This window comes from Dendrobates tinctorius, unplaced genomic scaffold (genome assembly GCF_039654945.1).
Source record: "Dendrobates tinctorius isolate UK_male_01 unplaced genomic scaffold, ASM3965494v1 ptg000138l, whole genome shotgun sequence".
Lineage (NCBI taxonomy): Eukaryota > Metazoa > Chordata > Amphibia > Anura > Dendrobatidae > Dendrobates > Dendrobates tinctorius.
In genome coordinates, this window is record NW_027361806.1 from 2,662,801 (window position 1) to 2,806,979 (window position 144,179).

At 43.8% G+C, this 144,179-nt stretch overlaps 4 protein-coding genes across 5 annotated transcripts in view; 3 read left to right on the top strand and 1 right to left on the bottom strand.

The window, feature by feature from the left end:
* Positions 1–226: 226 nt before the first annotated feature.
* On the bottom strand, positions 227–27,585 carry LOC141048625 (cytochrome P450 4A6-like). Its single transcript, XM_073544398.1, has 12 exons — positions 27,292–27,585; positions 18,708–18,852; positions 17,527–17,571; positions 17,227–17,354; positions 17,020–17,144; positions 16,366–16,517; positions 15,562–15,668; positions 7,953–8,143; positions 5,266–5,399; positions 5,029–5,093; positions 3,284–3,366; positions 227–2,956 (listed from the first exon to the last, which is right to left on the bottom strand). Exons 1-12 carry the CDS (start codon positions 27,481–27,483, stop codon positions 2,767–2,769), a joined length of 1,557 nt encoding a protein of 518 aa, XP_073400499.1. The 5' UTR covers positions 27,484–27,585; the 3' UTR covers positions 227–2,766.
* A 9,435-nt stretch (positions 27,586–37,020) lies between these two features.
* On the top strand, positions 37,021–58,510 carry LOC141048871 (calcium-activated chloride channel regulator 1-like). Its single transcript, XM_073544959.1, has 14 exons — positions 37,021–37,113; positions 38,252–38,386; positions 38,543–38,693; positions 39,177–39,285; positions 41,289–41,466; positions 45,879–46,103; positions 47,604–47,831; positions 49,787–49,964; positions 51,422–51,528; positions 52,609–52,830; positions 53,831–54,101; positions 56,218–56,382; positions 56,658–56,885; positions 57,705–58,510. Exons 1-14 carry the CDS (start codon positions 37,021–37,023, stop codon positions 58,124–58,126), a joined length of 2,712 nt encoding a protein of 903 aa, XP_073401060.1. The 3' UTR covers positions 58,127–58,510.
* A 13,089-nt stretch (positions 58,511–71,599) lies between these two features.
* Positions 71,600–79,702, top strand: RPS11 (ribosomal protein S11). Its single transcript, XM_073544399.1, has 5 exons — positions 71,600–71,755; positions 75,040–75,171; positions 75,727–75,802; positions 75,939–76,068; positions 79,527–79,702. The coding sequence occupies exons 1-5, from the start codon at positions 71,741–71,743 to the stop codon at positions 79,648–79,650; spliced, it is 477 nt and encodes a 158-aa protein (XP_073400500.1). The 5' UTR covers positions 71,600–71,740; the 3' UTR covers positions 79,651–79,702.
* A 38,961-nt stretch (positions 79,703–118,663) lies between these two features.
* COL24A1 (collagen type XXIV alpha 1 chain) overlaps positions 118,664–144,179 on the top strand; it is a 310,883-nt gene continuing 285,367 nt past the window's right edge. Inside the window, exon 1 of one of the 2 annotated variants that reach the window (XR_012220101.1) lies at positions 118,664–118,971. Coding sequence is in view for 1 of the 2 variants with exons in the window: in XM_073544400.1 (XP_073400501.1) it covers positions 118,916–118,971 (56 nt within the window). In the remaining variant the exon portion in view is untranslated. The remainder of the gene's footprint in view (positions 118,972–144,179) is intronic. The other variant, XM_073544400.1, reaches the window with a different exon arrangement.

A 144,179-nucleotide genomic window follows, 5' to 3' on the forward strand; every position in this document is an offset into this window, starting at 1 on the left:
TTTTTGCATCTTATGTGCAGATATTCCCTACAGAATTGTACTAGATGCAGAAAATCCGCAGGTAACATAATGCATGTAAGCTGCAAATGACTGTATAAATAAAGTTTGTCAAGCATCAAAAACGAAGCAGCTTTACTTACAGCATGATCAAGCAAAAAGAGACAAAAACTATAGCATTAAAAACATGTAAAAAAACCCTCAATAACGCTATGAAAAAAAACTTAAGTATATCTTCAAACACTTTAATTAGGACATAAAAAGTGTGTACAGGGCAACGCATCTCAGTCCTGATGCCTTCCTCAAATCAGTATACAACAACTAGATTACCAAAGAAGCGTTAAAGGGAATCTGTCACCAGGTTTTTGCTGCCCCTTCTGAGAACAGCATCAGGTAGAGCAGGAACCCTGCATTTATGAGATAAGACGAATACATGAGGTGTTGATGATGGTGATATGAATAAATTGAAAGGTATAAAATCTAATAATAGTATGATTTAAGATAATTTTCATAGTCCAGGAGATCCAAACTAAAAGACAGGTCCAATACACCATAATAATAATAAAAATACGAGACATAAGGAATTACACTTTACAGTACTGTATACAAGTGTCTGGAAGTGCATTGGGGAGTGACGATAAACTTATTGCTCCTCATCCTCACCCTGTGTTTCCAACTTAGTAACACGATCTTCTGGCTAATTAATATGTCAGTGGCCATATACTAGAGCAAACCATCTGTCAATCAGCCAGGGGAAAGCTGCTAAGCAGGGAATACAGCGTGAGGCTGAGGAGCTGTAAGTGCATCGTCACACCTCAATGCACCTCCAGACACGTATACAAAAGTTCAAAATGTGATTTCTCACTGGTGGAGCATCGCTTTTGGGCTTATCTTTTAAATGGTTACACAATTATATTAATGGTTTTAGAAGGAGAGGGAGGATAGATTTTTGACAAGTTCTCCTTTAAGCCCTTTTGAGACTAGACAAGCCAACTTAAATATCCAGCAGACATTTCAATGTTGGAGTTTACACAGTATGTTGGGACGTCACATGGTATCCGTTCAATCGATGTTAAGATAGTTTTGCTGAAATCATATTCACGTTCTAATGCAAAATTTCTGATGATTCAAAACTATTTTTATTGACCTTCGAGCGGTCTGTGCTCATGTGTTACCACAGTTGCTGGACAGTGCGGCCTACGTATTGAAGTGACTATGGACACTCCAGGAGATAGATAACATAGTCTGTATGACAACTAACAAATATTCTGATACATTCACGCTCATACGACTTGACCAAGGAAGGAAACAGACCTAGGTTTTGGATTTCTTTTTACACAATGTGCTTGGGGCCAATAAATTACAAAAGTGTGAGTGACCTCGTTCTGTATGTAATTTTGTATTTTTAGACTGATGTTCCTTTGATATTGAGCAGCTCCGTAAGATGCGCCAATACCGTGACAATATGGTTCTAATGAAGGTGTGGCCTGAATTATATGTGGTCAGAAAATGTATGCTAAAAAGGAGCAGTTTCACATTCACTCATTATGCATATGGTAGCTAGACACTATGCCCGAGTATGTTTTTTGGCTGTATTTAGTACATCTGTGATGAGCTTGTAAGAATACTGTTTTTCCTGAAAGGAGTTGTGTAGCCTTGGGGATGAAGTCTGCTATCACTTTATGTGACTGCTGACTTGTGAATGCTCACAGCGTGCAGTGTGTGCGCTGTCAGGATTGTCCTAAACTGATGGCAGGCGGGAGCTTGACCACAAATATGCGATTTGCATACATGTGGTCACAAGCCAACTAGTCGTGCGTGGCCTCACTCAATACAGGGAAATTGAGAGAGGCCAGACACGTTTCGTCGGAATGTGGATGGAAGTATGCAAATCGCATACTTGCAGTTACGTGACAGCCAACTTCCGGCACCAGAGAATCCTGACAACTTGCACTGTGTGCACTGCGAGGATTTCCAAGTCTGAAGTCACATAGAGTGACTGCAGACTTTAGTCCTAAGTTTTTAAAATTTGCAACCTTTTCAGTAAATGTTTTCTTAATCGCTAATTTTTTTCCAGCATGCTTTTATGTGATCAGATAGAATATTAAGTACAGTAAGCAGGATGGGTAGTGGGCTCTCCCTTGTTATGAGAAATAATTTGTCTGCACATGAAAAATTGGCCATCAAATTACATTTTATGTACATGCATATTGCAGTGAGGGCAACAGAAAAGCGTGGTGGTGTGGTCATACAGGAAAGATCAGCATACATGTCTGAGTCACTCAGATTCTTACACACTACTTAACAAGAATCTCTGAAGACTCTAGCCATCTCTGGTTGCCAGCATCTGTTCTGTAGCTGTAGGATCTCCATGTAGTTGCTGACTCGGCAATGTTATTCAAAAAAAGTCATTGCAGTGTCATATGCAAGCTATACATATGTTCTAAGTCCCACATAAAGTAAAGCTAAAACTCTGGCTGCCTGCTGCCACCACTAGGGGGAGCAAAAGAACTAGTTGCATACATGGAACTCAATAATAAGTATTCAGTAAGCTCTTAAACGCCCCCTAGTGGTGGCTGCAGACAGGCAGAATGTTGTCTTTTACCCTTATGTGTACACAGAGGATTTGGAGCTCGGTAGGATATTTACTATTCATACTCATTCATCCAGCTCATACTGTGAAGTTTTACTATAAACTTATCCTTGAAAATTTCTAAATTAAAAATAATTATAAAAATTATATAATGATATGAAGAAATGTATAACATGTTAGTCATTTTTTGTCTTGTCACAATTTATCTTCTTCAGATAGATGTGTATTCCATTTATGGAGCGTAAAATTAATTGGGCTCGTTGCAATGGTTCACTCTTAGGGTCCGGAAGTAACTCAAACTTCTGTAAGGTCAAAGCAGTGGCAACTTTCATTTCATTCATTGCAAAATTCTGTCCAATGCAGTTTCTGGGAGAGAGAATATAAAATTGTAAGGTACAGATGTATGTAATACAATGTATGATACATGAAAACAGTGAGGAACTATAGGGGTACTAGACAACACTTGTGGGGGGCTGGCAATGTTATGTCACAGTAATGGCTCCAATAATGTCAGCAGAGGACAACCCCATTTGAAACTAGTTTTGCAGACATTCATGCCTTTTTGGGCCATGGATGCGTAGCAGAAGAGATAATTTATACAGTCCCCCCTGAACAACAATTCATTAACATGCAAGTCTTTGGGTTTTTTTTCATTATGCAGGCTCCTATTTTTATTTAGCCTTCTCGTATTACCTTGCTCCTGCAGAGAATGGCAGGAAGGCATGCGAGTGTCTTAACGCCGAATTTTCTGGAGAGAACCTTAGGGGATCAAACACCTAAAGAGACACAGAATGAGTAATGTGAACACCAGCGCATATCATCCTTTTTGGACAAGTTAGCAACATGAAACTCTTGAAGTGGACCTTTCACCATTTTCAGCATGCTAAACAGGCCACATTATGGAATAGTGGCTGCAGAGCTGAGTAAAATATGTGTTTTATTTTTAATTCCTACATTCCACTGTGGGGATATTTTCTTGTAAAATTTAGGTTATGATGTATGTATAGTTCAACTGGGCATTCAATTTGTCACTGTGGGTGTGCACTTCTTCCCCTGCATGAAGTTGACCAATCACAAGCAGGCAGTATCATGCTAGGGAGAAAAGATCACGCCCACCTCTCCCCAGTGTTCTCTGCAGCTGCTGTGTAGAAATACAAAAGAGCACGGTTTATAGCCAGATAGACAAAAGGGTCTGAAAATGCTTGACCCTTCTCTCCCTCATCATTATCTGTTGGGGAAGAATCAGAAGACCCCCAGACACATTAGATTGTTAGCCGACAGCCGACATCAGTGGGTTCGGTCAACTTTAGCCTAATGTGTACAGGAATGTCAGAAAAACATTTGCACGGTACTTTGTATGCTAAAGTCCTGTTACACTTTTTTACGAGTTCTGAGTCTGTGGAATAGATTCCAATGGCAAATGGTTGCTTACTGCAAAGGACTGAAAGTTAGTTTAGAGATAAGAATTACATCCTTGGAAATTGGTGACTTTTCAGCTATTCATACATTTAGGCCAGGTTCACATGTTCAGTATCTGGTCAGCATTTTAAATCAGTATTTGTAAGCCAGAATCAGCATAGAAACAATCATAAAAAAAAGTTTAATAGAAACACATCACCACTTCTGTATTTATCACCCACTCCTGGCTTACAAATACTGATGTAAAATACTGACCAAATACTGAATGTGTGAACGTGGCCTTATAGTAATAATTCAGGGAAGGCTTTTAAGGCAATGGATTCTCTCTGGGTTTACATTGAACAAATTGTAACATATTAAGGAAAACTTGATATCAGTAGCTTGAATGTGCTAAAGAGAATAATGGGAAGCTGCAGTCTAGGGCCAGACAATGTTAATAAATTTTAAAGGAGTTGTTGTTCACTTCTTTTATATTGATGAGCTCTCCTTATGATACAGTAAGTCAATTAAATAAGATCAGTTGAGGTTTGACACCCGGCACACCCATCAACCAGTGTTATCACCCCGGAAGTATGGAACAGCACAGCTCTGTACCGAATGTAGTGGTCACTGAGCAGAACTTTTTTCCAGTAGGGGCTGATGTGCAGCACCCGGCAGTGACCACTAAAAAGTGTACATCAGTGCGGTGTTAGGCTCCAAATACTACATGCAGATAAAAACAGATATGTGCAGCCATGATCTTATATTGTTGACCTATCCTAAGAATAAGTCATCAAAACAAAAGTGCTGGAAAAACCTTTAAGCATTTTATAATAATTCCCCAAGACTGTGGGGAATTACTCACATCATGTCCAGACACAAAGACTAACACCATTTCATGTAACACCTGTCCCACTATTGGGGCAGTGGCTGTGATATTTGGTTGAGATACTGGATACTTATAAATGCCAGGTCCTGTTTAATAAAGCAGAATGGAGTTATAGGAGATGAATGGGAACATTACACATTTATAGTATTACCTCTGGATCTTCCCAGATACTGGGGCACCGGTTTATAAGATATATAGAGATGAGAACAATGGTACCTGTAGAAAGAAGGCACAGAAATTCTTCATATATGCTATAGATATATAAACATAGCATAATAGATAGATAGATAGATAGATAGATAGATAGATAGATAGATAGATAGATAGATAGATGAGTTTTGAGTTTTTATATGTAGATAGAGTCAGTTTTTTTTATGATTTCACCCACCTTTGGGCAAGCTCCGTCCATCAAAGAATGTGATTGGTTCTTTAAGTTGGCGAACCACTTCCGGAACAGGAGGAAAGAGACGCATGCTTTCCTTAATGCACATGGTGGTGTATGGCAGCTTTCCCAGGTCTTCCCTGGCATGCAGAATTAATGATAAAACATAACCTTCAGGCATGCAGACAGCTTTACAGCATAAGGAAACAGGTTGAAAAAGATTTGGGCCATTTGGTTGGACAAAGTTTACTAAGGATTCATCATAATATTTCTTTTATTTTCAGGCAATTCCAAAAAACAAGGGTGTATGTACAGTACCATAGAGGCCGCCTGATGGGGTGTATGGGATATCTGGAGAAAGATGGTCCAGGTAAGAGATCAGTCCAGCTTTACGGGATGTACTGTACATCAGAAAGCCTCTCGCCAGAATGGATAGGCAAAAGAATGTATGGTTTAAAAGTACATTTTACTAATCCAACAAATATTACAATACAAAAATATTTCCAATTATAATGATGCCTCTAGCCAATACAGATCAGACTGGATTCCTAACTAGTTGCAAGCATATCACAGAAGCTATATAATATCCAGATCTAAATGCAATCTTATATAAACTTCCTTTCATTTACAAAATATATAATAAGGTGTCACATAACTCTCAACATACCACGGGCAATATGCAATTAACGCTAATGCAAAGTGCCTGTAAACATTACCCTAGGTTTTGGGCTAAAGGATCACCCTTAAATAATCAGAATAAAGTGCTTTTGTGCATAGACTTATTTGCTAGCCAATGTGATCAAAGTAAAATGCTTGCTTAGAATAATTACCTTAGTTGGGGAGCCACACCAGACCTGCCACCCACCCCAACGTACGTTTTGATAGATTCTTATTCTGGGGGTATTCTAAGCAAGCATTTTACTTTCATCACATTGGCTAGCAAATAAGTCTAAGCACAAAAGCACTTTATTCTGATCATTTAAGGGTGATCCTTTAGCCCAAAACCTAGGGTAATGTTTACAGGAACTTTGGCACTTTGCATTAGCGTTAATTGCACATTGCCCGAGGTATGTTGAGAGTTATGTGACACCTTATTATATATTTTATAAATGAAAGGAAGTTTATATAAGATTGCATTTAGATCTGGATATTATATAGCTTCTGTGATATGCTTGCAACTAGTTAGGAATCCGGTCTGATCTGTATTGGCTAGAGGCATCATTATAATTGGAAATATTTTTGTATTGTAATTGTTACCACGACTGGTCAGGTGAGGAAAATCTCCAGGAGTGGACCCTCTGGACCGTGGCACCGTGGGGCCCCGGGCGAGCTGCCAGGTGGAGCCGACCCCTATACAGGGATCGTTAGGAGCAGGCCCAGGATTTCGGGTACCACGATAGCCGGTACCGAGAGGGGCGGCTCAGAACGGACTGGAGTAGGAGCATGAGACTGTAGGAGGTAGGACCAGAGAAGGATTGCAGGGCCGGACCAGGGATAGCAGGACGAAGCGGGATCACTGGAGACAGGACCAGAGTAGGACTGCGGGACTGGAGCATAGACAGCAGGACAGAGCAGGATGACTGGAGACAGGACCAGAGAAGGACTGCGGGACTGGAGCATAGACAGCAGGACAGAGCAGGATGACTGGAGACAGGACCAGAGTAGGACTGCAGGACTGGAGCATAGACAGCAGGACAGAGCAGGATCACTGGAGACAGGACCAGAGTAGGACTGCAGGACTGGAGCGTAGACAGAAGGACAGAGCAGAATCAATGGAGACAGGACCGGAGTAGGACTGCAGGACTGGAGCATAGACAGCAGGACAGAGCAGAATCAATGGAGACAGGACCGGAGTAGGAATGCAGGACTGGAGCATAGACAGCAGGACAGAGCAGGATCACTGGAGACAGGGTCGGAGTAAGACTGCGGGACTGCTGCAGGAACCACGAACGATAGGACTGCGAGACTGCTGCAGGAATCATGGAAGACAGGACTGCGAGGCTGCAGAGAGTACACGAGGAAGCAGGGCCCAGTGTGCTAGCAAACACAATGATCAGGCGCCTCCCTCAAAGGGGGACGGCCTGATATGCCCCTGTCTCGTCTGCCATTGGTCCGTCGGTGTTTCCGGGTCAAGACATTGCCGGAGCACAAGTGACAGGAGGGAGGCGCGGCCGCGGCCTACGGTGCATGCGCATTGCATGCAGAGACACCATCGGCCACGGACCTGTCAGAAGGGACCGCTGTGGCTGTCGGACGGCAGGGGCTGCGGCGCGGGAGCGGAGGCCGAGTGAGTATGCAGTGGCGGCGTGACAGTAATATTTGTTGGATTACTAACATGTATTTTTAAACCATACATTCTTTTGCCTATCCATTCTTGTGGAAGGTTTTCTGATGTACGCTCTATATTGAATGGATTTTGGATATATGTTTATGGACTATAATGTATATTCAGCTTTATGGGATGTATAGTACAAATGCCATAGAGTTATTTTACATAGAAGTTGGCCTTTAACCTGTTAAATAGTGGGTGGGCTTCATCAATACAGCTCATGAGAACAAGCAGAGCTGCAGAATAAAGCACAAGGAATGGGAGAGGGAAACATAGAGAGAAAACGTGCGAGCACCCTGACCTCTTCCGATATAATATATGACAGTAATCATGTACATAAGTGCTGAAAATGAGAAACTCTCACCAGTCCACTGTGGTCCGATCTCCTAGGACCTCTCTGATCTCCTCCCGGCATTTCTCCTGGTGCTCGGGATATTTAGCCATACAGTATAATGTCCAGGAGATGCCGCTCGCCGTTGTATCATGCCCTTCAAACATAAAAGTGTCCACCTCTGCCCGCAGGTCTTCATAAGATAGACCCTGACCATTTTCATCCTGATAATAATAATACATGTTACGGATTAAGCTCAACCGGCTCCAGGCTACACTGAATAAGAGATGCTGGATCCCCCGTGACTGGAGAATGGGTTGTCCACTTGCAATAGCAAACTTTGGAGCTACTATACAAACTAGGTTTTCAACCTTAGTACCTGTAGCCCTGCGGGTCAATGTCAATCTAATGAGTATTATGAGCCGGTGGGGGGCACACAAGTTGGGTGAGGGAACAGGTCACATAGGGGCTGTTGAACGCAAGCCGGAGAGTACGGTAGACCCACACTGTGTGGTTCTTTGCAGAGAGGAGGAAGATCCCTATCCCCCTTATATCCAGGTCAGCCTCTTTTCCTCCATGACTAATAGACAATGTAGTAAATGTTAAACGATGGGCGGTAGTAATTACTAAACCGACAAGAGAATAACTACAATAGGAGCAAAGGTTGCAAAGTCTCTTTTGCCTATATAAAAAGACCAATGCTATTAAAGATTGCAATAATTGGGAGTCCCGTTGGGGCTTTTGCATTTGGACCCATCAGGTTCAAGTTAGACCATTGCTATCAGGACTAATATTCTGGTGAAGGGGAAATCCAAAACGCATAGGTTTGACTCTAAGTGACTTTTAAATGTATTGTACAGGACTTTTTATCTAATAAGCCCTGTTAGGTTCCTGCTTTGCGTGGTAATTACCTCGACCCGTTGTTTAACATTCACTGCATCCTCCATTGTTCATGCAGGAGGAGAAGCTGACCTGGATGAAAGGGGGATAGGAATCTTCCTCCTCTCCCAGCGTAGATCTATCGCGGTCTCCGGCTGGCACTCTGGTTTTGGTTTTTAGCTGCCTCATATTACAGCCCCTCATTAAGGATGTCTGGACCTGGTAGCAGCAGGCTGATTGTTTTAACATGGTTATTCACATTCATCATATCTAATATCCTTCCTCAGAAGTGCTCCGTTTTAAGCCTTTTTTTCTTGTTTTTTTTTCTAATAAAAGCTATTGTGTAGTGTGAACTGGCAAACTGTAGGGTGAGAGTACGCTAGCTGGACAGTAGAGGCTAGTTAGGAAATGTATACAGCTCAGATAAAGTTCTTTCTCAAGCGGTTAGTTTGTGCAGGCAGCGGTCTGAAGCCTGGAGGTTAACCTGACAGTAAAGAGGGTTCTTGAAATTCATTACTGTGATTGCCAGCTATGCTATGCTAAGACATGTTTTGAAATGTCAAAACAGGAAAGTATGCTGAAGGTGATGCCGCCACCGAAAGGTGGCTCTAGACACATCGAGGAGTTATGGACTGCTGTCTGATGACTACCTTGGACAGTGTAAGAGCAGCGCCCTGGCCAAAACTGTCACCCCTGGAAAAGTACAGCGAGTCTCACCCTGATCTACAGTGATTAACCATGCCAACCTGTTTACTCTTAAACCACTTTTGGTGAATTTAGCCTGGCCTGACAGTAAAATGGATGGCGTGATAGCAGCTGTGCCCTATGATGACTAGCTTTGCTTTCCCCAGCGAAGGTGGACTTCATTGTGGCCTGTACTGGGAGCATGCTATGACCTAAGAGAAAGAGGAGGGTCGTGGCCTAGGAGTGCGACTCCAAATTCTATTGTATCCTGCACCTATAAGAGACACTGCTTCTAGATATGAGCCATTGCGGACATCTAACTCTGCTTGCTAGTGAAACTGTTCCTGTTCTATACCACAACCACCAAGCTCAGTGCTCCAGTATTTTTGGGTTATGATCAAGCACTTCTATACTCTTGTGTAAATGTTAAGCTCAGTGCCACTGTATTGTCCTTAAACCTTCAAGCTCTGTGCCTTAATGTTGAAATGTAAGCATAAAGCTTTACATTTTTGCTTTTATGTAACCACTGACAACTCTGTGCTACAATAAAATGCCTAAAGGGCGGGTATTGTGTCTCCATGTGGAGAGTGGCTCCTTAAACTGCAATCAGAGGCCTCTCATACAGCTAAATGAGACCTCTTACTGTGCACTGAGGCGGGGCAAACACCCTGAAACACGTGTCTGTAAATAAAGGTTCTGATTTGACTTGTATCCCAAGTCATGTGGCCAAGGCTCGTTAAATGGTCAATATTGACTTTTAAGATTGCTACTTCCACTAGGTTGCACTAGAGTTCTAGTCTCCTTCCTCTCTAAAGAGGCAATCTGTACAATCAAATGTGTAACCATCAAGTGCATGGCCTCATTGGAAGACTGTAACAAATCACTTTCTGTAACAACCCTGCTGGCATCACTGCATGGCCTCCCATCCCCCGCACACCAACTTACTTTCTGCTTCAAGCCATGCTGTGAATTCTGTCTGTTACCAGCCCTGCTTGCTCTCCATGCTTCCTGACTGTGTGTATAGGGGGGCAGCGCCTGAACTCTCTGGTTCTTATGCAGTCAGGGTGCACCTGGCTAATGGGTCCCTGACCAATTACCTAGAGCCCTGGACTATTTAACCCTGCCACAGCCACTGAAACATTGCCTGTGCAATGTCTAAACTCAGTTAGCTCCTTGCTGCTGAGCTAGCCAGGCCCTGTCCTATGTCTTGCCTTCTCTGAAGGCTCTTACTGCGTATTCCTGTGTCTTGGTACCTTGCCTAGCATTTCTCTGTCCGCCTGCCAGGAGGCAGAATATCCTGGCCCTTGAGTCTTGTTCCCAGTGCCTTGTCTGTTTTCTGTCTGCCTGCCAGGAGCCAGAATATCCTGGTCCTTGTGTCTCTGTCTGAACTCAGTCTTACCTCTGTCTGTCAGTCTCCTTGTCTGTGGTTCCTTCTCTGCTGTGTCTTTCCTTGTGTCCTCCCTATCTGAGGCTCTGCTCTCTTGCAGCTCTGCCTGCTCTGTTCCCTTGCAGCTCTGCTCTCTCGCAGCTCTGCCTGCTGGGCTCCCCTGCCGCTCTGCCTGCTGGGCTCCCCTGCCGCTCTGCCTGCTCGGCTTCCTAGCCGCTCTGCCTGCACGGCTTCCTAGCCGCTCCGCCTGCACGGCTTCCTAGCCGCTCCGCATGCATGGCTCCCTAGCCGCTCTGCCTGCAAGGCTCCCTAGCCGCTCTGCCTGCACGGCCCCCTTGCAGCCCAGCCTGCTCTGCGGCTCTGCCTACGCCACACTCCAGCCTATATCCGTACCTGCACCTCCTGTGTGAACAGGTCCAAATCCTGTTCCAACATACACCACTCCTTCCTGCCTACACCTCCTGTGTGAACAGGTCCATATCCTGTTCCAACATACACCACTCCTTCCTGCCTACACCTGCTGTGTGAACAGGTCCTTACCTGTCCCTTCTCATACCACGCCAGTCTGTCCTGTGTCTCAAGCCGTGCCCGCCTGTCCTGTGTCTCAAGCCGTGTCCGCCTGTCCTGTGTCTCCAAGCCGTGCCCGCCTGTCCTGTGTCTCCAAGCCGTGCCCGCTTGCCCAGTGTCTCCAAGCCGTGTCTCCAAGCCGTGCCTGCCTGCCAGTGTACCAAGCCGTGCCTGCTTGCCCAGTGTCTCAGCCTGCCTGTTAGTCACACCTCTCCAAGTGACTTGTCCCCGAGTGGGATCAGCAGCCACAGCCAGACACCACCCTGGAGTTGGACCCGACAGCTCTCTGCCGCACAAGTCTGACCTCACCATCAGAGGCTCCAGTGAAGACCGAGGTAGCTGTCGTAGTCACGCCCCTTCCAGGGTAGTCTGGTTTGTGGCACAGTGGGGCCACAACCCCCCGGCCCGCGCCAGTCAGCCAAGGCGCGAGCGTGACACTTTCCTTCCTCAAGTTCAGTAAAAATCAGCTTCAGTTTTTTCTTTCAGTGTCTGTGTCCATCACTGCGCCAGCCTTATGTGGAAAGGGGACCAAAGCCACGCATAGAAAACTGACCCAATTGGCAAAGGGAGGGGAGAGGGTAGTAATCACACACTTAGTGCTGACATAAACAAAACCGCTACATTATTTTACTGCCAGCTACCCGGACAAACAAGAGAAAGACTAACCGATAGAACCTTTTCTTTAAAGATAGAAGCCTGATATTGCCTGGGTATGTTTAGTCAAGCCAAGAGTTTGTAAGGGTGTGCTGGTGTCAAGCCATGCCCTGCATCCCTTCCTGGTAAAGCGGGTACGTTTTAGGTGTAAGATGGTGTGTTATGTGATAATGCTTTATGATGTTATCATGTATGGGTAATGTTAAAGTTATGCATCTTTATGGACTAGGGATAGATATAGGGAGATACCGTATAAAAGTAAGGTCTAGTAATAGTGATAGTAATGGGTAGCATAGGGTTTAGTACAGTAGGGGCACTGTAAATTAGGAGATTAGATAAGGATAAGATAAGAACTGGTTAAGGGAAAAGGGGATTTCCAAGTTAGGAGAGGCCAGAGTAGTGATAGCTGAGAGACTTCCTGGGTTTAGTCAGAGAGATGGATGAAGATGAGTAAGGTTATTGGAAGAACAAGTTTTAAGCTGGAGTCACACATAGCGACTCACCAGCGATCCCGGCAACGATATCAACGTGTCAGGATCGCTGGTAAGTCGCTATGTGATCGCTGGTGAGCTGTGTTCGTTAGTTACCAGCGCGCTGATGCAGGGAGCTGGTAACTAAGGTACACATCGGGTATCCAAGGGACGCGCGTCCCTTGGATACCCAATGTGTACATTAGTTACCAGCAGATCGCTGGTCTCCCGCCTGTCACACGCAGCGATGCGTGCTGGCCAGCGGGAGACCAGCGACGAAAGAAATGTCCAGAGGCTTCTTGCAGCGATCAGCGATACCAGTAGGGGGGCCGGTCGCTGATCGCTGTCACACACAGTGATCTCGCTGGTGAGATCGCTGTTGTGTCACAAAACTTGTGACTCAGCAGCGATCTCGCTAGCGAGATTGCTATGTGTGACGGAGCCTTTAGAAGGAGTCCAGCAGTTCAGGGCCTCAGGGCTGGAAGTCACACGAGTACTAGGAAAACAGGAGCAGCATCAGAGAGGAAGCGACTAGGTTCAGTGGAAAATCCTGGAACATCCGAGACTTACAGTCTGGAAAGGGTTTGGAAAGCGGCATCCTTTATTTCACCCCCGGAGGGGAAAACGGGCAGGGGCCCCCAGGCAATAATTAGTCTAGCTAGTCGGGAAACTGCGGTACCGGAGCGTAGGTTACCGGAACAAAGATTGCCAGGAGAGCAAGGGACAGCACAGAGGAAAGGATTTATGATCAGTGAGAATTACTGTGCGAATTCTGTGACAGAGATAAAGTTGCTGAGTAAAGTTGTATTGTTATAAATGGACTTGGACTCTGGTAATCAGTGTGTGATGATATCTGGAACTGGAACCGTGCAACCTGAGGTGAACTCCAATCTACAAGTGAGTGACTTGCATTGCACACAAATTACACAACATATGGGACATTGTGTTTTCTTTGCGGGGTGCCAGGGTGTACCAGAACAGCAGTTCCTCGCCAGGAATACCACCCTGACCACCTCACACGTTACCAAGAAATGTATAAGATCGCATATGGCATCTTTCTGGGAAAAGAAAACCTTGACTTTAGGTCCTGGTGGACACTGGGGTGGCAGCCAAGATGGAAGATTAGAGAAGGGTAGGCTCTACCTAAAGTTTGCTGAAGGGAGGCCATCCACTCTCCTAACCCTTATGATGCATTCTGGTTCGGCAGGTTGAGAAAGGTTTGTGGGGGCCCTTCTCTTTTTGGCGAGGGTTTGCAGTAAACAGCAACCTCGTGCACTTTTTTCGTATGCCACGCTGCACTTTTTTGCTGAAGGGAAGCCATGAATTCCTAACCCTTATGATGTATTCTGGCTCCGCAGATTGAGAAAGGTTTGTGGGGGCACTTCTCTTTTTGGAAGACTGTAACAAATCACTTTCCTGCCTCCAGTTCAGTAAAAATCTGTTTCAGATTCTTCTTTCAGTGTCTGTGTCCATCAATGCGCCAGCCTTGGGTGGAAAGGAGTCCAAAGCCGCTCATAGAAAACTGACCCAACTGGCAAAGGGAGGGGGAGGGTCGTAATCACACACTTAGTGCTGACATAAACACGACCTATACGTTATTTTACTGCCAGCTACCTGGACAAACAGGATCAAAAGAGAGACTAACCGTCCGATAGAACCTTTTCTCTAAAAATAAAAGCATGATATTGCCTGGGCATGTTTAGTCAAGCCAAGAGTTTGTAAGGGTGTGCTGAGGTCAAGCCATGCCCTGCATTCCTTCCTGGTAAAGCGGGTACGTTTTAGGTGTAAGATGGTGTATTATGTGAAGGATCTATGATCAGTGAGAATTACTCTGTGAAGGATCTATGATCAGTGAGAATTACTGTGCGATATCTGTGACTGAACTAAACTTGCTGAGTAAAGTTGTTTTGTTAAAAATGGACTTGGACTCTGGTAATCAGTGTGTGACGATATCTGGAACTGGAATCGTGCAACCTGAGGTGAACTCCAATCTAAGGGGTACTTTACACTAAGCGAGGTCGCTAGCGAGATCGCTGATGCGTCACCGATTTTGTGATGCAACAGCGACCTCGCCAGTGATCTCGTTACGTGTGACACTTAGCAGCGACCAGGCGCCCGCTGCGATGTCGTTGATCGTGATCGAATGTCCTGGGCCATTTTTTGATCGCTGGTGTCCCGCTGGCCAGCATGCATCGCTGTGTTTGACACCGACGAGCGACCTCGTTAGCGACTCAGAAATCTTGGACGCAGGCGGGAGTTGTCAGAATCACTGCTGTGTGACACTAAGCAACATCGAGATCGTTGCTGCGTCATTGGGTAAATTTGACTGTTTGACAGCTTACTAGCGACCATTTAGCGATGCAACAGCGATCCTTACAGGTCGTATCGTTGTCGGGATCGCTGGTGCGTCGCTTAGTGTAACAGTACCCTAAAAGTGAGTGACTTGCATTGCACACAAATCATACAACAGATGGGACATTGTGTTTTCTTTGCGGGGTGACAGAGTGTGTCGGAACAGCAGCCCTTTGTCATGATTATCACCCTGGCCACCTCACATGTTACCAAGAAATGTATAAGATTGTATATGGCATCTTTCTGAGAAAAGAAAACCTTGACTTTAGGTCCTGGTGGACACTGGGGTGGCAGCCAAGATGGAAGATTAGAGAAGGGTGGGCTTTACCTAAAGTTTGCTGAAGGGAGACCATCAATTCCTAACCCTTATGATCAATTCTGGCTCCGCAGGTTGAGAAAAGTTGGTGGGGGCCCTTCTGTTTTTGGAGAGGGTTTGCAGTAAACAGGAACCTTGTGCACTTTTTTCATATGCCACTCTGCATTTTTTTTAGAAGCACAGGAGGGTTTTAAAAACTTTCCAAAAATTACAAAGTAATCATTAAAATACAGGCAGTCATGTAATACACAGGGACACTGAGCCCATGAGAGTGCAAGCCATGTCATTTAGTATCTCTCCTGTCTGGGTAATACATGGGGTGCTATTATCTACCTTAGCACAGAGCAGAATATCAAGGAAGTCCAGGTGCCTCTTCTTCTGGATCTTCTCCAGCTCTGTTTCTTCCTTTAGGGATATCTTTCTCTCTTGAATCACTTTGTCTAAATTTAAGTACCGTACATAATTAATTATAATTAATAGAGATTATTGCCGTAGTCTTTCACCCTTAGATCAATGCCATTGTAATACTTTGTGCTGGAAATTATGGCAAAGTCCAGCTTGCCAGAGTTACAACTCAAAGTTCATGACTAATGCAAACAAACATCATGGCAATCAATAGATGATGGCTATAAGCTAAAAGCTTTATTTTTTTATTATTAGATCTACCCTTACACTCGCCATCAATCGGTAGATGTCCAGGTCCTGAGACCACCACCGACTGCTCAAAAAACGAAAAGAAAAAAAAGTTCTGAAACATACAACTCAACAAGTCGAATGACTCAACTCCTGCATGGAGCTTGTTTGGAGTGGTGTACGGGCTCAATACAAAGTCTCTGAGCCCATGGACAGCGGTGTACAGGCTCACAAACTCTCTATTGAGCCCGTGCTCCGCTCCATCCACTTCAACCTAATGTCCCGCACGTTTCGGAGTGTTTTTTTAGCGATTGCTGGAGGTCTCAAGTCCTGAACATTCACCGATCAGCAACATGTGTAAAGTGGGCTAATAAAATAAATAAAAAGAAAAATTATGAGCATGCTTTAAATCTAAAAAAAATGCAATTTCTCATTAAATCATCTTTTGCTATACTTTAACTCCTTTGCAGGAGGTTGAGGAAAGCATCTAGATGTTACACTCACCCGTGTGTCCATGCACTATCTTTAAGGCTCTGCGAAATCGGAATCCATGGGGGCTCAGATGGAAAATCACATCATTATGATACGGGAGAAAGAAGAATCTGTGGTCCGCCAGATATGATAACTCATATACAGCTTTGATGTAAACACTCTCACTATAAGATGAAAGGTCAGAATGTTATTAGTGTGCACAATTTTAGGGTAATCTAACATATTTAGGGACTCAAAAGTCTATTTCATTGCTGGTCATATTTTGGGAGGGTTTAATAGGAGCCGCGGCAGTCATTAGGACAGTAGGTGATACAACAATCCATACGCACTCCATGATCGTGTTGCAGTGAGATATGGGTTGACTGAAGGAGACTGCTTCCTCTGTCTAACTGCTCAGTAGCTAGGTTCATTATTGACTGCTTCACATGGAGTGGGCTCCTGATGTTGTACAAGATTAGAAAAACATGGCGATTTATTCCATCTGTCCATGGGTTAAGTTTGGTGTTTTGCCGTTTTTGGAAGATGTCTGGTCCACACCTTGTGAATAGAGGTGGTGCTGTTATTTGAAGAAAGCACCCATGTTTCTGTAATTCTGTACAACATTTTTTTTAAGGAAATCCAAATTAATATTATCAAAAAAGGTTATTTTACAGGTTTTTGACAAACCTGTTCATCTGGCAGTTGCTGTGACAGCTAAAGGCACATTTCATGATGGTGTCCAGTGTCATGAGGCTGACATGATGGAAAAGTTCCACTGGGCTGTCTTTGGTAAGAAGACGTTCCCATTTGTCCTAAAAAAAATGAGAAAAGAACAGGAATGAGTTAGAGAATGGAACAATATGTTCCTTGCTAAATAGATATTTCTGTCCTTACCAGCATGACGGTAACACAGTCGGACATCAGTCTGACATACGGCTTCAGAACATCATAATGGAATCCCGGGGTCAGCAGCCGGCGGTGCTGAAACCACTTCTGTCCTGACAACACCAGCAATCCTTCCCCTGAGTGATGCAAAAGTTAAAAATGAGCTTTGTGAGGCTTTAAGATGTGGCCTAGTTTTTGAAAGGGGGTGTTTGATGGTGCCCATAGACAAAGTTGATCACTGTATTCCGATGAAATCATCAACAAGAATCTATTGTCTGCAGGCACATCAACTAGTACAAGATCACATACCGATCCACGGAATCATAAAGCCATAAGTAAAACTATCCTTCGGATCTGTAAAAAAAGGGAATATATTTCAAGAGACTATACCTGAAAAGAACATTTAAGAGTATGTGCATACTGAGTCTTTTTGTTGAGTTTTGGGTTGGAAAACTGACCAGAAACTCCAAGCATTTGAACATTTTGAGTAGGATTTGGAGAGTTTCCACTCAGTTTCTACTCTCAAAATTTCTTTAAAAAACCTCTGTCTGAACAAACCCTAAACAGGGCTCCCAGATCTTAAATGGAGCAGTGATGGACACAGAGATGGCAGGATTACCCTGAACGAGACAGGAAAGTCTAGCAGTAAGTCTTTTAAAGAGAGAACAAGTTTAATGATCACAAAGTATTATGTAAGAATGTAGGCAAATGCTCCCAGGAATACTAACCAGGGGAAAAAATTATGTCCATTAGGGCAAATGCAAATTGCCCCATATTGGGGGAAAAATGCCTTCCCGACTCCACATACGGCAATCAGATTAGTTCCCTGGATCAATGCCCCATCACAGAGTCTTGTACCCATTACCTGTAAGTTATGTAACCCTCATTGAACTTTTTTAGTGAATCAACCATTACAACAATCATATGGCAGAGAAGTTCATAATCTCACTGCTAGCACAGTAACTCTCAGAATGGTGACTCTATGGCTGGTTGTGTTGAGTTTCACGAGGTGTGGTGGAACCTGCGGCTTATACTAGGGAATCATTTTTATAAGGTGCCTGCATGATGCCACAATTTGGGCATCTAGCATAAGTGACTTGAGACCTCGAGAAACCTACAGGCCCATAGTTTTGCCAAAAATGTTTCTTTCAGCGAATTTCAAAGGGTTGTCTCGAGATAGGTCATAACTTGCTATCAACGAGACATCTACTGGTACCGAAATGGAGCTTTGGAGTACCCAAGTTTAATGAATCAAAAGAATCATGCCCATTTATTTCCATCAGGAAAGCAGGAAAGCTGGAGATAGCCAAGTAGAGCGCCTCACTACCTCTGGCAGTCATATAGACTATGAATAGGTCATCGCTTCTTTCAAACTTGGTGCTTTGGAGTCCAGTTCTTGTTATCGGTGAGGGTCTTGTGGGTTGGTGATAACTTTTTAATTTAGTACAAGACAGAAGGTTAGCAATCTGATGATCGATAAGGGCTCTTACCTTGTCTGGACAGGATCGCCTTTGCATAATCGGGGTGGCATATCGTCAGGGCTGCAAAGAAATTTCCCAGCCACAGTGGAAAGGCGTACGGGTATTGTTCGGCATAACGAATCATAATCTGCATGTCATTGCCATTCTGAAGGAACTATGGTTGGGATAAAGATAGACAGGCTGTCATAACTGAGACAGTCACAATAAACAGCAATGCTTTGTGCAACCTCCATGTCAGTCATGCCACCGACATTACAGTCAGCCTCTCCGATAGCTGATAACAGGAAACAGTTCATTTTATGACCGGTTTATTGTGACTTGAATTAGAGTTTTCTCATCTGGGACATTTGGGACAGGTTATGCTATAAATATATAAATATCCAACTGGGACTAGTGCCGATCTTGAAGAGGTGACAGCATGCCATATGTGTGGCTCTCTCATTTTAACAGTAATTCCAAAAAATGGCCAGGGCACTTACATGTGATTGCTAACGAACTGTGGCAAGAAAGCCAAAATCAAGAACAAGATAAGTGACATAAGGGGGAAATGTGTATATTAGACTGAACATATATCAAACTTGTAAGAAGTGTTCGAGGAAAGTTTCCCAGTTTGCTCCACAATGACGTTTCCAGTTCGCTATGAACCACAGCACCATGGCACCTCTGGCTCTCCACATTACTCTCTGTGACCCAATACACAGCATTTCCCGAGACTATTTGTCACTCTTTTCCCAGCCTTCAGCCCACTGTCACGATAGATAAGACCACTGTCACTCGCGCGAGAAACAAGCCTCGATATAACCGTCCCCAGATGCTTCACATAGACCAATTGCACTCAGACACCTGGCGCCAAACCACTCCCATGCTTACCAAAATTTACAGGTCCAGCAACGGAAAAGTAAAAATGGTTATCATGCTGCCACGCCATTAGTACCACTCAATGAACACCAGAAAATCAAAACCCAAATAACACTGGCAAAATTACATTTTTTTTACATTTTTATTCCATTTTCAGCCCATTACATGGTAAAATGAATTGTGTCATATAAAACTACAGCTGATCATGCAAAAAAAAAACAAACAAGCCCTGATTTGGATATGTCGATGGAAAAATAAAAAAAAATTGGCTCTTGGAATAAGTGGAGGAAAAAACATTGGTGCAAGAATGAAAAATTATCCAGTCCTTGAAGTGCAGGCTACAGATATTGCTAAAAATTTTATCCACTGAAACCTCCCATTAAACTTTTTGGATTCTTAGATGCCAGATTAATGGAATTTTACTGCACTTTTGATCTCTATGAGATAGGTGTGTTTGTGGCACCCCGCGAGTCCGCTTTCCTCAATGGCATTGCCTCCCTCACAGGGGGTGATGTCAGGCCTGAAGCAAGGAGGGATGCCCTGGCCAGGTATACACAGCATGCAACACAGTTCCTGCTCCAGACCAGCAGGGAGAGCTTTGAACCTGATTTCAGGGGAGCTGCTCTCTCTGGTCAGTAGGAGGAAGTTAGTGAGAGTGTCAGTCAGTTAGTGCTGAGAGACTAGACGCGTGAGGAGCTTGTCCCCAGACTGGAGTGCATTCTGATTCAGAGAGGAAAAGTATAGGGAAGCTTGGGAAGAGGAGCTGTGACCCTGCTCATCCCAGAGCTCGGCGCGAGAACTGGACACCGGAGTCCGTGGATGCAGAGCACGACGGTCTCAGTAGCTAAATCTGGAGGGCAGAAGATTGCAGGTCTTCTGGCCCCATCACACACCTGACGCCACGAGGAGCGACACCTGTGAAAGATCAAGCTGCCTGCCATGCGGGTAATGTTTTCTGACAGTGAGAGGAACAGAGGACTGAGCAGAGCTTTAGGCAGCAAGTACCTCAAATAGAGCAGCTTAGTAAGGAGGCCTCCAACCCACTTTGCTGAGTGGATCCTGAGTTACTTCGGGCTGCCCGGACCTCCATTGTCATCTGTAACCAGTGCTCCGGTCTGCACCTATATACATCCAGTAAAGGTAAAGGAAACTACAAACCCGTTGTATCCTCAGATTTGTTTGCTATACCATCTGCCCTGCACTACAACCACCATCATCTCACTTACATATACAGTTGCCCTGGGGCCCAGCTCTACCTGTGGAGAGCTGCAACAACTCTGCTGCTCCATCTTTAGCCCCAGCGGACTCTGAAGCAGCGTCGGCTAACACCTTATTTGCCGATTACCACAGGTGGCGTTACAAACTAATTCTCTTTTAAATCATTCCCTATAAACTTTATTCAACATTTTCATTGGATGCCTAGGGCCACGGACTGGGTCACCGCTGTTGTGACACTCCCCTTTAAGAACTGCCCGGTACCGAGTACCCCACGGCCCTGGTGGGCGCTCCATGTTTACATAAGCGTGTTTGCCTATGTAATTGCTATGTAATCGGTATGATAATATGCCGCCCCCCGCAGGGCCGTGGAGTACTCAGTACCAAGCAGGTTCTGTTACTTCAGGGGATGTCACGACAGCGGTGACCCGGTCCGTGGCCCTGGGTGAGCAATTAAATGATGAAGGGAATAGTTATTATGGGGGATTAATTTGTGACGCCACCTGTGGTATTCGGCAATAAATATGTTAGCCGACACTGCTTGAAAGACCTCTGGGGCTGTTTGTGATGCAACATAGTTGTTACAGCTCTCCACAGGCAGGACTAGTCCCTAGGGCAGTTGTATGTTTTATTTAAAATGGTGGTGACGGTTGTAATGCAGAGTAGATGATGCAGCAATAAAGTTGAGGACACAGCAGGGTTGCAATTTACTTTTACTTGATAGTCCAGGATGCAGACCAGGGGATCACAGATAGTGAGGGAGATCTGGGTAGCTGCTATGCCGCCAAGTGCTTTATGGGACCAGGAAGCCTGCAGTCCCCTGCCCTCCGGATTTGGCTAATTAGCTAAAAATTCACCGCACACTCTCGTAGATTAATTTGCAACCATTAGTGGAATTTTATTTAACAAAAAATAAAGATGAGTGCCAGGGAACAGCATTGATCCAAACCCAGACAAAACAGAAACACCCAACGTTTCGACCCTCCCGGGTCTTAATCATGGGGTTGCTTGGGTTCAGAAGGAATAGGCGCCAGGGTTAACCCTGGTGCCTATTCCTTCTGAACCCAAGCAACCCCATGATTAAGACTTCGTTCCACGCACTCTTGCACTTTGCAGTATTGCTGCTGCCGCCCTGTATCCCTGTCTGCATCTGGTGATGTCGTCTCAGGTGTTAAAACTTCCATGTCCAAGTCAATGGGTAACTTTCCAGGTCTCGCCCTCATCAGGTAGGCCGGAGTGCAGTTGGTGGAGTTTACAGGGATATGGTTGTATTCATCTACTAGATCCGGCAACTTTTCTGGCCACGGTTTTCGCTCCTCCAGGGGCAAGGTCTTCAACAGGTCAATTACCACCTGGTTCATTTTCTCGCACATGCCATTTGTCTGCGGATGGTATGGCTCCGTCCTGATTTTCTTGCAGCCGTACAGGTTACAGAACTCCTGGAACACTTCTGCCTGAAAGGCTGGGCCTTGGTCGGTGAGCACTTGTTCAGAGAAATGTGTGGTCGACAAAAGTGTTTTTGAAACGCTTTGGCAACTGTCTTCGCTGTTTGGTCTTTGACAGGCACGACTACCAAAGCTACTAGTTCAAGCGGCTGCTTCATGATCGGCTGTAATGGGGCTCGCTGGCTGTCACGGTCTTTCCTGCGCAGGTTGCATGGACCACATTCTCAGCACCACTTCTCATGCCAACCCAGTAAAATCTCTCATGAAGTAGGACCTCCAACTTCTTCCACCTGAAGCGTCCTACTCCATCGTGGTATGCCCTTAAGACCATTGGCGCTTGTGGGACTACCACCTGCCAGACCAGTTCATGTGTGTGCGAATTGATATTCCTCCAACACTGCTTACCGTCATAGATGATCAGCCTGCCCTTCTCCTTCCACAACTGTTGCGTTTCCTGTGGAGCATCTGGATCAGGGTGTGAGTCAGCTTGTGTCAGCAACTCCTTTACTAGGCGGACTGCCGGGTCGCTATCCTGCGTCTCGGCCCACTCATGGTGGGGCAATGGGTTAAATGTGGCCTTTTGCACGACATAGCGCTTGTTGCTCACACAATGGGAGCACTGGGCCGCCTCGTGGCGGTGGAAAGCTGGTAAATTGATTTCTTCTAGCTCTTCTGGGTTTTCTCCCCCATCTGGTAAATTGGGCATCCTGGATAGTGCATCAGCATTAGCGTTCTTATGCACCGCTTGGTACTTGATGGTAAACTCCATCGCTGCTCCAACACACCTAGCTTTGCTGTTTCCAAGTGAGTCAGCGGATTATTGTCTGTGAAGATGGTTTCCAAGTGAGTCAGCGAATTGTTCGCTGAAGCCAGGTAGTGTTTGAATAGCTCGGTCACAGCCCAGACTATGAAAATAATTTGGCACTCAACTTCTAGTATTCATGAGATTGGAGAAGAATTTTATTTAGGCAGTCTGCAAAAACGTTTCGGCCAACAACCTGGCCTTCGTCAGTCCACCTGCTTAAGATAATTAGGTAAGGCGGTAGTGTAGTAAAAGATGTGTCAATTCCTTTTGTGAGGACTGTGATGGTGAGCTATCCAGCTCACTATTAAGGTGAGGTTCTATGTAATAGTCTCTTGTAAAGAGATATCCAATTCGCTGTTTAGGCAAAAAAATCTTTACTTATTGCCTGTATGATACGCCCATGGAAAGCCAAAATCCTGTTATATGCAAGAGTGTAGAAAGTAGTACAGCTGGCTGTTATAGTGATGAGCACTCTAGACAGGAAGATAAGGTGAGTATATGGAACTAAGTATTGAATGGATACTGGCAGGGTAGGCTTTTAGTTGCTCACTTCTTTTACATGGGTCTATCAGTACAACAGGTCCTATTTAAGCGCTGGTGTGTAGGGATCCAGACGTGATTTCCACCACTAGTCGCGTTGCAACTAACGGAGCTGCCCAGGGGCTACAACTATCTCTAATGACCCCTGCATCTTTCATCTCCTGTAACATGCCCTTGGCACACTGGTAGTGAGCCGGGGGAACAGGGTGGTACATTTCCTTAATGGGGGAATGGTCTCCAGTGGGGATATGGTGTTGAACCCCTTTTCACCTGACCAAAGTCTAGAGTGATTGCTGAAGACTCGCTCATATTCTCAAACCACCCGATAAACCCCATTCTTTTGGTGCGAAGGGGTGGAGTGAATGCAGGCCCGGATTGGCAATATAACCAACCGGGCATTTTCCCGCTGGGCCGCTGTCACGTGGGCCGCGGGCGGCAGCGCCGATCATCTGGCCGCTTGCCAGCTGCTGCGGCCACTGTTGCTCCTGCCGCCGGCCCTCTGCGGGCATGGCGGTGATAGTTTCCAAGTTCCTCCCGCACTGCAGGGAGATAAGCCGCCACGCCCCCCCACGCACCCCATCCTCGCCTTAGCATGAGACCCCCTCCCCCCCGCAGCCACTCACAGTGTCGCACTCACTTGCCTGCTCGCTCTGTTCGCAGGACCTGTGATGAAGTCACAGGAGGGGAGGAGTCAGGGGGTCACATGATCAGGAGCCTTTGTCCAGACCCCGATCATGTCACCCCTGACTCCGCCCCTCCTGTAACCTCATCACAGGTCCTGTGCGCACAGCCTTGCCTCTACCGTCTGCAAGACTCTGCTTTGCTGTTGTCATGGTGCTGGTTGAGGTAAGTATGTGTGCGGTCAGGATTTACAGTGTGGATGTAGCAGAGCTGTGTGTGTATGAGGTGTACGGAGCGGAGCCGTGTGTGTACGAGGTGTACGGAGCGGAGCCGCGTGTGTACGAGGTGTACGGAGCGGAGCCGTGTGTGTACGAGGTGTACGGAGTGGAGCCGCGTGTGTACGAGGTGTACGGAGAGGAGCCGCGTGTGTACGAGGTGTACGGAGCGGAGCCGCGTGTGTACGAGGTGTACGGAGAGGAGCCGGATGTGTACGAGGTGTACGGAGCGGAGCCGTGTGTGTACTAGGTGTACGGAGCGGAGCCGTGTGTGTACGAGGTGTACGGAGCGGAGCCGTGTGTGTACGAGGTGTACGGAGCGGAGCTGTGTGTGTACGAGGTGTACGGAGTGGAGCCGCGTGTGTACGAGGTGTACGGAGAGGAGCCGCGTGTGTACGAGGTGTACGGAGCGGAGCCCTGTGTGTACGAGGTGTACGGAGTGGAGCCGCGTGTGTACGAGGTGTACGGAGAGGAGCCGCGTGTGTACGAGGTGTACGGAGCGGAGCCGCGTGTGTACGAGGTGTACGGAGAGGAGCCGGATGTGTACGAGGTGTACGGAGCGGAGCCGTGTGTGTACTAGGTGTACGGAGCGGAGCCGTGTGTGTACGAGGTGTACGGAGCGGAGCCGCGTGTGTACGAGGTGTACGGAGCGGAGCCCTGTGTGTACGAGGTGTACGGAGTGGAGCCGCGTGTGTACGAGGTGTACGGAGAGGAGCCGCGTGTGTACGAGGTGTACGGAGCGGAGCCCTGTGTGTACGAGGTGTACGGAGCGGAGCCGCGTGTGTACGAGGTGTACGGAGAGGAGCCGCGTGTGTACGAGGTGTACGGAGTGGAGCCGCGTGTGTACGAGGTGTACGGAGAGGAGCCGCGTGTGTACGAGGTGTACGGAGTGGAGCCGCGTGTGTACGAGGTGTACGGAGTGGAGCCGCGTGTGTACGAGGTGTACGGAGAGGAGCCGCGTGTGTACGAGGTGTACGGAGCGGAGCCGCGTGTGTACGAGGTGGATGGAGTGGAGCCATGTGTGTATGGAGTGGAGCCATATGTGTACGGGATGTACGGAGGCAAGTGTGTATGAAGCATACAAAGCGTGCTTTTCCCACGGACACAGGAGTATACGGCGGAGCCCCGAGGAGCATTTTAAAACACACACATGACGTTCCACCTGAAGTGATGTGCTGGAAGCTGACCGGAAATGAGATAATTTCTTGAGGAGATTGTGACGGAACCAGGAATGCTTCAGATCCATCACCGTGTCCTCCTCCGACAGCGCAGACAGCAGGATCGCCTTGGAATCGGGGATGCCGGCCATGTGAGCGGATCATGATATGTCCTGCACCGGGAGGCTCAGGTGGGCACTACAATGGGAGCCGGGCTGCTATAGTATCTTTGTAGAATCTTTCTTTATTTCTTTCTCTCTTTTTCTTTCTTTCTCTGTTCTTTCATTCTCTGTTCTGTCTTTCCCTCATTTTCTTTCTCTCTCTGTTCTTTCTTTCTCTCTCTAATCTTTCTTTTTTCTCTCTCTGTTCTTTCTTCCCCTCTTTCTTTCTTTTTCTTTCCTCTCTTTCTCTCTGTTCTTTCTTTTCTTTACTTCTTTCTTTCTCTCTCTGTTCTTTCTCTGTCTCTCTCTGTTCTTTCTTTCTTTCCCCTCTTTCTTTCTCTCTCTGTTCTTTCTTTCTCTCTCTAATCTTTCTTTTTTCTCTCTCTGTTCTTTCTTTCCCCTTTCTTTCTCGCTATCTCTGTTTTCTTTTTTCTCTTTCTCTCTGTTTTCTCTCTCCCTTAGTGCCAGTCAGTGTGCCCATAATGCCAGCCACTGTGCCCTCAGTACCAGTCAGTGTGATCAGCAGTGCTAAATGGGTGCGATTAGGTGTGGACATGGGTGTGACTAGTTGTGAAATGGGTGTGGCTGGGCGTGGCCAAAAATTTGCACGCGCCGCAGTCTTTGTCCGTCTTTACCTTCTTCAAAAGATGGGAGGTATGATAGGGGCGGCTATGATCAGGGGGTCTGGTTGCCCAATAGAGAGCAGTTCTGCCAGGAATTCTGTAATCATGCATACAATAGGGGACAGAGCTTTGGGAGGAGTACTGTACCTAAAAGCAATAAATAGGACTGAGCTGAAATACTGGGCACAGCTATGACTACATGTTATATAGTCGTGTTAATCTCCTCTCACTTCTTGTAAACTACAAGTGTACAAAGATATTATATAGTCACCATGTGACTAGTGGGCCTGTGTAACTTCAAATGCCAGGGCTGAATTTTAGTCCCAGTCCGGCCCTGAGTGAATGCCTAAGTGCAGCTTCTGACACCAATCTTCCAGCAGCTCTGCAGAGCCATTGTCCTCCGCCTGGTCGGACGGGACCAAGGGTTCTACTGCCTGTATTGAATTGTTATTGACAGTGAACAGCTTAGCAACGGTGGCATACCGGGGTAGTTTGATCTCTTTCTCCCCACAATTTTAGATGCGTACGGGTACCCTTCTCTTGCGGACATCTACTACCCCTCTGGCTGTCAGGATAGTAGGTCTGCTGAGTACATGGGCTCTACCAGTGCCTGGTAATCCTGACTCCTGATACCTATAGCAGTTCGACACCAAATTAACATTTCAGCTTTGGGAGATATTACAATGGGAAAAGGGTCACTCACATTCACACTGCCGATTTCTCCACCAGACAGCTCTACCTGTTGCCTCTGTATCAGGGCTTTGATCTCCTTCTGCTGGACTCGCTGAAGGTATGTTTATATAAGCGTGTTTGCCTATGGAATTGCTATGTAATCGGTATGGTAATATTGAATAAAATCTTCCACAAAGTTAATCACATTGCACGCCTCTTACCTCCTGAGCGTTGCCATACAGCCAGTGACGCTTGGGACCCTCAAATGGGCTAAAAGCTTTAACAAGCTGCTTCCATTTTAGATACAGTCTCCAGCCTTTTACCAGCACAAACAGGAGGCAGAACCAGACGGCCCAGGACCACAGATCAGAGGGACTAAGGGGGAGCAGTCCAAAGAATAGAGGGGCTGACATGGCCGAGATGCAGCCTGAGCTCTGCTATATTTCTCTGGATTGTGTTGCAGCAACAGACATGCGGAAGATCTTGCTCTGATGAGGCAGGTTCATAGGACATTGTACAAAGGAGGAGGAGGAGGAGGAGGAAGGCAGCATGCCAGAGGGAGGGAAAGAGCCATAGACAGACACATGGTGATACATGGAAAGTTATTTATTTTTGCATCATTATCACTGAGACTAACGTTAACAGGTACAGCGCAGACAACGAGGAGACAGTGGTACTTAAACCAACAACTACTCGTTTGAAACAATTAAACAGGTGCCTTGGGCACAATATCAGAGGATATCGTAAGCAATGAAAATGAAACAAGTTATGTTACAAGAAAAATACAGTAATTCTGATGGACAAGATATTGACACATTGCTATTTACACCCTGCTATCGTCAGTGATGTTCTTAGTCCTAACACCTCAACCTAAAGGGCATCACTGTCAATACTGGGCCCATCACCATCGACATTCTCTAGGCAAAGCAGAATGTCACCCAGGCCCCGGGGGGGGGGGGGGTCGACAATACTACTCGCTAGGCTACAAGTTCCAGATTGGTGAGCTACTCAGTACACTCGTCACTGTGGCTGCCTTCGTTCCCTGAGGCATGGCCCCGGTCCCCATTTATTACCGTACGTCTAGACTGGAAGCGATGGCTCACATGAACGTCCCTCTGCTGCAGCCTAGTCGTATCTCTCTCTGCCCAGGTTCTGCTCACTTGGCTCTGCTCTCCCTGCTCTGGTCTCTCTCGTGTGTTTACCCAGATCTGCGCTCAGATAGGAAAAAGGTGTAGATAACATCGATTGTGAAAATAAAACCAACTTTTATTAATGTATAATAAAAATACAAGAACACAACTAGCCAATATAGTGGCCTACAAATAAGGAAATCACAGTAACATAATGAAGAGCATCAGTCTAAAAGCATGATTAGATCATTGGAAAATACACTGAGGTCTACAGGGGCATTAGATAATGTAATGAATCACAAATGTAATGTGTGTAACCCAATAGTCTATAGTAATATATAGCCCCAGTAAGAACTCTCCTAGATCAATGATACGCATACATCAGATAATATATCATTGTCTTTTGCGATATATATCGCAAAAGACAATGAGCAAGTAACAGTACATTGCTCCAATACTTGCTTTTCGTACAACTCAAATGCTTGGGCGCTTGCTAATCATTAGAATAAAAGGGCTGTGGCATTCCCGAATTCTTCCACGAACTCATCCAGAAGCGCTGGAACAGAAGGAGTGAAAGAGAAATATTTCCCGGATTCATGACCCACCAACACACTCAAAAACCATGTGCTCGAGCATTGTCATGTTTATAAAGCGCTTAGTGCTATTATACCGCCATTGAAAGGTGATATTTTGTGGTCATTCTGTGATAATATGATGTTGTAGCCATATAGGGTTATATATGCATGCTATGGTGCTATATAAAGGGAAATTTATGTAACAAGAAGTTACTCTCCCAAATCAGCAGTTTCAATTTAAGGGCCTTTTAATCCCTTTACGACCGATGATGTATATTTATATCATCAGTTGTGTCCCTGTCGTGCCAGCGCTGGAGCTCCCATCTTTCGTCGCACTTGATGGCTGATTTAACCAGCCATCAAGTGCCTCTAACAGCCACGTGTGGATCCGAGATGCACCCATGACTGTTAGTCAGTTAAATGCCACTGTCAATGACTGATAGCATTGAATATTCGCCGACCGGAAGCGCATCACAGAACTCGCCCATCGATGCACCTTCATGTGTTCGTGGGGCGTCAATGGATTCTCATGACAGCCGGGGGTCTGCAAAAGACTCCCGTGCCTGCCATCACAATTCTTCTGTGAAGCAGGAAATCGAGGCTTTTGCTACCCATAGCCTGCTATGTGTGCACAGGATATCGGACAATCACAGCTTCAAGTCTACTAAAGGGACTATTAAATAAAGTACGGCAAAAAGTAAAAACTAAAGTTTTAAAAAATATTTAAAAAAAATTTTAAAAACACAAAAGTTGAATTCATCGCTCTTTTACCCCAATGAAATAAAGCCATAAAAAATACACATTTGGTATCGCAGCATTCAGAAATGTCTCATCTATCAAAATATAAAAACAATTCGAATGGTAAATGGTGTAACAAGAAATGAGATTGAAACACCAGAGTTACAATTTTTTTGGTCGCCGCAACATTGCAATAAAAGGCAATAGAAGCATCATATCTACCCCAAAATGGTATCAATAAAAATGTCAGTTCAGGGCACAAAAAATAAGCCCTCACCCAGCTCCAGATCCTGAGAAATGAAAACGTTATCGGTCTCAGAGAATGACGACAAACGCAAAAACTTTTTTCCAAATTTCAGATTTTTTTTCACCACTTAAATAAAAAAGAACCTATTCATGTTTGGTATCTGCGTACTCATACTTGTCAGGGACACCGCACTACACTTGCTCATAGAGCCAGTGCACGTGTCCTGAGTACAGAAGCAGTGCTAAGAGTTACCTGGGGAGCAGGGCAGCAGAGGTGACAAAGCGTGCTTCAACTAATAGTGTCAGAGAAGCCAGAGAACTCAGATTATGGCAAAGCAGAAGTCATGCACGGTACAGACCAGCGAGGTACAGGAGGGATAAACAGACGGGAGGTCAGACAAAGCAAAAGGTCATACACAAGATATCAGTACAGTACCAGGGAGGAGACAGAGCGGATAATCAGGGCCAAGCAGAGATCAAAACCAAACAGACATAGGAGGTACCAGGCAGAATCCAAAGCGATATCCAGGGAACAGACCGAGTCATACACAGAGAATCAAGCAACCAGAACACAGCACTAACACACTCAGGGGTCACCACACAATGCCAAGGGCAAGAGTATAACTGACAGGGATGGGAGCGTCCTGAGGCTATAAGAAGCCTCCCCCAGAACCAGGGAGAGGCCACAATCATAGCCCCAGGTGTGCAGGTAAGCCTGCATCGGGATCACAACCTTTAACCCCAGAAATGCCAGTCATCAGCACTGGTTCCAAACATTAACCCCACGTGTGCGAGTAAAACCCGCACTGAGATCATGACAGTACCCCCCTCTCAACGGGGGACCTCTGGACCCCCAGGCTTGCCCGGGTACTTAGCATGGAAAGCCCGTACCAGGCGATCAGCATGCATCAACCGGGCCGGTACCCAGGACCTGTCCTCCGGTCCATACCCCTTCCAATGAACCAGGTACTGTACCGACCGCCTTACCAACCTGGAATCTACGATATGACCAACCTCGTACTCCACCTTCCCCTCGACCAAAACAGGAGAAGCAGCAGACTCGGAGTCTCCCCGGACTGCCTCAAATGGTCTCAGTAGAGATTTGTGGAAGACGTTAGGGATCTTAAAAGAGGGATGGAAGGCACAGCCTATATGCCACTGGATTGATTTTTTCCACAATCTTGTACGGGCCAATGAATTTGGGTCCTAACTTGGCTGACGGAATCTTTAACTTAATGTTTCGCGTGGAGAGCCAAACTTTCTCTCCCACCCGAAACATGGGACCAGGTGTTCGTTTCCTGTCCGCAAAAAACTTATACCTGTCTTGAGACCTGGATATACGCCGCTGGACTTCTGCCCATGTATCTTTTAACCGCTGAACAGAGTCCTCAGCCCCGGGGCACCCCGAATCCAGACGAGAAAACTCACCAAAATGAGGACTGAACCCATAGTTAATCAAGAAAGGGGACCTACCAGTGGATTGACTCACCCGACTATTGAAGGCAAATTCAGCCAACGGCAGTGCATCGCACCAGTCACTCTGTCTAGCAGAGGTTAGACACCTGAGGATCTGGTCCAGGGACTTGTTAGTGCGCTCCGTCTGCCCATTGCTCTCAGGATGGTATGCAGACGAAAAGGACAGAGACATACCTAATTTTTTGCAGAAAGCACGCCAAAACTTAGCCACAAACTGCACACCACGATCAGACACCACATTCAGGGGTACCCCATGCAACCGGATCACATGCTGCACAAAAACCTGGACAACGTGTCAGCTGACGGTAATGCGGACAGGGGTACGAAATGAGCCTGCTTAGAAAACCTGTCCACCACTACCCATACCACTGTATTACCCTTAGATGGAGGGAGATTGGTAACAAAATCCATGGATAAGTGAGTCCATGGCCTTTCGGGCACTGCCAAGGGTATCAGCTCCCCTGCCGGCCGGCTATGAGAGCTTTTAGAACGAGCGCAGACCCCACAACCAGCAATGAATTTTTTTATGTCCGAACCAAGGGTAGGCCACCAAAAGATCCTAGCCACCGCCAGACGTGTGGCTGAAATACCAGGGTGAGCACTCAGCTTGGATTCATGGAACTCCTGCAAGAGTTTCAGGCGAAGTTGCTCTGGGACAAACAACTTCCCCTCCGGCTTGGCCGCCGAGGCCTGCGACTGGGTCCCCTGAATCTCCCGTTCCAATTCAGATGAGACCTCTGCTATCACAACCCCAAGGTGAAGAATGGAAGACGGTGGCTCAGGGGGCGACACCGGCTGAAAACTGCGTGATAAGGCGTCAGCCTTGACATTCTTAGACCCTGGCCGAAATGTAATTGTAAACTGAAAACGGGAAAAAAAAAGTGACCAACGGGCTTGTCTGGGCGTTAGTCTTTTAGCAGACTCAATGTACGACAAATTTTTGTGATCCGTGATCACCGTAACCGGGTGACTGGCCCCCTCCAAAAAGTGCCTCCATTCTTCAAACGCCAATTTGACCACAAGAAGCTCTCTATTGCCTACGTCGTAATTTCTTTCCGCAGCAGAGAACTTCTTGGAAAAGAAAGCACATGGCCTGAGGTTGGTTAGAGTGGCAGGCCCTTGGGACAACACCGCCCCCACCCCCACCTCAGAGGCGTCCACTTCCACGACGAATGGTTTGGACGGATCTGGCTGCACTAACACAGGAGCAGACATAAAACATTTTTTCAGCGTCGCAAAGGCCTCTTTTGCGAGCGAGGACCAATTTCTCACATCCGCACCTTTGCATGTTAGATCCGTGAGAGGTTTGACCACTTGCGAAAACCCCCGGATAAATTTGCGGTAATAATTGGCGAACCCCAAGAAGCGCTGAAGACCCTTAAGATCTCGGGGTTGCACCCAATCCGCAATGGCCTGCACCTTCTTGGGGTCCATGCGAAAACCCTCACCGGATACAATTAACCCCAAAAAGGACAACTCTTGTACACAGAATACACATTTTTCCAATTTAGCATACAAATGATTTTCTCTCAGCCTTTGGAGCACAGTTCGTACATGTTCCAAATGAGAATACTTGTCGGGGGAATATATCAAAATATCATCTAAGTAGATAACGACAAAACGACCAATGAGATCCGAGAATACCACGTTGATGAAATTCTGAAATATGGCAGGGGCGTTGGTAAGACCAAACGGCATGACTAAATTTTCAAATAGTCCCTCGGTCGTGAGGAACGCGGTTTTCCATTCATCCCCCTCTCGGACCCTTATCAAATTATATGCCCCCCGAAGGTCCAGTTTAGAAAACCACTTTGCCCCTGATAGTTGGTTACATAAATCGGGAATCAGCGGAAGGGGGTACGTATTCCGTACAGTAATTTGATTAAGCTCCCGGAAGTCGAGACAGGGACGTAACCCGCCATCTTTTTTCTTTACAAAAAAGAAACTTGCCGCCACAGGTGAGACTGAAGGACGTATGTGTCCTTTGCGCAGACTTTCAGTAATGTACTCCTTCATAGCCAAGCGCTCAGGACCGGACAAATTAAACAGACGGGCTTTGGGTAATTTAGCCCCCGGGACCAGCTCAATAGCGCAGTCAAAGGGTCTATGTGGCGGTAACGTCTCGGCCTCGCTTTCGGAGAATACATCTTCGAAGTCCTTCAGGCATTCCGGAATACCTTCCAGCTCGACAGATGATACAGACACAGATTTAACAGGTTCATCCAGCAGTGCGGATTTATCATATAACTCAAAATCATTAAACCCCCATTGTACAATCTCCCCCATTTTCCAGTTAATAACTGGGTTATGATGTTGTAACCAGGGCATGCCCAACACCAACCCTGCAGGTAGATTGTCCAGCACAAAACAACTTATGTTTTCCACATGAGTAGCGCCCACTCTGAGCGAAAACACATTAGACATAAAGCGAATTCCCTCCTTAGTGAGGGGAGATGAGTCAATGGCCATCACCTTGATCGGAACCTTGAGCCTAACTGTCCCTATCTTGCAGTGTGTGACCAATTGGGAGTCAATAAGATTAATAGATGAGAGGTCAGACAAAGCAAAAGGTCATACACAAGATATCAGTACAGTACCAGGGAGGAGACAGAGCGGATAATCAGGGCCAAGCAGAGATCAAAACCAAACAGACATAGGAGGTACCAGGCAGAATCCAAAGCGATATCCAGGGAACAGACCGAGTCATACACAGAGAATCAAGCAACCAGAACACAGCACTAACACACTCAGGGGTCACCACACAATGCCAAGGGCGAAAGTATAACTGACAGGGATGGGAGCGTCCTGAGGCTATAAGAAGCCTCCCCCAGAACCAGGGAGAGGCCACAATCATAGCCCCAGGTGTGCAGGTAAGCCTGCATCGGGATCACAACCTTTAACCCCAGAAATGCCAGTCATCAGCACTGGTTCCAAACATTAACCCCACGTGTGCGAGTAAAACCCGCACTGAGATCATGACAATACTGACTTGGAAAATCATATTGCCGGGTCAGGGTTAGCATTTAGTGAATATGGTAAATGAAAAAACTAAAAAAAAAAATTGTGTAATTGCACTTTTTTTGCTTTTTCAATGCAATTGGAATCTTTTTCCAGTTTTCCAGTACACTATGTGGTAAAATGAATGGCGTCATTCAATAGTACAACTCATCCCGCAACAAACAAGTCCTCATACGGCTATATTGATGGAAAAATAAAAAAGTTACAGGGACAAAAGAACAAACGCGAAAAAATGACCTGGGGCGCCCCCTGACGAAGGACGAGCATCCAAAACGCGCGTCGGGGTAGACGTGCGGACCCCCGTGACTTGCTATTGTGCTGCCCACTGTCGGTAAGATATATAATATGTTTAGCTACATGATTTTCAGACGTGATGTGGAACAGGATTTAGCCTCAGTGACCATTTATCTGATTGCGGCTAGTGGTTAGCAGACTAGGGTATGAGATCCACCCGATAGCTGTGGAGTTAACCCATTGTGGTGGGATATATATTAGCATCTGCTCATGTGACATTGATTATTGTCTTAGATCTGACCAACACCGTGGTGGTCAATAGAGATTGATATCACAGCCATAGAGTTTACATATTGTGGTTTGGAAATTATAAAAATTGGTCTATGTGTTATGTAATATCCTGTCATATATCATAATACCACAGCTATATATTTGATTCCATTATGGAGTTCTGACTTTGGAAATGCTGTCTGTTTGATATGTATTATCCTGTATTTCATTTCATCATCTGATATATGATAATTTTTGGGAGTCCCGGTGGGTTACGCAGCGCCTTTTCCACTATTGGCGCAGGATTGTTCGGTTGCACATTGCTGAGCACTTTTTGTTGTTGATTCCTGTTTTACTGCCTAATAAAGATTTATATATTATTATATTGGATCTGTGGTCGCATTTTGTGATTTTTCCACCACCCTTGGGATTTAGCTTATCAGCGATTGGTCTATATTTGGGTCCTACACAACGGTAGAGGCATCTAGGTTGGTTACAATATGCCAGGAATATGGCCTTTAATACCGGTTGTGTTCATGAGCATTTTCTTTAATCAGCATTTGAAGTTTTCTGTTAATTAGATTTCGGTGCACAGGGGCCGGGGTGTGCACTTGGTCTTCTTTTCTCTGCCTGGGAATCCCGGGCTCCCCTGCCTACCTCCAGACTTTGAATAAAGGGTCACTGCTTTTTCAGTGACTTGCCTCATGAGTTTGAAACCTCCTCTTCAAATAGAGGAGGCAAGCAGAGGGGCTGGGGAATGAAAAACCAGTAAGAGAAGACCCAGTGCACAGTCCGGCCCCTGCGCACCGAAATCTAATTAGCAGAATACTTCAATTGGTGATTAAAGAAGAACCACAAAGTGGATTTATTCACCGGAGGTTTCAATTTAATCAGTATTACAGTGCCATGGTTTGTCTTTACGTTACAAAATCATACTGACAGGTTCTCTTTAAAGGACAATGCATTTTCTGAGTAGATATGTTTTTAGGCAGTACAGGAACTGTTTTGCTCCTTACCTATATAGTGGCCACACCCAGATTCATAGATCACATAGCATAGTTTGCAAAGGTGTTGACACCTAAAGGCATACAGATGAGACTGTATAAGAAGCAAGAATTTACAGTGCATCAGAGATATCAGGTCAACAGAGGGCACACAAAGAAGAGTCCTCTTCTGCATCTAAATCCTCTTAAAATCCAAGTAAATGTGATCTTTCATAACATGCAACTAAAAATAAAATCCATGTGGCATAATGACCACAGATTGTAGAATCTGAGACCTGATCATTATTTATATGGATTTCACAGAAAAGCTTAGACTAGCTGAGATTAACCTGCTGGCACATGCGCACCAAGGCTCCTCTTACCTATGGGGTTGACGGAACAAGCCAAGTAATGTATGCAGCCATCTCTTCATACCATAGACACTGAATGGTGCGGCAACGTGCATGCAACAACACGCCACTATTCAGGACTTCTAATGATCATGGAGGTCCTAACAATGGGGCCCCAGCAATCAGACATTCATTTCCTACCCTGCGGGTGTGTAATTTGTAGGAAAATATTCCACAAAATGCACTGCCAAGGTTAAAAGGAAGATGTCGTATTGATTGTTGTCACATCCCTTACCCAGCAAAAAAAGGGGGAAACTGTCCTGTTGTGAACATGTTGATACAATTGGCCATAATTTTCTTTGTTATTGCTATAGAGCCCTCAGGGTTGGTATCTTTTACGTTTTTATCCTCTGACTTTCTATTCTGCTTTAGGTCCCCTTGAGAGTGGGCATATTAACATTGCCCTTTTTTTTCTAGATATTAGTAGGAAAGCTGATCCTGAATAAGACTTTTCAGGTGTACAAACAGTACAAGGCCACATTCTGACTTTGCCTTGAGGGACCCCTAACTTAACCTAACCTTTAGATCTCTTAAATACTTCTTTCCAAAACATTACTAAAGCTCAAAATCCAAAAACTTATTTTATTGATCTGACACCAGCGAATTCCAGTTTCACCCAGGAAAATTCCTTTTCTATTTTTGTTGCATTATTACGCTATTGACTCAGCTGAGATTGCCCATGAGTGTAATGTCACCCAATCATCTGAGAAACAAAGCAATAAAGTTCTTATAAACTTTTCGATCACACAACACTGTATCACCATAAAGGTAAAACACAGTTGGGTTAAAGTTACTCTATACAGGATGTCATCATGGTGTGTGTTGGCTTTACTTGGATTTCAAGTCTTCTTCCTCACAACTGAGGCTTCTATGGTGAAGTGTAACGCTGGGGCATATGATGATATCGTAATCGCCATACACCCGGAGGTACCCGAAGATGTTGTGCTCATAGAAAACATTCAGGTAAGGTCATTATACAGTTAGAGCATAATGGAAAGTTGTTGACAACTTCTTAAGAAGGCCACCCAAGCTTGGTCTTCCAAAGTGGTGGTCCTATCAAAGATGAGAGCAAATCTATTCTACTCTGGTCTAAATTAGGTGGCTTTGAGTTTAGGGGCAGATAGAGGGCCCCTGGGCAAGAACAGTATACGGGCCCTATACAGTCCAAAAACTCCTTAGAATGCAAAATTCCATCTGCTTTGGAGGTGGTAGTGGCCCCTTTACCTCTTGAGACACTTTGTGGGGACACAGGTTGCATCAATGGTATGTCAGTTCTTGTTTGAGTTTGCCATATTATACAGTCGTAGCCAATCATTTTGAGACCGACACAAATTTATGACCTTATAAGTTTTTAAACTTTCATTGTCAAATGCATCAACTTTAGGTATAGACTCATTATTTCCAAGACTTCTATCCTTCATCTTGGCAACTGGATATCTGCTTCTGGGCAAAATCCTGACTGAGGATCAGTCTACCCGTTTTTACCTAATCAGTGCTTGGAGTTTTTCACATTTTTTGTGTTTTTGCTTGTCCTTCTGCTCTGAGGATTGACCACAGGTTCTCAATGGGATTGAGATCTGGGAAGTTTCCTGGCAATGGACCCAAAATGTTAATGTTTTGTTCACCGTGTCAGTTAGTTATCATTTTTCCCTTGTGTCATGGTCTCCATCATGCTAGAAATGCACTGTTCATCACCACACTGCTCATGGATCATTGGGACAAGTTATTAGATCCCATTATTTATTCATGGCTGTATTCTTAGGCAAAAAAAATTTTGTGAGCACCCTAAATTGATGAAAAGCCCCCACACATGATATAAATGGTTTAAGGGTTCTTTACTGTTGGCAGGACACAAGAATCATGGTAGTGCTCATTTTTTCTTCTCCGGACAATCATTCATCCAAATGTCCCAAATAGACTGAAGGGGGTCTTCATCAGAGAAAACAGCTTTACCCCACGTCTTCTGCAGTCCAGTCCCTGTACTTCTTTCAAGGTTATTTTTTCTGATGAAGCCCCCTTCTCTTTTGCAGTTTTGCTATAACTTATTGCATTTCAGCTATTAGAACAAATTTTTATGCAAATTCCTTATTTTTTTTCCAAGAAAATGGTGAAAGAGGCAACACGTGAACTGTTTAATGCTACAAGACAAAGGCTTTATATAAAAAGTGCAAAGATCTTAATTCCTAAAACTTGGGCACAGAGTTATAAGAACCGTACAAGAGAACGGTATGAGAAGGTAAGAATGTCATTCTGTTCACAGAAAAGTTTATAATCTTTGTTAATGCACCAAACAATATGACTTTTTGGGGGAGAAATTTATAAGAAACGTTTAAACATGAATATTTTCCCAACAACTTTAGTCATTTTCTTTTTTAACGTTTTACAAATCCAGGCAGATGTTGTCATTGCAAATTCATTCTTACGTACTGGAGATGCCCCTTACACAAAACAATATGGTGGATGTGGGGAGAAGGGACAATATATTCATTTGACACCAAACTTTTTGATACAGGAAGATTTGACCGCATTTTATGGACCTTATGGTAAGAAAGTGACTTACGGTAAGTTTTTGTTTTCCAGAATGTTCCCTGCTAAGTTCTTTTAATTTGGACAGGCTGCATATAAAACAGGGAAGATGTAAAATTTTGCAGGAAGAACTGGTAGGCAGTCTCTGAAAGATTACATTACTTTTCACAGCAGGCTGTAAAGTGAGATGATTTTCTTTTACTAGTCTGAAAAGGAGGCAGTTATGCTGACATCTAGAGAAAATTTTTGAAATTGCAGTAATTAATAATTAATAATTTCACATGGACGTTCATTTACATCATGCTATTAAAAAAAGTTAAATAAAAGGTAAACGTTAGTTTTATCAAATTATAAAATAAGTGCTACTTTCTAATCATACAGATTTTCTCTGGAGAGGTAATGTCTGGCCAGTCGTGATTTCTTCCAGCTATACTGAAAAATACATTTTAATATAAAAATATTAAAGACTGATGAAAGAACCTCAAAATTTAAATTTTTAGGAAAGGTGTTCGTTCATGAGTGGGCTCATCTTCGTTGGGGAGTGTTTGAGGAACACAACATCGATCGACCATTCTATATTTCTGGAAAACATCAAATAGAGGCAACAAGGTATTAAACTACATATTTACTAGGATGGCTCTAGATGTAAACGAGTTGTCTACCCATTTTTACTTAAATGCATGTATTTGGGGCTAACAATAATTTCTCTGCACATTTGTTTCCCTTCACATGTAAAGGAAATCCAGAGAAATGTCATTTATTAGGTTGTGTGCTGTAGGTTCAATACAACCAGTGTTTTTATCATCAGGAGATTATCACTAGAGGACTAGGTTTCAAATGCAAGTTAGTCCAGCTGTGTAATCTGTGTGACCCCGCCTCCCCACCACTGATTGGCAGCTTACTGACAATGTATAGTATACAGAGGAAGCTTCCAATCAGTTGTGTGGGCGGGGTTATACAGAGCTCAGCATTCTGAGCACTGATACATCTACAAATGAGAAAACAAAGTTTCTATCAAAACTGCACTCAGCACCCCAGTATATCGCTAGAATCAGGGTCTCTACCCCTACATCATGCTGCTCTCAGAATAAATAGCAAAAACCTCCTGACAGATTTTCCTTTAACCATTTAACTCTGATGTGGTATGTGGTTATAAATCAGCTCTGAGCAGATCAGAAAAAGACAGATAAAAGAGTTACAAACTGTCCCTTTTGACAGTCAGAATGAACTCTCTGATCGATCCTTTTGCAGCCAGCAATAGATAGTACATCACAAAGGCTATAGAAAGCAAATGGTAGAAAATTTTTAATAAGATCAAGATTTGTAGCCAAAAATGCTTGCATTTAAGTAAAAAAAAAATCTCCAAAGATGAGGAATCCCTTTAACCAACCATCATGTCTCTTGAAGCCCCGTTTTGGGACTGAAAGGAACCATAAGCTAAACACAAAGGGCCCGATGTAGCAAAGCTTTCATGCCAAAAGTCTGCTGTAAAAACTTTGAAAAGTTGCAAAAACTCGGTGATGCTCCTAAATTTTGCAACTTTTGACGTTCTCACATCAGCTTCTCCCAGCTCAGACAAAATGGGCAAAGTTGGGGCAATACAGGGGCGAGAGGACCATCGCTTGTGATTAAATCAAGTGTTCAATTTCCCTGCAGTGCCATCACAGGGGATATGGAGCATTACACAGTTCTCACTGAAATCCATGTAATGTCTGTGTAATGCTGATATAGGAAAGATATATATCTTTGTACCGTGTTAGCCAGTAGATAGAAGAATATTTAGAATTGAGAGTCCTCAGTGGTTGATACCTTTTAAAGGGAATCTGTCACCCCTTTTTTCAGATCTCATATAATGATATCATTCAATTGTGTATCACATAAGGATTCTCTTAGTACTTTTGCTTCCCCCTGACCCCGCACCTTTCATGCATAAATACCTTTTTTTATATCGGTTCAGATGTATGTAAACTGCCGCGGTCCGGTCCAATGGGCGGGGCTTATTCGCCTGCTCCCCACCCCCTGTCTTGCTCTACGCATTTCTTCTTGTGTAGAGCAAGACAGGGAGGGGGGAGCAGGTGAATAAGCCCCGCCCAGCGGACCGGACCGCGGCAGTTTACATACATCTGAACCGATATAAAAATGGTATTTATGCATGAAAGGTGTGGGGTCAGGGGGAAGCAAAAGTACTAAGAGAATCCTTATGTGACACACAATTGAATGATATCATTATATGATATCTCAAAAAAGGGGTGACAGATTCCCTTTAATGGCTAACTGAAAAGATGGTAACAAATTGCAAGCTGTGTAGTCTCGAAAGCTTTCACTTTGTTACCATCTTTTCAGTTGGCCATTAAAAGGTATCAACCACTGAGGACTCTCAATTCTAAATATTCTTGTGTAATGCTGAGAAGTGTCGGGTCCTCCATCTTACTAATGGATATAAACCCTAAAACATTAAAATCTTCTTTTACATATATCCCTAATACTGTATTTGAAAAGGATCTTTTTAAACCAGAAAATCCATGTAACAGTATAATAATTTTTTTCTGAAGAACATACTGATGAAATCACTTTATTATATCACGTGACGTACATTTTCGTGTCATTTCTAGGTGTTCAGTTAATATCAATGGCACGTACAGAAGGCCACAAAGCTCGGAGCATTCCTGTGTAACAAGGCCGTGCAGTGTTGACCATGGCACCGGCTTGTTTACACGCGGTTGTACTTTCTACCCTGCCCAAACTCTTTTCTCCTCTGAATCCATTATGTATTCTCCTGGCCTTCAGCCCGTGAGTACATTTGTATTGTTACAGTAGATGACCTTTCTGAAATGAATATGTATGACTGTACAAGAGTCGAACCATTCCCTGTTACTAAATAGACTTTTTCAAATGTATACACTTAATTTTATGGCACAAAATCAAAACTATTATTTTTATAAAATAAATAAGGCTTCATCTATCAGTAAGGCCTTCTTTGTTGCCTATGGCAACCAATCAGAGCTTAGCTTTCATTTTTCCAGAGTAGTTTAGAAAATGGAAGCGGAGTTCTGATTGGTTGCCATGAGCAACAAACAGTCTTAGCTGGAGTCACACTTAACGTATAAAAAATTGATCTGAATTTGACGGCCGAGAATCGCACAAATGTTCCCCGAACAGTGATCCGTATGCAATCCGTTTGCAATGCGATGATGCGATTTCCTCGCATCTAGTATCCGTGTGGCATCCGTATGCAATGCAGCAGTTCTCTCTATGTAAAAGCTCATGTAATCGCATTGTAATACAAAACTGTACACATCGTTTTATAACAAAATATTCTTCAAAACACTCACATATATATTAAATATATATATGTATATATATAAAAGATATACATTATATATATAATATATATATATGCATATCTAATATATAAAGCTCAAAGTGTGTATGTATGTATGTGTGTATGTGTGTGTGTGTGTGTGTGTGTGTGTGTGTGTGTGTGTGTGTGTGTGTGTGTGTGTGTGTGTGTGTGTGTCCGGAATAGGCATCTGCACCGTCGCAGCTACAGCCACAAAATTTGGCATGGGTACATGGGCACTGGACTATGGGATGGCGGATATGTATGATGGGTATATGGGCACTGGACTATGGGATGGCGGATATGTATGATGGGTATATGGGCACAGGACTATGGGATGGCGGATATGTATGATGGGTATATGGGCACGGGACTATGAGATGAAGGATGTGTGATGGGTATATGGGCACTCGACTATGGGATGGCGAATATGTATGATGGGTATATGGGCACGGGACTATGGGATGGCGGATATGTATGATGGGTGTATGGGCATGGGACTATGGGATGAAGGATGTGTGATGGGTATATGGGCATGGGACTATGGGATGGAGGATGTGTGATGGGTATATGGGCATGGGACTATGGGATGGAGGATATGTATGATGGGTATATGGGCATGGGACTATGGGATGGAGGATGTGTGATGGGTATATGGGCATGGGACTATGGGATGGCGGATATGTATGATGGGTGTATGGGCATGGGACTATGGGATGGAGGATATGTATGATGGGTGTATGGGCATGGGACTATGGGATGAAGGATGTGTGATGGGTATATGGGCATGGGACTATGGGATGGCGGATATGTATGATGGGTGTATGGGCATGGGACTATGGGATGAAGGATGTGTGATGGGTATATGGGCATGGGACTATGGGATGGCGGATATGTATGATGGGTGTATGGGCATGGGACTATGGGATGAAGGATGTGTGATGGGTATATGGGCATGGGACTATGGGATGGAGGATGTGTGATGGGTATATGGGCACTCGACTATGGGATGGAGGATATGTATGATGGGTATATGGGCACGGTCCTATGGGATCGTGGATATGTATGATGGGTATATGGGCACGGGACTGTGGGATGGAGGATAATTATAATTTGCTATAACTAACCACAGTTAGTTACTATGCCCGGGCAGCGCCGGGCTCTTCAGCTAGTAATATATATATATATATATATATACATATAATATATATACATATATATAATATACTGTATATATAATGTATATACTGTATATACATACAGTATACATTATATATATACATAATATATATAATATATATCTATTGAATATATAATACATACATGTCAGTGACAAATTCAATGAGTATAGTGTGTGTGCAAAATTATTGACATGTATTTAATTAATAAATGATTATTTTAAGGAAAAATTGGCGTGAGGTCTCCCTATAATTTATAGCCAGCAATATCTATGCAGACAGCTGATATTAATAGCCTAGGAAGGGGCCATGGATAGTGCGCCCCGGCTACAAACACCAACGCTCAGCCGTCCCAGAAAATGCACCAATTCTGGCATATAGTCTTGCTCTTCCCACTGCCCTGTAGCGGGTGGCATATGGTAATGGTTGGGGTGTTGATGTCACCTTTGTGACATCAAGCCCCTAGGTTTGTAATGAAGATGCGTCAATTAGACACCCCCATTGCTAACCCCAAATAGTCAAATAATAAATAAAACAGACACCTATTAAAAAAATCCTTTATTTGAAATCTATTTATATATAATCGTCTTATCATGTCTGTCTGTCTGTCACCTAAATCCCGCGTTGCTGATTGGTCGCGGCAGTTAGGCCACGACCAATCAGCGACAGTCGCTTAGTCGTTGTGGCAACACGGCCGCATCGCTTATTGTACAGGCACATTACAGCCATTGAAGGCATCACTGCTGCGTCGCTCATTACACAGGCACAGTCCTGTACATATTCTAGAATACCCAATGCGTTAGAATCGGGCCACCATCTTGTTTGAAATAAACACACAGACGCCTTTATTGTTCTTAATTAAACCATACTTACAACTTCAGCTAATTCCATGAAGCCCTCGTTCTCCTGTGAAAAAACAGAAAATAATAAAGCAACAAAATGCCATACCTGTCCATAGTTCTACCCTAATTTACCATTACCCTCCATACTACCCTATTAACTTTATCACAGTTACTACTACATTGTCTCACTTCACCAGTTAGGAACGGCGGAACGCACTAAATAAAAATAATAATAAAGTGCGTTCGTCGCTCGGGGTCCACCGTGCAGTAGGTGATATAACCGCTGCTAAGTGGTGGCAGGAGCAATATGGCGGAAACGCGCACAGGGTTAAACTTCACCCAGGTGCGAAGAGCAATCTCAGTTAATTCACAGAGATGCCAAATAAACACAAATACAAAGACTGAGCCTGTTGATGTCACAGTACTCAGTATAAATACACACACGGTATCAGGTCACAGGAGTAGCCCAAGACGGCGGCACTACGTCTGTCTAGACCTACCGTGTGCGCGGCGTCGCAGCTGCGGATGCTAAGGAGGGCTGCTACTGCAGCGCGGCGTGGACACTGCTGCCAAATGACAAAGCTATGACGCAAGCGCAATGTGGAACGCTAGCAGCTGTGGATGTTGCCGCAGAGGAGCGCTGGCGCTGATTCTAAACTCAGTCCCTAACCACATATGTAATATCAGAGGGAAGGGGTTTTATAATGAGTCATTCACCAGAATCATACATCCGTCCTCGTACACACAGCAGCAAGTAAGTCTATACTAACGCATGGCGGAACAGCCCTGCGCGCCTTTTATAGCAGCCGGGACCTTCCGCAAGCTTCCAGATCTCCGAGATGGACCAATGAGATCTGGAGCGGGACCTGAGCACATGACTCCCGATCTCCAATGGGAGATCGTCCCATGAGCATGCTCAGTAGGAGGACAGAAGGACTTAGCCTCAGGAGAGATTTGCTGCAAGGCAATCTCCTCTGCAATCTCCTCTGCAGTAGATAAACAGCAGGAGACTGCAGAATGTGAGGGTCTGGATCCCTGCGGAGTAAAGGCAGAAATCCGACGCCTAACTCCTGTATAGTATATGTGCCTTCTAACCCTTATACAAATTCTGTATTAGGACCCCACCAGCAATGTGCAATTAATAATACTGGTGCCTTCCTATGAGGTAAAGGGGCCACTGGGTGTGTCCTACAGGATCTAAGGCCAAGGTGCTACTGTTACCTCTGCACCCCCCGATACATGCACTCTGTATACCTATGCCCCCTAAAGTCATGTGTGGAGACTTGATCCGCTAGCCAAAACCAGCATCCTCTAGAATGATAAATCTGTGTCCCTCGTGATGGAGCCATGATGTTTTGACTGCAGTCCTGTAGCATCCCCTGGATGTTTGGATGTCTTGACTGAATCTCTGACTGTCACAGACTCTCTCTAGAAGCATATAACCTCTTTTCATAATTAACAAGTGTCCTTCATCCAGTATTCACAAATAAAAGGGGAAGAATGAAGCTCTATTTGCATAGTTTTTCCTTCTCTAAAAAGTCAACAAACTATCTGGCCTAGACATTGCATAATTAGCATATCTAGTCATCAAGGATAGAAGCACAATATGTTACATCAAATGTCAACTTACAAGTCAATATTACAGGCTTACACATGCAAAATCTGTTTTCTTGACCAACCAGAAAGAAACGGTTAAATTCAAAAGTCAACATATAGATAACAGTCTATTCTTACTGGCTTACTGAAAATAGACATCTGGTTAGTAAAGATAAAATGCCGTGTCGTCACATCAGGTTTTATTACTATTTTTTTTTCATACACTTCATGTGTTCCCATATACAGGTATATGGATTCTGTGATGAGACCAATCATAATCTGGAAGCTCCCACCATGCAGAATCGGATGTGTGATTGTCACAGTACATGGGACATCATTAAGAATTCCAGTGATATTGATTCATCTGAACCAAAGAAGAACTTCATCATTCCTGAGCCAACTTTTCAAATCCTGCGATACAGGGAGCGAGTGATCACTTTGCTGATAGATGTCTCAGGAAGCATGAGCACGGTAATCCCTGCCAACTCTTCTATTCTGAAATACAAATTAATTGTACCACAGCCACAAGCAGGATAAGTGATTAATGTATGACTGATAGAGGTCCGGCAATTAAAGGTCTAGGAAAGCCCCTTCAAAGTCTAAGGGTATGTGCACACGTTGCAGATTCGTGTGCGGATTTTTCTGCGCAGAATCTGCAGAATCCGCAGGTAAAATGACCTGCGGAATTACTGCGGATTTTGTGCGGATTTGGCCTGCGTTTTTACACCTGCAGATTCCTATAATGGAATGGGTGTAACAACACTGCAGAATCCGTGCAAAGAATTGACATGCTGCGGAAAATAAACCGCTGCGTTTCCGAGCTGAATTTTCCACAGCATGTGCACAGCAGTTTTTCATTTTCATAGCCTAACATGGTACTGTACACCGCATGAGAATCTGCAGCGGATCCACAGGGCCGAATCCGCTGCGGATCCACACACAAATCCGCAATGTGTGCACATACCCTTACTGTGAACATGGTTTTACATTTACATATAAAATTAATCTGAATAAAGGGAAACCTCCTAAAGATATTACATTATTTATCCTGTACTTATCCTGAGTTACATCCTGTATTATATTCCAGAGCTGCACTCACTATTCTGCTGGTGCAGTCACTGTGTACATATATTACATTACTGATCCTGTACTGATCTTGACTTACATCCTGTATTATACCCAGAGCTGCACTCAATATCATGCTGGGGCAGTCACTGTGCACATATATTACATTACTGATCCTGTAATGATCTTGAGTTACATCCTGTATTATACTCCAGAGCTGCACTCACTATTCTGCTGGTGCAGTCACTGTGTACATACTGTACATTACACTACTGATCCTGTACTGATCCTGAGTTACATCCTGTATTATACTCCAGAGCTGCACTCACTATTCTGCTGGTGCAGTCACTGTGTACATACATTACATTACTGATCCTGTACTGATCTTGCGTTACATCCTGTATTATACCCCAGAGCTGCACTCACTATTCTGCTTGTGCAGTCACTGTGTACACACATTACATTACTGATCCTGAGTTACATCCTGTATTATACCCCAGAGCTGCACTCACTATTCTGCTGTTGCAGTCACTGTGTACATACATTACATTACTGATCCTGTACTGATCCTGAGTTACATTCTGTATTATACTCCAGAGCTGCACTCACTATTCTGTTGGTGCAGTCACTGTGTACATACATTACATTACTGATCCTGTACTGATCCTGAGTTACATTCTGTATTATACTCCAGAGCTGCACTCATTATTCTGCTGGTGCATTCACTGTGTACATACATTACATTACTGATCTTGCGTTACATCCTGTATTATACCCCAGAGCTGCACTCACTATTCTGCTGGTGCATTCACTGTGTATATACATTACTCATCCTGTACTGATCCTGACTGCCACCTTTCATCCATGTGTTTAAAAGACTGAAATTGAACCTTTCAATTATTGCAGAACCAACGTAGGCAGAGAGTAAATCAGGCGGCAGACATGTTCCTCACCGAGGCCATTGCAGCAGGGACTTACGTTGGTATTGTTGAGTTCTCGCTATATCCATACATCGGCTCTGAGCTGCTACAAATCACTCAGGACAGCAACCGAGAGTTTCTGAAATCTCTCCTGCCACCATCAGAGAGCAACTACGGATCTGACTTCTGTGTGGGTATTTTAAAAGCATTTCAGGTGAGTTGCCTTATAAAATAACAATTCTGGAATATATTTTCTTAGAACTCTGCATTGTGCACATCCTCTGTTATTCCTCCCAGAAATGTGTGAATAGAATGAAAACTAACTGTTACAATTCCCCTAATATTCCTATTCTAATACACAAATATCCGAACAGTGAATGTAAGACACAACCTACTGGCAACAGGTGAGGTACATTATCAGGCAGAGTAAGGACTGTTTCAGATGTCTGTGATCAGGGCTGTCTCCAGATTTTTGTGGGTCCCGGGTGAATTTGTCTCATTGGGCCCCTTCACACATTCCACGATTCATGATGCACAGATACGGCAGAGAAATATAGGTATGGTACAATGTCACAGATTTCACTTACTTCTTACATTACATGAGTGTTCTCTATTGTAAATTATACAATAGCTCAGAAACCTGCGAATCCTCGTGAGCTGAGGGGATTCAAAAGTCTGCAGTCAGAGTGACTGCAGACATTTCATTTTAGACCAAACAGTATAGTTTTCCATACAGCACCATGGGCACCACATAATGCTCTATATAATATTATGAGCACCACATAGTCCTCCATATAGTATTATCTGCACCACAAAGTGCTCCACACAGTATTATGAGCACCCCATAGTCCTACATACAGTATTACAGGCATCACATAGTCCTCCATACAGTATTATGGGCACCACATTGTCCTCCATACAGTTTTATGGGCACCACATAGTCCTCCATATAGTATTATAGGCACCACATAGTCCTCCATATAGTATTATAGGCACCACATAGTCCTTCATACAGTATTATAGGCACCACGTTGTCCTCCATACAGTATTATAGGCACCACATACAGTTGTGGCCAAAAGTATTGACACCCCTGCAATTCTGTCAGATAATACTCAGTTTCTTCCTGAAAATGATTGCAAACACAAATTCTTTGGTATTATTATCTTCATTTAATTTGTCTTAAATGAAAAAACACAAAAAGAATTGTCCTAAAGCCAAATTGGATATAATTCCACACCAAACATAAAAAAGAGGGTGGACAAAAGTATTGGAACTGTTCGAAAAATCATGTGATGCTTCTCTAATTTGTGTAATTAACAGCACCTGTAACTTACCTGTGGCACCTAACAGGTGTTGGCAATAACTAAATCACACTTGCAGCCAGTTGACATGGATTAAAGTTGACTCAACCTCTGTCCTGTGTCCTTGTGTGTACCACATTGAGCATGGAGAAAAGAAAGAAGACCAAAGAACTGTCTGAGGACTTGAGAAACCAAATTGTGAGGAAGCATGAGCAATCTCAAGGCTACAAGTCCATCTCCATTCTTTTCATGCTCAATGTGGTACACACAAGGACACAGGACAGAGGTTGAGTCAACTTTAATCCCTGTCAACTGGCTGCAAGTGTGATTTAGTTATTGCCAACACCTGTTAGGTGCCACAGGTAAGTTACAGGTGCTGTTAATTACACAAATTAGAGAAGCATCACATGATTTTTCGAACAGAACAGTGCCAATACTTTTGTCCACCCTCTTTTTTATGTTTGGTGTGGAATTATATCCAATTTGGCTTTAGGACAATTCTTTTTGTGTTTTTTCATTTAAGACAAATTAAATGAAGATAATAATACCAAAAAATTTGTGTTTGCAAACATTTTCAGGAAGAAACTGAGTATTATCTGACAGAATTGCAGGGGTGTCAATACTTTTGGCCACAACTGTAAATGGCAAAATCTATCCATAGTCCCTTTGCCCGCGGTAGCACCATATAATGTGTCAGGTACAACATTACATGAATCCATCAGAAAAGAAACACTTTATGAAATGATCTTATATGCCATATTATGATTTTATACAACTCAGAGCCGGTGCATGAGCCCTTATAATATGTTTGGCTTCCAAATATATATTCTTCTACATGGGTAAATAATTCAATATATCGTCCCACAGGTTAACCAGAAGAGCGGATCATTACATGGTACTGAAATCATACTTGTAGCAGATGGAGATAATCTTCAAAGTTCAATTCATTGCTTTCCTGAGATTGAAGACAGCGGAGTCATCATCCATATTATAGCCCTGAGCAAAGAGGCGTCTATAGAACTGGAGCAGATTGCCGATATGACGGGTGAGGAGTAGACGGAGAATTATCATCCATATGTGAATTGTGAAAGGTTAGAGATAGGGAAGGAACAACCATAGAATATCCAGTTCTGATATTAACAGTGTCACAACTATAAGGGAGCGGATTACCACGTACAACAAATCCCAGCATGTCCTAGCAACCACAGGGTGTCAGAGCATGCTACAAAATGTCACTGGAGAAAAGCAGATAGCAGACCACTGCAATAGAAGTCAAAATAATCCCGGAACCCTGGCAGAGGCTAAAGACCCCCAAAGTTCATGGCACCCTAACACGATCAGGTTATACTGATGTATAATAAGAGGACTGGAGTTTGCTTTCCGGTCATTCCGGACACCTTTATTTTGTTAAAGGGGTATGCCCATCTCCAAGATCCTATCCCAATATGTAGTACGTGTAATAATAATAATATTAGCAAATACCTCCAATTAGAAATGTAGTATAGTTCTTCTGATTCGCTATGTCTCTTTCCTTATGTGCAGGCACTGCAGGACCTTAGGTATCCATGGTTACGACCACTAGCAACTAGCTACCTGTCACTATATCAGTGGTCGTAACCAGGGATACTTAAGGTCCTGCAATGCCTGCACATGAGGAAAGAGATATAGCAAAGCAGAAGAACTATACTAAATTTCTAATTGGAGGTATTTGCTAATATTATTATTATTACACCTACCACATATTGGGATAGGTTCTTGGAGAGATGGGAATACCTCTTTAATTACTTCCATTACCCATAAAACAACAATACAGGAGGATTTCTTTTTAGAATTCTGCATTATGCTTTTCCTCTGTTCTTACGCCTGGAAATATAAGAATAACTTCATAAATTGGCTCTATCATTTCCCTGGTCATTGGTGCATGGTCCAACACATTGTGATACTGTCCGGTTCGTGTTAGATTGTCTAAGGACACATCTACTGACAATGGGAACGGTAAGAATAGCGGTTCATGAAAGATTATCCACCCAGGAATGCAAAAAACTACTAAGAAATGTCAACTTTGAGGCACATTTGCATTAGCTATATCCATTTTGAGGCCTATTTAGGCTTTAAAAAATACAAATAAATAATAATAATAATAATAATGTTTAGTTATATGCCATGCATATTAAGGCTTGGTACAGGTCGTAATGCCGTAAAGCAGAACCTGAGACATTCTATGGGGCCATACTGTACCAAATATCCCTTAAATTTCATGTGAAGACAAGCAGAATGGGTCTCACAATAAGAGTCCAAAGTTCTATTGGATGCCGTATTATAGGACTTTTCCATAACTAAGAAGATTGTCTCTGTAATACAGTGGCGGTACAAAACCCCCATATGGCGACACATGTAATATCAAACCACAAGAACTTCACCACAAAGGCACGGCGCACGCTTCAGAACACAAGACCAGTCTGATAGCAGAAATGTAAAGAAGGATTTATTTTTTTTTTACAGGAGGTCTGAAATACTTTGTGACAGATGAAGTGAGATCCAACGATTTGATTGACGCTTTTATCGGAATTGCAAATGAAAACGGAGGCCATTCTTCCACAGTCAACCAGGTAGTCATATGACACTTCAGACTATTTTTATTCACCCTTTTAGGGCACGTAGAGAGGTAAAAGAGGACGTTCTCTATTCCGACTCCTCATTTTTTGGGCTCTTGTGCAGAGCGGATACAAAGAGTATCTCTTGATCTGGAGGACCTGTCCTGTCCTGCATTACACAGATAACCCATCAATTTGAATTGACATTGTGAATTACTTCATTTCTCCTGTGGTGGCGCTGCAGGGGAATTGATCACTGGCTATGAGATTTTCCTGTAAATTCAGCTGATCATTGAAGGTCACTTGTGATTTACTTATTGTTTAGAGACCCTTCCAAGAAGTAGAGTTGCTCCAATGTAGAAAATCCATTTATTGTCACGCTGTGACTGTACGTGATTAGTGAAAAGGGGTTCTGAACCGTCCCTAGGACTGAGGTCCTAACTTCCCCTGCTCCCAAAGGTACCTCTAAAGGTGAGGAAGTTTGGGCCACCAGCTTTACTGTACTCCTGTTATTCCCTAAGCTGTACCCACCCCCAGTAGGCCTGGGACAGCTTAGGAAACAGAAAGCAACAAACATACAAAAACTCATCAAAAGATAGAGAGGTATATAGGAAAGGATAGGAATGTACCAACCAAAAGTGAATAAGACAATGAGGAAAGCATACACACAAAAACAGCGTGCAACAATCTCCAGTAGCAACAGCAATCTCTAATTCAGCACAGCGTCTCCAAGGAGCTAGGAAGCAAAGCTTTCACTGGCAAGGGAGAGAAGGTCTGACCAGATTTTATAGGGAGAGGAAATGACCAGATCAGGAACAACTGTGAGATGGAGCTGCAAGTTTGTAACCAGCATAGAACAAATTGTTAACCTTTTCAGCACCAAGGGAAACATAATCTATTTAATATGAAACACAAACACAAAGGCTAAATGGAAGATCTGCGATTCACAATACATAATGATCTTTTAACCCCAGATCTCCCATGAGGATGCGACACACTTGTGACATTTATAGGATGTATTTTACGTAATGTCGAAAAAATTTTACATGACATTTACCACTCATTATATTTAATAATTTCCATTACATCTGACAGATAGAGAGCGCCACCATCAATTTGAACTCAGAAATGTGCATCAGTTATACTGTGCATATCGACAGGGCAGCGGGGGCAGAAACTTTCTTCACAGTTACCTGGCAGTTTTCTGAGCTATCTATCAAACTGGAAGACCCGGATGGAAAAATCTACTCTACTGAAAACTTTACAAGGACAAGTGCTTCCAACTTGAGCCGAATGAAGGTTTCAGGAGTGGCCACGGTAATGGTTTAAAGGGAAACTTACAACTATGCGTAAATATGCAGTGCCGTAAAGTGTAGTGCAAAAGATGGGATTCTCCAATCATTGTTTATTTTTTTAACCCTGTCACTTTTATACCACGTTCACACGTTCAGCATTTGGTCAGTATTTTACATTAGTATTTGGAAACCAAAATCAGGAATGGGTGAAAAATACAGAAGTGGCGACATATTTCCATTATATTTTTCCTCTGATTTTGGCTTATAAATACGGATTTCTCGGGCTACAGCATAGACATCATGTTGTCATCCACCTGAGAGGAGCTTTGTACGGTGCTCATTGTCGCCACCTACTAAGTAATTTTACGCAAACTTTTCGACAGGCTTTTTTGTTCGAAATTGGTTATCACTTTTCCAAACTCATTCAGACAAACTAGGTTTCGTCTCATCACTATACACTAAATAGTAGTGTACTGCCCCCCCATAGACAAAAATATTGACCTGTTGGAAAGGTGGAAGTTCTTTTTTGAAAAGAGTAGGATTTTTTTAGCAGAAACTCTACAAAATCCTTCTCAAAAACTGCTTCCAAATCTCTTGGAAAACCATTCCGATTAATTTCTAAGTCACAACACAGTACAAAATAAAAACCACGGACATCTGGCTACGAACGTCTATCACAATGTTTTTGCACCCCATCCACACCGCCATGGCTAAAAGCTTCTAGGAGTGCAGCTTTTTGGGGGTGAGCTCCAAACAATGCGGCAGCACCAGAGAAATTTGCCAAGGAGGTGGACAAATGTGTTTTTTTTTAATTTCCTAGCCATATGCCATAATATTTAATGATGGGAATAACCATATTAATATTATGTGACAGCAAGCAGAGATCCCGAAACCTGAAAGAAAGTGATGCAGAAAGTATAGGAGAAAGCTCTATCCCTCGTAATGGGAAATTCCAATTTTATTTTTCTTTAGCAATGACTTTATAGAGACCTTTGTTATCCTCATATCTTTTTTTTTTCTAGACAGGAACCTGGATTTTCACGCTCTGCAACAAATTTACGGAAGCTCAGGTCTTGGGTATAATAGTGACATCCAAATCCCCTGATGTGAACATACCGCCGATCACAGTGAATGTCCATATGAACAAAGACACCAACAAGTACCCCAACCCCATGATTGTCTACGCTTCTGTAAGCCAGGGCCTACTGCCGGTGAAAGGGGCGAAAGTCACAGCAATTATCACCCCAGAAAAGGGGAACAATACGGTTCTCGAACTCCTGGACAACGGAGCAGGTAGTGGAACTTTCTACAATGCATTATTTAAATTTGTTGCAAACAAAAGCCACATTTTTTATTTTTATTAAAAAGGGGGTTTCAATTAAAAAAAAAAACCCAATCCCACAGTTGAAGTTTGTTTTTTTTTTTTAAATAAATGCATAAAACAGGCTTTACTCACCATCCCTGGGTCCATATCTGAGCCTCTACTGCTGCTCCTGGTGTCTGCGATTTGCTGATGCCTAAAAATAATAATAATTTTATTTCTATAGCGCCGACATATTCCGCAGCACTTTACATTTCAGATGGGATTTGTACAGACAATAGACATTACAGCATAACAATAATCACATAGATCATAACAGATACCAAGAGGAATGAGGGCCCTGCTCGCAAGCTTACAGTCTATGAGGAAAAAAGGGGAGACACGAAAGGTGGGTGGTAACAGTTGCCTTCATTGTTCGAACCAGCCATAATGATAAGTGTGTAACAGTACAGACGCAGAGGGCTAATGGATGCATAAAGCATGTGGAAACATGATGCGGGGAACCTGGTTATGGTAAAATTTTTGGCTGTGCCACACAGGGATAGATTAGGTTAATGTGTTGAGGCGATAAATAAATGCGTTTTCAGGGCACGCTTAAAATTGTGGGGATTGGGGACTAATCGTATTGACCTGGGAAGTGCATTCCAAAGAATTGGCGCAGCACGTGTAAAGTCTTGGAGACGGGAGTGGGAGGTTCTGATTATTGAGGATGCTAACCTCAGGTCATCAGCAGAATGGAGGGCACGGGTAGGGTGGTAGACTGAGACGAGGGAGGAGATGTAAGGTGGTGCTGAGCCATGGAGGGCTTTGTGGGTGAGGGTAATAAGTTTATACTGAATTCTGGAGTGGATGGGTAGCCAGTGTAATGACTGGCACAAGGTAGAGGCATCGGTGTAACGATTGGAGAGGAATATGATTCTGGCTGCAGCATTCAAGACAGATTGGAGAGGGAAGAGTTTGGTAAGAGGGAGACCGATTAGAAGAGAGCTACAATAGTCCAGACGAGAATGTATAAGAGAAACAGTAAGAGTATTTGCAGAGTCAAAAGTAAGAAAAGGTCGAATTCTAGAAACGTTTTTGAGGTGCAGATGACAAGAGCGAGCCAGTGATTGGATGTGGGTGGGCAAATGAAAGCTCAGAGTCAAGTATGACCCCAAGACAGCGGGCATGTTGCTGGGGAGTAATAGTGGAACCACACACAGAAATGGCAATGTCGGGTATAGGTACATTAGTAGAGAGAGGAAACACAAGAAGTTCAGTCTTTGACAGGTTCAGTTTCAGATATAGTGAGGACATGATGTTAGACACAGCGTTTAGACAATCTCTGGTGTTTTCTAAAAAGGCTGGCGTGATGTCAGGAGAAGAAGCGTATAATTGCGTTTCATCAGCATAGAGATGGTACTGGAAACCAAAAAGCCTACTGGAGAAATCAGCATCTCTGATAGGCTAATGCCATCTACTCAGGCAGAGCTGATTGGTTGCAGCGCTGTTGACCTGACGTCAGTGCTGCAGACAGTACCATACACTGTGGACCTGGGGAGGATGAGTAAAGCACAGTTTTTTAAATAAAGTGCACCGAAAGAAAGAGGTTTTCCAAAACTCAGAATGATAGACATCCCAGCCACAGCCTTTAACCACCAAGCATGCAGCTCTACCTGGTAAACAATGAAGAGGATGCTGTGCCCCAGTCCGTAAGCCAATCGAGAGTACTAATAGGAGATGCACCCCCTCCCCCACTATCAAATATTGATGGTCTATACTTTGATATTTTAGCCTCATAAAACCCATATAAAAAGGACATCATAATATGAGAACAGATTGTCTCCAAATAATTGAATTTTACCAGCTCTCAGTCCAATAGGAGCTGTATAAATGCTTTTTAGTACACTCCCCCTAGTGGTGACTGAAGGAAGTCAGAATTCTATAATTTTCTGTATCTATATGGCTGCTTCAAGCGAAGTAGGGGATTAAGCCTCGGTAACAGAAAATAGAGTTTTGTCCTCTATAAAAGACAGATTTTAAATGAGATATTAACCAGAATAATCACTGGCGATAATCTCTTTACATGAAGAACATTTCTATTCACAGGCGCTAATACTGTAAAAGATGACGGCGTCTACTCAAAATATTTCTTCAGTTTCAATGTCAGCGGACGGTACGGTCTGAAAGTGCGTGTCGCTTGTCCTGAGAGTGAGTGCGGACTCACCTATCCTAAGAATCGCATTTTTGCTTTACCCGGTTTAGTTGAAAATGGTAAGAATAGGCCGGCACTTTACTCATAAACCCATATCTATATGTATGTTAGGTTTACTGTTATATATGTATATATATATATATATATATATATATATATATATATAAGAAGCGAACAGAGCTCTCCATATTATCGCAGTGGGGGTCTCACTTTTGCCCAGGGGCCTCTATATATATATACCTTGAGGCGGCCGTGTGAAGATTGGGCTCAGCCATGCGTGAAATCTCAGCTGTACATGAGTAGACGCAGGACGATCTGTTCTCTATCATTACAGGTAAGGTCGTGATGAACCCATCGATGCCTCCAGAGGACCATGTTCTTCCTGCGCTGGGACCACTCACGAGAGCGGCTGCCGGTGGATCGTTCATGGTGTCTGATGTCATCAACTCAAAACCAGATGTTTATCCACCCGGGAAAATTACAGATTTAGAGGCGAAGAGTAAAGCTGACAGCATAGTCTTATCCTGGACAGCACCTGGAGACGATCTGGACCAAGGAACCGGTGCGAGAGTATATACCACACTGGGGAAAAATTAAAAAATATATATTTAGAAAGTTTTCTTCCTAGCTTTCTTAGAATAAAACAATCGCAATGAAAATGATGCCGTGTTTCCAAAATTGATTTTTAAACGGGAGCACGATTCTGCCGGAAAATAGTTCACATTAGTACAGTGCTCTCTGATGAGCATTACGATATTTTGGGGTTTCTACTAGAATTCTTAAAAAAAAATAGGACACCAACACAGACATTCACTTGACTGAAGCCGACTGTCGCTTTGGACACTGTTGAGCCTTCGTCCTGCATTATTCGTCTTTTTCAGACATTCACAAAAATGGGGTCTGTCACTTTAGTTAATTTTACTCCATACAATAATGCTGAAGTCCTGCAATATTTAGTACAACGGCAGGTTCAGGTACCCGAAGAAGAAGTTTGCCATCCCCTTAATCGTACTGACCTGACAAATGATTTTTTGCTGGGTCATTTTTACTGAACCCTCCAAAAAAAAAAAAAAGGCCCAAAAATAAAGGTGTTTTTTTTACCCCATTTTAACCTACATGGATTTTTTTTCCCCGTTCATCAGTACAATATATGGTAAAGCGAATGGCACTATTCAAAACTTTAAAAAAAAACATTCCCTTGTATGACCTTGTCTTTGGAGTGATTACAAAGTTAGATCTCTGGGAAAAAAAAAATAATAAAGTGCAAAAAAATAAAAAAATAAAAATTGTCCCCTTTAGGATGATATTAAAGGTCTGATGTATTCTATTTAATGGCAGTAAAAAATACATTTTTCTTTCTTTTCTGTTTTTTTTTCCCCAGCTCTGAGTTACGACTTGAGAGTGAGCGGCAATATTACACAACTCAGGGATAAGTTTGAGAGTTCTGCCGTTGTGGACATCACCGATCTGAAACCGAGCTCGGCCGGAGCACGGGAAACATTCACGTTTATTCCCAAACTTGATACAGAAGACGCCGCCATCTTTTATTTTGCTCTAATTGCTGTGGATAAAAACATGCAGAAATCAGCACCATCCAATATAGCACAGGCCGCCATCCGGTTACCTACGGCGCCAGGCGCCACGCAGTGCCCTACACAAAAAAGGACAACCTGTACGCCAAATCGTATTCAGGTCTGTAAGCCGGGGGCCACATCTGCCCCGAGACAACCTGGAAAGTGCCCATCTAAGCCCAAACCTATATGCCCCACTGCAGAGGACCAGCCGGTGCCAGGCAAGAACTAGCCCTGAACAGAACATGTTACAGAGATCTGTTACAGAGGTGTCTGCTCTAAATTGACAGGCGCCCCATGTTCCTCCCCTAGTCTAACAAAGCAAAAAAAAAAAAAAATCACTGATATTGTGACCAACTCTGATGAAAAAAAATTTAAATCTACACCTAAGATGAGCATATTTGCACCAACTTCTGCCGTAGATAATAATAAATGTGTCGGACTGAGCGCAGTTTCTCACTATCATTCAAAAGTGACCGGTGGAGTAAAATGTTGCAAGTTGAGGTGAGTTAATCTTCTCCTCCCCCCCCCCCAAAAAAAAAAGTCAGGCAGATGCGCGCGATTCGACTGGAAGATTCGATATGGCCAGAATAAAATCGATCTAAATTTAAAGTGACTGGTTATAATGGAATGGACTTTATTATGCTCCAAAGTTTCTCCAGACCCCCCCAAAAAAAGGAGAGTGAAGAGGTTAAGAAATAATAATGCACATTGTAGTCAAATGTCCTTACGCCACCTCTGCTGCAGCGTACATGGTGCTCCGCCCCGGTTTTGAGTTCTTCCAGAATATTGGCCGGCTATTGTCTCTACTCGGTTACAGAGGGGACAACAGACATTAATGACGTGGGCCACCCTCCAAGTGACCTTGTGTGGCCAATCACTGGCATCAGTGCCAGAAGAATTGATGACGGACGCAGCGGTCCTGTGAGCTGCAGCAGAGCCGGGTGCAAGGACGGGTGACTCTAATGTATTATTTAAACCCCTTTCCCAACACTCAAAACAAGACATGAAATGGAAGCAGGCTATTGTTGCAGGATTTATGCAAATTGAAATATTTCAGATTCATTCAAATTTTGGGGGAAAATTTTAACTACTTTGATTTGTTACAAATAAGTACTAAAAGGACCTAAACAGTACATAACCGGGAGTACGGTAGAAATAAGAGATATTTCATACAAACTGTTTCTACTGACTTTGGAAACAGAAAGATTTTAGGGAATTTTATTTTTTGCTGCCCCCAAGCCACCACTAGAGGGAGCTACCTACTTACATTAAAATTCACTTAAGCCAGAAGGAACAATATACAGAAATATATAAGCAGCTGGCGCCCCCTTGTGGCTGAGCAGAGCAGCCTTTTTTTAATGATCAACCACAATGAAAACAAATGATTGATTGGAATATGAGTAATTACATGGAAAATCAATAAATACTTTTCTCATGATGATCCCTTCCATCTATGATACGTTATACTGTAATTATATTAATAAAATCTATGTAATATATGCTTTTTTTCCATTTAATTTAATCATTTCTACCAGTTTTGGTTGTTTTTCTTCTTACTGGCACTTTTAGCCTGAATACTGCTCTACCACAAATGGCCACCAGGTGGACTCCAATCTGAAGTATGTTAGTATTATGGAGAGATATTACAGTGATCTGTATACTTGTATAAGAGGTGGGATATGTTAGGCAGAAAGCAAGTCATTAATCTGGTGACAGCAGGAAAAATTAGAAAGTAGAAGTATCACAGTGACTTTGGCAAGGGCCAAATTGTAATGAGAAGACGACTGGATTGGAGCATCTCCAACATGTCCGGTCTTGTGGGTCATTATCGGAATACAGCGGTTAGTGCCAATCAAAACTTGTCCAAGAAAAGGATGCTGGTGAACTGATAACGGGGTCACAAGGGCACAAAGGTTTTTTTTTAATGTACATGGGGAGTTAAGACTAGTCTGTTTGGTCCAAACCCACTAAGGTAACCTCTGGCACAAATTGCTAGAAAAGTTACTGCTGGCCATGATACAAAGGTGTAAGCACCGACCGAGCATGACACCGTACTGGGTATGAGACTGTGCAGCGCACACTGGTCAAAGTGTCCATATTAGTCCCAGTCCACCTCTGAAGCCTGTAATAGGCACCTAAGCAAGAAGACTTTCTACAAGATTTTGGAGGCGGCTGTGGGAATTTTTGCCCTTCATCCAGAAGAGCATTAGTGATGTCAGACACTGAGGTTGTGGACAGGCAGGGCCGGCGTTAGGGGCAGGCAGTTCAGGCAGCTGCCTAGGGCCCCACTTTGCCTAAAACCGACCCTGGGGAGAGGCCGGGATCACAACCTCTGGTCTAGTTCATCCCAAAATTGGTTATAACGCTGAGGTCCGGGCTCTGTACTGCCGGTCATGTACTTCCATCAATCTACCCCAACCATGTCTGTATGGACCTCGTGCACTGAGCACACTCATCGGGAACAGAGAAGGGTTTTCATCTTCCCCAAACTGTTCCCACAAAGCTGAAGCTACAATTGTCCACAATGTCTTGTGTTGAAAAGTTAAGATTTCCCCTTACTGGAAGTAAGGGTCCGAGGGCGCCGCCTGATAACAAGCCCATAGCATTATCCTCCTCCAAGTGTTTGTGCTGATGTTATACCAGAGGAGATCTGGACTCTGCAGTTATGGGGTCAGCAGAGCGCTGGTGACTTTTCTGCCCTGTGTTCCTCTACACACTCGGTGACCCCACTCTGTAACGTTATGGGGTCTCCACCTCGGGACTGAGTTTCTGTGGTTCCTTCCGCTTCTCAATAGCATCACTCAGAGGTGATGGGGAAAAATTTAAGAGGAAGAATTGTCTTGAACAGACTTGTTACCCCGGAGGCTCCTATGACAGGATTGCAATAGTATCAGTGAGTTCCGCACCACCGGCCGTTCTGTCACATGGTAATAATGGCTGACAGCACGGCAAAGAGCCAAAGGTTATACATAGGGTGTAATGGGGCTGGATGTTATACACCGGGTGTATAAGGTCGGAGTATAGGGTCGGATGTTATACTCTGTGGGTAATGGAACTGAATGAAAAACTGAATTCAATGATTACAACGTGTCCCAATATTCTTCTCTATATAGTGTAACTCCAAAGCATAGAAAACGTGTGACCAATCAATGCATAATCAGGCCACTAGATGGCAGTAGCATGTCAGGAATGTACAATGTAACACAACTGCTCCAGAAACACATAAATGCAAATATTTTAATAAATGATATTTTCAGGAAAACAAAAAGCATCAGCATTAACTTTTCTATCAATTGCTCCACTTTATGAGCTATATACATTTATAAAACCACTGTATTGCATTTTCAGAAGCTTTGAGGGATCATTGCCCGGGAGGCAGGATAAGGCCCCTCCATTGCTTATTTAGCGATCCTTCATTTCCATACACAATATGCGCATCACATCTGAAAAACATAAATTCCATCGCTTGCTTCCTGCAGGGATGCCAAGAGAAGAGGGGGCCTCTATCCTAAACAACTGGCTGCAAACTTTCCATAGAACTGATAGTGATCGCAGCTCAGCCGTCATTTGGTTCATTTTATATGCTGGCTCGTTGTCAGCGAATGTTGATTTATGGATGTGTCTTTATTAGATGAAAGCCACTGAACTTGCTGGATGAAGCAATCGAAATATTAATAATGGGTCAACAACCAATATAAAACCAGGGGTGCTCTAGTGTTATAGGGTTCAGAATAAGGTTATGTGCAGAGATGTAACGTCAGCGTACTACCGATCACGAGAACGGGAGTCCCATCGCCTACTGTGCATTGGTGGTAAGTAAAAGGTACTTGGCAAAGACAAGATATTAAATCACATTTACTATTTGTTTTTGTCCTTGGAAGGTTCCGGCTCTTTTAGTATAGACGTTCAGCCAGATGTTTGCAATTGACAATCCATTTTCCATTTCATGTCATATTTTCCATGAATCAGCACTTCAGGGGCAGCAGGTATGTCAAGGCACGCATGCCACCATTATCTTAAACATTAGCAGAAAGAAAAAAAAGCTTTCTCAAGAGCTGCTGACATCGTACCCCAGGGCTGGAAATCAGCCCAATCTCCCTTTTAATGCATTTGCAATAAACATTGGAAAACTATCATTTGCATCAGAGACACATGAAGCGCCAGGTTTTCATCTAAAGAAAAACACTTCACTGTTGTTAATTACAAAAGATTTTCAGATTTTGAGAAGAATGAGGACGCAATACATTGTAATTGGAGGCCTACAAATCATGGAGGACTATAGGAAAACTCATAATGGGCTCCACTAAGACAAATGTATCAGTTTAAATATAGTTAAAGGGAATCTGTCAGCAGGTTTTTGCTATTAAATCTGAGTGCAGGCTAATATAGAGCAAGAGAGCCTGATTCCTGCGATGTGTTACTTATTAGGCATTTTCGTTTCAATACAATCAGTGTTTTATCAGCAGGAGATTTTCACTGCCTCCTAGTCCAATCAATCCCTCAGCACTGATTGGCAGGTTGCTGGCAATGTACAGTGTACACAGAAAGCTTCCAATCAGTGATGTGGGTGGATTATATAGGGCTCAGCATTCAGAGCACTGCTATAGCTACAGCGGAGAAAACGGGGATTCTATCAAAACTACACTAAGCAGCTCAGTAAAGTGACCCATCTCTGGAATCAGGCTCTCTGCCTCTACAACATGCTGCTCTCTGATTACATAGCAAAAACCTGCTACGGATTGCCTTTATTCTCCACCACTCTGTCGATAAATGGTATAATTTTGGCTGCCTAGAAATACCACTAGGTGGAGCTATATGCACATAGTCTTATACAGATTCCTCCTTAGTGACAGCTGTAGTGTAACTTCAAGCAAGTGAAGCTATTCAGTAATGACCCCCTCCCACAATGGACCCCATAAAACGCATACACTGCTGTTATGGTGAGTACCCCACTAGAGGACTGGATTTGAGCTTATGGGATTTTATAATTAATACTGGGATTCATTGGGTAGGTGGGGACATTGCCCATATTGAGCTTGTAAGCGCTGTTTTGAAGCTCATCAGGATCACTGCAGCATGCCGTTACCTCGGTCAGCCTCAGTGCAGTCCTTTATAAGCTAGATAGCAGCGGTGGTCGGTCTCTAAGGCAACAAGCTAAACAGTGAAGAGTCTAAACAAAGTGAAAGAAGAGTGTAAATATTTTAAGAACAGCCCTAAATTTCAATAAGCAGTAAATTGCAAAAGTGCTTGTTTTTAAACACGGTACTCAACAATATCTATCAGTGAAGATTCCAATGACTCTTTAAGTTCACTGCCCCTGTATCTATAAGGCCAAGGCAGAGTGGTTTATTGCTGCCACCTTAGACGAATCCCTTGGAAAATTTGTCCACTTGCTACATCCCTGTACATTCCAAAGACAAAAGTCAAAGAGTGTATATTCATACATCCATATGCAGGGCAGCAGGAAAACTAGTAATCTGCTTAAGGCCCCCCACTACCCCAAGGGCCCCCAGCCATTGGAGTGTCGCTAATAGGGGCAGACCATGCGGCCGCTATGGGGCCCGTGAGTCAGTGGGGCCCAGAGCCAGCGCTTTCCCTCCCACTTTCAACTGTATCAGCATCATAGATGCCGATACAGTTGAAAGCAATAATGGATATTTCGTCAGCTGATGCTCCTTCTACCATCATTCCCCCTCTGCCTCTGACCCGGGAGGCGCGATGACGCCACTTCATCACGCACCATGCTGTGCCGGGCAGAGGAACTGCTGAGGTGAGAGGAGACACGTTGCAGAGCAGCGGGAGAATAAGGAAAGGTGAGTATGTATTTATTTTTTAACTCAGTGAATACATGGTGGCCATAATACTGGAGGACTATGGGGCTGCATTATACTCCAGTGAGGATGCATTATACTCCTGTGGGGATGCATTATACTCCTGTGGGGGCTGCATTATATCCCTGTGGAGCTGCATTATACCCTATGGGTGCTGCATTATACCTCTGCGGGGGCTGCATTATACCTCTGTTGAGGACTGTGGGGGGGCGCATTATACAATATGGAGGACTATGGGATGCATTATACTAAATAAGCAAAATGCTGGCTATTCGAGTGATTATGACAAATGGTAATGCTGAAACAAAAATCATTGTTCTTGTCAGCACATTACCCGATGAAAACTGCAGATTTGCTGCTGATAACATGATACTATATGTGGACACATTGATCATACTGTTCCCATCATTGCTCCTCAGTCGGTGTAAAGAGGCAGAGAAAAAAGCGCCGAACAACTTCAATATTGTCAATCTCGCCCGTTTAGCGGCCTGAACTCAGTGCATGTAAATACATCCGAAATGTTTCTGTGTGATGTGCAATATGTCAGCATTTGGGGCCCATTTTAAACTTTTGCCCAGGGCCCCACTTTGTCTAAAACCGGCCCTGTCCATATGAATGATGCCATTGTGCTGCTGTGCGGTTTTAGGGTTCAGTATGAAATACGGATATATGAGAAAGTGTCTGAGAAAGTCATTATGACTCTGCAGTGGAAACAGAGCGGGTTGGAGAATAAATTGCTGACTTAGTAAAACTACAACTCAACCTGCAAAACCAAAACAGCAGGAAATACTGGGAACATGTTAGTGGTTTTCTGAGACTTCTGTTTCCAAAACTGGAAGAATGTCTGCAAAAGAGATCAGAAAACACTGGTTACTACGTGTAATACAGAACTTTCTATAAAAGTTTCCATAAACATGGCGGACCCCGAGGAAACTAATTACATAACTAAGGATCCTGAGGTCTCTGGGTTCACAATACGCCAGGGGAAACAGGTATTTGTGTAGATTTTTATGATATAATGATCCATTGCCATTTGAAGGGACAGTTATTAGATACCAAACGTTCAGGGGCCCCAATGGAAAATAGGGCCCAATTTACCATGTAACATTTAGGAGATGTGGCTGAGGAACCTTTGGATCCTAGAAGAGACCAGCGACTGGGGCATCTGCTACGGGTGCACTCCCTATGGCTATGTGCCTAAATCTATGCTGTGCGCTTGTGCGATCTAGTATTATCAGCTGCTCCGATACAGTGTCTAACTGGCTGTAGAGAGAAATGTAAGGGGAATGTCTGGTGCTGCTCATTTCTGCACTGGAAGATGATGGTGTTGGCATGTATGATTGACAGGTAACAGACACATGCCGATCACAATAGAACAAGTTGCAATATAGTCATCACGGTGGCTCAGTGGTTAGCACTGCATGGTGGCTCAGTGGTTAGCATTGTATGGTGGCTCAGTGGTTAGCACTGTTGCTTTGCAGCGCTGGGGTCCTGTGTTCAGCTACCACCAAGGACAACATCTGCAAGGAGATTTTATGTTCTCCCAGTGTTTGCGTGGGTCTCCTCCACACTCCAAAGACATACTGACAGGGAATCTAGTTTGTGAGTCCCAGTGGGGACAATGATGATGATAATGTCTGTAAAGCGCTGAGGAATTAATGGTACCATATAAATTATTACATGTCACTGAGTCACTGAGGCTGCGCTGACTTCCTGCCTGACCTGCGGTGAACTGACAGCGTGGGAAAATGTACAGTAACTTTCCCACGCTAATCAGTTCATCTCCGGTCAGGTGGGGAGGTTGCGCAGGCAGCTTTTCCTTCATTACTCCGTGGTTTACAGCTGGACCGGTCGCATTAGCACCGCTCCCGGTTGTAAACTATTTAACCCCTTCAGAGGGATTGCAGCGTGGGACTTGACTGTACGGCGGACAGGTATGGGAATTGTTGCCTTTTTATTTTGGATTTTTCTACAGGAGAACGATGGCTTTGATTGGATTAGCTGTGTAATAAAGATGGAAAAAATATGTATTTATTTCATTAAGTCTTTTTTTTTTAATGTGTGTGTTTTTTTAACCTCTTTCAGACTAGTGGATTATTAATGGATAGGTACTTATTGACACCTCTCCATTAATAACCAGGCTTAATGTCACCTTACAATAGCAAGGTGACATTAACCTTTTATTACCCCATATGCCACCCACTACAGGGCAATGGGAAGAGAGCTGGTAAGTGCCGGAATTGGCGCATCTTACAGATGCGCCTTTTCAGGGGTGGCTGGGGGCAGATTTTTTTTTTATCTAGGGGGGCCCAAAAACAATGGTCCCTCTCTTGGCTATTAATATCTGCCCTCACTCACTGGCTTGCGCTCTCTGGCGGAGAAAAATGGGCGGGAGCCCACACCAGTTTTTTCAGTGAATTAATCCTTTAACACCTACAGCTTCAAAATTTTACACACACACTACTAACATTATTAGTGAGGAACATATAAACAAAAAATGGATATGCAGTGGTTTACTGTATGAAACCATGTCTCATATCCTGTCGGGTTCTGCAATGAGTTTACAGATGCCGACAATTGAATTTTCACCTATTCTGCTATCTATATCTCTATGAAATATAAATATATATATACTGCTCAAAAAAATAAAGGGAACACTTAAATAACAAAATGTAACTCCAAGTCAGTCACACTTCTGTAAAATCAACACTGATTGTGATTCAATTTCTCCTGCTGTTGTGCCATTGGAATAAACAACAGGTAGAAATGATAGGAAGGTCACTAACATCCATGTGTCTGCGCAGTGTCTAGTGTTTCCTTTATTTTTTTGGGCAGTGTGTATATATATATATAAAGTATATATATACTGTATGTGTATATATATATATATACCTATACTATGTGTATACATGTATTCTATCTGTTCTATTTTAACCTGTCAGTGTGATTTTACAGTATAGTGCACTGAATTGCCGGCTTTTGTAAAGGACACCGATGCGTATGTCTCGCAAGTCACACGTATGGTCCGTGTGTAATCTGTTCTTTTCTCGCACCCATAGATTTGCATTGGCGAGTCTCTTCCGTAATACAGTACAAATCGCAGCATTCTGCTATTTCCTCCACACATATAATACGGGCGAGAAAAAATCGGATGATGGGAGCTGCCCCATAGATTAACATTAGTCCAAGTGCGATGTGATTTTTTTATCGCATAGCACTCGTCCGTATTTCTCTCTAGTGTGAATCCGGCCATAGAATAATAACTTCTCCCTACTGATGGTATGTGGTATTACAGCTCAGCCTCATTCACTTTAATGGGAATGGGCTGTAATACCACAAACAACCTGTAGAGAGGCGTGGCGCTGTTTTTGAAAAATTGCAGCCATGTTTGTCTAATCCTGGACAATCCCTTTAAAGGGAATCTGTCACCTATTTTTTTGCATATAAGATGCGGCCACCGCCATCAGGGGCTTATCTACAGCATTTTGTAATGCTGTAGATAAGCCCCCGATGTAACCTGAAAGATAAGAAAAATGAGTTATATTATACTCACCCAGGGGCGGTCCGGGTCCGGTTTTGGTCCGATGGGTGTCACGGTCCAGTGCCTCCCATCTTCTAATGGTGACGTCCTCTTCTTTGTTTCCTGTCACGGCTCCAGCGCACTGCTCTACCCTGTTGAGGCAGAGCAGAGTACTGCAGTGTGCAGGCGCCGGGAAAGGTCAGAGAGGCCCGACGCCTGTGCACTGCAGTACTCTGCTCTGCCCTCAACAGAGCAGAGCGGTACGCCGGAGTCGCGACAGGAAGCAAAGAAGAGGACGCCATTGCTAGAAGATGGGAGGCGCCGGACCTGGACCGCGACACCCATCGGACCCGGACTGGACCGCCCCCCCGTGAGTATAATATAACTCGTTTTTCTTCTCTTTCAGGTTACATCGGGGGCTTATCTACAGCATTACAGAATGCTGTAAATAAGCCCCTGATGGCGGTGGCCGCATCTTATATGCGAAAAAATAGGTGACAGATTCCCTTTAAGAGGCTTCACAAATTTTAACATCTCATATCTTACCCATCCGTGGGATTTATTTTATTTTTAGCTGTGAGATTCTGGATGATCTTTACATTGCTTGGGGGGACATTTACTACCTGCCATCACCCTATGCATTTGATATGACCTCTATATCTGGCGCAGACATGCCTCGCCCAGCGCCCGGGGCGGTATATAAATATCATATTGCGCTCTATAATGCTCCAGGCCATCGCGTGACTAAACTCCTATATGGAAATGATTACATCACAGCGAGATGAGATATCACAGGTGCAGAGGCCTGGGGTTGCTTTAGTCAGGGGCTCACACATGGCTGCAGGGAACGATATCAATATATCAGGCCACTTTATATATATATCTGTACTACAGTGCATACAGGCCGCTATATGGCCACATAGTATCCTCATTCTATACAGAGGCACAGTAAAGATTTTATATATGAATTATGTTCTTTTTCACAGTTTTCCCTGCAGCTGTAAGGCTGTGTGCCCACGTTGTGTTTTTTTAAGTGTTTTTGATGCGTTTTTCGGGGTCAAACCACATCAAAAACGCTTAATAGAAGCATCCCATTCATTTTAATGCATTTTGGCCTTTTTGTGCCAATGGATGCGTTTTTTACCGCTTAGCGGTAAAAAACGCAGCATGTTCATTAATTTCCGCTTAGGTCTGCGTTTTTGGCTATTTCCTATAGTCCAAAAGACGCGCGGAAAAAACGGATCAAAAACGTGCAAAAATCGTGGCAAAAAACGCGCGTTTTCTGGGAAGGAACTGAGTTTAAAAACGCTAACGTGGGCACATAGCCTAAAGGTGATTTTTTTTCACATTTTAATTCCTATAGGGGGAGCTTTGCTATTAGGATTTGCTCATACAGTTTGTACTAGAAGTGGTGCAGGATGTATAGGTACATAAGAGCAAGCGGCGACCACAGCCGGCGATGAGAGCGGCTGCAGTGTCGGTGCACAGCCACGATTGAGTTCAGTCTTGAGCGCTGTCAATCAAGATATGGCAAAGTGTATATAGTGCAAATTGAGGGGGCACAACAGTGCACTGATTGCCTGCCTGCGCCAATGGAGCACCAAAGCCCCCTCCTTCTGCTAAATAAACCACCAATATCTATAATACAGGTCTGATTTGTGTGTAGGGGCTTAATCCTTATCGTCACTCCCTGAAGAAACTCGGGCGAAACACTCGTTGGGGTGCATGGCTTTGTTTTGCCAAAGAGCTGCCTTTTTGCAAAATGCAGCATGTCACTTCTTTCAGCGTTTTTGCAGCATTTTTCACCCATTGCACAAAAAAAATACAAGTATCAGTTTTTGCTGCATTTTTGGTGCCAAAAGGTGAAGTTGAATCAGATTATTTTTTATGCAGTTAACTTTATCAGCACGCACAAGAGACAATGTACCCTGACAAAAACGCATCAAAAACTAAGCAACACCTGCTTTTTTGTAAGCAGCTTAAACTTTGCAGAAACAAAAACCTCAGAGCAAAAATGCAAAGTGTGAACGGAGCCTTAAAAGACACGCATGCACATACCCGGAGAGGATTTTAGAGAGGATCTGCTCAAAAGAAACCCCTCATAACTGTGGTGTTTTTCTTTCCCTGGTGTAGGTTTTCTGGGGGGGGGGGGGGGGGGGGGTCATTAACCCCTTAGCGACAGAGCCAGTTTGTAGCTTAATGACCAGGCCAATTTTTACAATTCTGACCACAGTCACTTTATGAGGTTATAACTCTGGAACGCTTTAATGGATCCCGCTGATTCTGAGAATGTTTTTTTGTGACATATTGTACTTCATGTTAGTGGTAAAATTTCTTCGATAAGTCTTGTGTTTATTTATGAAAAAAACGGAAATATGGCAGAAATTTTGAAAATTTTGCAATTTTAAAACTTTAAATTTTTATGCCCTTAAATCAGAGAGATGTGTCACACAAATTTCTTAATAAATAACATTTCCCACATGTCTACTTTACATCAGCACAATTTTGGAAGCAAATTTTTTTTTTGTTAGGAAGTTATAAGGGTTAAAAGTTGACCAGCGATTTCTCATTTTTACAACAAAATTCACAAAACCATTTTTTTTAGGGACCACATCATATTTAAAGTCATTTTGAGGGGTGTACATGACAGAAAAAAAAACAAAAGTGGCACCGTTCTAAAAACTAGACCCCTCAAGATGTGTGGTGAGCTCTTTGAACCCCCAAGCACTTCACAGAAGTTTATAAACGCAGAGCCGTGAAAATAAAGTCTTTTTTATTTCCACAAGTGATTTTTTAGACCCCAATTTCTAGACCCCCAAAGTTGGTAAATAGTGGAAACCCCTCAATTCTTGCTGCAACCCTAACCCCAACCCTAATCCCTAATCATAATTCTAACCCTAATCCTAGTTCGCACCCTAATCCTAGTTCGCCCTAACCCTAATTCTAACCCTACCCTAACCCTAATGGAAAACTGAAAATAAAAGTATTTTCTTTATTTCGTTATGTTGGCCTAACTAAGGGGGTGATAAACGGCGGGGTTATGTACTATTATTTTTATTTTGATCACGATGATAGTTTATCATCGTGATCAAAATAACTGAATGGAATCTGCCAGCCGGAGCCGGCAGATTCCCGGCGGCGCCCACCGGAGGATGCCGGCGGAACGCGGGACCACCGGGAGGGGACCCTGGAGAGGTACCGGGGGAGGATCGGGGACCCTAGTTCTCTCTCCTCTGATGTGCGATCACATCAGAGGAATGAGAAATTTAATGCAAAATCGCGTTTTTGGTTTTTTTGCGGTCGTCGTTATACGGTTACCCCCGGCTGCCGAGACCCCGGAGAAAATCCGACACGGGGGGGGGGGCGCTATTCACTTTCTCCACAGCGCAGTGAATTAGCGGCGCCGTGGTTTATGTACACTTAATTACCGCCGTTAAAAGGCGTATCGGCGGTGGCTAAGGGGTTAAAAAAAAAAACCCTCCCAGTGTCCAAAATGAAGCCTTTCCTGAAAGTTTCCACTTGAAAAACCTCTTCATATTTGACCTAAAAAGATTTCTGTGTGTACAGAACTTGAGCGCCGTCTTTGGGGTGTGTTCACACTGAGTCGAACCTCACAAGTTTTACCTCACAAGTTTTACCTCACAAGTTTTACCTCACAAGTTCTACCCCACAAGTTCTACCCCACAAGTTCTACCCCACAAGTTTTACCTCACAAGTTTTACCCCACAAGTTCTACCCCACAAGTTTTACTTCACAAGTTTTACTTCACAAGTTCTACCCCACAAGTTTTACCCAAGTTCTACCCCACAAGTTTTACCCCACGAGTTTTACCCAAGTTCTACCCCACAAGTTTTACCCCACGAGTTTTACCCAAGTTTTACACTACAAGTTTTACCCCACGAGTTTTGATTTTTTCAGTAGGATTTTTCGAGAAAAAAACCGCCGCAAAAAGATCCAGTGTGAACAAGCCCTGAGCTAAAACACTGCGGACTGGCGTTATCTGCCCCCTGGAATTCTTTGAAGGGACTGTCTGGCGTTTAGTATAAGGCCATATCTATGTTGCGGCCATTTTGGGCAGCTCCTCAGTGGTCACACCTCGTGCTGTCATACATGTCACAGTTCTGCATTTTTCTCACTAAATTTTCAATTGTTGTCTAAAATAAAAAAAAAAGTATATATTTTAGCACAAGCAAAAAAAAAATAATTCTAAACTGTGACGCTTCATCTGTGGAGGAACTACAAGTTCCAGCGGCCCCTGCGCCTTCTCTAACACGATAGTCCGCTAGGTCGGTTACAGGCGCACTGATAAGTCACCAGTCACGTGATTTAGTAAAGCCTCTTCATGCGTTGCATACCAAACCACGCCTACCTTCCAGATCACGGCCAACCCAGTGCAGTTCTCGCGAGATGAAGCACGTCACTTCCGCCCTTCGTTTTTCTTTAGGAAACCCCTTGCCGTCGCTCTGGTCTCTTTTTCACCCAGCAGGCCAAGATGGCGGATATCCAGGTGAGGGCTCCGTGTGGTCGGGACATACAGTCCGCTATTAGCGTTGTGGCTGCGGCGCATAGAGGGCGAGGCCTGGGTAATGAGCGCCCGGGGGAGCTGGGGAAGGTGACAAGAGTGGTGGGTGGGCCCACATGGAGGCCATGACGGTCGGCGGCTGTGTCCTGTACATGTGGCCTCCATGTGTGCTCTGCATCCCCGGGCTCCCGTGCCTCCTCCCCCCGCTCCTGTACACTGGTCGGGCCACAGATAATCCTCCCGGTGCCGGCCTCATGTACCAGTGCTGATGGCTTCTTCCCCGTGCGGCATTAACACCTCAAGAACTGTGCTAATGAAAGCCGCCATTTATTTAGTGGTCTGCCCCTTTAAAACGTCTTAAAGGGATCCCCGGAAAATAAATTTAAAGTGCCCTTCCCTTGTTTGTTAATGGATAAAATTGCGAAGTGCTTGTGTGTAAAAAAAAAAAAAAAATCCCTGTAAATATTTTTTACTGCCCATTGCCTAGGTTACCTGCCTCCTCCGTATTCCCATTAGCAATGGCGGAGCATAAGCTGCTCTGAGTCTTGCTGGAGCGCACTGTTGGCTTCCATTCCCTCCCGTCTTCAGTGTCTACTTGCAGTATCGGGAGTGCTCGCACTTTTGGGCCGCTGGCGCGACAACGCTGCAGGTCTGAGCTGTCTGCAAAGAAGTGCATTGCTCCCGCCAGCCGAGGAGGTGGGGAGCAGGGCGTTGTTACAAGGGCCCTTGCAGGCACCGGGTACAACATTTGGGTAATGGTAGTTTATACCACTTACTGCAACTGTTTGTATAAAACTTTTACGCCAAAGTTCTAGACTTTGTATTTGGCAGAAGATACTGGTGTGTATGGACATTGTGTGTGTGTGTATGGACTGGGGAGAGGGTAAGGGTAGATTTTTGCAGAGAAAACTCACTCCGTAAGGTTGTTATGTCCATTGTTACTGTACATGTTTCTCCTGTCCTCCTAGTTTGCTACAATGTATCATTCTGCAGGAAGAATTAGAGAATTGGATACATTTGTGACAAATGTCTAATAGCAGCGCCGAGTCTGAGGGTTCATCCTCTTCTGTAAATTTCTTAATGCTGCACCAACACTAAATATAGGGTACGTCGGTAGCATGCAGCGTCATGTGCCCATAGGAGGAGCTGGCCGGGGGCGGAGCTTAGCGACAGCCCTGTGCTGCGCCTCCTAACGCTAGCGTGAAACTAGCCTTAGTGCAGATTTTGCGTGGATTTTGCCCAGGGCTGTGGAGTCGGTAAGCCAAACCTGCGACTCCGACTCCTCAATTTCCCTTACACCGACTCCCACACATATTGCTTATATTTAAGTGAAAAATTTATTGTAGTACAATGTGAACCTCAGACATTTAATCATTTTTATGATCCAATAATCAAGATATTTAGATAGAACAGAATATATATTGGTGTACTACCCGGTTTTCATTCTTTTTGGTACAGATACGATATGGATAGACAGATATGGATAAATGGATAGATAGAGCAGATTTCTAATCTGCTTTTGCTATTGAAAACATTATCTATGAGCTCAAAAACCTTTCAGGTCATGCAGTTTTTTAAAAAGATGATCAGCTTTTGCAGCTGAAAAACGTATCCTCAAAAAACACAGGAAAAACGCTGTGTTAATGTAGCCTTAGATCAGGAATAGAACAGCCATTTATAGGACATTTCATAACTTTCCCAAACTCCTATGAAAAAATATTCAGCACATCCTGCATTGAACTACTGTACCCAATTTATTATATATTTTAGGAGTTGGAGTCGGTCCATTTTATACCGACTCCGACTCCACCAAAATGAGCTCCGACTCCACGACTCCGACTCCACAGCCCTGATTTTGCCTGTGTTTTTACACCTGCGGGTTTCTGTAATGGAACAGATTCCGCACAAAGAATTGACATGCTGCGGAAAATAAACCACAGCAAATGTGCGTGGAATTTTTCGCAGCATGTGCACAGCGTTTTTTAGATTCCATTGGTTAAAATGGTACTGTACACAGGATCAGAATCTGCAACGTGTGCACATACTCTTACAGTACCAGCCAAATGAATGAACTTCTGACAACTTATGCACATTACTCTTAGGCTGTGTGCACAAGCTGCGGATTTGTGTAAAGGGCATGTCACACTAAGAGATATCGCTAGCAATATCGCTATAACTAGTGACGTTATAGCGATATTGCTAGCGATATCTCTGTGTCTGATACTTACCTACGACCGGCTCCCCTGCTGGTTATCGCTGATCGAGCGAGAACGTTCAGGACTGTTTCTCGTCGTCTGTTTCCTGTGACGCTTCCTGCTGTGAGGACGAGCGACGCGTGGAGCCGGGCGGGAGGACGCAGGATCGCCTGGTGTGACAGGTAAGTAGCGATCCCCGTCCCCAGCGATGTCGCTGGTGAGATCTGCCTGTGTGGCAGCTCACTAGCGACCACTTAGCGATGTACCAGCGATCCTGACCGCGTCATATCGCTGGTCGGGATCGCTGGTACATCGCTAAGTGTGACAGTACCTGTAATCTGCAGATTTTCTGCGGTTTAGCCTGCGGGTTTCCCCTGCAGTTTGACACCTGCCATGGAGCAGGTGCCAAACCGCAGTGGATTCCGCACAAAGTATTGACATGCTGCGGTTTTGAAACTACAGCAAATCCGCACGGAAAATTCCGCACAGTGTGCACTGCGGATTTCTATTTCCATTGATTATAACGGTACTGTACACCACAGCACCAAAACCGCTGCAGATCCGCAGCGTGTGCACACACCCTTATTTTTGCATTGTGCATTTTAACCTTCAGATTGTGTTGTTGTTTTTTTTTTTTGTTTTTTTTTTTTTCCCTTCAAGCCTTCAACAAAATGTTGAAAGTTTAATGGCTCAGGATAATTCCTCATGCACCAAGTATCTATACCCCTAACATGGAAAATTCACCTGTGACAAGGTTTTACAGAAAATTCTGAAACTGTCCTGTTCGTCTGAAGGGGGTCTGCAGAAATCCATATTAAAAAAAATAAATAAAAATATTTCATCACAAAAATGTCTGCGTGAACAGAGGATGGCAAATGATTGACCGGTCTGGATTTCCTGCCCCCCGAATGTATACAGGGGGTCAGTCTTTGGCTGTCGAAGTGTATGGCTAGCTGCAGTCTGTCTTGTTTCAGGGCAGTTATGACTGGTCCATGTTTTTTCTGCTGCTCATACAATGCCGATGCCTCTAAAGTTTTCTTGGTTTCACACACTGACATATTTCTTGTTTTGCAGACTGAGAGGGCTTATCAGAAGCAGCCGACTATCTTCCAGAACAAGAAGCGTGTGCTTCTTGGGGAGACCGGCAAAGAGAAGCTACCCCGCTATTACAAGAATGTTGGTCTGGGATTCAAGACTCCCAAAGAGGTAACTGTTGTGGCATTCTTATAAATCCAGTGCGGAGCAAATAGCTGTAAATGACAAGGCTGATTCTTTTTCAAAACTTAAATTTTTTTATGCTGTATGTATCTAAGAGAAGTTGTGTACAGCCTGCACTACATCATGTAGAGAAAACCAGTGACATTTGTCCCTTAAAGTATGCACATGTTTCATTTGGTACTTAAAGGGTATGTCCACCTCAGAAAATATATGATCACAATATTGATGACCGGTATTATCAGACCGTCAGGAATCTCACTGTCATGAACCTTGTAATCAGCTGCCTGTCTCGGCGTTACAATATCCAGCAGTCACTATTGGATGTACAGCATGAAGGTAGAGAATGAAGAGACTACAGCGGTCACTTGATATTTATTTGGAGGTGTTGAGAGTTAGACCCTCCCCAATCTGATATCTATGAACCGTCCTTGATATGTGCTATCAGAATTATGATGGGTTATTCTAAGTGGACATTTCCCCATAATCAGCATCTCCCTTTATTTAATAGGAAGTCAATTGATCTTTTACTGCTTTCATTTTCAGGCAATTGAGGGCACATACATTGACAAGAAATGTCCCTTCACTGGCAACGTCTCTATTCGTGGTCGCATTCTGTCCGGTAAGTTTTTTTTTTTTTTTGTTTTTTTTATAACATCCTGGGGCTTGATAGTCCTGCCATAATAGTATTATATTGATCTGTATAATTATTTTTTGTGCGGTCTGTAGACTTTACACTTGCCTCAATTTCTATTTAGGAGTTGTCACCAAGATGAAGATGCAGCGCACAATTGTCATCCGCCGGGATTATTTGCACTACATTCGCAAGTACAACCGTTTCGAAAAACGCCACAAGAACATGTCTGTGCATCTGTCCCCCTGCTTTAGGTGAGATATGTAGTCTGCACTGCAGAATATTAGTTTGTCCACTACTTTTACATTGATGCCCTACTTTTAGATTCATTGGTCTGGAAGTACTCACTTGCCGAGCTGCTCCATCTACTTGTAATGGCTGCCATACATGTTAGTCCAAACAACCTTTGTCACTGCAAGGTAATACTTCACATAACATAGCTGAGCACTGACACCAGATTGAGATTTAGAGTCAAGAAGGCTCTAGATCCTAGTCTGTTGTCAGCGCTGAGCTTTGTAATGGCTGATGCAGGGTACCACACATCTGCCTCTTAATGATTTGAATACTGTGTATTGAACTTGGGAGGTGACAAGCTTCCATTCTATGATACCAAAAAACAAAACGTTAAACCGCACCCTATAAGCATCAAAGTCTTTAAGACAGATTTGTAAAGGCGCACATCAAAACCAGGGAGTCTATCCTGGAACAAGTTCCATAGCAATAGATAAAAAGACAGCACCTTAGACAGTGGTGAAAAAAAAGCCTTACATTTTATTCTACCTCCTGTGACACACAGGAGGCAGAATAAAATGTAAGGCTATTTTTTTTTTTCACCACCGTCTGAGGCGCTGTCTTTTTAGCTAAAGCTTCCATTCTATGTCTGTACTCCCACAAGTGCCAGTGGTGGGAATCAAGCATAGTATATGAATAGTATAGTAGAGGAGGCATAGCAAATTCTGGAGAAATACTAGTGCTAATGGAAAGGTACATTTCACACTTTGCTAAGTGCGGAGCTAGAGAACATCTGGGGTGAACTTATCTGAGTTTCTTACAAAAAAACTGCTCCATCAATTATCCTGCGATCTAATTCGTCCATTGGTGGGTGTCTTAACTCTTGCACCCCCTGTAATCAAAACGTCTAACGTCATTACGGTCTGTTCAGTGTATTTTCGACTCCCATTACTCCTTAAGAATAGTTTATACTTTATTATTATTATTATTATTATTATTATTATTATGCATTAATATAGCACCATTTATTCCATGGCACTTTACATGTGAAAAGGGGAAATATAGACAAGTACAATAAACATGTGTAAGACAAGGGACACACAAGTACATAAGGAGAGGGGGACCCTGCCTGCGAGGGCTCACAGTCTACAGGGATGGGTGAGGATACAGTAGGAGAGGGTAGAGCAGGTCTTGCCGTAGTTCCGTAGACCGAGGATCATAGTAGGCTGTAGGCTTGTCGGAACAGGTGGGTCTTCAGGTTCTTCTTGAAGGTTTCTGTTGATGGTGAGTGTCTGATGTGTTGCGGCAGGGAGTTCGAGTATGGCAGAGTATGACTTCAGCGTCATGTAGTCATGGTAGTCCTTTCACCCACTACATTTAAGCTGCTGTCAAATCCTTGGGTTCTCTTCATACTGAAATTGATTTTTGGCTTCTCTGTTCACGTGTGCTGCGATATTCAAGAAAGAAGAAATAGACTCAAGCGGAAACCGTTATAGTGAATGGGCCCTCCTGCTTCAGTGTGTCTTTGTTCTGCAACAACTCCATTTTCCATTGAATCAAATTGTTTGGATTTAGTGTATTGAAAACATGCGAGGAAGGCCTTGAGGTGACTTGAGAGCCGTAACATGATGTGGCCTCTTTATATGCAATGTGAACTTGACCTTTCAGTCTTGTCTTCTCTTCAGTATACACCATATGGTGGTCTGTTTTTTGGGGAGTTTTTTTTTTTTTTTTTTTTTTTTTTTTGGGACAATGGCTACTTGTCCACAGAATATGCTCTTATGTGATGGACCCCACCTCCGAGACTTTAGCCTTTCTTTTAGACCACTACTTTCCCTATTCAGAGATTTGCTTTATTTGAAGAGCTGTGCAGGTTTATAATCACTGTCAGGATCCTCGTGCACCAGTGGCGAGACTGGGTGTTCATGTGACCAAGCCTGTGATCTCCATTCTTTTGGCCACATTATCACTAGACGCGCACATCTTTGCTCAATGAAAGTGACTTGAGGGAGGACTCGCAAATCTTGTCGTAATGTGGATGGGAGTGTGCATATCGCATACTTGCGGTCCCGTGTCTGCCCAGTCTCTGCACTGGATAATCCTCACAGCGGGCACTGAGGAGTCACATGTCTGCAGTCACGTAGTGATAGGCCTGCACAACCTCTTTAAATGTTCATGGGCTTCAGTAGAAAGCAGGCTCTGTTAAATGTATTACAATATGTGGCTGCTTTGCGTTGCTATAAAGGAGGTTGCGGTGGCTGTTTGACCATCTTCCTTTTGTTGTGTATATCCCAGAAATGCTTATGCTGGGAATACCCCCTTTAATTTGAACGTGGGATGGGTTTTTAAAGAAACAAGAAGTTTGGCACTTGGTGATTCTCTGGAATTTTGCAGCAAGTTTTCTTTCACATGTCTGACTTGATTTGCTGCTAGCCATGGATTATGGGTTTTGTGTGAAAGAATGGTATTCAATCATTCCATTCAGCAGTTAATAAATAAAAAAAATGACCTAAACATTTTAAAAGTTGGGAGAGGAGTGCTCAGAAGACTGCTTTGCGCAGTCTGTATTGGGTCCTCTTGCAGCCAAACCTCAGCTGAACTTCAGTTGTCGTAGGGATCTATACTGATCTTAGTTGGGCTACTAGATCCAAGAGAAGAGCTTGGCATCTGCTAAGTAATACTGATTTTATGTGATTTATGGATTTGATTTATGGTCTGATGTTCTTGGTTATGTGAGAACTTGCTGAATCTAAACTGTTAGGGGGAACTTCTTGGGAAGGTGTCCAGGAGTAATACATTCCTGCTCTACCTTCTGGTGTAGTCAGATAATCTGCATTAGAGTAGGCTACTGAGGGGGCACTAAGCAAATGGTTTGTTATAAAGTATTCTGGCTCCTCTCACTTCTGTATTGGGAGGTGAACGGTGCACATGGCATCCAGTCTTCTATCTGCCAAGACGTGTATGCATGTGAGATGCCCAAGGAGATGGCAGCAGATACCAGTGTTACTGGACAGAGGCCTTGATAAAGGTGCAGGATGGTTCTAAGATTTTAGGGATTGCTACATGCTGGTCTGCCAACAAAAGCATAATCACTTTGCATCACGCCTGAATTTTGTGGAATTTTGTTCATGTTCTGGATTTTCTCAGATCTTCTACTACGCACCTTCTTGAAAAAGCCTTTAGTGCCAACCATGAGTATTTTCTGGTATTGGAATAGGGAAGGTGCATAATACTTGCAGCATGTGACCCGGCAGATATCGGTCTCCAGCCGTGGAAGTGAGCGCATCTGGAATACCCCTTTAACTACAATGGCCAGTATTACCATATGACACCAATACCTAACCTCTTTATTGCTTGGCAGAGTGGTGTCAGTGATTGTCGATGCAGATTGTGATGATGGAAGTAACCTGTCATTTGTTTGGAGCAATGACTTCCAATTTCCATCCTTGAAAATGACGGTGCTTTTGTTCTTGTCTTGCAGGGACGTCCAAATCGGAGATATCGTCACTGTTGGAGAGTGCCGTCCTCTCAGCAAAACTGTTCGTTTCAACGTTCTGAAAGTAACAAAAGCCGCTGGAACCAAAAAACAATTCCAGAAGTTTTAAATGTAAATCAGATGTTCTTTCAGGTCAAATAAATCTTTATAAAAACATCAAATTTGAGTTTTTACTTTTTTTAATTTGAAAAAATGCACTTCTATCTGTACCTTGTAAATTTTAGGTCTTTGCAAAAATTTGCAACCAAATATCCAGGTGAAGAAATCTGAGCAGTAGGAAACAAGGTCTGTGAAAAATGCACAAGGGCTTACTATTTCTGAGAATAAGATTTGTCGTTTGCATTACACAACATGATTACAATGATGCTGCATTGAAAGTGATGCCATCGCTGGTCGCTCTGGTGCAGTATAGTGAGACATGTGAGGGTCAGCAGGACCACCATGAGTGCAGTTAGTTCCCACACTGCACTTGGCCCATATGTGCATCCAGATTCCATCTTGATGCCCAGACACATACCTCTGCAAATCTGTTAGTCAATATGGAATAAAAACTGCAAATAAGTTTCAACGTATTTGCTGTTTCTAGATGCAATGTGAAAACTGCACGGCTAGTTTTCTTATAACCAGAGTGTGAACCTAACTGTAAGCCACTAAAGCCCCCGTTACACACTGCGATATCGCTAGCAATATCGCTGTAAAGTCACCGATTTTGTGACGCTGCAGCGATATTGCTAGCGATATTGCTGCATGTGATACTTACCTCTGACTGGCTCCCCCGCTGATTATCGCTGATCGCGCGAGAAGCTCCTGGACCATTCCTCTTCGGTCACTTCCTGCGGCGCTTCCTGCTGTGACGACGAGCGACGCGTGGAGCCGGGCGGGAGGACGGAGGATCGCCGCGTCTGACAGGTAAGTAGCGATCCCCGTCCCCAGCGATGTCGCTAGTGAGATCTGCCTGTGTGGCAGCTCACTAGCAACTACCTAGCGATGCACCAGCGATCCTGACCACGTTAGATCGCTGGTCGGGATCGCTGGTGAGTCGCTAGGTGTAACGGTACCCTAACTGTTCAGAGTTGAATGTAGAGACTTGTGTCCAGATCTGTCCCATCCAGCATCTATGGGATGCGCTGGAAATCAAGTCCAATTTACCAACTTAAAGGTGTTATCTAGGACCACTTAAAAAAAAAAAAAAAAAAATATATATATATATATATATATATATATATATATATATATATATATATATATATATATATATATATATATATATATATATTAGTCCTGAACAACCCCTTTAAAGCATATGGACGCATTAGAGATGGGTTTATTTTTTTCACCCTCAAACTTAGTTTTACATGTGCATGTAGGTTTTGCAAAGTCAAGTTACAGACTCTCCCAGAAAGAAGCTTGCTGACAGATTCTCGGGTAAGTGCAACCAGCAATAAGACAGTGAAACAGGTTTAATAAGAGAAATTTTAGCCCAAAATAGATGCATTTAAAGAGAATCTGTCACCGGGTTTTTGCTTCCCCCTTCTGAGAGCAGTATAATGTAGAGACAGACCCTGATTCCAGTGATGTATCGATTACTGGACCCCTTGCTGGAGTTTTGATAAAATCCCTCTTTCCAGGTCACCACCTGACAGCACGCTGGAGGACGTCCTTATCCACAGTGGGACAGGAAACCACGAGAGTTCAAAAGGACCCTCCCCTCACCACCCTTCAGTGTTTTTTCCTGTCCCATTGCGGATAGGAACGACGAGAGATCCGACCGTTCTGAGCAGATGGTGAGGATCGGGGGGCCCAGCCTTTCCCTTCCCGCCTCAAGAATTCTGCAGGCTGGCACCCACCTGAGGGTCCCTCAGCAGACCCAGTGTAGCGCTGCTCCTGGGGGATGGAATCTCTTCCCTTGAGGGGGCTCTCGACTCCAGGCGTCACCTCAGATGTCCCTCAGCCAGGCCGCCTCTACAGAGCCACATCCTGTAAGCGGTCCCGGCACCAGAGGACGAGGGGACATCTCCGCAGCCAGCGCGGCAGAAGACCCACAGCCAGGTGGGGAGCCAACGTGGGGTGGATCGTGCCTCTCCAGGCGGCGTCACAGGACTTCCGGTCACGGGGTCCACGACGTCAGCTTCCGGGGGGAGGGCGGATTGCGACCCGAGCGGCCGCGTCACTTCCGGGGGCGGGCCCGGGCGACGGTAGTACTTCCGGGTAGCGGTTCTGTCACAGGATTTTAACTGAACCGCGCGCCCGGTGTGAAAAAGCCGACAGGCGACGTCCCCTCCAAGAGGATTCAGAGCAGGTCGGACATCGCCCGGATTAGCGGTGGAGAGCAGCCCCATACAGCCACTCCTGCAGAGATGGAGGATCAGGCAAAATCTGAGATGGGACCAGATGGCCAGGGTCACGTGAGTACCTCACCAAAGGTTACTGCAGGACCCTAGGTAGGCAGATCCCATAGGACACATATTCTATGTATTCCAGGGGACCCCTGCACAGAAGGAGTCTAAGAAGGAAAGTGCCCAATCTGTGCCATAAAACTAAAAGGCAGAAGCCCTTATGTGATGCATGCACCAGACGCATAGTGGGGGATGAGCAAGCCACTATGATGTCTAACATGAGATCCATTATAAGGGAGGAGGTACAGGCTTCAGTATCAGGCCTAAGATGCCCCCAGACTCCGCAGCCGATTCCCCAGGTATCCGGTAAAAGGCCAAGAGAGTCAGACTCCTCATCGGAAGGTGACCCGTCCGAATCAGGGCTAGACGAGGAGGGGATGAGAGAACCCGCAGAAAAGGTTAAGAGATACCTCTTCATCAGGGGATACAGACGAACTGTTAGGTGCTGTAAGACACACTATGCAGGACGAGGAACCCCCAGAGACTCTATCAGTACAGGACGAGATGTTTGGGGGACTGCGGTTGAAAACCTCGATGGTCTTCCCAGTAAATACGCATATACGAGCAATGATACTGGAGGAATGGGAAGAGGCAGAGAAGAGACTTACTGTCCCTAGAGACTTTAAACTGCGACTGCCATTTGACCCAGAGGAGGTCAAGGTCTGGGAGGAAATCCCAAAAATAGATATCCCGGTTGCAAAGGTGTCTAAAAAGACTGTAATTCCCTTTGAGGACTCCTCCAATTTGAAGGAGCCCATGGACCGGAAGGCAGACTGCCTCTTAAAGAGAGCCTGGGAAAGTTCAGCCGTGGTCATACGGGCAAATATAGCAGCAACGTCGGTAGCACGATCAATGCACCTCTGGATAGATGACTTAGAGGAGCACCTTACAGATAGAACCCCAAAGGAGACTATCCTAAAATCCCTTCCCTTGTTAAAGTTAGCCACTGGGTTTCTAGCTGACGCTTCAGCGGAAACAGTCAGATTTACGTCCAGGAATCAGTCCCTGACCAACGCGGCCAGGAGAGCCATCTGGCTTAAAGAGCTGGTCGGGGGACGTTCAGTCCAAGAATAAGCTCTGCTCAATCCCCTTTTCGGGAGGCAAAGTCTTCGGGCCGGTGCTCGATGATATTTTGGAGAAAGCCTCTGATGAGAAAAAAGGGTTCCCGGAAGAGAAACGCAAAAAATATCAGCCCTTTCGTAGACACCGTTTTAACCAGAGGTCTGACTACAGAGGGAAGGGGAAAACTGGAAGATGGAGCTACCCCGAAGGGGGAGAGAGCAGGAGTAGAAATAACGACTCCATCTTCTCCGGGTCAAACTCCCGTAGGAAATGACGCCACCAGAGTAGGGGGATGATTGCTGGGGTTCCTAGAGGGATGGCAGAAAATTTCCAGCAGCCCCTGGGTGCTACAGGTGATCTCGCAGGGGTACAGGATAGAGTTCGACTCCCTCCGAGCCGTTTTCTGATAACCAACTCTCACCTCCACTCTGCCTCCCCCATGTGGCTTGATATTCAGGACCTCCTAACAACGGCCGCAGTTATCCCAGTACCCGTGCGAGAGGAAGGCAGAGGGCACTACTCAAGCCTTTTCTCAATAAGAAAGCCGTCAGGAGAGTCCAGAACTATAATCAATCTCAAACCCCTAAACAGGTGGCTAAGATACAAAAGATTCAAAATGGAATCAATAAAATCCACGATTCCTCTCCTAGGCAAGGGGGCGGTAATGTGTACTTTAGATTTAAAGAGTGCATATTACCATGTTCCCATCCACCCAGACCCTCAGAGATATCTCAGGTTTGCAGTCAGGAAAGAGGGAAGAATCTATCATTTCCAGTTCCGCTGCCTCCCCTTCAGGCTAGCTTCAGCTCCAAGGGTATTTATGAAGCTGATGGTAGAGGTAGTTGCCTACCTAAGAATCAGAAATATTACGGTGGTCCCTTACCTAGACGATTTCCTCATCTTAGCAGATTCAGTGGCCCGGCTCAGACTCGACTGTCAGTCTTTGATTTCCACGCTGCAGAGCTTGGGTTGGATTATAAGCTGGCAAAAATCAGATCTAGTACCCAAGTCAAAAATAAAGTTCCTGGGAGTAATGCTGGACTCAGAGAACAGAATGTCTTACCTTCCGGAGGTAAAACAGACCAGCACGAGGGAAAGGATTCGCCAGTTTGCAAGACAACGGGTCTCTATCAGAGAGGCCATGAAGATTCTGGGCCTAATGACATCCTGTATTCCCTGTGTCAGGTGGAGCCAGTTCCACTCTCGGGATCTACAACGGGCAGTTCTGTCTTCCTGGGACAGAAGGCAGAGCTCGTTAGACAAGAAGATCCGATTGTCTCACCGAGTCAGGAATTCCCTGAGGTGGTGGACCATTCCGAAGAATCTACGCACCGGTGTCTCATGGATCCAGGTCCCAGAGGTCATAGTCACCACAGACGCAAGTCAGCAAGGTTGGGGCGGACACGTCCAGGGAAGATACTACCAGGGACGATGGGGTCGAGAGGACAGCAAGGAGTCCTCCAACTTCAGAGAGCTTCATGCGGTATGGAAGTTACTATCGTCCGCCCAGTCACTAGTGAGGAACAGGCACGTCAAGGTACTATCGGACAATACCACGACAGTGGCTTTCCTGCATCACCAAGGCGGCCCAAGACACCCAGGACTGCAGCACCTAGCCGAGCAGATCTTCAGATGGGCAGAAAGAAACACCCTCTCGATCTCAGCAGTGCACCTAGAGGGCGAAAAGAACCGGGTGGCAGACTTTCTCAGCAGAAGAGTCGTCGCAACGGAACGGGAGCTGAACAGCGAGGTATTCAACAACCTATGCAACCGGTGGGGAACGCCGGAGATAGACCTGTTTGCAGTCAAGCAGAACACAAAGGTCAAGATCTTCTACTCTCTGAACCCTCTGGGGAACCCAGCAGGAATCGACGCTCTATCGCAATCATGGAGCAGGGGCCTGTTATACGCCTTCCCACCTCTCGCTCTCATACCGCGAACTCTCAGGAAGATCAGCGAAGACAGAGTCATACTAATAGTACCATTCTGGCCGAAGAGAAGTTGGTTCTCCTTGCTGGGGAAGATGGCAGAGGAAGAACTCATTCTTCTACCAGAAAGAAGGGACCTCCTCCACCAGGGTCCGGTTTGGCACCAGAAGCACTCCAATTGTCGGCCTGGATCCTGAGCGGCAGGTCTTAAAATCAAAGGGCCTCTCAGACGACGTCATCTCTACCCTGCAGGCGAGTAGGAAACCGGTAACCGCTACAATATATAACAAGATCTGGAAAAGATTCTGCAGCTTCTGTGGAGAGACGACAGTTGAGACTGACCACCCCAATATCCCAAAAATCCTGGACTTTTTGCAGGCAGGGTTCAAAAAGGGTCTTAGACCCAGTACGCTAAGAGTACAGATCGCAGCCCTTAGTGTGTTCTATGACTGCGCCCTGTCAGCACACCCTAGGGTAGCCCGGTTCTCCAGGGCAGTTCAGAGGCTGAGGCCCTTAATAAGGAAGTCGGTTCCCCCCTGGGATCTTAACCTAGTCCTCAATGCACTATGTAAAAACCCATTCCAGCTAGTGGCAGACATAGGGGTTGGTAACCTCTTGATCAGAACGGCATTTCTGGTAGAGATCACGTCAGCAAAGAGGCTAGGAGAACTTCAGGCCCTGTCTATCCAGGACCCTTATCTACAAGTGTTTAACGATAGATTAATCTTAAGACTTGACCCGGCTTTCCTTCCAAAGGTCGTCTCAGATTAAAACATGAATCAGGAGGTAGTGCTCCCTTCATTCTGTCAGTTCCCTAAGAATAGGAAAGAGAGCGCCTACCATAACCTAGATGTCAGGGAGTCAGTACTCAGTTACCTAGACGCAACCAGGCCTTGGAGGAAAGATAATAATCTCTTCATTCAATATAGTGGTCCGAATAAAGGGAGAAAGGCGTCTAAGTCCACAATTGCAAGATGGATTAAATCCACAATTAGTCTAGCCTATAGGACACAGGGACAGAATCCCCCCGAGAACCTTAAAGCCCACTCAACTAGGGCCATGGCCACGTCATGGGCAGAGAGGGGGGGAGCCTCGGCAGAGCCGCGTCCTGGTCCAGTCTCAGTACCTTCTCTAAACATTATAAATTAGATGTGGTATCCGCACAATTAGCATTCGGCAGAAAGGTACTCCATGCGGTAGTCCCACCCTAGGACCAGTCTCCTTTGGTACTACTCCAGCGTGCTGTCAGGTGGTGACCTGGAAAACGGTAATTAGACCTACCGGTAATTTCTACCTACCTACCGGTAGTTTCCAGGAAGCCATCCTGACAGCACTATTAGTTCCCTCCCTAGAATACTCATCCGTACTATTGTGATGTAACATGTGTATGTGGAAATTTTGTTAAATAAAAATCTTCTTGCATCCATCCAGATGTGTTACTTTGAGAAAACACTGAAGGGTGGTGAGGGGAGGGTCCTTTTGAACTCTCGTGGTTTCCTGTCCCACTGTGGATAAGAAGAACGTCCTCCAGCGTGCTGTCAGGATGGCTTCCTGGAAACACAATTACCGGTAGGTCTAATTACCGTTTTTCTCTGCTGTAGATGTAGCAGTTCTCTTAATGCTGAGCTCTGTGTAGCCCCGCCCACACCACTGATTGGCAGATTTTTGTGTGCATAGACAGACTGCTGCCAATCACTGGTGAGGGCAGGATTATACAGAGCTCATGAATATGGAGGACTACATGGCAGCAGGTTTACTAACCCTCTAGTCATAAATCAGTAGATTATCAAAACTGCAGCAAGCAGCCCAGTAAGTGACACATTGCTGGAATCGGTATCTGCACCTACATTATGTGGCTTTCAGAATAGGTGTTACCATAGGGGATCTGCAGAGGTCTTGAAGTCCTTGCCTCATTGTGTGTTCTAACCGTTTAGTGACACAAGGTGGGTGGGGGCTAATAAGTGTTATAACAGTGGTTATGTTATGGCTGGTAGGTACATAACTAGTTGCCCACAATTCTCGTACCTGATCTGTCCTGCAGCCCTTTAGTGGACGTAGCCGTAATTTGTTTCCAGTACTGTAATTACTGCATTAGAGCATCGGTCCAAGGGCAAAAAAAAAGTATTAAGGCCGATATCTGATCTGTGATCATAAAAAAGAAAAAGTGTAATTGATTGTGAGATGTTTGTAAGTTCCAGTTCCCTAAAAATCGAGAGTCACCGTTTTGCATTCTAGAATGGAAGAGACCGCTGCTGCTTCGCCTTCTATACTTAGTGTGAAGTGCTGTAATTTTTCACTGCTCCCATAGCTCTACATTGAAGGGAGCCTTATTCACTTATGGCCATCTGTAATAATCTACTCCTTTCTGGAGTGCTACATTGGGGTCAGGACCCGCCTCCATTGTGCTAATATTTGGGGTCTCCAGAGAGGGACACTTGGTGAACCATAGGTTACGTATCTATACTTGCCCTGCACATTGCACCTTTCCTTTGGCAGTGAATGTATGTCTGACTGGATGGTTGGGGGCGCAGGTTGTGCACCCCTGCTCTTTTCCATATTGGAAAACAAGACTGCTGCATGCGAAGTGCAGTCTAGCTCTATACTGTGTGAGAAGACTGGAGGATGTCATGGCACCAAGAATTGTATATGTATGTGATATAAATATTTATATTTAATCTCCATACCCAATTTAAGATCTATGTTTGCCGTCAGCTAATCGCAACAGTCTCGTCTCCATCCTCCAGCATTAAACCTCTGATTATTGCTTGACAAAGCTGCAAAACTTCTTGAGAGAGCTGATGGACTCCTTCTTAGGCTATGTTCCCGCCATGGGATTTTGGTGAGTTTTTTTTATGCTGCATATATTTATTTATTTTTTTTTTTTTAATTCAAGTAACCTATTTTACTTAATGGGTGCAGAAAATTTGCAACGTTGAAAAAAAAAAAAAAAATCAAATCGATAAAAGCTCATTGTGGGAATGTAGCCTAAAAGAGTGCCAACCCCATACTCAAACCATTTATATAGGGGGACACAGCCCCTATAAAAATCAAACATTTACAGGTTTTAACTTTTGTTTTATGTGTAGTTTTATTAAAAACATAAATGGGAGGGCTTTGGTAGTCCCTGTGCTTGTGCTGAGTGTGGCACAAGCAGCGCTTCTTGGAAATGTGTCACTCAGCCTGCACGTACTGACGGGGCGAGAGCGTCACACTCTGCAGGTGTGCTCTGATCCCCCTGTCCTGTCTCTACTGGCCACCTGCTGCACACCGGATCGCACAGCTGTAGGCGGCTGATGTTGACAGAGCGGGAGATGCACTCGTGCTCTTGCACTGTGTTCACGTGGCTCCTGCAGTGTCATCTCCCTCTCCTAACGGCATCTGCCACCCATTACTTTGTGATCCTGAGCAAGCGGCCACTGCAACAGGAAAGGGGGGATCAAAGGACGTCCACATACACGGACAGTGTGAACGCTCGGCTCCTTCAGTTTCTGGTTTAAGGACCCCCAAAATAAGTATTAAAGTGGTATTATGATCTGGGATACTTACAATATATATATTTTTTTTTTCATTAAAATATAAGCTCTATCCTTCAATTTCTGTACGTGCAGGGCTGAGGCTCATCATAAGGAGAGGTGCAGGCGATGGTATTTGATGGGGCACTTGACCACCCTAAAGGAGCACCAAAACCCCCCCCTCATATACATATAAAATTAATTTTACATAAAACAAAATAATTAACATCTGCACAAGTATGATTTGTACAGGGGCTAATTCTGTTACGGATGTTCAAATAGCTGGGGGGTTTTCCCCTGTTTAGGTGGTGACGGACTCCCCTTTAAGGCTCAATTCAGACATCAGTGAAACACAATTCGGACTATGGACTGCGATGTCCTGACCGGCTGTGGGTCTCTGACCCATGCACAACAATCTCAATTGATCTGTATTGAGATCTAGCATAGAATTTACATTTATTTAACATTCTTGTTGACTATGTTTCTCGGTGAGGGGGGTATTGCACCTCGTGTCTGTATGGTTGTAGGTACATGAGCTGTTGTGTGGGGGTCTGTGGACCCTCCAGCTCTAATCAATTAGCAGATACTGCTGTATACAGCAGGAGGACAGAAAGCGTTCCTTATAGGAAGAGTTTCCTCGCCTCTGCTGGACAAGTGACGAGACATCGCTCTGAGTTATGTCCTTTTATTACATGGACTGAACCCTGAACATTTTCTCCAGAAGTGATTGTTATACATGGAATGTAATGGACTGGAATATCGCTCAAAGAGTACGAGTCGAAGGGCAAGCTGGTACACGATCATGGAAAGATGGATCCGAGAGAGACAGGAGACCGCCTGCAGACATGAACGCACTGAGCGGAGGGGGAAGAATTTCCAAAAACGTTGATTTGTCTGATACATTATATTGAGATATGTTTTTGGGTAAATGTGAGAAAATTACCGGAGAAGCCTCTGTGCTGCAGAACGTTCTGCCAGACGGGATTTGTGCAATGGTTGGAAACTCTTGTCTTTGGGCTTGGTGTACACAAGGCATCTGCATAAGTCATGGTGCAAAGATATTGTGCTTTTTTTGGTAAAAAAAAAGTTTTGCTGGATTCTGAAAAGAATTAAAAATGCAACCCTAATAAGAACACATAATTACACTGCCAGTCATTAATGACTTTGACTGACAAGTTACTATTTTAGGTAAATGGAAAAAAAATGGGGCTTTTTGGCATCATCCTTTCATGATGATTTTTTTTTCTGCATTTTTTTTTTTTACAGGTGAGTCCTAGCCAAGTGTTTCCCAAACTTCAGTCATTTTCTTTTTAATTTATGCAGCACCATGCGGCCATTAATAAGGTGCATCATTACATGCATGGGGCCATTAATAAGTGTAATACCCTTCTGTGCTGCCTGTGAATGGCTTTACACACATTTGCACGAATTGTTTTATTAATCTCCATTGGTTCCCAAACCCAAAATTTAGCAACTTTCTAAGTATTCCTAATTAAAACTCTAATCTTACTTGAGATGGTTCCTTCTGCTCTTCCCTTCTTTCAGTGTTATAGACAGAAGCAGCGGAGAGGGAGGAAAGATTTTAAGCTATAAGGGAAGGCAGCTCTCTCAAGCTTTAGATAGGGAGGAAAGCACATGATCCATCATGGGAAATTAGTCCAGGAATGAAGCTGTGCTGATACATGAGAGCTAGTGACAAGATGCAAAAATTAAGAAACTTTCCAAATAGTTTTCACTTAAAAATAAAATTCTACCATTTTGATGCTGATGTGTTTGCAAGTCCTTCAGTTATCTAGCTGGGCTGCTCCTAGTTGTGACAGTTCCCTCTGCTGTAATCCTCCCTCCTGTCAGTGTTAGAGTGTTAGAGATAGTAGCAGAGAAATGAGAGAGGAAAGCATTGAAGGAGGACAGCTCTCTCAGGCTGTAAATAGGGAGGAAAGCATATGATCCCTCAAGAGAAATGAGTCAAAAAAATTAAGCTGTTCTAATACATGAAAACTAGTAATGAGATGGAAAAATGAAGTAACCTTCTAAATAGTCGTCTGTTGTGAGTTCATTTTTCCCTTCACCAGTGAGGTCTGATGAACTCCCTCTTCTGGCGAAGGAAGGTAGTGAGGCTGATTACCAAACAGCTGAGCAGGTAGATGATGACTGGGTCACAGGAACTGATGACTGGATATAAGGCAGCTGACGCCCTCCTGCCTTGCTGGTGATTTCCTGCTGGATTCTTGGAGACCAGTCTGATTTCTGCTTCTCAAAGCTAAGTTTTGCTCTGCCTTTTGTACACTTTAGTTCTGGTTTTGTTTGCCTTGTTTTTTGGAGTTCAGCCATCCCCGGCCGGGGGTGAGCTGAATTCCATTTTTGTCTCTGATCTGTTGATCTCTGGCTCTGTCTTCAGAATATACCTGAGTGCTGATAGTCTTTTTGAAGCCTAGCGACTTCAGGGACTGTTTTTCCTATCAGTCTGTTGGTTCATTTTTGGATAGGGTTTTTGCGGATTGCAGACAGCAGCTTTTCTATCCTGTCCTATTTAGTTAGCTTGGGCCCCATCATTTGCTCAACCTATCTTTCTATCTGTGTTAGTGTTTTTCATCTTGCTTCACAGTCATTATACAGTCATATGTTAAAGTTTGGGCACCCCTATTAATGTTAACCTTTTTTCTTTATAACAATTTTGGTTTTTGCAACAGCTATTTCAGTTTCATATATCTAATAACTGATGGACTCAGTTATATTTCTGGATTCAAATGAGGTTTATTGTACTAACAGAAAATGTGCAATCTGCATTTTAACAAAATTTGACCGGTGCAAAAGTATGGGCACCTCAACATAAAAGTGACATTAATATTTTGTAGATCCTCATTTTGCAAAAATAACAGCCTCTAGTCGCTTCCTGTAGCTATTAATGAGTTCCTGGATCCTGGATGAAGGTATTTGTGACCATTCCTGTTTACAAAACAATTCCAGTTCAGTTAAGTTTGATGGTCGCCGAGCATGGACAGCCCGCTTCAAATCATCCCACAGATGTTCAATGATATTCAGGTCTGGGGACTGGGATGGCCATTCCAGAACATTGTAATTGTTCCTCTGCATGAATGCCTGAGTAGATTTGGAGCGGTGTTTTGGATCATTGTCTTGCTGAAATATCCATCCCCTGCATAACTTCAACTTCGTCACTGATTCTTGCACATTGTCAAGAATCTGATGATACTGAGTTGAATCCATGCGACCCTCAACTTTAACAAGATTCCCGGTGCCGGCATTGGCCACACAGCCCCAAAGCATGATGGAACCTCCACCAAATTTTACTGTGGGTAGCAAGTGTTTTTCTTGGAATGCTGTGTTTTTTAGCCTCCATGCATAATGCCTTTTTGTATGACCAATCAACTCAATCTTTGTTTCATCAGTCCACAGGACCTTCTTCCAAAATGTAACTGGCTTGTCCAAATGTGCTTTTGCATACCTCAGGCGACTCTGTTTGTGGCGTGCTTGCAGAAACGGCTTCTTTCGCATCACTCTCCCATACAGCTTCTCCTTGTGCAAAGTGCGCTGTATTGTTGACCGATGCACAGTGACACCATCTGCACAAGATGATGCTGCAGGTCTTTGGAGGTGGTCTGTGGATTGTCCTTGACTGTTCTCACCATTCTTCTTCTCTGCCTTTCTGGTATTTTTCTTTGCCTGCCACTTCTGGGCTTAACAAGAACTGTACCTGTGTTCTTCCATTTCCTTACTATGTTCCTCACAGTGGAAACTGACAGGTTAAATCTGAGACAACTTTTTGTATCCTTCCCCTGAAAAGCTATGTTGAATAATCTTTGTTTTCAGATCATTTGAGAGTTGTTTTGAGGAGCCCATGATGCCACTCTTCATAGGAGAATCAAATAGGAGAACTACTTGCAAGTGGCCACCTTAAATACCTTTTCTCATGATTTGATACACCTGGCTATGAAGTTCAAAGCTCAATGAGGTTACAAAACCAATTTAGTGCTTCAGGAAGTCAGTAAAAAGTAGTTAGGAGTGTTGAAATCAAGAAAATGATAAGGGTGCCCATACTTTTGCACCGGTCAAATTTTGTTTAAATGCAGATTGCACATTTTCTGTTAGTGCAATAAACCTCATTTGAATCCAGAAATATAACTGAGTACATCAGTTATTAGATATATGAAACTGAAATAGCTGTTGCAAAAACCAAAATTGTTATAAAGAAAAAAGGTTAACATTAATAGGGGTGCCCAAACTTTAACATATGACTGTATGTTGGGGGCTGCCTATTGCTTTGGGGTCTGCTCTGGGGCAGTTTAGATTTCCCCTTTCTGTCTTTAGGCTAATTTAGTTCTCCGGCTGTGATCGAGGGGTCTAGGGCACTGTAGGAACCCCCTACGGCTACTGCTAGTTGTTGTGGATAGGTTCAGGGGTCTGCAATCCGATAGCTGCCAACTTCTCTGGTTTTCTGGACTTAGCTATTATTTTTGTTTTTTTCCTCCTTCGGTGACTCATCCATAACAGTCGTCATTAAAAAAAACTTCCTACCATTTTGATACTGGTCTGTGTTTGCAAGTCTTTCAGCTATCGAACTCTTCTGCTCCTAGTTGTGACAGATCCTTCTGCTCTAATATTCTTATGTCTTAGTATTAGAGATATCAGCATGGAATATAGGGAGGAAAGCTCTCTCAAGCTGTAGATAGGGTGGGAAAGCTTATGATCCATCATAGGAAATCAGTCCAGAAATGAAGCTGTGCTGATTCATGAGAGCTGGTGACAAGAGTAATAGCCAGGACACACAGGCCTCACATCCAGCATGTATTACAGATGGGACACATCCACAAAAGAAAATTCCCAAATTAGGAGCAGACTGCAAACTACATAGCAAAGGTCCTGAGAATGAATGAATCTTACAGACAACTGAAACCAAAGGTAATAACTAACACATGTAAATATCATTCTTTTCAGGTCAAAGGTGTCCATTGCCTTTCATTCCTTATATTCCATGTGACAGCGCATATTCGGGTCTGCACCTTTTCCATGTTTTCTCATTAGGGATAAGTGCAATCAAGATGTAGTGCAAAACGATCTTTGCTAGACGGTGCCATGAAATAAATGATAGCTTTCTGGGGCGAGCTGATACTTTAAATTTAGAACACCAATCCATCAGTGAGACAGTAATATAACTCTATAAAGGCTGATTACGGTCATGTGGAAAGTACGTAAGCCGTAAACTTCCCCTATTCAGCAGAATGCAGGCAAGATCTCCAAACATCAAACCAAGCAGCCAAATAAGACAATAAACAATGAGGGAAATGGTGAAGGGAACCACATGTGTCGAAGGCGCTTTTCTAAAAACGCGCTCCATGTACTCTCTGAAACCAGGGGGCCCTCGGCATTTACACAGGGAATCCATACGGCATCTCCCTGTCAGTACAATGACTTCCAAATGTTTCGCCTCTGCTTTTTCACTACCTGTTCTGACCCCAGTGAACCTAAATAAATCACGGATGTTCCCCCATTCAACCCCAAACCTCACAATTACATTGTGTTCTTACAGCGCCTAATTGTATTTCCTCTTTGTATACATCGCTCGGGGGGAGATTCTAAGACAATTATATGGTGGTATGTTACCTAAAGTATTAGAGATTTGCATAAAATACAATTGCCTAGTATGTATTTCTTAAAAGGGTTATCTAACACTTCAAAAAAAATTTGAGTTTTCCAGAAACCGCGCCACTTTTCTTCATAGGCTGTCTGGTACTGCAATTCTGTCTCATTTTCGTCGTTTCAATTTTTACTTCCGCAAGTCTTCACTAGATACATTGATCCTGATAATTTTCTTTGTACCCCTGCTTTAGAAAGATTGCTCCATCAGGGATTAAAGGGAATCTGTCAGTAGAATCAACCCTCCTAAACTATGTGGCCATGGAAGTCAGAGTTGATTGATATTTGCAATCCAATGTTTTATTCCAGAGTAATCCAAATTTTTCTTAATATGTAAATGAGCTGCTAAGATCTATGGGAGGGACATAGATCTCCCTGAGAATCTGCCACCAGAGCTGCTTATAAATGAAAGGAGGCATTACCAGTGTGAGACATGTAGTGACTGACAATCTGCTCTCCTTATCTACATGTTTCACACTGTTAACCTTTTATATAAAATAATCCCTGAAGGCAGATTCTCGGGGAGATCTATGTCCGGCCCAGAGATCATAAGAGCTCTCTGGAATAATGCATCAGATCCCAGATATCAAGGTATCATTTTATTCAGCTTCCTATGACCTACATGCCCATACAGACGACTTAGCAGGGTGGATCCTATTCACAGATTCCCTTTAAGGACATTTCTGAGCATGCATGTTATTTAATAGGGAAAAGGAAAATGATCACTGCTTTACTGGCAGAAGCGTATTTTACATAAGAACTAAGGATTGTATATATATTGAAATCCAACATGCCCCATCCTTAACTTCAACCAGAGGCGTAGCTAGGGGTTCAGCTCAGGTGGGGGGGCAAAACTTCTGTTTGGGCACCTATCCAATAACCATGAATACAGTTATAGTGTCACGGGTTTACCGCAACAGAAAGGAGCCAATAAACCACAGTGTCTGATTTCTCTTACTCCTGCACTGATTAGAAGAACTTCACCTTTATATTAAACGATGCAGGTTTCTTTTAGCAGTGCAGAGGTTAATCTGCTCAGTTGAGAGCTCTCGGATGCTTTCCTGCATTAAGGCTCTTCTGTTCACTGTTAGCCATTTCTCTCTCCTATATATTCTGGGCCCTGACAAGCACTTATTGTCACAGCTTCATGCTGCATGGTTAGGAGTTGGTGGTTGTTGTTTGAGAATGCATTTGGTGGATTTATCTGAGACTGTTGTGAGGTTTTGGGTGTGCGATAATTCTCCTACTTTGGTTTTACCCCATCCTCCACTCCCCGGTGCACACCTCAGTTGTTTGTGTGAGTATATTTGCATGGTTGGTATGCTCCTTTATCCTTGTTTGTATTACCTTGTTAGTCTGGGTGGTGTACTATGGTACATTACTACTCCCCTCTTCCCTGGGTGGGAGAAGGGTACAAACCAGGGCTGTGGAGTCGGTAAGCCACAGTTGCGACTCCGACTCCTGGATTTTATCAGACTCCGACTCTGGCTCCGACTCCTTCATAAATGGCCAATTCATAACAACAAATTTACTGTTGTAAAATATTAAACATCGTGCTTATTCAGTTTCTCACCATCATATAAGTAATCAGACCACTTAGAGCAAAAACTACATTTATTAGAATATAGCAAATAACTTTTATAAACTTTTCTAAACTGTAAGTAAATATGCAATAAACACTTTTATGCAGTTAATAAGAAGAAATCTATAAATTTGTCCTCAGAAAAAGTATTGCCTCTGTCAGATCCTCCTTCATGGATGCCCTCAAATCTGATCTAATTATTTTGAGAGCAGAGAACAACCTCTCTACACTAACTTGTGTTGGTGGCAAAGCAGTAACCACTCGGGCAACATCTGACAATGTCAGGATACAGAGGAATCGCTTGTTGCACTGTTATTTTTGATGAACGGTCAAATTTCTCAATTTCTTTTAGTGCACATGAAAAATTCTGCTGAAATGTACTGGCTGTGTTCCTTGATGGGGATGACTCTTCTTCTATGCGGGAACGCTTTGCACGGTCCTTGTGATCCAAATATTTTTCGAAATTAAATTCTTCATCAGTTGATGATGAGGGTGAAGATGTGGCAGGACGACCAAATTCTTCTTGTTCCTCCTGACTGTTCTGCAACCCTTTCATCCTTACTGCTATTTCAAACAGAGCTTCTTTTCCTTTACTTAGCTGTTGATCATCTAGAAGAATCCGATGCATTGGGTCTACATAAACAGCTGCCAAAAGAATGTTATTTTGTAATAGTAGCTCCTCTCTCTGTTTCATTGATGTAGCAATGCCACTTGCAATTAACCCTCCTCTTTGGGACAGGCGAAACATCAGGTTCTTCCACTCCTTTAAGAAAATACCTGGAGTTAAGCCCTCTGCTTGTAATTTTTTAGTCACTGTAAATGGGTGCTCCAGCAATTTTTCCAGCTCAGTCACCTGATTCCACTGACTTTCATTTAGCGTCAGTTGAGGGTTAGCCATGTCTACAAGAAAGGTTTTCAGATCAACCAAGCGCTGAATCATTAAGTACTGCCCCATCGTGTGGCTTGATCAATAATTGCCCCTTTTCCAGCACGTCTCTTCAAAATTGAGTCAACTTTAGGGGTTCTGGCAACAGTAGCCAATTTTCTCACCTTGCCAATCAGTGCAGCAGCATGTCCTTCTTGCAGACTGTCTCTTATAGCCAGCTGTAGCGTATGCACAACACAGCGCATGTGATGAATGAAAGAACATATTGACACAGTTTCAACAAGATCATCTAAACTATCATGTTGCTGTTCATCTGAAGCAACTTCAGTTTGCTCCTCAGTTACAATACTGTGTTCCTCTATTTCAAACATTTCTGTGTCTGTGGACCCAGAATGTTCTTCTAGCTGCTGGTCACCATCATTACTCTCATTCATTAGCTTAATAGTACTTATCATATTTGACGCATTGTCAGTGACGACAGAAAGAACTTGCTCTTTTTTAAGTTCATAGTCTTGCAGAACCTTTTCCACCAAGACCTGGAGAAACTCACTGGTGTGATGAGCTTTGGTGTCTTTTACTGCCAATGTCTTGGTAACTATTTCATTTTTGTCACAAACAAATCGGACATTGATGGCAAAATAGTTCACTCTGTGACGTGTGCAGGCATCCATTTTAAGAAACAGAAAGCGTCCCTTGAGAGTTTTTTTAAGTTCTTCCTTTTGTTTAAAAGCTTCTTCGATTACTAATTTTCTAATACTCTCTCTCTCCAGAGAAACACCAAGCTTGCGGACCATTTACCCATTCAGACACATAAAAGCTGGTCGTGAAAATAATGAAATAGGCACACTATCCTTTACAACAAGCTCTATGATCTGTTTTTTAAATGTATCTACTGTCATTGTCACAGTAACTTTGTCACTGACAAAATATCTTGCAACTGATGGCTGCAAAGTTCTCTGCTCCTTTGTTTGGCTGGAAGAGCTGGGCACTGGTTCATTGGTTTGGATGCAGTCTTTCTCATCCACTGCTTTCAGTACTTCTGGATGAAAGCGTTGTAAATGTCTCTTTAGATTAGAAGCTCTGGTAGGAGCATTTTTATCTTTGCCTGAATATGCACTCATCTTGGCTTCACAGCATTTGTTTTCGTCTGGATCATTTGTCATACACTGACAGACATAATGTTTTCTATCTTGAGTGATGGTGAAATGTTCAAATACAGCTGATTTAATGTGATGCTTCTTTGACATTCTCAGGTTTTTAATTCTGCATTCACAATCCAAATGACAATTGTTTTTCCTAAAAACAATTGTACAAAATTATTGCCAGGTCGTACAACTGATATAGTGGTCAGTAATACTGTTATTATTCCTCATGTACTCACAGTTAACTGATGCAAAGTTTGTTGAAAGGATAATACTTCTTACAGTCTTCATCTTCTGAGTAGCAGGCAGCTGTGCGATGCTTGGAAGACGCACACCTAGTATGATCTAGTCTAGAGGAGGAGCTTTACTACTAAGAATTTGCAACACATTTTCACTTTCAGTTTCATACATTGTAAGTAGGGGGGTTGGGGCAGCATGAGGTTAACCAAGTATAAGATTAGCTAAGGGCAGTGGAGAACAGTGACACACAAGAAGTAAGAAATGTCTCTATCTCCAGCAGAACTGCTTATCACTGTTGTTCATAGTTTGATCGAACATATATATTTGAGTAACATTTATAAAATTCATATGAAAGTTCAATTATGAAATATTAATACATTTTTTTTAAAGCTGGAGTCGGTACATTTCTACCGACTCCAACCAAAACTATCTCCGACTCCACGAATCCGACTCCACAGCCCTGGTACAAACTAGGGCTGTGTGCCCACGATGCATTTTTTAAGCATTTCCGCCGCGTCTTTGCTGCAGCGGAAACTCTTAAAAAAACGCTAATAAAACGCATCCCCATGCAATCCTATGGGATTCCACAGTTACTGTGCCCATGCTGCGGATTTTACCGCTGCAGAATCGAATAGTGGTAAAATCCGCAGCATGTCCATTATTTCTGCAGAATCGCGGCGATTCTGCCGCCATAGGATTGCATTGAAACACTCACTTTACGCATGTGACTATGTCCACCATGCGTAAAGTGAGCGCTTCATGTGCGGATGGTACCCAGGGTCTGGGGGAGTGGAGACTCTCCTCCAGGCCCTGGGTACCATATTCCTGTAAAAAATTTAATTAAAATAAAAAATAGGGATATATTTACCCTCTGTCGGCCCCCGGAATCCTTCCCGCCTCTCAGCTGGCAGCGTGGCTGAGAGGTGGGAGGTCTCCGGGGGCCGACAGAGGGTAAATATATCCCTTTTTTTTTTTTACATTCTATCTTTTACTATTGCTTGACAAGTGTGAGCAACCTGTCAATTACTTTTCCAAGTGATGGTTCAAATCGCTTGGAAAAGCGCAAGCATTTTGCAAGCTAAAAACGCTTGTGTTTTGCGTGAAAACGCATGCGAATTCCGCATGTGTTTTACCCGCTGTGGGGAGTTAAGGCCCCATCTCACTAAGCGATCTCGGTAGCGAGATCGCTGCTGAGTCACAACTTTTGTGACGTAACAGCGATCTCACCAGCGAGATCGCTGAATGTGACAGCGATCAGCGAGCGGCCCCCCTGCCGGTATCTCTGATCGCTGGAAGAAACCTCTGGACATTTCTTTGGTCGCTGGTCTCCCACTGGCCAGCACGCATTGCTGTGTGTGACAGGCGGGAGACCAGCGATCAGGTGTAAAAAATTATAATAACTATATATTTTTTTTTTTTTTCTCACCTTCCGATGTCCCGCGCAGTCTTCCGGCCTCTCTCCACGCTCCGGTCCCAGTGATCCTTTGCACGAATGACGTCGAGACTTTGTTATCCCTCGTGACCGTGACATCTCGCGGTCATTCATGCAAAGGATCACTGGGACCGGAGCGTGGAGAGAGGCAGGATGGCTGAACGGGATGTCGGAAGGTGAGAATAACTATATTTTTTATTTTGATTCTATTTTTTACAGCGATGGCCAGCGATGCCGGGCGCTCAGCATCGCTGTGCTGATCGCTGGTGAAGCTGTCTGTGTGACAGCTAACCAGCGATGACATAGCGACTTACCAGCGATCCTGACACCTTGATATCGGTGTCGGGATCGCTGGTAAGTCGCTTAGTGTGACGGGGCCTTTATGGAAATGCTGCAGACATTTCCGCCGCATTTCTGCAACGTGGGCACTTAGCTTTAGTGAGGTTTCAAGAGCTAAGGCAAGGTAAGTGACCCCTGCGTCTTCACCATGAGAAATAATCTAGGGAACAGGGCGAGCTAAGGCGCCCCTACCAGTAGGGACAGGGAAGGAGCCCCTGGACCCGTGTCACCCAACAGCAGTAACATTAGCTCTGGCCAAAACCGTTTTTTGATTCATTATGGATCCTATCACTGCTTTGACAGGGCAACTGCAGCAACTCAGCCTGGAGGTGGCAGATCTACGCACTGTCATTTTGCAGCACCCTAACACATCAGGCTTAAGGACCATGACTTCCATTAAAACCCTTGGTGGAGCCCAAGATCGCTTTGCCTGACAGGTTCTCAGGGGGGCCTGATAAGTTTGTTGTTTTCAGGGAGCTCTGTAAGCTATAGATCAGGTTACATCCTTGTTCCTTACGAACCAAGAAGCAACGGGTGGTGATAATAATCCCTCTCCTAGGGGACCCCAAGCATGGGCAATCTCTCTCCCGTATGACTTCCAGTAGCTCTGGACAATGGAGGAACTTTTCTGGTGCTGGATCATATATACGATGATCCCGACCACGTCTCCGTGACTGAGTCCACACTGCGTCAGCTTCAGCAGGGAGACTGGCCGGCGGAAGAGTATTGCTCTGAGTTTCGGAGGTGGTCTGTAGCCAGTTCTGTCAAGGGCTATCAGAAAGAATGCAGGATGCCTTAGCCTTGTATAAGACTCTAGATTCCCTTGAGGTGGCCATGTCGCTTGCTATCCGGGTGGTCGCCGTCTTTGCCAGAGACATAAAAAGACAACCCAATGTGCGGAAGGTCTGGGGCCAAGGGAAACCTGGTCTGAGTCATCTGAGGAACCCATGCAGTTGCGTGGGGCGACACATTCTAAGAATAAAACTGTAGTTTGTCGTAAAGGGGGTGTGTTTTTACTGTAAGTTAATCAAACACTTTTTGGTAGTGGGCCAAACCTCTAATGGATATGACCAGGAAAGGGACAGACTTTTCCAATTAGTCAGGTCCAGCCAGGGAGGCATTTGATACCTTGAAGGAGTATTTTGCATCTGCGCCGATTATCATACAGCCTGACGTCACTCCGCCATTTACTGTAGAAGTTGACGAGTCTGAAGTGGGCGGTGGGGGCTGTATTGTCACAGGGTGTATCTCCCACATTAACCCCTAAATTGTATAATGGGCACCACATTTCATAAGGTCCCCCACAGTAGTCCCTGTAATGCATGAAGCCCCCCACACACACTGTTTCAGGGTCCTTCATTGTTTACGATGGCCCCATAAGTTTTGATTGAAATAAAAAAAATGATATATTCACACAAAACAAGATAAAGACGACTCCACCGGCGAGGCTCGGGTGGACCAACATGCTGTCAAGAGTCCTGGCGTTGTGTGATGTGCACCAGAGTCTCGGCCATTCTGTAGACCACAGGCTTAAAGCAACCTGCGGTCCCCCAACCCGGCACAACTGCACCCTCTGCCCCCCAATAACTAAGCTACTGCCTTCAACACCTGGCATCAGGATAGCTGGGATATCCCTATACACCTTTGCTGATCTGTCAGTCCAGTTGGTGTGACCAACTTTCATGATAACTTCACTGACAGTCGAATGTGACCGTAGGCCTAGCTTTCATGCTAGTTGTCTTTTATTTCACCCAAATCCCCTCCCGCTCCCCTCTCTGTTTTATGCTTCTGTATGCCCCATACTCTTAAAAGGAATTGTCCACCCTTTTAATGTTTTCAAAAACCACCCAGCATGCATTGGAAGGGGACCAGTAGGGTGAGGATGCTTTATTTTGTTATTTTAGTGCATGTTGGGTGACCCTTTTAATATCGTTGTTTGTTTCCATTGGATTACATTCTTGCTATTCCTTAATCTCCCATTAAAAAGTTGAAACAAATCTAATATTTAAAAACTGTGCCTACTTGTTCATGGTTTCCATATCGTAATATAGTTTTGTTGGCCTTATCTTTCTTGTTTACACGTGTTGTGGATGTGATTGTGCGGCACTTACTATTATATAAGTATTACAGGTTCTTTTTGCACAGCTCTCCTGTTCTCAGCATGGCTGCTGATGGAGGAGCATGTGACCAGACCCGCCCATCTGCCTCCTCCAATAAGAAAACACTGCACATGGGAGATGTTTTTCTATTGGAGGAGGCTGATGGGCCGGTCTGGTCACATGCTCCTCCATCAGCAGCCATGCTGAGAACAGGAAAGCTGTGCAATCTATGAGAAAGGAGAAGAACCTTTAATAATGAGATATTAGTAAGTGCCACACAATCACGTCCCCAACACATTTGTCAAAATAAAGTGGGCGACTCCTCTAAGCCCTAGATATTTTAGTCCCCTGATCTGATCCCTTCTTTCCGCTATCTGACTATACTGTAAAGTGTGATCCAGTGTTACTTGCAGCACTTGCTTTCTGACTTTTCAGCAGTCTGCCGAATGAATCAGAACTTGTAATGATAAAAAGTGTTATACTTTCCATAATCAAACTCTGAGGAAGGACTGGAGTCAGCACAAGAAAAGGAACCTCATGTAGGGGCTATCCTCCGCCCAGAGAAGGCCAGCGCTGTCTCGAGTGGCTTCCAACCAACAAACACTGAATCCAATGTGTAAGCCAGGTGCTGTCATGGCGGTGTACCGGCTGCGCTGGAAGATCACTGCACGGTGCAGCAAACAATCTGCTCCTTATGCTGATATAAGGCGATGCACTGTTCAGGGCTGCTTGTATTGTGTTACCGCACTCCGCTCTCCGAGGACCGAGTGTCAGACAGATGGTTTCTGAAACGCTGACTTGTGGCAGACACAAGAGAACACATTGCAGCTCTTTTAATCCACAGTACGGAATAGTCAGAGCCGGGGCAGAGAGAACTTTTTATTACTTAGTCAAGTTAACTGCAAAGTTTTCAATTAAAAAAAAGTTACAAGTTTACAAATAGTTTTATTAAAATATCTTCTGCTATTTTGTGTATACAGCTCATTTGCAAATCTATCTGTCTCCTCTAACCCCCTTTACTTGCTGTCTGACAAACGGTAGCAAAGGATGATGAAGCCTAGTAATATGACTGTAGGATCAGACTACAAATAAACTTGGTGTAGTCTGATCCTACAGTCATATTACTAGGTTTCATCATCCTTTTCTACTGTTTGTCAGACAGCAAGTAAAGGGGGTTAGAGGAGGAGATTGTCACACGGCTGCACCACACTCCTCTACATTGTCTGGAGCCTCCCCAAAATAGATGGGCTCTCCAAGTGTTTGTGCAGGCAGGACCTTTTTTAGTTAGTTTCCAGTGCCAACTTTTTGGGCTACTTATGCTATATTAATTTGCTAAATTTGGGGGGGATGCAAAAGATGGAAATTCAGTGTGATCATGTCTAGGAGTGATGTTGGGCAGATTGAAAAGTAAGGCTATGTTCACACGTTGCGTATTGGATGCGTTTTTTTCTGCATGCAAAACCTGCTCTCTTGCCAGAAAGAAATTTGCTTCAAAAAAGCAGGTTTTGCTTAGTCTTTGGTGCATTTTTGTCATGGTACATTTGTTGTGCAGTCTGATAAAGTTTAGTGCATAAAAAAAAATTGATTCTACTTTATCAGGTTTTCGCATCAAAAATACAAAAAAAACTGATACCTGCGGTTTTCAGCGGTTTTTTTACACCATCCATTGCTTTCAATGGGTGAAAAACGCTAGAAAATAACACTGAAAATAGGGACTTGTTGCATTTTGCAAAAAAAAAACCAAAGTATTGCACAAAATACTGAGGACAAAAAAACAAGCTGTGTGCATGAGATTTCTGAAATATCAGACATTGCTGGTACTGTAAAATGCAGCTGAATATTTGCATTAAAAAAAATTAAAAATAAATGCTTAAACGCAACATGTGAACATAGCCTTATTCAGCTTTTTTGTTAAGCTCCTTATGGAGCTAATCTAGAGGTTGTACAGCCATGGGGACATTTTTTATTTTCTTTAATGCAATAATTTTTGGCAGAATATAATTTCTGCAATTAAGTTTCATTAAAAATGTTGCACTGTTTTGCTTTTTCAGGCTCTGTGACTCTCTGCACATTCAACTTTGATGTGGTCTGTGGTCACAAATCAGCAGAGAGGAGCTCAGAAAATACAGGTATCAGCAGAGATGAGCTCAGAAAAGCAAAAATATCAACAAAGGAGCTCAGGAAAGTACAGGTATCAGCAGAGAGGCGCTCAGGAAAGTACAGGTATCAGCAGAGAGGCGCTCAGGAAAGTACAGGTATCAGCAGAGAGGCGCTCAGAAAAGCAGAAATATCAACAAAGAGGAGCTCAGGAAAGTACAGGTATCAGCAGAGAGGCGCTCAGGAAAGTACAGGTATCAGCAGAGAGGCGCTCAGGAAAGTACAGGTATCAGCAGAGAGGCGCTCAGGAAAGTACAGGTATCAGCAGAGAGGCGCTCAGGAAAGTACAGGTAGCAGCAGAGAGGCGCTCAGGAAAGTACAGGTAGCAGCAGAGAGGCGCTCAGGAAAGTACAGGTAGCAGCAGAGAGGCGCTCAGGAAAGTACAGGTATCAGCAGAGAGGAGCTCAGGAAAGTACAGGTAGCAGCAGAGAGGCGCTCAGGAAAGTCCAGGTTCATCGACATTGAAAAAAAAGAATAAGTCAATAGTATGAATTGATTTAATAGTTTGACAAAGATACAAGTGAGCAATGAACTAGACAAAACAAATACAAACTCTCCCAGTCATCTCTATATATGTCCCAAGGCTACGAATAAAGACTCAGTTTAGTTCTAGGATTCGGTATCGGATGTTCCAAGCCATCATGAACATGGGGAAAGGGTGATCCTTATGGGCCGACATTTCTTCAGGTTCTGTTTTCTGCTAATAGAGTTGGGATCAAGGCGTTTCCTCCATTCATGCGTTATGCACAGGATGGTGGCAAGCAATATGTCTGCAGTGACCGCTCTCCCTTGTGCAAGAAGTGTGTGGATACCTAATAGCAAGAAAGCCAAAGAAGATGAAGGGTTAATCGGTGATCCCAACACGTGTGAGATGAAGAAGGAAAATGACTTCCAGAACGAGAATATCCACAATATATGAAGGAATATCCCCAATTTTGGTAACATGTAGCTAAGCTTTTCTGAGATGTAGCAACACCGAAGAATCGTTTCCATTATCAATCAATTATGGAACCAACTTCAACGGTCTAAGACAATAGCCTTATGACAGCCAAAAAGCTGCCGAGCCGCCATCTACAAAGTACCCTAATAGAATGGAGTTGATTTAAAGGGGTTTTTCTTGGTTTCGTAAAATGCTTGTTCCCCAGTTATGGTCTTTAATTTTAAAAAAAAATTCCTTTCTCACCATCCCCAGGTCCAGCACTGAGTCTCCACTGCTGCACCTAAAGTCTGTTATTGCCTGCAATACAATACAATAACCGACAAGGGAGACTCAGTGCGGGAGACTCAGCGCCGGACCCAAGGAGGGTGCAGAGCTCGTAACCATGAGCTCCCAGTCACACAAAGATATGGAAAGTGCATAACAAGGCAGACCTGCTGTTCAGGGGTCTAAGAAAGCTGTATGACATCTAATAGGGATGCTGGAATGGCTGCACATTAATGGATTAAAAAAAAAACAACTCACCAGCCGCAATATTCATCTTTCATCAGCGTTGGTCCTGTCGTTCTCCAGAAGTTTGTGGCCTTCCATGTCGCTCCAGTGTTTGTTGGGAGAGTCACTTTTCAGTGCAAGTCTATGAGAGCCTCGTTCTGTGTCTCACATACTGGTATCGGGAGCTTGTGGCTGTTACTGTCAGTCAGATGTTCCTCAAAATGGAAACCGGAGGGGCGCTGGGAAGAGCTGAAGACGGTGGTAAGGGTAATATTAGGTGCAGGGATCTCCAGAGCTGCAATTTAAAAAAAAAAAACCAGGAGTGGCGCTGTAAGGCTATGTGCACAAGTTGCGGATTCTGTTGCGTTTTCGCAGCGGTTTTGGCCCTGCGGAAACGCAGCAGTTCCGCTGACAAGGTACAGTACAATGAAAGCCTATCGGTTTTCAAAAACACTGTGCTGACGGTGCAGTTTTTTTCCGCGCGGTTTTGCTGCGGTTTACAAACCGCAGCATGTCAATTGTTTGGGCGGTTTCCGCAGCGGTTTCCGCAGCGGTTTCACACCTTTACCATAGTAGAGGTGTGAAACCGCAGGATAATCCGCAGATAAACCGCAGGTCACTTGACCTGCGGTTTTACCTGCGGATCCGCGTGGAAAAAACTGCAGGTGAATCTGCAGCGTGTGCACATAGCCTAAGGGAGCAGAGGTCTCACATGGAAAAGCTACAGACTGACCAGACTGACCCATGGCACCTACACTTACACAGAATTGCCACAAGATGTCACCAAAGCTGATAGCGCTGAGCAGTTTATCATGTAAATAGAGCGATAGGTAGATGAGAGAAAGATAGATAACAGATAGATAATAGACTAATAGATAGATACATACATGCATAAAAAATAAGAAGCAACAGCACAAGAAAAGGTAGGGTGCAAAGCCTACCAGGCACATACCAGTCCTTATGAATAGAAAATCATGAGAAAGATCTGCACTTGAGACCGAAACGTCGCCACATAGGCTATTAAAAAGCACTTTTTTTAAAAATTTCATATGGTGCGCTGCCTCCATCTTTTTGGATTTTCTAGATCAATAGATAGATTCATAAATAACAGATGATAGATAACAGATAGAGTGGGGAAAATAATTATTTAATCCCTTGCTGATTTTGTAAGTTTGCAGGTCTATGAACCTGTCTCTGACATCCTTAGAAAGCTCTTTGGTCTTGCCCATGTTGTAGAGGTTAGAGTCTGACTGATTAATTGAGTCTGTGGACGGGGTCTTTTATAAAGGTAACTATGTAAAGCGGGAGTCACACACAGCAATCTCGCTAGCGATATCGCTGCTGAGTCACAACTTTTGTGACGTAACAGCGATCTCACCAGCGAGATCGCTGTGTGTGACAGCGATCAGTGAGCGGCCCCCCTGCCGGTATCGCTGATCGCTGGAAGAAACCTCTGGACATTTTTTTGGTCGCTGGTCTCCCGCTGGCCAGCACGCATCGCTGTGTGTGACAGGCAGGAGACCAGCGATCAGCTGTAAAAAATAGAATTAAAATAAAAAATATTGTTATTCTCACCTTCCGGCGTCCCGCGCAGCATTCCCGCTTCTCTCCACGCTCCGGTCCCAGTGATCCTTTGCAAGAATGACCGCGAGACTTCGCAATCCCGCGAGAACGGACGTCATCGCGGTCATTCTCGCAAAGGATCACTGGGACCGGAGCGTGGAGAGAAGCGGGAATGCTGCGCGGGACGCCGGAAGGTGAGAATAACAATATTTTTTATTTTAATTCTATTTTTTACAGGGATGGCAAGCAATGCCGGGTGCTCGGCATCGCTGTGCTGATCGCTGGTGAAGCTGTCTGTGTGACAACTCACCAGCGATCACATAGCGACTTCCCAGCGATCCTGACACCTTGATATCGGTGTCGGTATCGCTGGTAAGTCGCGTAGTGTGACTCCAGCTTAAGACAGCTGTCTTTAATGCAGGTAGCGAGTTGATTAGGAGCCAGAACTCTTAATGGTTGGTAGGGGATCAAATACTTATTTCTCACTGCAAAATGTGAATAAATTTACATAATTTATACAATGTGATTTTCTGGATTTTATTTTTGATATTCTATCTCTCAATGTTAAAATTAACCTGCCCTTAAAATTATAGACCGTTCATGTCTTTGTCAGTGGGCAAACGTACAAAATCAGCAAGGGATCAAATACTTATTTCTCTTGACTATTAACATGAGTCCCATGTAAATTGCTAAATTGCCAATGGGTGATATCAAAACAATTTGTTCACCCACAGCGTAAGCACATCAGCTCCAATAGTCAGTTGCAAAACCAGAGAAAAGAAGGAGCCAAACGATGATTACAAAAAAATCAATAATTTTTATTTTTAAATAACTTATGAAAAGTGCACAAAGTCATATTAAAGTGCCAATGTCAAGCAGATGAACACACACCCGAAGAACACCTCATCCACCCAAGATGGAAATATTATCCTCATATATATTCCAGACATAATGCATAAAAAGTGAGAGCCCAAAAGTATGGTGTCACCCCACAAAAGTTTAATAGCCATGTGGCTCAAATCGCTCCAAAAGCATTCCCTGAGCACAGCTCAAAACAGTAAAGGGAGACCTAAGCGTCTTTGGGTACAGAGGATCTAAACACAAGAGAGGGCAATCACCAATAAAAGAGGAGGGTAATTAATGGTTCAAGATCTTACCAGAGGAGGGGAACATCTGGCAGTCACCCCCGACACTCGTTTCGCGGCGTTAAACGGCCGCTTTATCAAAGAGATGGTAACCAAATCGCCACAGGACCTTTAAGTACCCTATGACCGCGGTCATGTGACCGGGAACAACCAATCAGCGCGGCTTCATCGGCGCATGCGCTCTGTGTTAAATGACAATATTTTTAACATCCATCTAACTTATGCGTTTGTCCCCAAGATTGTGGACTTCCTGGACGTGCGTCTGGGGGTTGATTCCAGCCGGCACGTGCGTCTGGAGGTTGATTCCAGCCGGCACATCCAGACGGACGTCTTCAGGAAGCCCACATCTGTCAACGCATTATTACATGCTACATCCGCCCATGATTCTGCCACCATTAGGGCCATCCCGGTCGGACAATTTCTTAGGATGCGGCGTATCTGCTCCACTGATACCAAATTTGAGGAACAAGCCACAGATTAACCTTTTGTGGGGGGGCGCCATACTTTTGGGCTCTCACTTTTTATGCATTATGTCTGGAACATATATATGAGGATAATATTTCCATCTTGGGTGGATGAGGTGTTCTTCGGGTGTGTGTTCATCTGCTTGACATTGGCACTTTAATATGACTTTGTGCACTTTTCATACGTTATTTAAAAATAAAAATTATTGATTTTTTGTAATCATCGTTTGGCTCCTTTTTTCTCTGGTTTTGTTATTTCTCTGACTGTAGATAGATAACAGATAGACTTCTTATCCTATGATATCTATGACTTCACTGCAGGCCTATATATATATATATATCCCTTCTCACATACACAGCACATTGGAATTAATAGTACTTTAAAATAAATAAGTATAACAATAATTCAATTCATTAATATAACATGATGTAAGATGTCACTTAAGACAATAGCAATGATCTGTTTGTTTGATTTATGAACCTTTTCAAGTTGCATGAAAAATAACATGTCGGGTAATTTATGATGTCATGTGACCATAATCCAATAAAGTAGCATCACAATGTAGAAATCTCTGGTCTCCTGGGTCTATAAATCCCTCTTGTGGCAGACATGAGTATTGCACCCATGTCTCGTGATGTGTCAGGACATGGGGGGGGGGATGTGCAGTTTAATCCTTTCCAGGTTCCAGCAATATTTTTGGGTCCCAAAGGACCATCAAGACAACCACACATTCTTAGAACTGACTGACATTTTATCTGAGCCTTAATATTTTTCTTCTGCCCCACGTGTTTGAAAGTAAACATTGCCGTCTTGATCTACATAACCCCAGACACGGGACACATCATGTCTAGCTGCAGTTTAGCAGTGATATATTATATCTGCGCACGATGACTTTTTTTTTTTTTTAAAGTTTGTATGGCTGGATTTAGACAGTCATAAGCAAAAATAGCGTAAGTGATTGATTTTGATTTATTTGACTGTCACCAAGTAATTGGAACAGGAACAGGCACCAGGAAATGAGTGTAGTCAGGTTCTCTCCCCCTGCTATCAATCAGGGGTATTAGTAGTTTTTGCAAAAAAAAAAAAGTTTACAGAACTGGAAACCTGACAGATTCCATTATAGGACAGACGCAAAAACAAATCCAGCATAGTTATCATCATCGTCCCATTAGGAACAGAAGCCATAATAATAATATGAATAGAACTGAATAAAAGTAATCTAATAAAAGGATTTGGCTTCGCCAGGGTCATCTCCGGTCCCATAGACGGCGTAGTATCAGTGGGACCCACTTCGCTTTCCATTATTCCAACCTCTTAAATGCCACTGTCACTATTGACAGCAGAATATCAGAGGTTAAACTGCTGTAGTTGAATCCACCTCTGATCTTAGGAATTATACTCAGGTACTAGCTGTGTAACACAGCCAGCACCTGCACTGTATGTAGCGGGCATTGCTCCTGAGCCCATTTTATATTCCCAGTGCGCACAAATGCCACACATAAATTAAGGATTGGGAGAGAGGATACAGAACATGGACTTGTAATGAATTTAGGAGAAAAGCTGACATGGAATACTAATGAACTAGAGGACAGTAGACAGGGACTGGTAATGAGTTGAGGTGGCAAGAGAGGCACAGAAGGGGGGCTGAGGAAACAGAGTGATTTGTAATGAATTGGAGTACAGTCCTTTATTACAAAGTGTCCTCTTTCTCATAGTGCCATTCCTTAGTATGTACTGCCCTCTCTTTTTACGTATAGCACCATCCCGCTATTGCATAGTGTCCTTTCTTGTTATGTATAGTGTTGTCCCTTAGTATAGTGTCTTTTCATCATGTATAGTGATGTTCCTTATTACATATATTATATAGTGTTCTCTTTGGTTATGTGTAAGGTCAGTGCTTAATATAGTGTCCTCTCTTATTATAAAAACACAACAAAAAAGGCACAAATGCTTACCTGCCCAGGCCTCCAATCAGGATGTAGTGGACCCATATAGTAAAGATGGCGTCAACACGGGTGCAAGAATACCGATTTGGGACCATTTGGTCTTGTAAAATGTGGTGTCTGTTCACATGGGATGCATTTTGATAGTGCTGGGCAGCCCGCCTGATCTAATAGAAGGGCGTAACTAAATAGGCTGTTAACCTGGATGTTGTCCATTGCCATAATGTGAACAGCGCCGCATACAAGTCTTCAATTGTGCATTAATATACCAAGCAACCACCCCCTCCATGGATTGGTAGGCTGTGAGTGGTTGTCTCATCGGTATTCTTGTACCTGTGTTGCTGTGTTTTTGAATTTTTGGAGGATTTTTAAGTCCTCTTTTTTGTGCTATTGCTGTCCTCTCTTATTGTGTTTAGTGCCAAACCTGATACAAGGTCTTCTGTTTTTGTGCATACTATCCTTCCTTAATATATCCTTAATATATTGGGTCCTCTCTTGTTATGTATAATGTCATCCGTTATTATATAGTGTTCTCTCTTTTTATGTATATTGACATCCCTTAGTATACAGTGCCATCTTCTGTTATGTATAATGACATTCCTTATTACATAACATCCTCTCTTACTATGTCTAGTGCCAGCCCCTTATTCTATAGGGTCATTTCCTTTTATGTATGCTGCCGTTCCTTTTTATATAGTGCCCTCTATTGTTTTATTCAATACTTACCCTTAATGCACTGCATTCTCTTATTATATATAACACCATTCCTTAGTGTATAGTGTCCTCTTTTATTATGTGTAATGATGTTCCTTATTCCTATCTTGCTACATCTAGCGCCATCCTAATGTTATGTATAGCACCATCCTTTATTACATAGTGTCCTCTTTTTTATGTAAAGCGAGATAAAAAGAGAACAGACTTGCTTCAAGGTGCAGAACCTTCAGTATATTTGAAAACAAAAAGTTTCCTGAGGTCGGCCCTCATCTTATGATGTTGCGCTGAGGGCACAACACCAGAGCTGACATATAAATCAACTGACCATCATGTTTCATCCATTTATGGTCCAAGGATATAGCAATGGGTATTATAGATATATACCTGGTGCGAGAGAATCTCTGAGAGCAACGCAATAGGACCAAGGTGTGGTTGCGCTGGATGAACGCAATGGCTCTAAATAAAGTGGGGAAATATTAGGATCTTGTAATCTAAGATGCAAAGCAACAGAATTGTCTGAACCTTGACATACGTCTCGCACACCGCTTTCTCAAGGGGAGCAAGAAATCAGTATACAAAACAAGCGTTGAGGTGCAGCAATTTCTTATAGGGTTTGGGTAATTATTATATTAATGATATTCGTTGTTTTATATAGTATCATGTATAGAAGTGTATATCTGCATCTATATTGTAAATTGATGGATTGCCTATGTATTATTACTATTTATTATTATTTTTTGTACTACTCAGTATGATTTGTTTATAATTGATTACGGTATATGATCTGGTACTTTATAATACCCTTACTATTATTGATCCGCCTATATATTTCTTGTATTTTTCTGGCATACATATATTTGAATGTGATATAATGGGGTTTTTTTATAGTTCTAATAGACTAATATATTTTAGACTATGCTGAAGTGTGGTACATCATTTGTTGGATTTACACCTCTATATGCAGTAGATAAAACAGGATTAACCATTCAGGATAGGTGATGTCACAGCTCACCTCCTCCCCCTTCTGTACAATGACTGATAACATCTCTACATACAGTAGATAACACAGGATCCACCATTCCCAATAGGTGATATCATAACTCACCTCCTCCCCGTTCTGTACAGTGACTGATAACATCTCTATATACAGTAGATAACACAGGATCCACCATTCTCAATAGGTGATGTCAAAGCTCACCTCCTTCCTCTGTACTATGACTGATAACACCTCTATATACCGTAGATAAGACAGGATCCACCATTCCCAATAGGTGATATCACAGCTAACCTCCTCCCCCTTCTGTACAGTGACTGATAACATCTCTGTATACAGTAGATCAGTGTTCCCCAACTCCAGTCCTCACGGCCCACCAACAGATCATGTTTTCAGGATTTCCTTAGTATTGCTCTGGTGATAATTGCTTCACCTGTGCAATACAAAGGAAATCCTGAAAACATGATCTGTTGGTGGACCTTGAGGACTGGAGTTGGGGAACCCTGCAGTAGATAACACAGGATCCACCATTCACAATAAGTGATGTCACAGCTCACCTCCTTCCTCTGTACAATGACTGATAACACCTCTGTATATAGCAGATAACACAGGATTCACCATTCACAATAGGTGATATCACAGCTCACCTCCTCCTCCTGTACAATGACTGATAACACTTCTACATACAGTAGGTGACAAAAGATCTACCATTCACAATAGGTGATATCACAGCTCACCTTCTCCTGTACAATGATTGGTAACACCTCTATACATAGCAGATAACACAGGATCCATTATTTACTATAAGTGATGTTACAGCTCACCTACTCCCTCTCCCTTCACAATGACATTTGCCTTGAAAACGTGGCCAATAAATTCTTCAATACAATTGAGCGGACTATGAGTCAGTCTACTGCTGCTGATTTCCGTGTTCCCAACAAGAAATAAGAGTCTTATCTGATCCCGTGGTCTATGTGTCATGTTTATTTAATGTAATGATCGTGCTCTGAAAGATAAAAAGTGTTCAAAAATTTAAAAAAAAAAAACATTTAACAAAAGAAACAGGCTAAATGTTTCCATATTGTCCAACCACCATATTCGTCCCTGTTCATAGAAGTCTATTACATGTCCCTCTTTCCTGAAATAATGGAAGTCACTTCAGCTTTTTGCACACATACACTATCGAATGGACCTGGTTGATCAGTGGTTTTCTCTATTTATATTGCATTTTCAGTATGAATCCTAAAAAATAACTCAGCAAACCAACTATACTGAACCATTAATGGACACGTGCACATACCCGGCTCTCCTCAGTCCTGTAACTACAGGCCAAATGCCCTCACTTTCTACCAAAAAGTTCCATATGGGAATAATCTTTGCAGAGGAAATCCACAGTTATGAAATGTTTCAAAGCAGCAGGAACTGACGTCGTCAACCTGGATCCTATATATATTAAATCCATCTTCCTTCCAGGTATAGTCCCTGTTTTTAACTTTTTTTTTTTTTTTTTAAATGTTTCACCCCAATTAAACTTGTGAAAAAAAAAGTAATTAAAAGTCTGAGTTTTCTAAAAGGAACTTTTTGCAGAATTCTTGTGAAATTGTCCAATCTTGATCTGTCCCTGTAGTCCAAAGGGATTGGTTTTGTACAGATCTGTAAAAGTCTGTGCAAGCAGATGGTGCGAATTACGGAGCTCTTCTACTAGATACGTTGGTTCTAAGGGTATGTAATATTAGAGTGTCACAGTATAGGGCCTGTACATGTTCTTCGAGAGGTTTTCCTAAAATTCGGATAGGGGATAATGTGCTGATTGCTGGGGGTCCAATCTCAGTGATCCCGAGGAGAGGGCTTTGAAAGCCGAAGAACGATCTGCAAAGCTTCTTGAATGAAACTCGGCTACAATTCCTTTTATTGTCTACAGGACTTTCTGCCCTCAGCTATTTCCAACAGTCCTAATCATGATGAATGGAGCGGAGATCACCGGGGGGTCCCAGCAGTCAGAACCCCATTGATCAGCACATTACTCGCTATCTCATGAATTGAGGTGGACACTTCTGTATGTTCTCGATAACTAGCATTATGTTCTTCGGTAACCTCTTTGGGTTGGTTCATTGATGCTAAATAGTGGCGACCCTGGGGGGCAAGACAAGCACAAAAGGGTTTTATCGGATAAAATGGTATGTAATGAGAAAGTGGAAACTGCTCACCTTGGGAGGTTGCGTGAACCCCAACAAGCTTTGGAAAAGAGATGTTCCAGCTGCTGCATCACCAAAGGTTGGAGGGTAATCAAATAGTGGAAAAAGTGGGTGACACTCTGATACCACCGCATATTCGATCCCTATTTTGGATACAAAACCAGCAGTGCAGATCACCCATTTTTTTTTTCACCAATTGTGGAGTCAGACTCTTTATTCGTGACCCGATAGGGCTGAACGCAGGACCGGGCTGACCCCTTGTGTATTAGAGAAATGCTAAGGAATAGGAGGTATCTGATCGGGCTACCCATACATATTGGACAAACCTCAGCAGAAATTGCCAATTTGGGCCAAAAAAAGTGAAAATTTTCCACTTCCTTTACCGAAATAACATATACAGTGGGGCAAAAAAGTATTTAGTCAGTCAGCAATAGTGCAAGTTCCACCACTTAAAAAGATGAGAGGCGTCTGTAATTTACATCATAGGTAGACCTCAACTATGGGAGACAAACTGAGAAAAAAAAATCCAGAAAATCACATTGTCTGTTTTTTTTTTCATTTTATTTGCATATTATGGTGGAAAATAAGTATTTGGTCAGAAACAAGCAATCAAGATTTCTGGCTCTCACAGACCTGTAACTTCTTCTTTAAGAGTCTCCTCTTTCCTCCACTCATTACCTGTAATAATGGCACCTGTTTAAACTTGTTATCAGTATAAAAAGACACCTGTGCACACCCTCAAACAGTCTGACTCCAAACTCCACTATGGAGAAGACCAAAGAGCTGTCAAAGGACACCAGAAACAAAATTGTAGCCCTGCACCAGGCTGGGAAGACTGAATCTGCAATAGCCAACCAGCTTGGAGTGAAGAAATCAACTGTGGGAGCAATAATTAGAAAATGGAAGACATACAAGACCACTGATAATCTCCCTCGATCTGGTGCTCCACGCAAAATCCCACCCCGTGGGGTCAGAATGATCACAAGAACGGTGAGCAAAAATCCCAGAACCACGCGGGGGGACCTAGTGAATGAACTGCAGAGAGCTGGGACCAATGTAACAAGGCCTACCATAAGTAACACACTACGCCACCATGGACTCAGATCCTGCAGTGCCAGACGTGTCCCACTGCTTAAGCCTGTACATGTCCGGGCCCATCTGAAGTTTGCTAGAGAGCATTTGGATGATCCAGAGGAGTTTTGGGAGAATGTCCTATGGTCTGACGAAACCAAACTGGAACTGTTTGGTAGAAACACAACTTGTCGTGTTTGGAGGAAAAAGAATACTGAGTTGCATCCATCAAACACCATACCTACTGTAAAGCATGGTGGTGGAAACATCATGCTTTGGGGCTGTTTCTCTGCAAAGGGGCCAGGATGACTGATCCGGGTACATGAAAGAATGAATGGGGCCATGTATCGTGAGATTTTGAGTGCAAACCTCCTTCCATCAGCAAGGGCATTGATGATGAAACGTGGCTGGGTCTTTCAACATGACAATGATCCAAAGCACACCGCCAGGGCAACGAAGGAGTGGCTTCGTAAGAAGCATTTCAAGGTCCTGGAGTGGCCTAGCCAGTCTCCAGATCTCAACCCTATAGAAAGCCTTTGGAGGGAGTTGAAAGTCCGTGTTGCCAAGCGAAAAGCCAAAAACATCACTGCTCTAGAGGAGATCTGCATGGAGGAATGGGCCAACATACCAACAACAGTGTGTGGCAACCTTGTGAAGACTTACAGAAAACGTTTGACCTCTGTCATTGCCAACAAAGGATATATCACAAAGTATTGAGATGAAATTTTCTTTCTGACCAAATACTTATTTTCCACCATAATATGCAAATAAAATGAAAAAAAAACAGACAATGTGATTTTCTGGATTTTTTTTTCTCAGTTTGTCTCCCATAGGTGAGGTCTACCTATGATGTAAATTACAGACGCCTCTCATCTTTTTAAGTGGTGGAACTTGCACTATTGCTGACTGACTAAATACTTTTTTGCCCCACTGTACATGGCGCGATGAGTCTATTATTAAGAGCTTTTTCCACTTTTGATCTAATGCTTTACATTTTTTAAACCACTTCCTTGATGAGTTTAGTCTGGCATGTTGATGGTCAGATCGTTGGTATGGATGAGGGGCGGAGGTGCTGGTGGCAGGCCATGACCTGTCCACTTTTCTGACTACGTTACTGGAGACAGGATTACAAGTGACAGAGGCGTTGACCTAATATGAGAAGGGAAACAGACCGGGGTCATCAAATATCACAAGGGCTGATGTAAGGTTCTTGTTGTAAAGCCGTATAATGTCAATCATCTGAAGCGCAGACTTTGAGAAGTTATAATGATTATTTTTACTAAAACACGTTACATTGAGAGGGCGGCCATAAATATTTTGTCGGGTACCTTCGGCACTCTCATATCGATGGTGACCACAAAGGGGGCTGATGAGATTTCAACCCAACTTATCCGATTATTCTTCCCAAGGTAAGCAGATACATGTTCAACTACCAATTGTCACGACTGCAGACCCAGACGCGGCCCAGCAGGCGCCTCCATTGCCGATGGCGAGGGGCGGGCATCCCCCGGGGATGCAATATGGGCCCTCTATACCACAGAGGGGGACCCGGGCCTACCCGAACTAGGGAAGGGCAGCGACCGGGATACTGTGGTAGCTGAGCATGTGGACAAGGACACGAAAGACTTGATGACACCGCACAACTTCAGGTATAAATAAAGTAAAGTTTACTTAAAGTAAAGTCACAGTACATAGACAAAACCAGGACACACGAGGTCATCAGGACACACAAGGTCATCAGGGTCACCCACAGGACATCAAAGTCACCGGCAGACATCAGATGGGAGTCGTTTGGTTCCGGACATCCAATACGACTTACAGGCACCACTGCAGTCATCCAGCTCCAGGCAGCGGTCATCAGGTTCCAGACTGCGGTCGTCAGGCTCCGGGCATCAGACCTAGGAAGGAACTCAAGCGTGATGGTACTAACACCGCAGGATTGCTGGGCCTGCATGGAGCTAGCACCGCATGGTAGTCAGAGCACAGCATAGTAGATGCTCAGCAGGAACACCGGTTACAAGAGTCTCAGAGTCACTGGGTGCGGGGCTCCAAACACAGAGGGATTCCAAGAACATAACACAGCAGACAGTTCAGACATAATCAGGTAAGGAATAGGTACAGGATCAAGGATTCAAGCCTGGATTTGGCGTCACGCCGACAATCAAATACAAACAGAACGGCGTGACACCAATAAGTTGTTCCATGGTTTCAAGATTTCCTGTTGCCTCTAGAGTAAATGGATCGTATGCAGATTTAGGAAATCAGGTGCCAAATCTATATCAAGTCCAACCCGTGTACTCCCTGATCATGTCTTCAGATTAGTTGGACGGTGCTACTCTACATCCTATATCCGAAGTTTCCAGTGGTTGCAAAACCATAAAGCTAGACTATGACATTGAGATCCCAGTGTTGGATTGTGCCAAGATTCCAAGAGATCGGATGGGAATCTTTATTCGAAGCCTTCCGGTCCCTTCATCAGTTTGTGTTTTCTCCTGATGAAGAAGTCTATGATTTCGAAACGTGTGACTTTGAACCCTATTGCTCTCTTTCGTTCCCCAGTTTTTTCTGCACAGTATTACGCAGTGACATCTCATCTAATACAGTGTCACCTTGCCAATGTTATTCCCAACATTCCATCACTGGTTACAATTTGCCCACGACTCACTTGCCATAGACTTCAATACAAGTCGCATCCGATTTGGATGTTTTTTTTTTCCCCCTGGCAAAATTGCAATTCTAAAAGAATTGCGTGACGGCACAAATGTTTTGGGTCTCGTGACTTTATCTGGGATCTTCTGTCGCATACAACATGTTGTCGTTTAGCCTCCAGACTAGTTGCAGGCTGTCAGGGCATGCTGGGAGTTATGGTTTTGCCACCACTGGAGGCTGAAGACCACCGGTGGACGGTATAGAGTCAATGTTGAAGGACAGAAGCTGTGTTCTCCTTCTTGGCTCATATTGCACCGAGATACTTCCTGTCCTGAATTTATCTGGTTGTAATGCTGGCAAATCAGTGGTCCAAAAAAAAAAAAAAAAAAGAGATTACAGTATGTGAAGAACAGGAGGAGCTTCCTCCAGTGACACACACATATACTCTCACAGTCCCATATACTATACAGCAGCTGCTGATGTCATCAGGAATCACTGTGCTGAAATCTAACACCACCAGGCAGGATTCTCCTGCAGTCACAGACAATCTGCACAGAACACAGAAGGAGCTGCAGTTGTTCTGCTGGCCCAAAGAGCTCTGCAACTTGTCCCTAACTTGGAGCCCCAGGCGCAGGACCAGGTGCAATGTGCCACTGATGGGTGCCAGTCCCTGGATCTTGCAAGCCATGCCAAGGTGTGGATGTGCCTGCAAACACCTGAATCTCCCACTTGGCTTCTGATTTCGACTAGATCTCAGCTGTGTGGACAAATGCAGACAAATGCATTTAGGAGCTCAAAGGACAAGGAGTGGATACATCTCTCCCATAGCAAAAACGTAAGTGACCGGTGGGAGGGCATGGGTGCAGTGATTGGGATGCCAGGCAGTGCTTGTTCATAGAACAGACTGCACACCCCTCTACGCTGCCGCAGTCATTGGCTGCTACGTAGAGTGCAAGCCTTTGGGTGTCAGTCCGCGTAGAGAACATTTACACCCCTTCGGTAGCTTTGACTCGCTTGTTAAAGTGCTAAATGTCTTGTTCGACTCTGAATTGCAAGCCTTGGAGGCTAGAACAGTTCCTTGTATCGCTGCCATCATCTTCTTTATGAGAAGTTTGGTCATTGTTTGCTTTATTGTTAAATATGTAGCACCAACATATTCCACAGCACTGTATAGAAATCTCCCTCCCCAGCGGAGCTTCCAAAAAACCCACCTCTTTGAGAAGACCACCCCTTATCTACACTCATTTTCAGTCCCACCATAATTACCCGTATTCTTTGAGAAGACCACCCCTTATCTGGACTCATTTTCAGTCCCGCCATAAGTACCCATCTTCTTTCAGAAGACCACCCCTTATCTAGACTCATTTTTAGCCCCACCATAAGTACCCATCTTCTTTGAGAAGACCACCCCTTATCTAGACTCATTTTTAGCCCCACCATAAGTACCCATCTTTGAGAAGACCACCCCTTATCTACACTCATTTTCAGTCCCACCATAATTACCCGTATTCTTTGAGAAGACCACCCCTTATCTAGACTCATTTTCAGTCCCACCATAATTACCCATCTTCTTTGAGAAGACCACCCCTTATCTAGACTCATTTTCAGTCCCACCATAATTACCCATCTTCTTTGAGAAGACCACCCCTTATCTAGACTCATTTTCAGTCCCGTCGTAAGTACCCATCTTCTTTCAGAAGACCACCCCTTATCTAGACTCATTTTTAGCCCCACCATAAGTACCCATCTTCTTTGAGAAGACCACCCCTTATCTAGACTCATTTTTAGCCCCACCATAAGTACCCATCTTCTTTGAGAAGACCACCCCTTATCTACACTCATTTTCAGTCCCACCATAATTACCCGTATTCTTTGAGAAGACCACCCCTTATCTAGACTCATTTTCAGTCCCACCATAATTACCCATCTTCTTTGAGAAGACCACCCCTTATCTAGACTCATTTTCAGTCCCACCATAATTACCCATCTTCTTTCAGAAGACCACCCCTTATCTAGACTCATTTTCAGCCCCACCATAATTAACCATCTTCTTTGAGAAGAACACCCCTTATCTAGACTCATTTTCAGTCCCGCCATAATTACCCATCTTCTTTCAGAAGATCACCCCCTCACAAAGACCGATTTTTAATGGGTGCTTGTCTCCAAGTCATGTTTCGAGGTTTTTTTCAGGTTATTAGTCATGTTTGCTATGTCTAGTGCTTCCCCTGGAACTGGGCCAGCCTGCAATCTTTTCGAGAACCCTCCTACCGGATCAGGTTGTCCCAGCCGGGGCTGGAAGCGCAGCCGCACTGAATCGTAAAGCGTTGTTCGACTCTTATGAATTGCTATGACGGCTCAATGAACCGTGGCTGTCCATTCTGACGGCTCGTGTCGAGAAGGCGATGGAGTAAATACATCACGTGCGGCAACTTGTCACTTTGCGCCGGCTTCTTAAATAGAACAAATATCTTATATAGATGACAGGAGATGAATGTGTTTGTATAGCGGCCTGGGCACATAGTGTAAGAAACTGTCAGCTACATGACAGAGTCAATACATCCCCCCTCGCCCCCTGAGGGCTGCGCTGGAGTGGAAAGTACGTATGAAAATAGAGGGGTATGAAACCATTCTGGGGCCAAAAATGGAATCCACGACCCGGGACAGAGCACCGCGTAAAAGCTATTTCCAGGGGATGTCACTGACAGCCATTCTTAGCCGGTCTATTTGTGACAGGAATGACACTAGCTGGAGGTCTAGCGGGCTGAGAGCCCCCATGTGTTAGCAGTTTGGGAGACGCCATCCTTCACATATTTGTATGAACTTGTTGTGAGAGGAACTCGGGCTGCAGTCACTGAGGGCTTCTCAGATCCTAAATGTATAACCAGGAGTCACATTACACAGGCTCGCCACATGCACGGGGGATACTGGCGGCCTACTGATAAACAGCGGGCAGATTTTTGGGATGTTCGCAAGATTTTCGTGTCGGTATAAATAAGGGCCTGTGCGCACTTTGCGTCAGAGTGAGGGTTTTTTTACTGACGTAACCAAATGTTACACGGATTGCAACATGCCATTTTTTCTATATATTTTTGCCCTATTTTTTAGGATTTTATTGCATTTTCCCATTTTTTTAGGGCAAAAAAAATGGACAAAATTGCACTCCAAAATCTATTTTTTGCAGAATTTTTAAAGGGTCTATGCCTCAATGGTTTGGTTTTTAGCGGTAATATAAAGATATGTCCACACTATGCCTTTAGTCCGCTGGCGTAAGCCGCTTCAGGGAAACGCAAGTGGTCTTTCCTGAAACTGCTCCGCCATCGGCGCGTTTTCTTCCCAATGAATGAGCATGTCACTTTTTTAACCGCTTGACGGTTTCTGATCCCGTCCGATTTTTTCATGCGAGTGCTATCCATGATTTTCCCAGATATCTCTTGTACTTGTATTCTATGGTGCCACTCGCATGCCCGTGACTATTCATGGACCGAGAGGTCCAAGCAAATTTGCAGAGAGATGTCCTATTTTGAGCCGAGGGTCGGATCAAAATCGGCAATGCAGGTCAATGGGTCCTTTTAAAAAATAGGACTGCACTTGGATGACAGTCCGATTGTCATGCACTGTCAGAATGGAGACGGTGGAGTCTTTTTTATTTTCATTTCTCCATGTACGAGAAAATCGTATTAAACGCTGAACAAACTCTGATCAGAATTATTGGTCCGTTTTTCTTGTACATGGAAAAATGAATTTGAATGATGCCTAAAGCTGTGACATAAGACAGAACAAACATGTGCACAGCAATGCCGTTTTTACATTGCTGTTCACAACGTTCATTTATTGCGACGCATTTCCAGACGAAATCCACATGAAAAAGACATTGTGCCCACGTACCCTAAGTGGAAATGTAACAGTACTGGTTCTCATAGTTCACTATTAGTTTTCTGAGTAGTTTTATGGAGAGGATCTGCTCCAAAATCCTCCTCAAAAACTCTTTGGAAACTCACCGTATTAATTTCCATAGGAAATCTAGTTTACAGTTCATATGAGAAGTTTTCTGACCTTCTTTTTTCTGAAGAGGTTTTAAAAAAAATGCCTGGTGGAGAAAAAAATGTGCGGGTCACTTCTTTGAACCGCATAGTGATGGAATTCACTCCAAACTAGACACTGTCCAATTAAAAAGGCTGCAAAAAAAATATTCCAAAAACAATTCAATAACTCTTCAGGAAAAGAAAAATTAATCCAAAATCTCTCCAAAAGAGAAGCGTTTCCTGAATCAACTTCTGCTTGAAAAATTCATGGTTTTTGAGCCCCTCAAAGACTCGTTATATACAGCCATGATGCAACAACCGCATACACGGGTCCGTATACAGCTGGAATATTGGAGACCCCTTCCTGTGACTCCAAGGAACCAATGCATGTGTTATGGACCCCGATGTGCAGACGTACATGGGTCAGGAAACGTGCCTGCCTAGCCAGTCTACCATGGAGTGTTGCTAGTGGAAATGTTCTGTTCGGGTAGCGGCAGCAGTGTCGGACTGGGGTGCCAAAGGCCCACCAATAACCAACTCCAGGCCCCAACTTTTCAGCTACATGCAAAAGAACTGGATAGATTGTTAAATGAGTAAGATTTTCCTTTGTCTGTAGAAAGTACATTGTGCCAAGTACTGCTCAGTCTTGCAGAGCGGCCCACCGGAGGATTCTCCTGTACTCCTGTGGGCCAGTCCTAGCCTGAGCGGCAGTGATCCGATGTGGGTGTTGGAATCTGTTTGGCAGCGGGATATAGATCACAGGGTGTCAATAAGTGATCTGTGGTTTGTAGTGTTGCTGAAAAGGAAGTTATCTGCACTTCTATTTCCACTGGGAAAGGTTGAGTGATATCCTGCAATAGAAAGATCATGTGTCATAAAGGTGATCTGCCTTGTGGTTAGTATTCTGGGCATTTCTTTAATGTTTCTGTTCCTAAAAATCACCTCTTTCAGATGAAACACATTCCAGATTCCTGTTTGTGCTGCTCTCTGGATGCTCCTTGGCGTGTGCAATGATGCAGGCACTGATACAAAGCTGTAAATAACCTTTTCACGTCAGGCAATTAAAATTGTGGATCTTCAAGTTTTTACCCCAACACCTTTGTTCTTTTTTTTCTGTGATTTATTGCTCTTCAGTTTGGTTAAAACCAATAATAATGAACGTTGTGGATAAAGCGCCAACATATTCTGCGGCGTTGTACAATCATGAGCTCCAAATATCAATATATTCGATAAAAAGGCAATGGAATTAAAGGGGTATTTCCATTTCATAAAGCTATGCTGACACGCTATAGTCAAATAGTCAATGAAGGTACGACCTCTGGTATCCCCAATCCTGAGAATGAAGGGAATGCAGCTCTGGTGCAGATCGGTGTCTTCTATTCTCCGTACCCTGACGATTCAATCACCTGCCTGCAGCTGGCACCCTTTACTTGAATGGGGCTGAACAGGAGTTGGGTTGGCAGAGTGCAGAAGAAAAACAGTCACAATAAAAGACTTCTTTAAGGAACGATCGTTGATGAGTTTCTATACTTTAAAAAAACTTTTGACGTGTCAGAAGTCTTGTGGTAAGACGTCAACCAAAGGGCCGAGCGCTTCTCTAATCGGAAAAGATCCTACGGCCCCAAATCATAAAGACCTGCATTTTTCACACTGGTCTTGTTGAGTGAGCAGGGTGGAGTGCGAGGCACCAGATTCATTAAGAGGAGCATCTGACAAGTGGCGAGTGCCCCTATGCACCACGCCAGAAAGCTGACTTAACGGGCAATTTGATGAGTGGGAGTTGCCATGTTCCGTCATGTCCCCATCTGGCCCCAGCTTCACCCATGTTGTCGGAGCTGAGAGAAAGTGGCGTGAACCTGCCAAAAGTTGCAAATCTTTTGCGCATCCTTGCGACTTTTATAAAGTTTTAAAACAGTTTTCCGGCATAAAACCTTTGGTAAACCGAAGAATATGAGTCCATCTTCAGCTACATCCATCTAAATTAGAAGACCAATACTCAGCTGAACACTTCTGCCCCTTTGTTTCAGTGATCAATGGGGGGTCTCAGAACTTGGACCCCACTAATAAAAAACTTCTGACATGTCAAAAGTTTTATAAAAGTGCAGATACTATTAAAGAGACATTGGGACCCCACATCCTCTCTATTCCGAGAGTGGAAAGGGACTGACATGACCTTGTATTTTATTTGTTTTACCTGTATTTAGTTGATTTTCATGATCTTTTGTATTTTGTATCGCATTGATATTGTATACACGACCTTATATTTCATGATCAACCTCACATTTGAATGGGTTGCCGGAGAAGATGGAGACTATACAATACCTTGCTGGGAAAAATGGATGATCAACAAGGGTTAAGGAAGCCAGAGCTGGTGCAGTCAGCTGATCGTCAGGGTGACTTCATTTTAAATTGATCATCTTGGTGGGATAATTCCCTTAAGGCCATGTTCACACATTCAGTATTTGGTCAGTATTTTACATCAGTATTTAGAAGCCGAAACCAGGAGTGGAACACTCAGAGGAAAAGTATAATAGAAACACGTCACCACTTCTGCATTTCTCACCCACTCCTGGTTTTGGCTTCCAAATACTGATGTAACATACTGACCAAATACTGAACAAGTTCTAAGGGTTGGGGTATCTATTCAGAACCCACATTCTATAGAAACTTCATTGCCTGATTAGTCCATTACCAAAAGAGTCAATGAAGTTTGCATATTTTTGCAGTTTGTCCTGGTTGCAGATTTCCCATGTTCTTCAACCAGCTGCATCAGTTCCTGTGCACATTAGGGCTCAGGTTGTAATTTCCATGTCTCTCGGCTTCTCCAAGATGGAAGTTGCTGGCATTTGCTAATGAACGTCCCCCATCACCTTCATAGCCGTAGGACGGCTGCAGGTTACACCTGTGCAGACTCTTTTAGAATAGGTCATAAAGCGTAGATCAGCGATGAGGCTGCTGTCTTTTGTAATTCACATTCACTACCATAAGTCCCGGACATTACTGATTAATACTGGTCCCAGTGACGTTGCTGCGCCAATAGCGGCTAATCTTGAGAAGAGATGTATTTGGCAGCACATATCAGAGCAAGATGACAGCTCCGAATTTAGTGGCGTGCACAGCAGGCAGCTGTCTTGGGTACCGAGCAAGTGGGAACAACCGCAGAAGTGCAAAAAAAAAAAAAAAGTTGCATTCCCCTAAATGTCACAAAAGTTGTGCCAAGAAATGCCAGTGTACATTTGTGCAGAAACTTTTGCAACCTTTTTAAAAATGTGATGGTGCAGGAAGAGCCCAGCCGGGTACATCATCTGACTCGACTCGTCTTTGAAGCATCGGAACGTTTTGGTGCCCATTGTCCTGACAGCATCAGTCTAATGACAGGTTCCCTTTAAAAAAAAAAAAAAAAAAAAAAAAAAGCACAAATTAAAAGTAGAATAAGATGCAAATGAAAGATGGACAAAAAAAACCCCCAAAAACTAGACAAAAAAAACATCATAATAAATGGGACCAAGTGTTGCTTTATTCAGGACTCTGACCCCATTACTAAAGAGAAGGAACATTCCTGCAGATACACACCGTAAGTCAGGACCACACATCATGTGGATACTAAACATCAGGCATATAGTGCAAACACTCTGCACCTTTCATAATTCTCATTTCTCTATGAACAATGTTTTCCTTGATCTGCCTTCCCTAACACGAGGTTCCCTCCTTTTTGCATTTATTTTCCGTCCTGTGCACGCAGAGAGAATACATATATATTGTTATTCCGTTTTTTATAAGGGGAGATGACTATATCCTATATATTGTGTAATTCACAATAACATAAAAGCCGTGCAGTGATTGGCAAATGTTTCAATTGTTGAAGTGTAGTTCCCTCTTGCAACCTGTGAGAGGCACTGCAGTCATTGCTATTTAAAGAGGATCTGTCTGGTTTAGTAATGATTGGGCATATTTACTTAGAACTCTGCACTGTCTAATGTTCGTCTGTTATTAATCCTGGAAAGGAATAACTAAAGCTGGGATCTGCCTTTCCCTCATTGACCGGGCATGTCCTTACACGCTCTGACACTTTGCAATAAGTGATGACTGTAAAATGGCAAAAATAGAGAAAGCTATTTGCTTTGAAAAACCCAGTACATCCTTAAGTTATTTAGACAGCTTATTGATTTCAAGGGCAGCTATGCAATGCTCCATCTTACCCAAGTATACTCCTTAAAGGGGTTGTCCAGCATCACTTCCACATGAGAGCTAAGTGGCGCCAATAAAGTTGTGACCCCGATCGGCAGGACTGATGAATGATACCTGCCAATTGTGAACGTGTCTCAGCAAGTATGTGGGGTCTTAATGTCACCGTCAGTGCTAAACTCCACCGCTGACCCCTTTAAATGAGGTCCAATTATATAGACACCCTGTTGTGTCGCTATCATCAGAAGGAACCTGCTAATGGTAGTTCACTTAAAGAGGTTTTACAGGACTTTAAAATAACAGATCGGACCCCCTTTCCTAGTCAGTTCCAGCTGTTATGTCCTGGATCATTCTGTGCGGGCCAATAAAGGAGAACTGAATCCAAAATAGCTTCAAATGCTTCATGTCAGAGATTGCTGCCCTGCAGGCGGATGGGTTGGGTCGCATAGGCCTCGGCGACACCTGTCTAAGTTTTGGAAGTTTTATTGTGACATGCCAAAGACTTAAGTACAGGTCTGCGTGGTTGCTCGTACATTATTAAATGCTCATCCACATATAGAAGAAACATCTCTGCCGGCTTACATAGGACTGACGCTTCTTATCTTTATAGCGGATGGAGATCTTTTCTTAGTGATACAGATAAATCCCCTGCAGACAGCTTAATGTAAAAGTTCTGGTTGTCTTCAGCCTCCACTTGAAGGAAGCAGACCTCAATAGTATACAGTTATGTCCTATGCTCCTTTTAAGGGAACCCATCATCACATTTTTAATCATTTTTTTGCATACTGAAGTAGTGGCATGACTGCGTTGTCCATTATTCTGCAAGAAAAATTATACCTTTTTTATAGCAATCCGATGTGCCAATCATGAGAAATCTAGGATAGAAACAATATGCAAATGAGGCTGAAAGTCTACTCGGGGCGTGTTCATGCACCTAGAAGAAGCCATTCAAGTGCATTGATACTCCTCCACTGCACTTCCACCCTGATTTGCATATAGCTTCTACACTAGATTTCTCATGACAGGTACATAAAAAATGCATCTTTTTTTTTTATTGTATACAAGTGTCTAAACAGCCTTTGTAAGAACATTCTTAAAAGTTTCTTGTTTTTTTGTCTGCTGTATCTGTTAGGAAAAGCTCCCAATATATATATATATATATATATATATATATCTTCCCAGCCCTCCACCTTCAAAACCAACTTCTCCACCATTACAGAAGATCGACTCTCCACTCTACTCTCAAGATCACATCTCACCACCTGTGCACTCGACCCGATCCCATCCCACTTCATCCCAAACCTCACCACAGTCTTCATCCCAACCCTAACCCATCTCTTCAACCTATCACTAACAACTGGTGTTTTCCCCTCAAGCTTTAAACATGCCTCCATCACACCTATCCTCAAAAAGCCCTCTCTTGACCCATCCTCTGCATCTAGCTATCGCCCTATATCACTTCTCCCATACGCCTCCAAGCTACTGGAACAACACGTCTACCTTGAACTGTCCTCCCATCTCTCTTCTTGCTCCCTCTTCGACCGCTTACAATCTGGCTTCCGGTCACACCACTCCACTGAAACTGCCCTTACTAAGGTCACCAATGACCTCTTAACTGCCAAGAGCAAGCGACACTACTCTGTCCTCCTCCTCCTGGACCTGTCGGCTGCCTTTGACACAGTGGACCATTCCCTATTATTACAGACCCTCTCATCCCTCGGCATCACAGACTTGGCCCTCTCCTGGATCTCATCATACCTAACAGACCGGACATTCAGCGTCTCCCACTCACACACCACCTCCTCACCTCGCCCCCTATCTGTCGGAGTCCCACAAGGTTCAGTCCTAGGGCCCCTGCTGTTCTCTATTTACACCTTTGGCCTGGGACAGCTTATAGAATCTCATGGCTTTCAGTATCATCTCTACGCTGATGACACACAGATCTACATCTCTGGACCAGATATCACCTCCCTACTAACCAGAATCCCTCAATGTCTGTCCACTATTTCATCCTTCTTCTCCACTAGGTATCTGAAACTCAACATGGACAAAACAGAATTCATCATCTTTCCCCCATCTCACGTGACCCCCCCTACGAACCTATCAATTACAGTAAATGACTGCCCACTCTCCCCAGTCCCACAAGCTCGCTGCCTCGGAGTAATCCTTGATGCTGATCTCTCCTTCAAACCACATATCCAAACCCTTTCCACTTCCTGCCGACTTCAACTCAAAAATATTTCACGCATCCGTTCATTCCTCACCCAAGAATCTGCAAAAACCCTAGTCCATGCCCTCATCATCTCTCGCCTTGACTACTGCAACCTCATGCTCTGCGGCCTCCCCTCAAACACTCTCGCACCCCTCCAATCTATTCTAAACTCTGCTGCCCGACTAATCCACCTGTCCCCCCGCTATTCCCCAGCTTCTCCCCTCTGTCAATCCCTTCACTGGCTCCCAATTGCCCAGAGACTCCATTACAAAACCCTAACCATGACATACAAAGCCATCCACAACTTGTCTCCTCCATACATCTGTGACCTCGTCTCCCGGTACTTTCCTGCACGCAACCTCCGATCCTCACAAGATCTCCTTCTCTACTCCCCTCTTATCTCCTCTTCCCACAATCGCATACAAGATTTCTCTCGCGCATCACCCCTACTCTGGAACTCTCTACCACAACATATCAGACTCTCACCTACCATCGAAACCTTCAAAAAGAGCCTGAAGACCCACCTCTTCCGACAAGCCTATAACCTGCAGTAACCACCGATCGACCAAACCGCTGCACGACCAGCTCTACCCTCGCCTACTGTATTATCACCCATCCCTTGAAGATTGTGAGCCCTCGCGGGCAGGGTCCTCTCTCCTCCTGTACCAGTTATGACTTGTATTGTTTAAGATTATTGTACTTGTTTTTATGTATACCCCCCTCACATGTAAAGCGCCATGGAATAAATGGCGCTATAACAATAAATAATAATAATAATAATATATATATATATATATATATATTTATATATATATTGTAGGGTGGCAGCTGGACAGGTCTTGCACAGGAGGTAATTATCGCTCAGGTGGTTTGCCTCGGTTATGTAGAACCCGAAGAAGCAGGCACCAGCATGTATGGTGCTGAGAGGTGTTTTTTAATGGGTCTGGATTTTTGGGTCCAGGTTTTAGGAACGGCCAAAGAGCTGGGTGGGACTTGCCGTTCCCTTACCTCCAGTTCCAGGGCCTGGTACATGCTGTAAAAGGCAGTTCACCTGTCTCATTTCGTGCTGGGAGTCGAGGTGGAAACACCTCTGGTGTACCGATCAGGTGTGCAAGTGACTGCCAAGGTCCTGCGAAGCCCATTTCCATTTATATGGACTGTTTTGTTTATTTTGTGTTATGTCGGACAGGTTTATGGACTAAAACAAATCTAGCTCGTCTATGACCAAGAGACTTTCGTGCCTACCGCTGCCAAAGAGTGGAATCCCTATATATATAATTTGTTATTCAGGGGCTTTAATGATATATAGCAGTGGCATCCATCCCCCATAAAGTAATTTGATATCCATTTAAAGGATATATCCTGGAAATCTCATTAAAAGCTCATGATGTATACATGTGATGGTTGGATTCCATGCTGTCACCCATAGACTACCATGTTAAAATATGGGTGAATATGTTTTTACTGAACTGTTGGGATGAACACTTAAGTTTTCCTCACTTATAGATCCTCTTTTTATCCTGGCATACACACTAAACATATGTAAGAAAAAAAAAAAAAGGTGAAATGAATGGGGCCTTATAAATTGAATATAATAATAAAACAGTATACAATGAGCTCCGCCTAGTGGGGGCGAATGAAATTGTATCATTGAAAGAGAACCTGTCACCAGTAAATTCTTGCACTACCTGTCATATAACAATTGAAAATAATGTTTTGCTAGAACTCTGTATTTTGCCATTTCTCCTAGAAATTTATGAATACATTGACAACTGTTACTAGTTGGGGGCGTATATTTCTACACACTCTCGTAGGGTGCTATGTAGGAAGGTACGGACTGGGACTGAAATTCAACTCTGGCATTTAAAATCACACAGGCCCATGCTATTCACGCCCCCATGCACCAGATGAAATATATTACTAATATTACCATGGATGGAGGAAAGCAAGATTTACTACAAGACTAATACTATTAATGATTCCCTTGGCCTGCTGGGATAAGTGATAGATCTTTGGTGACTTTGTGCTCCGTCACAACTCTTAACAGTATGGGTGTCTTGAGAACATCAATTCTGTTAACAATGTAGCAGCCAAAGCAGCCCATGACCAGACAGGCCCTTCTGGCATTTGCCAGAATTGCCAAATGGCCAGTCCGGCCCTGTATGTAGGGATGGGGAAAGGTAACATTCATTTGTCAATTTATTCAGAAATCCCAAGGAGGAGTAAAAGAGTGAGAGCACAACAGAGAACCCTAAGGGTATGTTCACACGTGGTGTTTTTGCTGCATGTTTTACACAGCTTATTTGGTATATATGGGTGGGCGAAAATGCAAATAAAAATCCCATGTATTGTACACAGCATTTTTTCTGTCACCACAAAAAATGGTGCAAATACAGAACGTGTGAACACTCCTTAAGAATAAATGCCTTAGAATTATTAGGACTTAGCAGTATTTATTAATACAGACATCTGAGGATCGGTGATAAGTCTTTTTCCATTTTTCTTTGCTGGGATACAGAGCTTTGCAGCGGAAAAATTAAGCTCCGGCTACTGTCAAAATATATTAAAATTTCATTAGAACAGAATGTTAGACCGAAAAACCAAAAATATGCTAAAATGTTGACATTTTGCTAAAACAATGAAAGCAATAAGACACGACAGAAACAATCCTGAGAATTTAAAGGGATTACATGGACAACCCATTCTGAATTCCTATGTTTCCTCCCTGTAAAATATTAACACCTACTCTCCCGGGGATTGTGTGATATTGTTATGTCATGCAATCCCTGAGGCCAATCAGCACTGGCTTCCTTTTCTCCACCTTCGGACAAATCAAGACAGCTCGAGGAAGCCAGAGCTGCAGTTGACTTCCCACATCCTCCAGATGTCAATTACTCCAGGAAAGTGATTTGTCCAAAGGTGGAGAGTGTGAAGCCAGTGCTGATTGGCCTCAGGGATCGCATGGCATAAAAATATCTCAATCCCCGGGAGAGGTAGTGCTGACACCGCTTGGACTGGAAGTGAATTTTTTAAGTGTTATTATTGTATTGGGGGGGAACATAGAGATTCAGAATGGGTGTTACAAAAATAAAAACAGGGTTAGCCATCCTCTATAGACTAAGAGATAACCTGCTGATTGCAAGGACCCCCAGCAATCCTGAGATTGGGGCTTTAGCACAGCTGCTGCTCCAGTCTATGAGACTGCTGACTACTGCTACTCCCATAGACAATGAACGGAGTGGGAGGCCACGCATGCGCAGCTTTGCTCCATTCAGGACGAGGCTGCAGAACCCTGTTCTTGGACTTCTAAATCCCCGATATTGGTGGTCACAGTATAACTTATATTTTGGGGGGGTGGGGGGTGGAATGAGTCTTTAATTATAACCAAAATAGCCCAGAGAGGATATCTTAGCATTGCTATGACCTTGAAGTTATTTTTCCTGATTTTCATGGTCATTATCTCTGATAATTTGGGAAATCTGATCTTCCACAATGTGTGTGAATGTCATTAGAACCACTTCTCCTCCTGAGGCTTCTGGTCCTATAATTAATAATATCCCTTATTTTGTCTTCTGGTGGTAGTTTATACAAGGCTGTATTTCCTGTATTGGTTTAGCACATGGGCGCACTCCACTTCGCGGTATGTTATGCACTGTGTGGCGGTTCAACATTAGTTCTGCATTCCCACTAAGTGCAGGACAAATGCTCTTAGGTATATCTGGTAATGCACTCTGATCCGCCATTGATACAACCCTGTCTGAGAACAGCCGATCTGTCTGACTGTAAATCAGTCGCACCTTTGATCTCGCTCATCTTCTGACCAGTCGCTGGCGTGTTTACGTCATACACTCCATATTTTATATGTTCATGGCCTTTGTGTATTACCGTCAGTCTTACTTGCTTGGAATGTTTTTTTTCCAGTATGCCGAGTTTTACGTTCATTGTCGCATATGTTTCCTTTCAGTTGCAGCCACTTCTATATACAATGATGATACAGTTCTGACTCACGGTTACAATATATTGTACCATAATAAATTAGGAGGGTCCTATTAATATAGAGGTCCTGCACGGCACTGAAGAGGCCCAATATGGCCATGGTTCAGAATCGTGCTACAATATAACAACTTTTGTAAACTTATTACTTTAGTGTAACTAAAATGAAAAAAAAAATAGCCAGTGTGGTAACACTGTGAAAAAAAAATCTACTGTTTTGTGTATACAGCACCTGCAGATATATATTACCCTTTCTACCTGCTCTCTGTTTTCTTGCGTACCTGCAGAAAGTAGAAGGTTGGGCGGATGGACATATACATTAGACTGAAATCGCCCGCCGATTTAGACTGGACTGTCTAATCACGTAATGTGTATGACATGTTTGGGCGATGTTTAATCAACCTATGGCGGGAACGGACATATTGAATTTCTACATGCCCGATCGTTTGTTCCCAGGATGCCCTTAGACATGTCAGCAATTTTCTCACCGCTTTCTGTTCAGGATACATTCAAGTTCAGAATGTCACGGGGCAGTAGGGGGAAAACAGGAGACGTGGAACCCGGGCTCCTGAACTGCCCCTCAGGCTAAGGGGGTGCCCTGACTTTCCTTAACTTGGGGGTACACTTGATGGTAGTGAGGCCCAAGTCCCCGACCTGTCCCTGTCTCCTGTTTAACCCTGAGCTAAACTGGCAACCCCCTCCCCAGGAGGTGAGACAGGGAATAAAGTGAACTGAACCAATAACACGAAAGGGAAGATAAAACAGACACCACAGGGTTAAAGCAACTAAAAAACAAAACTTAGCTTTATCTGCTGCCAATGCTCCAAGCAGCAGAGAAAGGCACCCGATCAGCATCCAGCAGCAACACCACTGCTCCAGATAAGCTGAACCCCTTCTGCACCAGGTAGGTCCAGTCTTCACCAAGGTTGTTTAGACCAGTATTACCAACAGTGAGTGCAGCACCTGATGACCCTATATAGGAAGGAGGGAGTGGTCACACCTGCTGATTGATTAAACATGTAGTAACACCAGCGGCCACCGGGGGGAAAAACCCAGCAGCAGACTCACTAAACTTGTAGTAACACCAGCGGCCACCGGGGGCAAAACCCATATTAACCCCCGAGGGCCAGAAAGGGAAAAAGTTTATAAAAGATTCCAGAATCTGACAGATCCAAAAATGGATCGTGACACAGAGTATGTGTATAAGTTGATTGAGAGGAACAGTTATTGGCCATATGTATATTAAAAGTGTATTGCCAGCGTTAAAAGGTTATTCTTGTCTTCTATCATCAGGAGCGCACCGCTCCTCTGCCTCCCAGCTTGTTAGAGGGCCGTGCACTCCTGATGATTGACAGTTCGGGCTTGCAGCATTGCTGAGTGTTAGGCGTCGGATTTCCAGCGTTGCACAGCGGGAATCCCGAGCCTTGCCTCCGACGGTCTCCCATTCCTCCCCAGCCGCAGAGGAGCTTGCTCAGCAAACTCGTCGGTCCAGGCGCTCTGTCCAGACCAGCTCCGTGGGTTTGCTTGCTGCTGCCACCCCTGGTTCAGCTTTGGCAATGCATGCTGCTCAGCAGCAAGATCCTCCAGGGACTAAGTCCTCATGTCGGACCACTGAGCATGCCTGTGGAGTGATCTCCCATTGGAGATCAAAGGTCATGTGCTCAGGTCCTGCTCGTGTTCGGATTGGCCCATCCGAGAAGCAAGGAGGATCACGGACGCCTGCGGCTATAAAAGGTTCGCATGGCCGCTCGGCCATGCGCTAAGATAGACTCAAATAGTTTGGTGTGTATGATGATGGATGCATGTATCTGGTGTCTGACTCATTATGAAACCCCTACCCTTTGATACGTCTGTTGTTTGGGTTTAGAGACTGAGTCAGCGCCTGCTAGTGGCTAGCCTGTAGGCCACAGTGCATACCGGCCGTCTGCACACTTGCACACGCCATTTATTTGATCCCTGTTGGTATCGCAGTCGCGGTGCCGGGCGCTAGCGGTCTAGAGGGACTTCAGTCCTGCTGTCTAAGGGCTGAGTTCTGTGACGTTACGCTAGCGCTTACTCTGCCGAGCTCTGTGAGCGAAAACAGGCTACGGCATCTATTATTTGCGGTAGTGCGGCTCTAAGTCATAAGAGTTCGCCTCGGTACACCTTGGGTGAGGTTAACCCCGTGTGTGCCGTTATTGCACCGCCATATCGCGTCCGCCATTACCGAGCAGCAGTTAACACCTCTGCACGGTGGACCTCGGGCTGCGAACGCACCTAAACACTATCTTATTATTTGGTGTGTTCCGCCAGCCCTTAACACTGAGCTACCGGCCCGAATTTTGGACTCTCCTATGTTACTAGCAGAGGGGGATTTGTCTCTGCAGTCTCAGAGGAGCGCAGGGGCACAGAAGCGATCCAGATATAACATTCTGGCCAGGTTCACAGAAGTGCTTACCAGCTCTAAAGAAAAGAGCTTGCAAGTGCTGTGCTCCTTGTCAAGGAAACCGGCCACCTCTGATTGATTGCAAAGGTGGCCGGTAACTCTGGAAGGCAATGAGCAGTAAACTGTAAAATTACAACATCAACTGTATTTGAGAAAAGATGTGTAGATTACAAAAATATTTATTTTTAAAGGTATCTTCTACCTGGAGAATGAACGTGTTCTCAATTGGTGGTGACCCAAATAGATATCCAGATATACCTACTTTATTTATTTTACTCACGTATATAGCGCCATTAATTCCACAATACTTTACAGACATCATCACTGTCCCCATTGGGACTCACAATCCAAATTCCCTATTGGTATGTGGGAAGAAACCCAGGCAAACATGGGGAGAACATACAAACTCCTTGCAGATGTGGGATTTGGACCCTGGACACCAGCGCTAAAAAGTAACAGAAGTAATCACTGAGCCATCCTACTGCCTGTATAAGAATGTATGTGCAAATCAAGTAAATAATAGTAATGGACATCTCCATAGTAGAAGTTACTATACGCTCCCTGGGTAAGCATTCCTATCGGTCAGCCCAACGGAAAAAAGTGAATAATGCATGCACAAAGTGCACGTCTAGAGTTAATTAACACCCATAATAATAATAATAATAATAATAATTTTTATTTATATAGCGCCAACATATTCCGCAGCACTTTACAATTAAGCGGGGACATGTACAGACAATAAATTCAATACAAGTTAAGACAATTCAAACAATGACATTAGGAGTGAGGTCCCTGCTCGCAAGCTTACAATCTACAAGGAAATGGGGGGACACAGTAGGTGAGAAATGCTTGTTAATTCAGGTCTGGCAATTATAATAGGGATTTTCATATAAAGCTGCATGATCCGGTCATCAGCCCGTGTGTTTAAGTGCAATAGACAAGTATCAAGTGCAGTTATCATGTGCATGAAGGGTGTGGAGACAGATGAATAGTAGGGTGCAGATTCAGAATAATATTTGGAAGGAGGGAACAGGGCAAAGTTAGTTTGCTGAGTAGTTGATGTGATAGGCTTCTTTGAAGAGATGGGTTTTCAAAGCGCGCTTGAATAGGTCAGGGCTAGGTATCAGTCTGATCGTCTGGGGAAGTGCATTCCAGAGAGCTGGAGCAGCACGAGAGAAGTCTTGGAGACGGAGGTGCGAGGTTCGGATTACGGGGGATGTTAGTCTTAGGTCATTTGTAGAACGGAGGGCACGTGTAGGGCGATAGACAGAGATGAGAGAGGAGATATAAGGCGGTGCAGAACAGTGGAGAGCTTTGTGGGTGAGAGAGATGAGTTTATACTGGACCCTGTAGCGAATAGGTAGCCAGTGTAATGACTGGCACAAGATGGAGGCATCGGTGAAGCGGCTGGACAGAAATATGACCCTGGCTGCCGCATTCAAGATGGATTGGAGAGGAGAAAGTTTGGTAAGAGGGAGACCGATCAGAAGAGAGTTGCAGTAGTCCAGACGAGAATGAATAAGAGCGACAGTAAGAGTCTTAGCAGTTTCAAAGGTGAGAAAAGGTCGGATTCTGGAGATGTTTTTAAGATGCAGGTGACAAGAGCGACTGAGTGATCGGATGTACGGAGTAAAGGAAAGTTCAGTGTCGAATATGACCCCAAGACAGCGGGCATGCTGCTTGGGAGTTATGGTTGAACCCTCCAGGGTTATTTCGATGTTAGGTAGAGTGAGGTTAGTAGAGGGGAGAAACACAAGAAGTTCAGTTTTAGAGAGATTTAGTTTCAGATAGAGGGAGGACATGATGCTAGAGACAGCAGACAGACAATCCTTGGTATTTTGAATTAGGGTAGGGGTGATGTCAGGGGAAGAAGTGTATAATTGGGTGTCATCGGCATAGAGATGATACTGGAACCCAAATCTGCTGATTGTTTGTCCAATAGGGGCAGTGTATAAAGAGAAGAGGAGGGGGCCTAGGACTGAGCCCTGCGGGACCCCGATAGTAAGGGGACGAGAAGAGGAAGAGGAGCCGGAAAAAGATACAGTGAAGGAGCGGTCAGAGAGGTAGGAGGAGAACCAGGAGAGGGCTGTGTCCTTGAGGCCTATAGAGCGGAGCATAGTGAGGAGGAGCTGGTGATCCACAGTGTCAAATGCGGCAGAGAGATCCAGGAGAATCAGCAGGGAGCAATGACCTTTCGATTTAGCTGTTATTAAATCATTAGAGACTTTAGTGAGGGCAGTTTCAGTAGAGTGTAAAGAGCGGAAACCAGATTGTAAGGGGTCGAGAAGAGAGTTATCCGAGAGATAGCGGATTAGACGGGAGTGGACCAGGCGTTCCAGGAGTTTAGAGATGAAGGGAAGGTTAGAGACAGGTCTGTAGTTAGCAGTGCAGTTCTGGTCCAGGGATGGCTTTTTAAGTAAAGGGGTTATGATGGCATAAATCATTAGTTAGCTAGTACATATGCTCTATATAGAAAATATAGGGTTTTTATTATGTATACCCCTTTTCACATGTAAAGCGCCATTGAATAAATGGCGCTAAAATAATAAATAATAATAATATAGTCCAGCTCACCGTGCTTTGCATCCTTGACCTATCCGAAGCACGGAAACACCGCGTCAAGGTGCAAAAAATGCAAAACGAAGAGAGATCCAGCTCTACCAACAGTTATTGTTTTATTCTCAAAAATGCTTGAATTCAGCAATACGGCTTAAAGCACACGCGTCAACGCGTTTCAGGTGTCTGCGCACCCTTAATCATGGTTGTAGGCTGCATTGCCGACTCTGTACGGCCTGCAAGCATTTTTGTGAATAAAACAATCCCTGTTCGTGGAGCTGGATCTTTCTTAACTTCACATTTAGACAGTCACAATAACAATCTATATACTTGTGTTAGTTCTGAACCAGTACTTCCCATTGGTGTGCATCCAACAGTTTTCGCCATAATTGGACTCCAGGTAGAGTAATGAAAATTGTGCCTTTGCATTTTGCAAAGCTCTAGCGAGGATTTCCTTCATCTGGACCAAAGGTTTCATTCATTTCCCTACCCCTGGACCGAAATACCCTGTCTAAACCAAATTGGCTTGTTGGTGCCTCCATGTTCTTTAGACCCTCCATCTACGACGCATGTCCCAGTTGCCCTCTCCTGAAGTGCCGATGGCTCCTTAGTACAGAGGGACTCCTTGTGCATCCGCACAGACCTGTAACCCACGGCTCAGCCTGTAGAAGACAGATACTCATCTTCACCGGTACCGGTTCTTGGTCTCCCACCAAATACACCCTGAGCTTTCTAGGGTACGTAATGTGTTCCATCTGAGTTCCGCAAATTGGAGTGTCTCCCTGTGTTTGGCACCACAATCCTTCAGCTACATGAAAGTTTGTGGCTGGAACATGCAGCTCATCTGCCAGGTCTTTTTTTTATTGGACATTCCTGATGGGGACCCATAGTTTTTTCATCAGCGTGTGCATTTCATTAAATACCAGCAATGGAGACAGCGAGAGAGAGGAGCTATACATCGAGCACAATATATGTAAGCAGCAGAAGGCCGAGAGTGATTAAATCATTATGTGCATGTGTTTCATTAGCTTTCGAGATCAGAGACTGACACTGGGAAATGTTCCATTGCTTCTAGAAATAACATCAACGAAGAATATGCACTTAGCTGTAATAAAATTTGGTGACTTCTAAGGAGCCCCCGAGGTCTTCCTGGAGCTTGGATATATATGGAGGGCTCATACAGACATGTGTGGCTTTGACTTCTTATTTGCGCCAACAATAAATTACAGTGGAATTGTTTATCTCTCATTCTTTACCCATGTTCAGAGAGAGAAAGGCTTAATCAGGGTTTTGTGGACTTGCGAAACCCAAAAACAGCAATTTACGCAATCTCAGTTTTATTCTGGACTGCCATAGTAGTGAATGCATAAGTCCACTCGTAATCAGCCGGCCGTCTAGGCATCAGGAACAGTAGATTGGGGGACCCCAGGAGTGGGACCTGCCTGCATCTATTAGATATTTATGGTATATTCTATGGCTGTGTGATGAAATAATGTCCTCCCTTGAGGATGGGCCACGAGTCGTAATTAATCAATAACCACAATACACAGCACATTTATACAGGACAATGAATGGGGCAATCAGTGGTCACGTCACTGGTGGTCCATGACACCATCACTTTCATTCCAAAAAAGAGCGAGAAGTAGAGATCAGGGTTGAGTATATCTTCTTTGACTGTTTTACCACCATGACTCCATTTAACAACTGAGTGGAGAACCCCTCTAAGCGCTATAGGGTCAGTTAAACAAAAAAATGAATGATTGACTATTTATCTGCTGCAATACTAACCTTCAGGGACAGTGATAGTGGGATGCATTCAGAAAACCCTGCCTAAAACTCTAAAAGCTTTTTCTGCCCCTCGTATGACAGAATGAGTTTTCCCTGTGAACTTAAAAAACTTTGCTTCTAGAAGATAACTTGCTCCATATGTATATACGCCACTATTTTTATGTAGTGTTGCATGACCCCATTGAAATACAATTATAAGGATAATACAGTCAAGAGCATGAGGTCTTCTAATATCTTTTGGAGATATTGGTATTTTACTGCATAAAGTCCATAGACTGCAATGTATCCACAAAACAGATAAAAGTTAAATAATAAATAATGATAAATAATAATGAAAAAATAAAGTTAGATAATAGATAAAACTTTGGACACATCATACGAAGAGAGCAATCACTGGAGAAGGACATCATGGTCGGAAGAATAGAAGGAACAAGGAGAGGAGGAAGACTGGCAACCCGATGGCTTGATGCAATCAATATAATGGTGGAGAAGACCCTAGTGGACCTATCTAGGCTGCACAAGATCGATCGTCCTACAGTTCCGTTCATCCATTAAGTCACCGTGGCTCAATGTCAAGCAGAAAGCATTTAAAAAAAAAACCGAAATAAAATTAAAAAATAGATAAAAGTTGTACACATTGGGCATGGGCAGCACTGTGGCTCAATGGTTAGCACTGTATAGTGGCTCAGTGGTTAGCACTGTTGCTTTGAAGCGCTGAGGTCCTGGGATCAAATCCCATCAAGGACAAAATCTACAAGGACTTTGTATGTTCTTCCCTTGTTTGCGTGGGTGTTCTCTGGTTTTCTCACACATTCCAAGACATACTGATAGGGCATTTAGACTGTGAGCCCCGATGGGGACAGCAACAATAACGTATGTAAAGCGCTGTGGAAGCAAAGCATAATAAATAAGTACAAGCCCCCATAAATGAACATTGGCTCTATAATGAAGACCCTTTAAAAAATACATATTACAGATGAAAAATAAGTGTATGCTGAAGACAGTCCATCTTCAAGAGAGGAAGATTTAGAGGACCAGCACGTATCTCACCAGTCATTTTCTTGGTAGGATATGTAGGAATATCTATGTTTCCTTGCCTGGTGGGATGGATCCAGAGCCAATAAAACAAGGAAAACAATAATCTGATTTTTGGGGGGTTACCTATATCAAGTTCTTTCTTGCGACTATTGTACATTAAAGCTACAAAGCCCGTTTTGCTGGCGGGAACTAGAAATTCTGCAATCCAGGATCAGTTCTGGTTGCTAATATACACAACACTTTGATGGCTAAGATGCAAAGCGCGTCCTATTCTATCCATTTGATTCCGCACTGCCATCCCATATATCCCTGTGTGTGCGCTATATCTGGTGGCTAGTGCACATCACACATCATCCATCAGTCCAAGCCCCGGACCATGCACTTGATCCATCTCTTGCTTTGGCCTCCCCTCTTATCTAGCTTGCGATGTTGAACCCTGATGGTCTAAGGATCTTACAAAGAAAATGATTTGCTCACTGAGCCGGTGCAATGTGCCAAGTGCCTGTGTTCACACCATTAACAAAACTGGATGGTGGGAGACGTGTGCGCGGTGTTACAACAGCTGCTGTAGATGCCCCCTTAGTGGTGACTAAACAACAAGATGATGCGATATAACCCTCAGGAGACCATGGAAAACCTTACCCAGCAGATCCCCAGGGGTTTCTCTGCTGGACTTGAACAAATATCATTAACATGTTGGTTCATATTGAACTGACATCATTATTGGTCATACATACCAGAGACCATCATCTAAAGGGAGCAGCAAATGGGGAAACACTTAACATGGTCATACATTTTAGATTACTGATGGCCGAACCTATGTGACTCGATCCTCCCCATACATGTGCGCACTTAGCCAAACATTCCTATGTTCTCAATAGAGAGAGGGGAACAAGCTGCTGCCAGACACCTCTAATGGTGGTCTATCCTCTGTAAAAATAAAAAATAAATAAAGGATGAGGTATATTGAAATCCAACAGCCCCACCTTTCTTTTCTTAACATTGGCCGCACATTAAATGGTTAACCTGTCCTACTACAATGGTCTAACTTTACAGACTTTAAGGGTATGTGCACACGTTGCGGATTGCTGTGCGGAATTTTCTGCGCGGAATCTGCATCTCTTGGCCGAATCCGCAGGTCAAAATCCACCCGTTTTTTATGCAGATTTCCTGCGGATTTTGGGCGGATTTCACCTGCCTTTTAACACCTGCGGATTCCTATAATGGAATGGGTGTAAAAACACTGCGGAATCCGCACAAAGAATTGACATGCTGCAGGGAAAAAGCGCTGTGTTTCCGCGCAGATTTTTCCGCAGTATGTGCACAGCGGGTTTTTTTTCCCCATAGAATAACATTGTACTGTAAATCACTTGCGGATCTGCAGTGGATCTGCAGGGGCAAATCCGCTGCGAATCCGCAGCAAATCCACAATGTGTGCACATACCCTAAAGGAAACCTATCAGACCCATGCCACCCAAACCACAGGCAGCGTGATTCAGTCACTGGCTTGATGTTTGAGGCTAGTTTCACACTAGCATTTATTCCCTGCAGCGCACAGCGCCGCTAAGCCCCGCCCCCTGCCGGCTCCCTGCCCGCCCCATCCGGTATCGCCGCCTACTATCGCACATGGACGCATGCGATCTGCGCACCCTATCGTTAGCATAGGGTGCGCAGATCGTGCGCTGGCCGTGCGCACTTTTGAAGGTGCGCCGGTGTGCGCCGAATGCAGCATGTTGCATTTTGGCGCTCTCAGCGCACCTTCAAAAGTGCGCAGCGCACGCTAAAATCCTACTAGCGCACGGCCAGCGCATGATCTACGCACCCCATGCTAAAGATAGGGTGCGCAGATCGCATGCGTCCATGTGCGATAGTAGGCGGCGATACCGGATGGGGCGGGCAGGGAGCCGGCAGGGGGCGGGGCTTAGCGGCGCCATGCGCTGCAGGGAATAAACGCTAGTGTGAAACTAGCCTTACAATGCAAATTGCATACATTATTAGATACATCTTTTAGAGCTGACCAGGCTGGTGTATTTTCTCTGATACTATAAAGCCTGGTACCATCCACATTAGATTAATAGGAATTTGTCATCTGATTCATGCTGCCCCAAATGGATCGGAGAGGGGAGAAGCTGCTGCGTACCTTCCTCTGACTCCTCATCTGACTGTAGTATTACCTATTACTTATTACCTGTCTGACTTTTCAAAGTACATTAATTCTGAAACACCGAAGCATCCCAAAGTAAACATCAAGTGACCAATCAGAGGAGTTTCCTAAATGTCTATTTATATGTGATGAAAATGGGAATGGACTATTATGTACTCGGTATAGTGATGCCCCCATTCTCCGTAAGGGCTCGTTCAGACATCCGATTTTTTTCACGTACGAGAAAAAAGGACCGATTTTTCGATCAGACTCTGTTGAGAGTGTGATCCAAGTGTCATCTGTTTTTCTCGTACGTTGAGAAATAAAAAAAAAAAGTTTCCCCACTTTCTCCTTTCTGACAGTCCGTGAAAAAAAACGGACCGCTCTCAGATGTCATCCGATTTTTTCACGGACCCATTGACTCACATAGATGATTTTCATCTGACCCTCTGGTCACAATTGAACATGTCTCTGCGATGAAAAATCACGGCCATGTGAATGGCCCCCTAGACTGTGAAAATTGGACGTCTGGATGAGCCTTTAAGGGTATATTTTTTTGGGGGAAAAAGGATCAGGCATGTTGGATTTCAAAACATGTAATCATATATCTCCATGGGAGGTAAGCAGCTGTCAGGGGGATCACTCTCCCATTAAAAACATCGGCCTAATGAGGGGGTCAAGAGACATTAGATTTGCAGTGTGATATTTTCCTAGCAAATCCACAGGGAAATCCATAGATTAAATTTGCACCGAATTCTGCAGATTTTGGTATGCACTGTGGCATAATATGTGGATTAAAAAAAAATAACTAATATGAATCATTGGTTTAAAACCCGAACTTGCGGATTCCATTGTGGATTTTTCCTTCCCCACTAGAATTGACATCCTGCAGGCTTTATATCTCCCAACGCACGTTGATTTCTGCATGGAAAAACTGCAGCGTATGGGTAAGATTGGTAAAAAAAAACTACTATGATCTTCTGCGGAATGCTGGATTGTTAGAGGAAGACTAGAAGATTATTATTATTATAGGCCAGATCTATGTTACAGATTATTGGAACATTGTCATGTATGAGCGGGACGTTGCATATAGTCACATACTGTATATTATAGTGTTATTATTTTTTAGACTTTCTGTAAACGAACTGTAACTTATTCATTAATGAAGTTTCTTAAGTTTGGTAAAAACTGCAATAAAATCCTGTGAAATGTCCCAAACAGCAATACTCCAGTGGAGAATAGCAATAACATCTGTTTGTTTGCTTCATTTTCTATATAAAAACATCTGTTTGTCCAGCTGCTGCTTGGAGATTATACCCATTATACTCATTTTACTGCGGTTCATAAAAAATTCTGCTGGAAATTGTGTTTTTTACTTTTGATTGTGACCATTCATTGAAGCTAATAATGGGGGACAAAACATGTAAAGGGATATACAGGAGATATACCAGGAGTCAGCAGGCAGTGTCTGGCGTCATGTGTAGAACGCCTTTTGCCTTGATCTGGCACGTATTATTACAGTATGGTTATGGCGCCACTTTGTCCTGTTACCCTCCAGCTGTATAGCAGTTTTGGCCTTTACATCCTTTATGTACAGAGCTATTCTTTAGTTATTGTATGTGTGTATTATTTGAGCACTTTGGCACTATGTGGCTTTGCTACTTAGGCAGTATTTTTATTT

Excerpts from the sequence above, each read along its gene's own strand:
- LOC141048625 (XM_073544398.1), bottom strand. The coding sequence starts at position 27,483 with ATGTCAGCCCCTCTATTCTTTGGACTGCTCCCCCTTAGTCCCTCTGAT. Across the intron at positions 17,355-17,526 it reads CTTTATGATTCCGTGGATCG|GGGAAGGATTGCTGGTGTTG; the intron begins GTATGTGATCTT and ends TGCATCACTCAG. Across the intron at positions 8,144-15,561 it reads ATATTCTGCTCTGTGCTAAG|GATGAAAATGGTCAGGGTCT; the intron begins GTAGATAATAGC and ends TATTATTATCAG.
- RPS11 (XM_073544399.1), top strand. Across the intron at positions 75,172-75,726 it reads GATTCAAGACTCCCAAAGAG|GCAATTGAGGGCACATACAT; the intron begins GTAACTGTTGTG and ends TTTCATTTTCAG. Across the intron at positions 76,069-79,526 it reads CATCTGTCCCCCTGCTTTAG|GGACGTCCAAATCGGAGATA; the intron begins GTGAGATATGTA and ends CTTGTCTTGCAG.
- LOC141048871 (XM_073544959.1), top strand. The coding sequence starts at position 37,021 with ATGGTGAAGTGTAACGCTGGGGCATATGATGATATCGTAATCGCCATA. Across the intron at positions 38,387-38,542 it reads CAAGAGAACGGTATGAGAAG|GCAGATGTTGTCATTGCAAA; the intron begins GTAAGAATGTCA and ends TTACAAATCCAG. Across the intron at positions 47,832-49,786 it reads GTATTTTAAAAGCATTTCAG|GTTAACCAGAAGAGCGGATC; the intron begins GTGAGTTGCCTT and ends ATCGTCCCACAG.